The sequence below is a fragment of the Adiantum capillus-veneris genome, chromosome 18, assembly GCF_014529385.1.
Source record: "Adiantum capillus-veneris isolate H3 chromosome 18, ASM1452938v2, whole genome shotgun sequence".
Classification (NCBI taxonomy): Eukaryota; Viridiplantae; Streptophyta; class Polypodiopsida; order Polypodiales; family Pteridaceae; genus Adiantum; species Adiantum capillus-veneris.
In genome coordinates, this window is record NC_140948.1 from 111,864,807 (window position 1) to 112,008,985 (window position 144,179).

Here is a 144,179-nt window from a genome sequence, read left to right on the forward strand (position 1 = left end):
TTTAGAGAGGAACCCATGGTTCATGTCTTTGATTTCCTTATACATAGTAGTTCTCTCTACAGGCTTTGGTGAGCAGGCTTGACATCCCCCATGTATTTGTATTAGTGTTGTTGATGATCTTGCTGCTTACTCTTATCCTTTGGGAGGTATGGATGCTGGCTGTTAAATTGAGGTTGGTGTGTTTTGCAAGCAGGCTTATTATTTTTACAACGTTGAATGTAAAGATAAGCTTAGCAGCAACTACCGCTAGCTTAGCAACGCTTAGCTTTTTGTGTGCACTTGGATTTTAATGAGTTTTTTTTTCTGATTTTTTTTGAAGTAAAACAGCTATAGGGTCTGAGCTCTCTTCAATCCAAGGTTCACTAAAGAGTTCCTTTTAGTCCAAGGTTCTTTAGAGAGTTCCTTTCAATCCAAGGCTCTGAGCTCTCTTCAGCCCAAGGTTTTGAGTTCCCTTGAGTCCAAGTAAGGCTCTAAGTTGTATTCAGTTTAAGAGCAGCTCCCTTCAGTCCAAACATGGCTTAAGAAATACATTACAAATAGGCGGTTTTATTCTATGTAATCGAAGCATATTGAAAAGCTACAATCAACAAACAAAGGCAGAAGAAAGAGGATAAAAAGAGGATCTAGTCTTGGGTTCCTTTTTTGGTTGGGGAAGTCAAGGGCCATAACATAAATGCAAGAGATTGAGATGGTATTCTATCGAAAGCATAGAAAGGAGATTGCACAATGTCATGTTAAATGTTTGTGTTTGTGTGTGCATGCTAATTGTGTCGACTGTTCCAGATTGGACTAGACCCTTTTGCAGACCCTTATGGTCTCTTACTATTCAAAATGCGAGGAATGACTGCACAGTGTTTTCTTGAGTTATGTCATTATCTACCAATTGGATAATTAGTACCTTTTCCCAACATTGTCATCTTTCTTTTCCATTTGAGGTTCTTCTTTGATGTTCAAAATCATATTCCTCACACTACATTGTGGTACGCAACCTTTCCACATCTAAAAAGTGCTTGCCATCCGTGCTTATTTTTGGCCTACCTGAAAGGCAAGGCCATAGCATTGGTTACCCATTTTGCCCTAACTAAACTTCTAAATCTATTCTCGTCCTAGAAAGGATCCAATTGATAGACAAAGAGAAATGTCATTGATATGGCACAACGCAATCTATGAAACATGTCTTTTTTCTAGCTGATTGTGCATTGTTTGATGGGAATGAAATATATTATTAGGGGTTTTCAATACTGGCCATTTATTGTGCCCATAAAGGAGAAAAAGTTAAGTGTCACTCCATTGCTTTTGGCGTTTGAAAGTTTAATATTGAACATTGAGTGTTAAGGTGTAAATTCTCTTGTGGCTTGTCAATTGTGTATCTCTTGGTAGGCTTAGTAATTTGATCACTTCTTCTAAGTATTTTGAGTAAGTAGCAACATTTTAATTGGGTAAGGTTGCTTGCTTAAACTCGACTCATTTTGCAAATATGCTTATCAGCTAAATTCTTAATGTACATAAACTACTAAAATATATTGAGCTTGACTTTTGAATGAGAGAAACATTGTAAAAGAGCGGTCGCTGGTCAATGACTTCCAAAGTAGAACATAATTCGTGACTATATGACATGGAATATGTTTTCAAAACATGGAGATGAAGGAGATAGTTAATATGTGCTGGTTTGTGGGCATTGGATTGACTTGCACGTCTCGATGGACGTCTTAGGTGTGCCATCAAATAGTAACCATGTCTACTTTGAAAACTAGGGCATCTTTACATATGCATGTTTCATGTGGTAGCAGCTTTTTGTTCCAAAAGTGACCGTCAAGGAATGCACAGAAGCGCAAAAGTGTAAGAACCATTTTGAAGGACATATCAATTGACCATTATTGATTACCCAAAATGATAGCATACAAGAATCAAGTCTCTTTGGTATGCATTCTCTAATTTGCTACTAAGCTTTATATTCTTACTCTTTTCTAAAGGGGTAAGTCGTCATTTCTTTAATTGTTCATGAGATATCAAAGGTCAGCTTGTTTTCGATACACCAACATGGAACATTTAATCTCAAAGGTCAGCTTGTTTTCGATACACCAACATGGAACATTTAATCAAATGCTAAATTGTGCTAAGCATGCATGTGTCTGTGTTATTGAAGGGACATGTTTGATTTTTAGGTTTCCCTTGTTGATTTGTTTCATTGGGTCAATCTCTACATCATTGTTTGTTGGTGTCTCGTCATGCATGTGGTTGAAAATATGAATTTTACATAAAAGGTTCATCACAAACACCTTACATACAAAAAGTTGGAAACCTACATGGAAGTTTGCTATAGCTTAAGGTCTTCACAATAAATCCTTCTAAGTTTGAAGGTTTTTTCCCTTTTAATTTTAACATGTAGAAGTAGTTTAAAAATTTACAAGTAAATTATAGTAGATCATGGTTTTTTTAAACACTATAATCGAACATGAAGTAAAATTTTTAACCTTGTCTCAAGAATCCCACAAGTAGTGTTGTTGTACAACCTAGATGATGTGCTTTAGCCTACAAATGAACATTTAATAACTTTGTCAACTAGGATACTTGTGTAGATCGTCGATTGAAGAATCACAGTGATCATATACAGATGACCAATTTAGGCAGTATGCTATAGATCACCAATAGAGGCCACACAATCTAACTATAAAAATTGTTGATGGATTATAATTAAGGATTGAGTAGATTACCATTATGATTAAGGACAATTGCTTTCAAACCTGAAATAAGAATTAAGCAATGATTTGTTATTTCATTGGTGTAAAAATATAATCTTATGTGTAAGTGTTGTTTATTGGCATATGAATAGATGCAGACCGTGAGGACTCATTCACTTTCAATGATGTCCACCTTTACATTTCGTAGGAACATCAACAATTAGCTCATATGAGCTTAGCGTATGCAAACTCCATAATTAAAATAACATCTCCTATTTTTTTCCAAAGAGGGACACACTTCTAGTTTTGAGCACTTTGATTTTAATTAATATAAAGACATGCACAAAGAATGTGCTTACTAGCGCATGGGGTTAAATTGGACTCAATCTTTGAGTATTATGTTCTCTAAGTAATCTTTGTCTCTGCATCCTTCACAATGTTTGTGTATCATCCTCATGTACAATAGTGATATTAGAGTTTGAGCAAAGCAAAAAGAAAGGCTTATCGATGGTAGATCTTTGAACTTGGAAACTTTTTTCTTTGTCATTCAGAAATGTCAACCTTATGATGCCATACGACCAAGTTGGCGACCAAGGCATAACAACTGTCATTGGCTACTAATAGAGGGCATGCCCTTGGAACAATGGATGCAACAATCCATCTCAAAAGAGAAAGGAGGCCATAAACTCACCACACCAAGGTTCTGAGGCAAGTGTCTAAAAAGGAGTGCCATTAGTGCAAGAGCCTTTGATTTGAAGGCATCCTACAAGTTATTTGTGGCATGGACATGTTACAATGTACCAAAGGATCTAGCGGAGGCTATACACTCTTGACAATTAGACCAGTTTCGTTGGAAGCATATGAACTATCCAAGGCAAGCACCAAATCTGTCAACTACGAGGTTGGGATTCCTAGTCAAGCTTTGAACCTATGTGTGAAACCATTCATGAGCTTTTATTCATGAACTATCTATCACTTAGGTAATATACTCATGAGAGATCAAGCTAATAGAGTCTCCATTGAAGAGAGTGTCAATTACTTTAGGATATACCAATTTTCCACTATTCTTGCCTACGTTAAGGATATTGATACTCTGATGAAGGAATTTGTCAAGGATTTCCTTAAAGGGGGCATAAAGCATAACATAGTCTCAACGATTCATGATTTTAAACAAGAATTAGGTGAAACTATGAGGGACGTGGCTATTTGCATGAAACAATATGTAGAAACACATCCTAGAGCAGAGTTACCTATGCATGAGAGACTAATGTTGTGGTTCATAAAGGGCTTAACCAATAAATACCTAAAAAATAATGTTCATCTAAAGAAATCTTGAACCTTTGGGAAATGCACTAGAGATGCTATTGACTTGGATGACGACTATGAAGTAAGTGCAACCACCTATGAACCTTGAGTGCAGGAAGAGGCTTCAACAAAGTTGAACTTTTAGACCACCTCCTTATAGACCTCCATAGGTGCAAAATCTTGGAATGTACAAATGTGACCATCTAACACCTCATTCCATACAAGTGCCGTTCCACCAAGAGGTGTGCCGTAGACCAAAAATTGCAAATCATGAAACTAATAAGTGCTACTAAAACAAGGTCTAAGTGAGAGAACACCATACACACCAAGATTGATAGCTCAACTACCACCCCAAAAATACCCACAACAGGACCCATTGAAGCTATGCTAGAGCAAAAAAAAATCAATTAGTGGTGGGACAATTATCACAACTTGAAGACAATAGAGTGCCACCAATGAGATATTTGCAAGCGATGGATAATCTAGAGGATCCTTCTCTAATGCCAGTGACCCACTATTATCAGAACATAGGCTATGAATATGGAGCACTAAATGACCTAACTTATGAGGAAGGCCCAAATGACAATTGGTACACTCATGCCCATGAGGTAACAAGCAGGAACCATCCTCATGGAGAGCCTTTTGAGCCTACAGACCTTGAGGCTCATTGAGAACAAAGGATTTCAATGAAACAAATATCCATCAAGACCCTCCAAGACCAATTCAAGCTCCACAACAAAAAGGATCAAGCTTTGGATTGGGAGGTGATCATTTCTAGAGAGTGTCCAAAGGAAAAGGCTAAAAAAGATGGATACCAACCTGAATGCAAAAAGGTTAAAAAAGATGGATACTATATTGAATACAAAAAGTCACACTTGATACGTGATCGGTCCAAGCATTGACACAAGAAAGGAAAGGCTTCAGTTTGATTGAAATAATGCCATTCAATGAATCACACACTAAGTAGCTCCTGGCTACATGATGACAAGAGCATAGCCACACATGAATGATGAAGAAAAGAAAATGAAGTTGCTAGCTAGATTAGCATAGCAACACAAACCCTTAAGGCTAGAAAAAAAAGATGAAAGCACAAACAAGCATATGTCATAGCTGAGATTGCATAAGCTTTAGAGAAATTAATTGAGCAAAGGGAAGCTAGTCTCCCTAAGAATCTAGCAAGCAAAATTTTTGGAGGATCAATGGTGATTGATGAAGTCCTTGAGCCATTATATGCTTTCTTGAAAACCTACAAAGCAAGACTTAAAAACAACCAAACTCTACAACAAAGATGGTTGACTTACCCTTAAAATTGGAAACGTGCAAGAAGCTCCTTATGGAACCACCTTCCTCCGCTTCATCTAGAGGGAGTAGTGTCCAAACCATTAGTCAAAGTTGAACAACCTAACAACAAGGACATCGAGAATACAAAAATAGCCAATGAGACAAGATCTCAAGAGTACAAAAGCAACTTATGCAATCAAGGTGAGACTGAGAAACGATTGAAAGATACAAGGGTGGTTGAAAACAATACTAAAAATTATCACTCGTGCAACCACACACCCATGCCAAAAGTAGAAGAAACTTCACCAAATGATGTTGAAAAGGCATACAAAATGCCAGCAATATGTTTGAATTTTTTCCTATCACTATCAACTGAAGTGGATCTAAACTAAAAATATTAGACTTGGAGCTTAGATCATTGTATCATGATCTAGGTGCATGCAACTTTAAGAAGAGCATACCAAAGACAATGAGGATGCTACCATAATATCTAGGAGAGCAGGATGCTAAATGAAATCTTGTCTCACAGAGAAAGGCGGATGTTCTTGTATTGAGCTAGAAAGTCCTTCAAGAGTTGTTATCAGCACCAGTCAAATGGACCATCACTCTTGCTAAGTTGCTAAAATTGAACCACACTTGTGGATTAATGTAGGTTGACTACAAAAGTAGGCATCAAGAGTCCTTTCAAAATTTTAAAGTTGAATTGAAAGACCTAGAAATGGAACGTTGAACCCATGTGATAAACACAGTGCGAGACTATTGCAAACATGACAGCGATGAAAACATGACCCTATCTATTGAATACCAAGGAGTGAAAACCTTAGCTATACTTAATACTGGGGCAAGATTTGCCATTGTAACCAAGGAGAATTGCAAGAAATGGGGAAAGACTGCTTTTCTCAAGATAGAATGAAACTCTAATTGGCATATGGCTATATGGGAAGACCTATAGGAGTCTTGGAACAATAACTAATATTTCTTATGGATAAACATACTTTTGCCATAGTTTGATTTAGAAAAAAGAACAATTATGATGTTATTAAACGATCGTTCATGTGATAGGCAGAGGTGGTCCAAGATCGCAATTAACATTACCTCTACTGAGGTCATATGGAAACCATTACCAGAGTAAGTTTGCATGATCATAGTTATAGAGATGCCACCAAGACAATTGTGGAAGACTTTGATGTAGCAACCACAACTAGTTCAAGAATACTTTCATGGCTACAATTGAAATCACATCTATGGATGTGGGGAGCTTCAAAGTATGAAAGCTTGTTGAGAGAATACTGTGATTGAGAAAGAGATATGATTGATGAAACCTACATACTTTGAAGCTCCCCACATCTATGGATGTGGGGAGCTTCAAAGTATGAAAGCTTGTTGAGAGAATACTGTGATTGAGAAAGAGATATGATTGATGAAACCTACATGCCACACCATTTCTAGAACGTCATCTTCAATCTTAGGAATGGTCACAAATTTGGGCAATGATGGATGTACGTGTCAACGAAGTGACTCCTGCCAAGGTTTGTGACAAAGAAGGGTATGACTTTGTGCCATTTTGCATGGTTAGAGTCAATTTTTTGATGGGATAGACCAACAAGACAACAGATCTAGAGACGAGAAAATATAGTGTTCACAATTAAGGATGAAATCTGTGTTTGAGACGTGTCACCTCAACAAGAGGAGCTCTTATATGACTCCAAGATTACTTAGAAGATGTTGACAATGAGAGGTCAAGTGAATTCAAGGGTGGAAATCAAACTCAGCCCAACGATAAGAAGTTCTTACTGAAGTGGGTGTGCGAGAGCATGTGTGTGTGTGCATCAATGGAGAAGAGAAAAGAAGAGAGGAGGCACATGTTTGGGTGGACTCCATGAGTCCTTATTGTTTTATGTAGAATGAATGGTCAGTGTTAGTTCCCGATTAGTCTCCGGTCGCCCAATACTTAGGCGCAACACATTGGGCTTTACCACCCCAACAACCTCCCACTTAAAGGACAATGTGCCTTAAGTTGGGGTGACAATTTATATATACATACAATACAGGTAGACAATGACCATGATCATCTACCCAATGCCCATGAGTGCCCGACAATGTGCAAACCGCTCTGAAGGTAAGCCCTTTGTTAGAAGATCAGCAGGATTTTGAGTGGTGTGAATCTTGGCAAGCTGCAATTGCTTGTCCTCAAGCACCTCACGACTAAAGTGATACTTCACATCCACATGCTTTGTCTTTGCATGAAACACGAGATTCGTTGCCAATTGTATAGCACTTTGGCTATCACAATGTAACACAGGCATCCCAACATTGATTCCCAAGTCTCCCACTAGCCGACCAAGCCATATAGCTTCCTTTCAAGCTTTTGAAGCTGCAACATATTCAGCCTCTATAGTAGACAAGGTAACACAATCTTGCAAACGAAATCGCCATGAAACCGCACCTCCAATGAATTTAAAAATATAGCATGAAGTGGACCTTATCTTGTCCAAGTCTCCTGCATAATTTGCATCCGTGTAACCCATTACACATGCTTCATTTCTTCCAAAGCAAATGCACATGTCTTTTGTACCATTCAAATATCGCATAACCCCTTTCACTACCTCCCAATGTTTCTTGCCTGGATTTGACATATATCTGCTAACAACTCCCACTGCAAAAGCAATATCAGGACGTGTAGCAATCCTAGCATACATCAAACTCCCAACTCTGCAGATGAATAAGGCACTTGTGCCATTTCAGTCTTTTCCTCTTCAGACTTAGGGAAATCATTTTTAGGAAGTTTCACATATGGAGGCAATGGAGTACTCAATGCCTTCTCCCTCTCCATATTGAAACGCTTGAGTACTTTAGCAATGTACTCAGATTGAAACAGATAGACCAATTTCTTGCATTTGTCGTGCCTAATGCGCATGCCAAGGATATGGCTTGCTTCACTCATGTCTTTCATTTCAAAGTTTGCATGTAACTTTGACTTCAAGGCTGAAATCTCATCCCTGCAATGGTCCATATTGCTACATTTGTAGCCTTGAAAGAGCATGGGCGAGTAGAATTTATGATACCACTCCCTTGATGACTGTGTTAGACCATAAAGAGTCTTTTCTAACTGACACACCAAGTCTTCATTGCCCTTCTTAACAAAACCTTCTGTGGCTGCTGCATATAAACTTCTTCTTAAATATCACCATGTAAGAACGCCGTCTTGACATCCATCTGGTCAAGACTCGACATCCATCTGGTCAAGTTCCATGTCTTTTGTAGCAACCAACGCAAGTACACACTGCAAAGTAGTCATTTTGACAACCGAAGAAAAATCTCATCAAAGTCAATACCCTGCTGCTGCTTAAATCCTTTAGCAACAAGTCATGCCTTATACTTGGGTTTATTATCATGAGGTGTAATTTTCTTCTTAGACACCCATTTGCATGGTAATGCCTTTTTACCTTTAGGTAACCAAACCAACTTCCAAGTTTGATTCTTATGCAACGAGTCCATTTTTGATTGCATATCTTTCTCTCACTTTGCCTTGTCATCCATTGACATGGTTTCCTTATAGCAGGAAGGCTCTCCACAATCTGTCAACATAATGTAGTCCAATGAGGGAGTAAATCTATCAGGAGGCCTTGAAACTCTTGTAGACCTCCTTTGAGCCGATTGTCCCTCAACAACATCTTGTACTACCGGATGATTCTGTACTTGTTGTCTGACATTAGGCACTTCAGTCCTATCGTGGACAACTCCATCTTCTGGGAAAATAACTCTCCTGACCTCCACTGTATGCATAGGCTTCTTATGAATCTTTCCTTCATTGAAGTATACATCATTATTGCTAAACTATCTTTTTAGCTTCAGGATCCCATAACCAAAATCCATCTCGCCAAGATTTCCATAGCCAAGAAATATGTGATTTAGGAGCCAACTTGCTTTGAAACTTCTTTGGAACATGGCAATATGCTTCACAACCAAAGACTTTAAGATGCTTGTGAGAAGGTGGCTTCCTAGACCAAAGCTCTTCAAGTACCTTCTCAACTAAATCCTTGTTAGGAGATCTTAATAAGATGGACAACAGTTGCTAACGCTTCTGTCCAAATCCATTAGGCAAATCTGCATTACACAACATGCTACATAACTTCTCTTGTATGGTACGATTCATCCTCTCAGCAACACCATTTTGTGGAGGGTTATACAGAGCAGTCAACTCTCTTTTGGTGCCTTTGGGCTGATAATTTTTTTGAACGGCTTTAGTGACATACTCACCACCATCGTATGACCTTAAGCACTTGAATTTCTTGCCAGATTGATTCTCCACTAATGCCACAATGTTTTGAAATTTTGAAAAAACTTCATCCTTCTTCCTGAGAGGATATACCCACACTTTCCTTGAGAAGTCATCAATGAATGTAACAAAGTACAATGAACCTCCCATGGATATGTTAGGCATAGGTCCACACACATCACTATGCACTAACTCTAATGGCTCACTTTTTTGAGTGCTTTCCCTTTTGTGTGGTGACTGTATTTGTTTACCATAAAGACAATGCTCACAAACTGAAAAGTCTGAGAAATTGAAGCCAAGGACGTAACCAAAACAAGACAATATTTTCATTCCCTTTTGAGACATATGTCCTAACCGGCGATGCCACAAAGAAATACTTGGTTGCTTGGTTACACAAATTACATGGTTTTTAATATTGGATACATGTAGCATGTACAAAGTTCTAGACTTTGAACCATGTGCTACCACTAAAGAACCTTTGGTGATCTTCCACGAACTATCACCAAATGTGCAGTAATATCTTGCATCATCTAATTGTCCCGTATTAAGCAAGCTTTTGGTAAGCTTTGGCACATGTCTCACATTCTTGAGCATGAATGAAGAACCATTCTGAAATTTCAGCTGCACAACGCCGACACCTACTATGTCGCAAGCAAAATCATTGCCAAGACAAACATCACCTTTACGGGTTGCATCATATGTACTGAACCACTCTCTGTGAGGAGTCACATGAAATGATGCACTTGAGTCAAGAACCCAATCTTGTAAAGCATAGTCATCAGTGGCAACCAAAAATTTTGAATCCATGGCAGATGTGAAATAAATGTCTCCATCAGAATCTTCAACAAAAACATTGTTAATCTCTTCAATCTTTATACTGCTTTCCTTTGTCTTGTCTTCTTTTGCCTTCTTGTCTTTTCCTTTCTCTTGTTTCCACTTCCGACAATCTTTCTTCATATGACTCTTTTTGTGACAATGATAGCACTCAATGTCTTTTCGGCCAAGTAATTTGCTACGACATTTTCCTCTGTGATTCTGCTTGCCCTTTTCTTGCAATTGACCACGAACAACAAGAGCATTGCTAGTACCATGAGAAGCATCAAGATTCTTCATGCTAACCTCTTTAGTAAGCAAACTACCCTCAATATCAACACATGTTAAACCATCAGGAGGTGCTGAGTTACTTATGGCTGTGTGAAAAGTATCCCAACTTTTTGGCAACATAACTAGCAAGAACATTGCTTTGACCGAATTGTCGAAATTGACTCCTTGTGCAGAAAGCTGACTAAAAATTGTGTTGAACTCATTGAGATGGTTGCACATGTGTGTGCTCTCATCCATCTTCAAATCAACTAACGTTTTCAACCAATAAACCTGTGATGCATACATGTCACATAACTTCTTAAACAACTCATAGCTAGTCTTTTCCATGTTCACATTGAAGTACACATTCTTTGACAAAGTCAGCATGATGGTGGACCTGGCAAGCTCATCCAACTCTTGCCAATCATATTCATCCATATCCTTAGGCTTTATCCCCTTCATCTTTGTCGGCCGGATCTGCTTCTTCTATACTAAGATATTGTAAATTTGTTCCTTCCAAAATGGGAAGTTAGTGCCATCTAACTTCTCAATGTTGAACAAAGAGTTCTCCAATGATGAAGCCATCACTCGACAAGGAACAAAAGTGATAGATCCGCTGCACTAAAGAAGATGATAGAAAACTTGGAAAATGTCGACAGAGTCTCCCCTGCAAAACTGACTTCTGAATCCAAAACAAATGTGTACAATGACTGAAACACTGATCAAAGTGGCTAAACTAGCTAGATAGAATCTCAAAGAACTGTCACTGTCAGTGTCTCCAACTCTAGCCGAGTGTCTCTGATCAACTAAACATTGTCAAATGCATACGCATAAAGTTGACAACAATGGCGGGTTAGCAGATGCACACCAATACTGCACTAACCACATAAACATACATCCTATGTCGATGCCAAAACTATGGGGGGCTCGCTCCAAAACTTGTATCACTGAAAGGATCTCCACATTTGAGAGTCTCCCAGCTCAATAAAACCTTACCACGACCCTCAACAATAGGCTTTGCATATTTCCATCACAATACATAAACCGCATAAGGACTTACATTAACCACAGAAACCTTTTCTGTAACCGCTGCGGTGGTTTGTCTGATTTAACAGACCCTCAAGATCTTACATCAAATATGCATGTGACAGAGATTGCAGAAAGAGTCTGCAACGAAAACATGTACGCAGAAGAACCGACGAAGGTAGACCACCCTGCTTTCTGAACCGAATATCTCTCAAATCGTGAAAAATTTGCAGAAACTTCCTTCTGTAAAGTTGTAGACCACGCAAAAACGGTTGGGAATTGCAAGAATAGACATAAAATAAGTTGTTTTTACAAGTCAAAAGAGATATGTAAAAATATGCAGCTTGTACTTCAAGACCTACAGGCAGTCTAAGTGACATATCTCAAAATTGGTGAAGATTTTGAGAAAACTTTCTTCTGCAAAGTTGAAGAGGACAAAAAATCGGTCACGGTCGAAGGGAACAAAGACATTTTGATAGGCCAAAATAGATCTGCAAAAACGTGATGCAGTTTTTGTTGTTTCTCCGCCTGCTTCCCCGCTGAGCTCCAAGGCTTATTTCAATCTCCGTTTCCACTATTGGCAATATTTTTCAAGCAATTTTGTCCTTTTGTGTAGGTATTTTTGTAATATTTGTTTCTAAAAAACATAAAATTCCTAGTCTTCAATGGATTGTGTTGTGTATCATAGGTTAGTTTTGTACAAATTTTCATCTACAAAGGCAACTTTTGCATCAGGTACTATCATTAGACATGACTGACAACAATGGTGTTTGCTGCTACTATTTCTAGAGGCTAAACTACATGGGTAAAACTATCCCATATTAGACAAACATGATGTAACTTCTCCTTGTTGCAAAGATATTTGGAACATTGTGCATGCTTACGATGTTAGACTAGATTTTGTGGATAACAGTTCTGTGGATGATGGTGCAGGTTTTAACAGTTCTACAACTAGAGTTATTTTGGCTACTATTGACCAGGAACATTGGGATGATATGGATGCATAGGCTTATGCCTAGATTGCACTTTCCATGATGCATACCATTACTGCTAGATGTACGAGTAGCTCCCCGCACAAGAGGGCAAGTTAGAAAAGTTACCGAAGTGGCTATTGAAGACCTTCAAGATGCAGATGAAGGATGGTTGTGACCATTTAGACAACTTTTGCCCTTGGTTTCTTTTTTGGGTAGCCAATTTCTCATATGGATGTCGTCTTGGCTTTTTCAACGGCAAGATAGAGGGAGTAGGTGTATGTGGAGCAACCTCTAGGGTGTTTGGATCCAGATTTAAGTGACATGGTTTGCACATTGGTGCAGCCAAAGTGTGTCGACCCTAGCAGAGGGCACATGCAATGATGTGTATGCTTATAGATGCATGACCAAAGGCTAGAGCAGATAGGAAGAGCCTGGCAGGACGTGGCAATGGAGATGTATGCTTTATGTGGTTTTCTAGACCAGATGGGTTCCAGATTGGTCTAGATAGGATGGCAGGTGAAGGATGTTCAAAGTGCTGGTTTTTGGCTTGAGGATGTAGAGATTGAAGTGCTGAAGGAGCAGGTCCAGACAACCCATCAAACAGAGCTCTCAAGAGGAGTTTTTTTTTCCCTTTGAAAGCCGAAGGAGAGGAGTTCTCGAGGGTGAGTTTTGTTTTGGAGAAAGAGAAGCTTCGAGGAGGTATTTTTTGGCAAGAGCTTGCTGGGAGTTCCTTGGCGCCAACACAAAAGCTTTTTCTTACCGCATTCTCAACGAGGAGAGCTGCACAGTGGAGAAGCCATAATTGCCTCGTATTCGTTGCTCAATGGTGTCATGCCGAGTTTGTAGTAGAAAGAAATTTTAAGGTGGTTAAGCAAATCGAGGAGTGGCGGAAATTCCTCAACAATGGGTACGTATTGTTCAAGATTTGAGTGAGCAAATGCAAGAGTTGCGTTTCAAGTGTTATGGACAGAGGGAAGCCAAGGGTAGGAAGAGGCAGGGCTAGGCAATTGCCACCGAGGGAGAGAGGTGGCATATACCCTCTATTTGGTCAAGACCGAGGACATGCACATCTCAATGGTCAAATGGAGCAGCAATCTATTGAGAATCAGGCACCACCGGCCCCACTAGGTAATGCTGAAGTGCAAAGAGTTAACATTATTGGGGTTGACCAATAGAAGGTCGATGTTATGGCCAAAAAAAGAGCAAGAGGCTAGAGGGAGACCGAAATGGAGCGGGAAAACAAAGCTAGGAAAGGGAAAGAGAAAGTAGACGAGAGGAAAGACAAGTAGAGTCAAGCAAAAGGAGACGGCGATGGAAGATCAAGCAGATAGATTTTCAACTAGGGCGAGGTCATCCCGAATATGATGTGGTGAGTAATGTTCAAAACCAAAAAGCTAATATCACCTTTGGACAATTGCTTTCAACCCCAGATTGAGGAGGCAATGGTCAACCAGTGTTAGTATGAGGCTACCCCGTGCAAGAGGTGATACACATGCTATGCTGAACTTAGCCTTAAGGGTGGGGAGTCCCATGGATGTGCTTCCAGTGGTGGAGGTTTTGGTGGAAAGGAAGAAGCAGGTGCAGGCCTATATTGATGGTGGTGCTCAAGTGTGTGAGATAACGAAGTCTGCTATGACAGATATAGGCATCAAGTCTATGGTCAGGTCCAATGTTTGGATGAGGATGGCCAACCATGCCAAAGCTCGATGTTTAGGAGCGGCCCACGATGTGAAGGTAAAAGTTATGGGTATTGAGTTCGTAATTGACATCTTTGTTATGAAAGCATGTGAAAATGCTTATCCAGTCATACTAGGGAGGAGTGGTTGTTGGCAATTGGGGCCAAGCAGGATTGGGAAACTGGGGTTTTTACCTTGCCGGATCGGGAGAATGGTGGGAAAATTGTGCTCGACTTGAAGACTAGAGAAAGACGTTTTCACCTGGGATTGAGGATGATCGAGAAGGCTCCAATACCAGACGAGTATGAGATGAAATTGACTTATGATGAAGGCTCGAGTAGAGTGGAAGAGGAGGAGAGTGATGAAGACTTGCTAAAGCTGGACACAGATCTATTTGGAGTCATGGTGGATTCTACTAAACCCATGGAGGTATGCAAGCTCTGATTTTTGGTCTAGAAGCTGAAGAAGTAGAGAATATGCTGGGGGAGGATCTAACCAAGCAGGAAAAGGAAAGCTACATGGAGCTATGTGCGTTGTATCCTAGTTTGTTTGCTACGGAGTACAAAGATGTGCGAGGAGCTAAAGGAGTGGAGCATCAAATTCTACTCAAGCCCGGATGTAAGCCGAAGGCACAGAAAATGAGAAGGTTGGGAGATATTCAGAAGGAAGCTTTGTGGCAGGAGATCAACAAGCTGTTGGAGGTAGGCATTATCTATCCCATGAAAGAAGCTGAGTGGGTTTCCCCTGTTGTCATTACACCAAAGAAGAACGGGAAGTGGAGGGTCTGTGTAGACTATAAACCGTTAAATGCTGCTACCAAGTGGAATCACTATCCTTTGCCATTTCAAGATGAGATTTTGAACTAGGTCGCAGGTCATGAGTGGTATTCTACTATGGATGGGTTTTCAAGTTACTTTCATATTGACATTGCATTGGAGGATCAATTAAAGACTACTTTCGTCTCACCGTGGGGGTGCTTTGCTTATCGTCGGATGCCTTTTGGGTTGGTAAATGCATATGATACATTTCAGGATTGGATGAATAAGGTATTCGGGCCATAACCGAGTAAGTTTATCAGAGTTTTCATGGATGATATTGGTTGCTATAGTTCCAGAGCGGAGCACTTGTCCAAGTTGAAGTTGTGTTTCCAAAGACTAGATGAGGAAGAAGGAAAGTTGAACCGAAAGAAGTGCAAGTTGGCATAGCTGCAGGCTCATCTTTTGGGTCATGTGGTCTCACAGAATGGTATTGAAGCAGATCCCAAAAAAGTGAAGGCTTTGGTTTTGATGGAGCCCCCCACCAATGCGACATGTTTTCCTTCTGAGCCAATAGGTTCACGGTTTCCAATGGACTCAAGATGCACAAATAGCCTTTGATAGGGTGAAGGAGATATTGTGTCAGTTGCCTACGGTGTGTCCTCCTAACAATGAGGATGCTTTTTATGTGGCCATGACGGTGGGCACGGTTGCTATATGTACGATATTGATGCAAAAGGTGGGTAAGTGCTCCAAACCGATCTATTTTGATAGCAGGGTGATTAGCCCCGCGGAGAGATCATATACGTAGTCTGAACCGTGGGTGATGACCTTGGTGTTTGCCTGCCACAAGTTTAAAGTGCATTTGATTGTTCGGAAGTTTTATGTGCTCACCTCTAACAATTTGTTGCCTGAAGTGGTTCTTCATCTCCAGCCAGGGAGAAGGATAAGGAAATGGGTACTTGAATTGCAGGAGTTTGAGTTCGAATTCAAAATTGATCATATGAGTAGGTCTCATTTGGTGGATGTTTTAGTCAACAAGGATGCAGACCTACCCATCTACCCAAGGGTGGTGAGAGAAGATGTTGCAGAGGAACCAGACTTGAAGGAAGCTTTTACCATGTGGTTTGATGGTGCTTATAGAAGAGTTTTGCAGAAGGCAGGAGCAGATGTGGTCATTTAGGCCTATGATTTGGAGGGTGTTCACACGAATAATGAAGCGGAATACTTGACACTACACTTGGGGCTCAAGCAGTGTATGGAATTCGGCATCTCCAGGTTGGTAGTTAAGAATGATGCTCTCCAATTTATAAAGCAGCTTTTGGGGCAATGGCAAGTAAAAAGAGATTCTCTCAAGAATTGGTTTTTTTCCATAAAGAAGCTGTTAAATTTTTTGAAGAAGTGCAGTTCAAGCATGTTAGAAGAGAACACAATCAAGAAGCGAATCGGTTAGCTAGTAGTCGAGTGCAGACTCAAGTATCTAGCTTATATGTAGCACCGGCTACTTATGCGGGTGGGGAAACTCTCAAGGAGGTTGATGATTTTTTTAGCGCAGGTCAATGTTTGGAGGGGTTGTCAAAGTTACAGAAGAGGAGGATTGTTCAAAAGGTACGGAAGTTCACTCTGGTGGGAGAAGATTTGATGACATACGGAAGGGATGGAGTGTTGACGAGAGTTCTTTACAAAGAAGAGATCGGCATGGTATTGGAGCAATGTCATGAAGAAAGCGGTCATCAATGCAAAGATCAAGTATTGTTTTGCATTTTAAGAGGTGGTTTTTGGTGGCCTTCAATTGTGCAAGATGTGCACTACTGGTGCAAGACATGTCACCAGTGCCAAACAATAGGTGAAAGAAGACTGGTAGCCGAGCCACAAGGGACTATCATAGCTCATGATGCATTTGAAAAGTGGGGATTGGATGCCATTGGTCTGTTGCCCAAGTCAACAAAAGTGGTAAGAAATACATTGTGGTGTCCATTGACTATCTTACCGGGTGTGTTGAAGCAAAAGCAGTAAAAGAGGTAAATGCCCATACGATTGCCCAATTTGTTTTTAATTGCATACGTTGCCGCTTTGGAGTGCCTTGGGTGCTCATTTCTAATCGGGGTCAAGGGTTTAGAAGCAAGCTAGTGCATGCACTAGTGGAGAAGTTGGGTATTCAGCACAGGTTTTCATCTCCATATCATATTCCGCAATGCAACGGTCTTGTTGAAAGTGCAAATGGACAAATAGTCAAAATGCTCACCAAGTATATATACAAACAGGTTGAGGAGTGGGAATCTAATCTTGATAAGTGTTTGTGGGCATACAGGACCTCTTATAAAGTGGCTACCAACTTTACTCCTTATGAGTTGGTTTATGACAAGGAGGCAGTGCTACCTGTGCATGTGCAGCTAGGTGCACTAAAAGGTATGTGGTGGATTGATAAGTCTCACCAAGATGTTTTGCAGGATAAGATAACTAATCTCGAAGCTCTGAAGATTGAAGCTCTGAAGATGGAGCTCTGAAGATGGACCGTGAAGTGGTGGCAGATTTCTATGTGAAGTAGCGGGAGAAAAGAGTGGCGAAGTTCAACCAACACTTGCCAGAGAAGCAGATAGAGAAAGGATATTTAGTGATGAAGTACAAAAGCTATTTGGATTTCACCTTCTCGAAGAATTTTAAGAAGAAGTGGATAGGGCCCTACAAAGTCCATCAGATTTTTCCTAATGGTACTTATTTGCTGATGTGGATGAATAGTCATCTTCTCAAGAACAAAGTGAATGGTGTGCATCTCATGCCCTATTTTGAAAGGGAGTTGGTGCTAGCAATGCATCAAGTTTTGATAGAAGGGGTTGGGAAACCAACCTAAACAGGGTTTACACTAACCACAAATAAGACTTTGTACATACACTAGGATTTTTGGTTTGCTCACAGTGTTTGTCAATTTTGCAGTTTCTCACTTTCTTTAGTCATCTTTTTGGTTGAACATTGAATGTTCAACAAGAGGGTCGGGCGATGATGGTGCAGCCAAAGTGTGTCCACCCTAGTAGAGGACACATGCAGTCATGCGAAGAAGCCAGAATTGCCTCGACTTTGTTGCTCAATGGTGTCATGCCGAGTCTTTAGTAGAAAGAGTTTTCAAGGTTGTTTGTTAGCATGTTTTTTGGCATAATTGAAGCAAATCATATCGGTTCTTTATGACATTTCTTTCCCCTTTTCCCCCTTCTTCTCTTTGCTTTGTTCCAAGCACCTGGTGCCAATGTTTGAGATGTGTGTGCCTCCTGGGCCTCTGTGTGTGTGAGAGAGAAAGAGAGAGTGATGTGTGTTGCGGCACGGTCGTAAACGGGCAAGATTGGTGTGTTCTGATGTCAGTTGTGTGAGTTTTGAAGGTGAACTCTAGTGGATTGGGGTGAAGTGATTACCTTGCACTATAGAGAGGCATGATGTTTGTGTGTCGGGTGTGTTCCCCTTTCCTCCCATCCAACGTTGTGGAAGGTGCACTATGGTGTGAGGCAAGCCTCTCAAGTGTGGTACCAAAAGGTAGACTCTTTCTTCCTAAGGCACTCCTTTTTTCATTGTTCTATAGACCCATATTTGTATATTTACAATGAGGGATGATTGTAGCCATGTTAAGCACATCCACAGTGCTATGGAGACCTTGGCTAAGGAGTTTGAGATGACAGATATTGGCTTGCTTCATTGCTTCCTTGGATTGGAGATATGGCAGATAAAGGGGGGCATCTTTCTCTTTCAGTAGCACTATGCCCAAGTGTTTTTCGAAGCATTTGGTATGATTGAGTACAAACCTATCTAATCTCCTATCGATCTCAATCAGAAGCTATCATAATATGACCCCTCAAATGTAGCAGATGATACAAAGTATTAGAAGCTATGCGATTCTCTTGTTTGGGTACTCAACACCGATTTGATGTCAGTTTATTTTCTCTCTAAATTTTTCGTGCATCAATGTTTCTCTGTGTGTGTGTGTGTGTGTGTGTGTGTGTGTGTGTGTGTGTGTGTCTCCCCCCTTTTTGCCATCAATCTCTCTTCTCCCTCCTAGTGCTCCCTTCTTTCTCTCTCTCTCTCTCTCTCTCTCTCTCTCTCTCTCTCTCTCTCTCTCTCTCTCTCTCTCTCTCTCTCTCTCTCTCTCTCTCTGTCTTGACACTCTACATAGTAGTGTTCTTGTAGTTTGTGCATCTGTGCCCATTTGGTGGGCAGTACACGATAGGAGGCCGCCTATGAGGAGATCTATCATGATAGGTCTGACTTCCCGATACAAGTGCATACAAGATCACCACCCAATTCACCCTTTTTCATTGCGCCTTTGACATGCTCTTGAAAGTTTGAACAAATTTTAAAGCATCCAGTGAGAAAGATACAATCAATACATTGATGGATTAAATCATGAAACATATTTTCCTAAGGTAGTACTACTCATATGTGTTGGTGTGCAGCCGGAAGACTTAAAATGAAGATTGCGGGTCTTATTTTTGGGTTCATGTCAAAGTTACAAAAAATCTCCTAGAAAGATTTGAACCACCACCCTTCAAATGGAAACCTCTATTTGTGAGTCAACATGACAAGCTCAATATTTCTTTATGCTTATAGTCAAGGTTCAAAGCTGGATCATATTATCTAGCATACCTTGAACCACAACATATAGTATGCATGGCATTGTGATGGAATTTTGTTCCTATCTTAAGGTTTAGGGTGGGAGATCTTGAAGATTGAAATACAAAAGACAATGCTTTGGCTCCATCTTCATTGGATTTCCCATCTCAAACTTATGTTTTTTGTAAGTTCCCATTGTGACAAAGCAACATCTCCATCAATCTACTTAAACTGTATTCCCAAATAATGATGCAAAAGCCCCAAATATTCCATTTCAAAAGAGGCATTGAAATCAGCCTCAAAATAAACAATATGTCCCTCATTTGGTCCAATGAGAAACATGTTGTCAATGTAGAGCACAATGATAAAAAAATACATCATCCGCTCGGTGACATACAAATTGTTTTGAGTTGGACTCTTCTAAAAACCTGTGTAGCCAAGTAATACCAAGAACATGGAGCTTGCTTAAAACAATATAAATACTTCTTAAGCGAGCACACCTTGTTTTCCAAATTTTTTTGAGAGGTTGTGCTACATATATTTTCTCATGCAAATCACCAATTAAAAATGGAGTCTTTATGTCTAGTTGATGCACATTCCAACCATTATGAGTTGTGGATGGTGGTCATACAATAAGTGGTAGAAAAGTTCTCATTAAATGCAACACTTTTCTCTTAAGAATACCCTTTTTCCATGTGTCTAGCCTTATGGCAATCAACACTACCATCCTGCTTATGTTTTAACTTGAAAAACCACTTAGTACAAATGGACTTTTTTCTTAGAGGCAAGTCACACAAAGGCCATGTGCCATTCTTCAACAATAATCATACAACTCAAATTGGATTGAAGCCAACCAGTTTTTGAATTTTTGTGCTCCCTCAAATGACAAAGGGTCTTTCTCAACATACATACTAGACACAGTCAAAAGATAAAAACATAATGCATAAAAGGCATGCTAAGAATTAAGCGAGTAGGACTAGATAAAGGTGCACCCAATTTACCATCACACAAGGTTTGCATCAACCATTTTGGCATACCTCTAGCATGATAATTTTTTGTCTCATCCTCATCATTTATATCTTGTAAATTTGGATCTTGTCATTTGAAACCTACATAGGCTGCACATGTGCCTCATTAGGACTTATATTCATACTCCACCATTAAACACAGGCAACAATCCATTATATGCATTCTATGAGCTAATTTCAATATCCTTAATGCATGCTAACAAGGATTGACATGCATCTTTCATCAAAACAACACCTTGACTAATCAACATACACTTTGTTTGTACATAATACAATATGTAACCTTTGCCTTCTAAACTATAACCAACAAAAATACATGTCACACCATTATCATCCATTTTTTTTCACTCCTCTTTTCAATTTGAATGGAGGGTGCCCACACTACAACCAAATGCATTTTTAGTCATAAGGAAAAATTTCTCGAATCTCTTTTCTCTTAAATGGATACAACCATGCATGACTGAAGTAATCATCAATTAAAGTTACAAAGCACAAATAATTTCCAAAAGATGGAGTATGCATCAAACCACATGCCACTATGAACAAGCTTCAATTTGCAAGTAACATGCACAAAACCATGCTTAGGAAACTTAGAATGTTTTGTTTGACCCAAAATACAGCCTTCACATACATGTTTCAATGGTGCCCCAAAGCGACCATATCGATTTATGCAAGCACAAAAAATAACAAAATTTAGATGACCAAACCTTCATGCCAAAGTTTTGCATCTTAAAATAGCCTTTGAATCTATGTATGTTGAATCTTCAACCATATTTTTGGTAAACATTGAACTTATAGAACCACAAAACAAGTGCTAGATGCCACAACAATATATGTCACCAATCATGATTTTTATGATATACTTTTTATGATTTATGAATACTTTTTATGAGAATTATATTTAGAACATACTTTACAAGAAATTTTTCTCGTAAAAGAAAAACTGCTTTATGAAAAGCAAGGGTGCATGTTGGTGTCTTCTTGAAGTGGAGAACTTCATGATCAAGAATCTATCATTATATGTGAAATTTATGAAGTATTTATAAGGTTACATATTTTACATGTCTTTTGGCCAATTATGGCATGTAGGCTATTGCTTGCATCAATTGGAGCTAGCTACACTAAGATAGCTTCATTCCAAAATTCAAGTGATTCGGTTTGTGTGTGTGTGTGTGTGTGTGTGTGTGAGCTTCTCAAAAAGTGTGTGTGAGCTTTGAGCATTTAAGGCTCACCAATATTCTTGGAGCCTCACAACCTTTTTGTGGGATCAGTGTGCTATCAAGGCATGCGTGGGAATCTCCTAATTTTAGAAGGCAAGGAATAGTCAAAGCCCAAACGGGCGCTAGTACACTAAGGTTGCCCAAGGACAATTAAAAAAAGTGTGCTCAAGTCAATTTGATCAACACCTTTTGGTCCATCAGTTAGTCTTCTGCACACCCAACTGATGGCTACAGATCGGCTATTCGATCTCCTTCATGCATGTTATGGTGACCGCCTAGCTACCCTTGCTCGGGTCGAATGGGGATGGATATCACCCAAGCGGTACATTTTTTTGGATATAGTTTTTGGGGTCCACCAAGCCAGGACCACCTTCCCACACGGTGGTTTTGCACCATAAAACCCCTCGAAGCTCATAGCCTCGTTGGTCATAGGCCTTGATTCCCACCACAAGAGAGGAGCAAATTGAACCAAGTACAATGAGTTGAAGGCCTTGTGGAATAGGCCTTGGAGTCTCTTCCCATGAGCAGTAGTAGATTTTTTTTTTTTTAAATGAAAGGGCTACAAGAGATTCAAGGTAAGAAAATTTTTGCATGTGCAATGTATGTGATATTTAATCTCAAGATTAGCAACACCCCTACTATCACAAACACCATGCATTTGTAGAAACTTGCATTCACATTTGCATATACACAAATAAATTTTCGTTCATGACTATTGTACAAGGATCAGAGTTTGCCCTACCATGGGTAAGACCATCCTCACTTGCATTTGCACAAAGTTTGTTTTGGATGCCAGCTGCTATCCACATTCACTTTGATGACTTTGGGCACAACTTTGAGGGGAGGAGAAGCATTGACCACACAACAACTTTGATTAAAAAAACTTTGTAGTCAACATAAACCTTTGAAAATTTATGATAGACATTCATCTTTTGACCTCTGATATTGGAGGAAGCACCATTGGTATTTGACCTACTACCTAGTTTCCTACTATTCTCTAGGGGAGGTGTATTTTGGCCTATACCCTATTTCTAAAGCCTCTTGGGACATGCATTTTGATCCTACTCTTAGTTGAAAATTATTTACGGAGGATGTTTGACTTTTATTACTACACCCTAGTTGAAAATCTCTAGGGGAGGACACTCTTTGTACTATTTGGGTGTTACTTTGACACACAGGGGGAGGCTTATTGAGGTGTGTGACACATCTGTACAACCAACTAGTGGCAACCACTTTGCTTTGGAAGCTTACAATTGGAAATCATCGATTATGTAATTGGATGGTCTCCCTCTACTCTATGAAAGAAGCCCAAGCTACACACTAAGTGTATCCAAGCTTAACCCCATCATTTGAACCCACTTTGTACTCATCATTTGCATCTAGTTTGTTATCAATCTACTTATGGCTTGATATTTTTGTTAGTGTCAATATCTCTTCCTAATCTCTTGTTATTAATTCACTAAGCTCACCATGAATGGATCACTTTCATTTCCACTGTAACCAATCCCTTTCAAGAAGCAAGGTGCCATAACCAATTAGAATAGCCCTTCATGAAAATGGCCATAACTTGAGCTACAATTATTAGAATTGTGCAACCCAGGACTCAAATAAAATATCTTTAAGCTCTACACATCTCCGATATCAATTTCATGTTCTAAACATATCTAGTATATTTTGTAACATCTTTCTTGTTAATTACTCTCACTAGCTGCAGAGAAGACGATGGAGCAGTTCTTTGCCATACGTGACCATGCATGGAACTTTGCACATAAAACCCTTCTAATAAAAAGAAGCCTGCACATGTTTTTAAGAGATTTGTATGTTTTTTGATGCTTCTATAGGAGAAAGAAGAGATGTCAAAGAAGAAGAAGACGATGCTTCTTCAAGGAAAAGACTTTGTGAGTCTGGTTTTTTTTAATAGTGAAGGCCAAAATTGTTCCCTTAATCATAGAAGGCCATTATGTTGGTAGGATGAAAAGACCGCCTCCTTGACAAGGTAATGTATCATGATCTTGTATTTAATTTCATTTTAAGTTTTTGCAATCCAAAGCCTTAGGAGTTGGCCCAACCCTCAATATTGTGTCGTCTCTCTTTCCCTCTCTTTCTCTCTTATTTTCTACTTGTGGACATGTGATTGTCTCCATATTTATATATGATTATACTTTAAACCGGATGTTACGAATATCTTATTTAATCATGTGAGTGATCGTGACAATTTATTTCTCCCAAATTTCATTACTTTGGTATCAAAGACTAATGGACTAGACCCATGTAAGCAACTCCAATGTTGCAAGATAAGATTTAAAAATGTAAAAGCTTTCTCTCTTTTTTAGTCAAGAGATGATTTGAGGTACGAAAGAGATTTAAAAAAAATTAAATATAGATATCTTAATTTCATTGTATTACTAGCAATTCCACTAAGGAAATCAAGGCAAAGAGTACAAACATTCCTTGTTATCTGTTATTGAAAATTTTATCCTCTAGTGATTCCAATTAGAGAGGGAGAGCTCTCACTTTTAGGTTTCTCAAGTAATCTAAATGACATCAATAGATCAAAGACAACTATGGGTTTCTCCTAACGAGAGGAAAGAAGTCTTCTTGAGTTACCCAATATTCATTATTAAGCAAGAAAAAGATTCAAACCATGCATGTTGTCATGAATATTTTCACAAAAAGAGCATTCACTTTCCTCTTTGAATGGTGTGCTTAAGCCATCAAAAGGTGAGAGTAGCAACATAAACACTAAGAGAATGCAATGGAAAGTACATCCATAGTCACAATACGAAATCCAAAGAAGAGAACTATAAGCAGCAATTTGAGCATCTCATCAAGGAATTGCTCACAAAGACTTGGAAAATGAGGATACAATTCAAGCAATCAAACTTGATTTTCTTTTAAAGAAAGTAGAATTGTTGGAAAGATACTTTATTCCATTGAATAAGGTACACTCATTTTATATTACGTATTTAATTTTCCACATTGCTTATAGTTTAGGCAAGCAAAGCTACACAAATTATGCTCTCATAATGCACAAGGATTTGAGTTATTTTAGTAGCATATTTCAATGGCTACCTAACATGATAGAGAAGCTTCTACTACTATAGTTGGTACACAAAATTTTGTGTCAAATGAATGATGCAAGAGAAGATTCTACTAAAAGCCCACATCTCTCTTGCTAAAGGATGATATGGAATTTAAGCTACATTTAATGTTATGATGTCAAGGTTTTAACTTGAAATACTTGAGAACAAGACATATCCTTGAATGTGTTTATTAATATTTGAAGTGCCACAAAGGTTTTCTTTTAGAGTTCATGAATTTCACATTTTTAAGATACATTGTACAAAGTTTTCTACAAACAAGCGTGGATATGATCTTTGACTTGATGTAGTAAAGAGAAAAGAAACCATCTACATATAGCAGCAAAAGAGTAAGTACCAACCATACACATTGTGGACTCTTCAAAGTTTAAGATGATGATTTGCTACTACTTTTAGCAAATAAATTTCTCATGAATATGTATGTATTTAAGATGATTTTTGGAGATAAATGTTAGCATACAAACTTTGTAGTAAAGAGCTAGCTCTTAAATAAAGCATTGTAACTCTCTTGACATTGACTCTTTAAAAAAGAGTATGTGTATGATCTTAAATAAAGCATTGTAACTCTCTTGACATTGACTCTTTAAAAAAGAGTATGCGTATGATCTTTTGATATTATAAGCATGCCATACTACATGACATCAAGGATAAAATCTTTGGTTAGTGTATCGAAGTCCTTTTAAGATGCATTCAATAAATGGTCATTATGCATGCCCAATGAGGCTCGTAAATAATTGAACACGAGCTAGGACTTCAAGGGTGAGAAATGACTACATTACCACCTCATGGAAATTTAGCCACAAGAGAAAGTTTTTCAATATATGAAAAGGGTAAATGATTGGCTTATAGGCTCAAGTTACCACTTAATTGGCTACAAATAGGCCTCTTAAATAAGCCTATGACTTTCTCTTATGGTGATACTTATTATTCATAACATGAATATTATTAGCTTGTTGAGAACATCTACAACTATCAAGGCTCCTTATTAGGTATGTGGATAAACTGCATCCCAAAGGTAAAGAACTCTATACGTATACATGCAAATTTAAAATTTCTCTTTTGATGACTTTTGAACTATGGTTAGATGATCTTATGACCAATGTAAATGAATTGAAATATTCATATGAGTTAGACACCAAACAAGATGTAAAATTGGCCATAATGAAAGCAACAATCTCCTAATTATTTTAGAAGATTTGTTGCAAGAAGACACACTCAGCCGATTATGTCCATCAAGCATCGCATAGATCAAACCATCTACTATAAAAAGGTGTGTATGCTAAATGTATGCAAACATGCTTGTGGTAAACTATGTCCCTCAAGCATTGAGTAGAGTAGCCATCTACTGTAGAATGGCATTGTTGCTCAAATGAGGATCTTGGAGCATCATGTCTCTATTTCCTTAAGATGATTAATAGTCAAGGATGACTATGATATAAGGACATGGTAATGTCACCAAAATTTTATTTTGGTAAGAGTCCCATCAATGTTTAATTATTGGAATTTTTTAAACATCCTACAATGTTTCAAGGAAGTTATGGGAATGTTATGCTAAAATCTAGATGAGCTATATGTTTTTTGGACATTTAAATCCATTAAAAAAATACATTTATGTAGTTTTAAGATAATTTCTTGATTCCCTCTCTTTAATTTAATGGAAAATATATGTGAAAGTTTTATTCCAAAATAAAAGTTAGTAAGAAGGATCATGCAAAAGGGTGGACAAGCCATGAAATACCTCCAAGCGATTTCAAGAGAGAGGTAATGTCACCCTTTATGCCTTTTGCGATATACCTTTTATGATATATACAATTTTCATGAAATCATGTTAAGAACGTCTTTAGAAGTCATTTCGCTCATAAAAGCAAAAGTGATTTTGTAGAACAAGTGTGGTTTTTTATGTTGTCTTTTAGACGAGAACTTCATGATCAAGAATCTATCATTATATATGAAATATGTGAAGGTTGAGTTGTCTTTTTCTAAAGTTACATACTTTACATGCTTTTTAGCCAGTGATATCATGTAAGTTAAATTTGGTTGAAGAAGATGAGAAAGGCTATTAAAGGAAGAAAAAATGTTTAAAAGGAGGAGGCAAGGGGTTTTTACATTGCAGAGGATTCTCTTCTTCGAAGAAGCAGGTTGTCGTGTATGCAAAACAACCCTTCATGAAATTGGCCATAACTTGAGCTTTGGTAATTAGAATCACGCAAACCCACAACTCAAATGAAAGTTCTCTTTGAGCTTTGTGCATCTATGGTATTATTTTTACGTTTTAACCATGTCTAGTACTTTTTGAAACATCACCTTTTCTATTTAAACCATGTCTATGCATCTATGGTATTATTTTCTATGTTTCAACCATGTCTAGTACTTTTTGAAACAACATATTTGCTTGCTAATTAGTCTCAATAGTGCTAGAGAAGACGATTTTGATGTTCTTTGCCATGCATGAACCATGCATGGAACTCTATAAGTAAACCTCTTCAAAAAAGAAACATGCACATGTTTGTAAGAGCTTTGTATGTTTTTGTGATGCTTCTACAAAAGGAAGAAGAGATGTTGACGAAGGAAGAAGATGACGCTTCTTCAAGGAGAAGACCCTATTAGTCTATGTGTTCTGATCAAAGAAATCCAAAATTGTTGGCTTGATCAAAGAAGGCCATTATGTTGGCACGATGAAAAGACCACCTTCTACACCATGGTGAGAACCATTATCTTCCACATTATCAAGATTGGGTGCAATCTCGCATGAGGGATACGAATAGGAGAAGAGGGTTCATTGACCTCAAGGGGAATATCATCCTCAATATCTCCAAGTATCGGCAAATCTAGGATTGTCATAAAAGACTTGGGAGCGGTAGTCCCCTCTAAAGGAATATGCTAGTCAAAGACCACATCACAGCTGAGTACAACATCCTTCTTCACTAGATCATAGAGTTGATATACCTCAAAAAGACTATTATAGCTGACAAAGAACATTCATTTGGACTTGGGGTCAAACTTTCCCCTCAGCTCCTTTGGTACATGAATGTGTGGATCGCTCTTGACTATCCCCGAAAATGAGAGGCATCATGATATCTACCAAAGAAAGCCTTGAACGGGGTCTTTCATGGAAATCAAGAGGTCGGAGTTCGGTTTAAAGTGTGATTTGTTGTTGCAACTACCTCCACCCGCGAAGACTTTGGCAAAGCTAGATGCTCAATCATAGTTCATTCCATCTCAAACAATGTCCTATTCTTTTGTTCCACAACTCCATTTTGTGAGGGCAATCCAGTATTTGCAAGCTCTAACTTGATTCCATGGTGTGCACAAATCTAAATGAATGCTTTGAAGGTAAACTCTTTGCCTTTGTCCGATTGAATTGTCTTCAACACTTCATTTGTCTCCTTCTACACAAGAGCACACCAATTCATGAAAAGATCAAATGTCTCTAACTTGTGATGTAGAAAATATACCTAAGTAAAGCGGTTGAAATCATCCACCAACAATATGAAGTAAAGAGATTTACCTAAAGAATGAGTCTGCATATGTCCACAAAGGTCAATGTGAACCAACTCAAAAACCGTAGTAGCTTGGCATGTAGAGTGATCCTGAATAGCCTCTCTATGTTGCTTCCCATGAATGCAAGTTATGCATTTCCCATGCTTACTCCCAATAGCCCTTCAATCATCTATTCACAAAAAGCATGACGAAGAGCATCAATGTTCAAATGGAAAAATTTGTAATGCCATAAATCACTTGTGGGAGTTCCAATCATTGAATAAAGAGCATGGAGCTTGAAGATACCATTCTCCGCTCTGACCCCTCTAACCACCTTGTTAGAGTCTCAATCCTAAAAATGGACACCGCATCCTTTGTGAAAATCACCTTGATTCCTAGCTTGCACATGAACAAAGGCTGGTGACTATACCACTACTATAGAATTTAAAGCATCAACAACTCACTTTGGACACTTTTGTCAATCATGACCTTTTTCCCCACAATGATTACAATGCTCATCTACCTTCAAGGATCTTTTTTAGCATCACTCTTATAATTTTTATTGCTTTTCTTCTTAACCTTCTCCTTCTTGTTGTTGTTGGAAGAATTAGCCAAGACTTTGGAGCCTAGCTTATTTTGATTTTTATTACTTTTCTTCTTACCCTTCTCCTTCTTCTTGTTGTTATAAGAATCAGCCAAGGCTTTGGAGCCTAGCTTTTTCCCCATATTGAATCATTCTCCTTGACCCAACACCATTGGAAAAATTTCATCCCAAGAAATAGTATTCAGCTTGCCACTCATAATCAACAAAGAATAGAAATTGGAACACCAAGGAGGTAATTGCGCCAAAAGTTGGATGTCCATGCCCTCTAAATTGGTCAACTTTCCCATATGAAGTATCTCCTGATAGAGTTCTTATATCTTTTTGATGTGATCCCTCATGGAGGATAAGTGATTCACATCGAGGGTCCTCAATTACATCTCCAAAGCTATCCACTTTATTAGAGAAACTTGATCATATAAAGGTGCAAGCCCATCCAAAATCTGCTTCACATCCTTCATCAATAGGGTGTGACTCATGAAAGATGGTGTACTATTGAGGATGAGAAATGTTCAGATTCAAGCATGCACATGCTCCCACACATTTTCTTCCAAAGAATCCCTTGGCTTAAGAAAGTTTCTCAAAATAAATCCTCCAAGCTTGTAGGACTCAAAGACCGCCATCATGGTCGCTTTCCAAATGGCATAGTTAGTGCCATTCAATTGTCAATCCATGGAAAAGGTAGAAAGGGTAGGTATCTTGATTGGTTGATCACTTGGATTTCTTCAATTCCTTTTTCTTTGAGTCTTCAAGATTTTTCAGACCGCTCCATTGACATCATGGAAGAGAAAAGTATTGAAAATTTCAATGGCCAAGGTTTTTATACTTGGAAACTAAAGAGGAGATGGTATTCAATGAAGAAAACCTTTGGTCACTTAGAAAAGAGTCCCCTAGAGAAGAAACTTGAGCCTACCCAAACTAGGGCATCCTTATCCTCTATTTCCACTCAATTGTCCATGTTGAATAGTTGGTATGGCCATGAAAAGTACTACCACTACTAGTACCAATCTTCCCGCTCCTCATTGATGGGTGCTCTATTATTAACGTCCTTTCATTGTACTTCATCATCATGATTTGAGTGATGATCAAAATCATCAACCCCCTCTCCATTGAATGAGAGAACTTGTACATATGATGAGGCTAGGTCAAGCTAGACAAAGGGAAACCGCAAAGGACATGCCAGGGCTGTTTGTAATGTTTTGTGATTAATTCAAATCAAGCTCATCAGAGAATTTTTTAAATGAAAAAAAAACTTAAGGCATGTTGGTAGCATTCACCCAACATCCCTCCTTGGGGCCAACTTGTTTAGGATTATTAGAAAAAGGACACAACAAATGAGGCCATTTCACTAGGCAACGAGACTTAGAACTCACAAATTCTAGCCACTTTTCCTTTAAATTGCAAGGCACAATGCCTGGCTATGATTCCATATTGAAAACCATGTAGGAAATCCAAAAGGAAAATCTTTCGAAGAGTTCACCCATCCCATCACCATTCTTGCACATGCCTACTTTATTCAAAGATTTCCCAAACTAGGTTAACCATCTAGACCCCAAAAAATTAAAATGATAGGGACCTTTGGTCTATCATTAATTTGAGGCCTCTTACATGTTGGCAACATTCACCCTTAAGCCTCACTAAAATTACAAACTTTTTTGTCTCTCATATTTCAAGTACATTGGCTTGCCAAAGGCCATAGTCGTTGATAGAGACCTATGTATGAGAAGTCTTATTTGGAAAGGCATTTGAGAGTTAAGATCACCTTGAGTATATGATTGAAGTAAATTTTCCAATTTTGCAACAGTTGATTAAATGTAATCAATATATGAAGAATCTACCTTTGGTAATCCATACAAGCATCCATTGGCAAATCTTCAATCTTTCCAAAGCAACATCTAAAGTTAATCCCATTGAGGATAAATGACAAGATCTTTGCTACTTCCAACCCCTTTGTGTGAAATATTTAAAAACACTCTCCAAAATATCAGACTCGCAAGAAAAGCAAAAGATAGTTGCAGGCAAGCACAAACAAGAGGTCACATAAAAAATGATAATGGATTTTGATCTCCCAAAAGCTGTCACACATGGAATAAGAGTACAAGATGAAAATTACAGGTTTCTTTGGTAGATCTACTATCTCAATGAACTACACCACCACATTAAATGGTTACATAGGTATGCTAAGGATATTTCACTTCTATAAAGATAGAGAGCACCACACAATTAGACTTCTCTGCTAATATTTTGTTACAAAGTGATTAGGGTTATTGGAATAATATGCACTATGTTCAAGAGAGGTGGGTCCACTTGGGCCATACCTAGGGTGGTTTTACAAGACTAGCTCACCGACATCATTAAATGGAACTACTTATACTTGCATAGCATGATTGTGCACTTGATGCATATAATAATACATTTTGAGACGTTAAAGAGTGAGCTTTATCCATTCCTAGAATTTGAAATGTTCCACCATTTCGTTTTAGTCAATTGTTGTCCCTTATCCATTTATTTTTGCAATCAAGCTACCCAAAGGAGATTGAAAAATGTCTCCTAGGTCAAAGTAGTCGGAGGGTGCTACCCCATGTACTTTTGAAGCTCGTTAGAGAACTTTAAAAGAAACAAAAAAGTATTCTAGGTCAATGTTTGATTCTACCATGGGGGTTTATAGAGAATTTTCCTAGGTCAATGTTGGATTCTACTATGGATGTTTATAGAGCGTTTTCCTAGGTCAATGTTGTCCTCCCCTCTCTCCCCCACTCTCTTTGCCTCCATAATTTGAAATATATTTTTTGGTAATAATTTGTAAACAATTGTTCAAAATCAAAATGTAATGACATATTTAAGAATGCCATTTCAAAAGGTGGAGCATGTGAAGGGCTTCCTCTAATCAACCACACATTCCTACTCACTAATCACTCTATTCACAGCTCTTAATCACAACTACACAATCATGCAATTAACATACCTACTCCGCATTAGTGTGTCCATTCCGGCACAACCCCTCAATGCGACTATGTATACACACACACACACACACACACACACACACACACACACACACACACACACACACACACACACACACACACACACACACACACACACACTCACTCACTAACCGCACACCTTGTAGAGAGAGATGAAGAGAAGGAAGGCATAGCCCTCACACACCATGGCCAATTGTGTGGATAGAATAGATTAACTCAAAAAAGGGATTAGGAGATCTCCCATCACACTAATACAATCTCACTCCACATAATCAAACAAGGAAGACTAATAAGAAAGAAAGTGTAATTGATTATTAGAAATCAAGAGCTAAATGGGCATGGAAAGCCCACGAGCCTCATGACCATCCACTCTACAAAGAGGAGAACTCACAAAGAGCCCTTTCCATGGTTGCTCCCACTATTGTAAAAGTCTCAAACTCAAGAAAAAATAGTTGAGGGGCTAGATTCACTATTTTTAGCTCATAAAGGTGGGAGAGGCTTGGGAGAAGTTGCAACTAGATGGAGAGTCATGGAAGGAAATGCTTTATTTGAGGTTCTTGAGGGAGAAAGAACATTGATTGAGAGGGCTTGGGAGAAGTAAAAGCTTGACGGAGAACCTTGGAAGGCAATGGTTTATTTAATGTGCTTGCAAAAGAGAGGACCTTGATTGAGAGGGCTTGGGAGAAGTAAAAGCTTGACAGAGAACCTTAGAAGGCAATGGTTTATTTAATGTGCTTGCAAGAGAGAGGACCTTGATTGAGAGGGCTAAGGGAGGAAAGCTTAAGGCGCTGGTGGTGATGTGTGACACACTTAGGACCATCGGGACACTTTTTTTCTCTTAAGGACTTTTTTTCCTTAGCTTTTGCCATCTGCTCATGATGCATGGACTGGAGAATCTGTGGATCATGTGTGGTACTTTGATATTGGTGCAACTAACAACATTATTTCTTGTCATGATTTGTTTAGTTCTCTTGAAATGTCCCTAGTAGGGATATTGTCAAGTGTGCCCACAATGCCTCTTATTCAATTCAAGAAATTGGAAAATTAATGCTTATTGCTGCTGATGATAGCTTTTTCTCACTTTTGGATGCATTGTATGTACCAGAGATCAAGAAGAATCCTTTGTGTGTGTATGTACTTGCAAAACTTTACAGTTGTGGATGACATATGTACAATGCATTATTTCTATTTTGGTGATGCTATTGTGGCATTCGGTACTTAGTTTGGTGGGTTGTACAAGCTCAACGAGTACAACAAGTGTGTTAAAGATTTTTTCATGCATAGTTTCTAGATATTTTTAGGTGCAAAACTTTGGCATGCTCCCAAAATACAATGTTCACATACAAAGGGAGGTTTTGTGTAAGCTACTCGCAAATTATAGCTCGTACACAGTGATGTTTGTGGTCCAATGAATGCCTCCTCTCTTGGGAATCGTTTGTACTTTGTGACTTTCATTGATGATTACACCAGGCATGCATGGGTGTATGCCCTTAAGGAAAATTTTGACGTATTTATGTGCTTCAAGCAATTTTTTCTTGTGGCTAAAAATGTATTTGGTTGTAGTATGGGCACTCTCTATTCTGATCGAGGTGGGAGTATATGTCTAAATAGTCCAAAGTATTTCATTCTAGTTGTGGAATCAAACACAAATTTATAATACCGTATATCTTTCAACAAAATGGAATTGCAGAGAGGAAAAGCAGGTCACTTATGGAGCTGGCATAATGTATGGTCAAAGCCAAGCTTTGCCATATGATTTTTGGCCTCAAGTTGTCATGTGTGTTGCGTATGTAGTAAACATGTATGTCACTAAAGCATTGTAGTTATCACTCCTTATGAGACTTAGCATGGAAAGAAGCCATCCATTGGTCAGTTACATGTATTTGGTTGCTTGGATCATGCTTTATATCTTGAGAAATAGCATAGAAAATTGGATGCTAGGCTATAAAGTGTATTTTTGTTGGTTACAATTTGTTCTTGCTTTTTCAAACCTTATTGTATATGTAGAAATAATGTGCATAGGTATGAACCAATGATGTACCAAATGCAAATGAGAGAGAAACAACTATTAAAGGTTTTCTTTCCATGAAAACAATGTCTAATATGTGAAACACCCCCATATTTCTAGGCATCCATAATCTAAACATCCATAACGAAGGAGCTGTGGAAGATGAATGGAGAAGGAAAAGATGCACTTACAAGTGAATTATAAATGTGCGCACAATAACTAGCCTAAGCAAGTTCGATGATGGCAACAAGGAATCACAATCAAGATTTGCTATTGTGGAACAAATAGATAACGAGAATAGGACAACGAAGTACATTATGTACGACAACCAACTTGGGCTGGCAAAAGGAGATTGCATTTGAAGAAAGGACTTCACATAGCATCTTCTAAAAACAACCTGAAACTTCCTTGCCATAGCCATGATGGGTGTTGGGGCATATTTGTAATCATCCCACTCCAAGAGATGAAATCCCAGAGAGGATGTCCATTAAGGTTTGTGTGCCTCCATGCTGGCACCACATTTTGTATACATATAAACAAAATCACTCTCAAGCACAACACCTTAGCCTTCAAGGTGCGAGCATAATTGATTGCATCTAGAGAAGAACTTCCCTTTGCATCTAGTTAAAGCAGCCTATAGCTTTGTCTCCATTGACATATTGGGAATATCTTGCAATGAACACGTTTTAAGAGATGACATTTTAAAAAGGCTACAATACTCCCCTTCACATTTGGTTAGTACAGATAGAGCTTCCTTATCAGAGCCATGTTGGGAATATCCTAAGGACACTTATGGGCTCTCCTAGTGAAGGGATCAAATCTTATTTGTTGGCCCTTATGTTCTTGTTAGCCATTTAAAGTGGTTCTAGTCATTCTAAGCGCTTCCACGTGTTTCGAAGTGCTTTTGAGTGCTTTCGGGTGCTTCATAATGATTCTAAGTGCTTCTACGTGATTTTTAGTGCTTCCAAGTGATTCTAAGTGCTTCATATTTCCTCCACGTACTTCATACTGCATCTAAGTGCTTAGTGATTCTAATTGCTTCGTAGAGCTTCTAAGTGCTTCTGAGTGCTTCATAGTGATTCTTAATGCTTCTACGTGCTTCCAAGTGCTCAGTGATTCTAAGTGCTTCTTAGTGCTTCTCAGTGCTTCATAGAGCTTCTAAGTACTTCCAAGTGCTTCATAGTGTTTCTAAGTGCCTCCACGTGCTTCATAGTGCTTTCAAGTGCTTAGTGATTCTAAGTGCTTCTTAGTTCTTTATAGTGCTTCTAAGTGTTTCTCTGAGCTTGTGAGTGCTTCTAATTGCTTCCGAGTGCCGCTAAGCGCGTCTAAGTGCTTCTAAGTATTTTTGAGTGCTTTTAAGTACTTCTAAAAGATTCCATGTTCTTCTAGGTGATTCTAAGTGATTCATAGCGCTTCCTAGTGATTCTTAGTGCTTCCAGGTCATTCCATGTCATTCCAAGTGCATCTAATGCTTCCTAGTGCTTCCAAGTGCATCTAAGCGTTTCCAAGTGCTGTTGAGTTCTCTGGAGTGCGTCCAAGAGCTTAACAAGTAATTCTAGGTTTTCTAAATTGTGCTTGTTAGTGGGACCCACTTCTTCATAGTGCTTTATATTGCTTGAGAGTGCATCACAATGCTTGACAATGCTATAAATTGCCTGAAATTGATTTATAATGCTTGATAGTGTTTCTAAATGCGTTTTCTGTTTCACAGAGATACTTCAATACAACACTTCTTGTTGTGAATACCATGTGTAGCTTGTATACTTCAAGGAATCCCTCAACAATCAGTTGCACCATGGAAGATATGGGCTACATGGCAAGTCATGCAGTTGTGCAGATGCCTTGTTTGCAGTCCCCACGATTAAATGGCACAATGCACAACATCCAATTCCACATTTCCAGGCTTAACAAAACTGTGGGAGTATGTATTGTGCCCAAAACCCATTGACTTTGCTTATCATCGCAGAAAATGTATTTTGAGAACATGAAAACTTTGTGACATTAAGAAGCTCTCATTGTGTCCGCATGAAAAAAGTGATGGCATCTCTACGATTAGTGTCAAACTTTTTGATGATGTTTGTACGCAAGAAGTGGATGAGAAAGGTCAAACAAAAACTCGGAAAGATCTTGTAGTTCACCAAGTCAATGCGAGGAGTTTCATTTCCTTGCTTGCAGGCAAATTGGGAAACTTCATCCTGTTGGGGTATAGGCGCTTGTGCCTTGCTCGGCCGCCCAGAGTCTGGGCGCCCACTGACTTGTATACCTTATACATAGCATAAGTGTATAGGGGGCTGCTCACTCTTTGAGTCTCCCCACCCACATCGTGTCTCTCTCCTTCTCTCTCTCTCTCTCTCACTCTCCGTCTGTGGTGATCCCCGATCCCCTTCAATTGGTATCAGAGCTATGGTGACCGCGGAGAGCACGACGGCTTTGACAGCTTCGAGACGATAGCTCGCTTGCTCTCGACGGTGGAGTTCGATCGTGGAGTTTCACGGAGAGAGATTTTAGCTTGAGAAGCATTGTCTTTGGAGCTTAGGAGCTTGGTGTGGTCAAGCTTGGTCGAGGAGGCGGTTGCGGCTTCCTTGGTGAGAGGAGCTTTTGAGCTCAGTGGAGCTCGTTAGAGAAGTGCTCGGCGGAGGAGATCTTGACATTCGAGTGCTTGGATGCTGTTGTGGCAGAGCTCTTGCGTTGGAGCTTTCATTGAGAGGACATTGCATCACGCAGAGTGGAGCAGGAGCAGGTTTAAGACTGTGTGCAGCTCGTTTTTGCCATTTTCGGGCTCTAAAACGCAGTTTTTTGCGTAGCTCCGTCATACAGAGTCAGATCTACATGATCCAGGAGTCTAGGTCAGGGTTTTGGCACGCTCCGGACGCGATGGTGATGTCTAATTGCTGAAATTCTGCTTTGAATTACAGCAGGTACAGCAGCAGGTTTATTTGTGCACTTTCGGGTCCCAAAAACACTGTTTTTGGTATATCTCACACACACAGAGTATTTTCTGCAGCAACCAGCAAATTCATAGGTGTACACACATTTTTGGATATGCATTTGTCCAGAGATCCACTCATGCAAGAGTGAGCTATGTTGCCATGGTCTTGGCGGTTTATGTATGCCATATATGGATTTGTGTATTTGTTTGTGGCTGAGATTATTTGAGATTTGGCTCAATTTATAGAAGAAACTCTGTTGGATTTTATCCAGGTTCTCACCATAGCTTCTACGTATCCGTAGGTTGCTCTTTGACAGTTTAGTGGTTGAGTTTACTCCCACTTTGATAGGTGATTTTCAGTCATCATTTGGTTGGAGTTTGGAGTCACTTGTGTATGCCCTTGTGTGCCGTCTTTCGTATTGCGCATAGCGACGGATCTTGCAAGGTTTTGCGAAATGTTGCTATAGTTATCTAGCACACATTTGGTCATCGATTGAAAGGTATTTTGGCAGAAATCATCACTCACATGTATGTCATTTGAGGTGCCGTTGAGTGGTACTCCGGCAAGAGCGGGTATGCTCATATGTATGACTTTGTGAGGTGATTCCGGTCGAGTTTATTCCCGGATTGGCCATTGTGGCATATATTATTGTCTCTTTGAGGTTTACTGTTGAGATTTTGCTCCAGTTACAAAGGAGACTCTGCCAAAATTTTGTCAGATATTTATGCGCGATTAAGTCATATTGACTTGTGATTTTGTGCAAGGTTTTGCACGGTTATTGGTGCAACTTTGCATCAGATTTTACAGCCATATTTGCAGACTTTTGTTTGATGCGATTCGAGTCAGTTTAGGGCTGATTTGGTTGACATTGCGGGAGCTCTATTTTGGAGTGTGTCTCACAGGTTTTACATTGTGTTTCTGGCCATATTTGTAGACAGTTTTCAGGTGTTGTTGGTGAGGTGGTTTTGCTTTCTAATTTGCTACATTGTGCTCATGGCAGAGACAGGTGATCGATCAGATTGTGACCTCTCATAGATGCGCGTGTTTGATGGGTCAGACTTTGCGGCATGGAGAGATTGTATGCTTGATGCACTGACACAACGAGGGTTACATCGACCATTGAGTGGTGATGCAAGTAGACCTTCAAACATGTCTGACGATCAGTGGCAGGAGCTAGAGGAGATGGCACTATCTACACTCTCTTTGCACCTTGCGGAATCTGTATATGCTCTTGTCATGTATGAGACTACTTCGAGAGCACTTTGGCGCAGATTACATGATATGTATGATAGATGTGAGTCATCACGGACTCGTGTGAGACATGTACATTCACGAGCACACCGACAGGTGACATGTTGGTATTGTGGTCATTCTGGACACGTTAGACGGCGTTGTTTTCGTCGTATGCGACATCGTAGGAGACATGGAAGTCTCAGAGATGTATGTAGTGATGCCATGGACTCAGTTGCTTTGACGGTTGAGGCACATGTAGTGTCGGAGTATACTAGTGACGGGGATGTCACTTTTACCTCGAGCTATGCACGAGATGCTATACATGTGGATAGTGCACTCCCTTCGCAGTGGTTGCTAGACGCAGATGCTATGTTTCATGTCACGCGGCATCGTGCATGGTTTTATAGCTATTCTAGCGGGATGCTTGGCAGTGTACGTTTGACCGATGGATCGGTGCATGCGATAGCAGGTGCAAGAGATGTGAGACTGTCATTACCGAGTGGTGCATCTTACTTGTTACGACATGTGCGCTATGTACCAGATTTGACAGTGAGTTTGATCTCGATTGGTCAGCTTAGAGATTGTGGATGTTAGATTTCGCTACGAGAGTGAGATTTTGTGATGCATTTGGGTTCGCTAGTGATTGCGAAAGGTGCCAGGACTGGTACAGGTTACCCATTGCATGTGGATCACGGGAGAGACGGTGTTGTCTCTGTGATCATGCAGCCACATAGACAGCGAGAGAGCAGGCGAGTCTCTTTTGCTCATGGGTTGCAGGGTGCTTTGCATGGGGTGCAGAGTAGTGAGCTCGTTGTGCACACAGTTGGGGCACGACTTGAGCAGTCACACAGAGAGGTGATAGAGTCAGACATGCATGCTTTGCTAGTGACTGAGCAAAGCAGAGAGTCAGTTGTGCGAGATACTTCTATGCAGGATAGACAGGTAGAGCGGTCTTGCTCTAGTGAGTCACGACAGGAGGACGTTGTGCAAGAGTCTATGCATACGGAGTTAGAGCATGAGAGCTCTAGTGAGTCACAACAGATTGAGTGGTCATGTTTTCAGTGGATGATTGCAGAGGAGGCTGAGATGTCAGCGATTATGCAGTCATTCCTTTCTATGCTCGACAGTGACCATGGGGATATAGTTGTGCAGGATATGTCTTCCAACAGACACCTAGAGCAGCTGGTTTGCTCTGAGGTTGCACGACAGGTTGATGCGTCTTTTGAGGATAGTCAGGAGATGCATGTGGCTGACACGCCTTGTCAGTCAGAGATGCCTATTGCCAGGGATATATATGTTGATGCATGCTCCGTAGAGCTAGCAGGGCCCGCTAGCATTGCATCGGCATTCGGTGGTCTCATGTATGAGATGTTGATCTTGAGACCGGATATCGTAGCTGCAGTGGGAGCATTTGCAGTTGGGGTTATCGGTCGTTTGTTGACTAGATGATGGCATAGTGCACGAGGGAGATATGCAGGTATTGCATACATACTTGCAGTACGTGTGTGGTACGTCTGGTGGTGTATGGACTTACACGGGAGCAGGACAGCCGAATGCACACGATCACAGCCAGCCAGTGGGCATCGGTTGAGAGCGGTTTTCTCTCGCCTTTTGTAGTCTTTAGACTAGGTTCTCTTGCTTAAAGGCACAGTCGCCTTTAAGTGGGAGGTTGTTGGGGTATAGGCGCCTGTGCCTTGCCTGGCCGCACAGAGTCTGGGCGCCCACTGACTTGTATACCTTATACATAGCATAAGTGTATAGGGGGCTGCTCACTCTTTGAGTCTCCCCACCCACATCGTGTCTCTCTCCTTCTCTCTCTCTCTCACTCTCTGTCTGTGGTGCTCCCCGATCCCCTTCACATCCGACACAAATACAAGTACAGATGACAAGCTCAACAATTCAAAGTGTAACTTTCCTAACGATGTAGTGGTATCGGTGTGGTGGATTTTACAGTATGAAATAAGTGGCAATGAGGGATGATGAAGTTTGTGCAATGAGCCAACTAAAACCTACACACACACACACACACACACACACACACACACATATGTGTATATATATGTATCGATGTACACATATAGACACAAAAAATTGCAAGACCAACTACTTGGAAAAATTGATAGTAATCTTGTTGAGGGTTCAGTCTACTTTGCAAGTTCTCCCAAACTATAATGTGTCACTAGATGAGCCATACTTTGGGGAAGCTTTAACTTGTGCAACACAAATAGTTTGTTGTGACTTGAAGCACCTAACTCGGTTTTTGAGTGTGTAACTCAATTTTGGTTTGATTTGATGATGTTGAGCAAGTAGTTGAAGCTAATTTTGAGTTATGACTATCCCACACCCCCAATTCCACCCCCAATTTCACTAACTGCTCACTAACCATTGCTAATTGTACTAATTTCATGCTAATTTTTACTAATTTTTGACTAACCTTGCTAACCTAACCACTAACATTTGAAGTGTAATGTATGATTAATCCCTTTTTAAGAGGTGGAATCATCACTCTAATCAAGTTAATTGTGCTAATTTATGCTCAATTTGATGATTTGAGTGTTTGATTTTTGAACTACAATGGTCAATTTTGGAGCCAATTTGGTGGTGCACACTTGTGTGTGCAATGATGCGTCTTTGCATGGAACAAAGGAATAGCTTGGAGTGTGATTATGATGTAAGTACAATCACTTGCTTATGAAAATTTTTGATTGATTAATGTGGTTCAACATGTACTAATTATTTGCTAAAATTAAGTCTGTAAATCAATTGACCTACACTTTGCACCTAATTTGATTCACTTGGAATGAAATTGATGGTCAAATTTTGATTAATGAACTTTGTGTGTGTCAAGATAATGTTTAATTCTCATTAAGAATTCATGTGTATGCATAAAAATCATTGTGTGTGTAATGCAACAAAGAGGAAAAAAACTGCCAAAAAATTCAAGTGTGTATGCATGCATAGAGTAGGACGAACGATTAATTCAAGCTTACCAACAATTTACAAAGGAAAAATAACATTAAGTGAAAATAAAGAACATAAACGACAAAACATGGTTATGCGCTCAAATGATCATTCTGAGATGGTAAGATGTGATCAATTTGCTTGGATGAAGTAAAATCACGAAAGAATTGGAGTGTAGATATACAACCTACTCTCAAATCTTGTCAATAGTCTTAAACATAGATAATCTAAACTAATCTAATTATGTAAGGACTTCCAAAACACCACTAGAATCCTCTTCTGTGAAAAAATCTTTTGCTAAGCCTAGAGCCCCTAAGCATCCGTGATTGTCAACATCTAGAAATTTTTGAATCTAATGAAAAGACTTTCTATAGACATTGCTTAAGACTCATGGTAGAAACCTCTGCATCATCTTCTACCTACTCTATTCAGTTTTCTATGATCGAAGGAAAATATTATATTATCTCAAATAATGATAAAATCCTTATGTCAAAATAAATGATCAAACAAAACCTACTCCTGAAGACCTTCAAGGTAATTATCAAACCATGAAACTCAATAAGCTTGCAAAACGAATTGTTGAGTTGCATGACTGAGTAACTAGTTTGCAACTACACATTCAAGTCATGGTTGATAATATACAAGCAATTGATTCTTCCTTATCATCTGCAACTTTCCATTCATCAACTTTTCAGATCACTTTGATAACGACTACTTTTGAATGTCATGAAATTTGAATTTATCCTTCTTTTTGAACGAGCATATAGCTCTTCAGACAAAGAACCGCGGTGGGAAGACTCAAAAATTGCGAAGTGGCTCTCTCTCAAATTGTGAAGCAACCTTCTCTCTCCTAAAGAGAGGAGAGCCATGTACACCATAGTTTGCTGCTACAATGACCACAATCAACTAGTTGACAATACATGCCAAACTCCATTGAAACACCTAAAGGAGTAGTCATAGAATCAATTGACTACGATTGGACAATTTTTTTGACAAAGCCTATCTTGTATACAACCAATGCAGACACAAGGTTAAGAATCAAAAAATTCTTTATAGCTTTTCAAGGACACTGGAACCAATTTGATTACCTTTGTGAAGAAGTAATCTACAATGGTCCCCAAGAAGAACACATATCATGTGATCTACCTTCCCCTCCTTTTGAATATGAAATTGATTATCACTCTATATCAGAAATTGATGACTCTCAAAATAAATACCTTCAAGTTCCATTGATTATGGAATAAGATGAGCCAATAGGAAAAGCAACAACCAGCTCTACCAAAGCACCACAAGTTCCAAGGTCCAAGATATTACTTTCTACAACATAGATAAAATGGAGTAGGATGACATTATTCTAGTTCAAGAATACATGCACAACTCGATTTATTAGCAAATGCTATTCAGGCAAATGATGCAGAAAATTGTAGTAGCACAACTACAATCAATGGATTCACAATAAGACCTACTAATGGCAAAATCTTCACTTCTTGTCTCGATTGACAGTATTTACAAAGAATTCATTGGTCAAAAGGAAGAATAAGCGAATTCAGCAGTGCAAGTTTTTCATGAAGTACATATATGAAATTTTTCCTCTATTTGACACATAACATAGAAATCTGATTTATAAAGCAAGAAAATATCAAGCCACCAAAAGCTTTAACATGCTACTCATAAAAAACTCGAACAACCAAAATCTCAATCTCCAATCAACAACACTTGAGATATTATCCAAGCCCTACATTTTGTGGTACTAGAACTCTGCATTAAAAAACAAGCACAAAAGGAGCTAAAGGATTCAAAACCTTCAAAGAAGTTCTCCAAGCCGAACTACTACACAAAATATTTTGATTGTACAAAATCAAGAAAGAAATATTTTTATGAATCTCAGAAGAATGATAAACAAAAGAAGTTTAGATGAAGAACGAAATATAGATTCTTCAAAAGGGGTAAGTCCACTTCTTCCAAGAATGATAACAAATTTTTAACCTATGAAAAAGCAAAGATCAAAGTAATGGATTCCATTTCTTGTCCTTACTCTCATGTTGTATAAGTTGTTGGTCTACAAAAAACTTGACATTGGGCCTCCAAATACCCTAAAAAGAAGAAATCACTGACACTCAAAAATATCATTTTAAAAGAAGAATCTAGCTACTTAAGAGTTACCATCCTTTGATGTCTCTAACTTTGAGTCCAACGTTGCACAATTTGAAGAAAGATCTTCCTCAGAGGTCAACACTTTTAATTCAAATCTTGACGATTACCCCATATCTCTTAATGTCAAGAGTCTTGAAGACCCCCCTTCAACCCTCAAACGATCAAAAAATCCCTACAATAGGTAAAGTCATGCACATAAATACCACGTTGAAGGATTGAACACAAACGATTCAAATTCTATCTCAAGATAACAAAGCAAAAGAATGAAGCACATGCTTATCAAAAGCAATTAAAAGCTGCTCTAAAAGAAGAAACCAAATATAAATCTCCTGCTTTAGAAAGAGTGGTGATTTCTATTTTGGTTAATTAGTTAAAAATGTAGCAGATCAAAGAGTATAAACCTCCTTTTATACGAGTTATGTCAATGTTGTTAGTGGAAAAGTCAAAGCTAGCATATGAATAACCTTTAGTGAAACTACCTTTTGATTTCTATTGTATGGGCTTGTTGGAGGTTCTTCGTAAAATCTCTTATTTGATTACCTCAATCCTTGCTTTGTAACTTTCTTAACCATTCTCTAAATTTACTATCATAATAATTAATAAATACACGACAATTGTTGATTGTGTAGCCAACTCTCCTTTTAATAGAGGTAGTGTATAGTTTACCGATGCTAATTCAACCAAAGCCTCTCATCTAAGAATGTCAATAGCTAACATAGAGCTTTGTCAAAAAGAAATCAACGAGCTATTGCAAAGAGGAATCAATTAACCATCTAATTCACATTGGACATGTAGAGCATTTTACGTCATCAACCACAATGAGCAAAAACAGAGAGAAGAAGAGGTTAGCAATTCACTATAAGCCTCTCAACAAATTTTTAGTGGCAAAAAAGTTTGCTATTCCTCTTCAAGAAGACCTCATGAGAAGAATCATTGGTGCCAGAGTTTTCTCAAAAGTTGTTCTCAAAAGCAAATTCTAGCAATACCAACATTTGTGGTACCAATATCATTGCTTTCTTAGAATGCCAACTAAGAGTGGCAAGGATATTTGGTCCAATGAAAAAATTTTGTTTGGTATATTTGGATGATATCCTTATTGCTCTAAAAGTATGGAACTTCATATTGAATGAGTTCCATAAGTTGCCTACAAAAACATGATTGCTTTTATCAATTCACAAGTGTAACTTTGTCCAAGAAAAAGCCAACTTTTCAGGAATTACCATATGTAGTGGACTTCTCAAGCTTCAAGAACATGTGCTAGCAAAGATTGCCAACACCCCAAACCAATAGGAAAAATATTACTAAGCTTCAACATTGCCTCAACTGGATCAATTGGAGTAACCCCTCCTTGGCTACTCTTACAAAGAAAACAAGAAAACTATTACAAAAAGGTAGTCCAAAGAAATGGAATTCCTCCCATAGCCAAATTGTAGAGCTAATTAAGATGGTTTGCAACCAACTCCCTCCACTAAAGTTGACAAGCAATAGACAACTCATCCTTATACTCATCCTCTATACGGATGCTTCTCTCGAAGCTTGGGACGAGCAAAACAAGTAAGAAATGATGATGTGCAAGTTTGCTAGCAATTCTTTTGAGCACAATTATCTACTTGGCACGAAATTTTGGTGGCAAAACTAAGCATAAAGAATGTCCAGTTCTTTTACGACGAAGAATTTTTTTTCTTTGAATGGATTTAAATCATCTTCCCAAATTTCTTACCTCAAAAAATGCTAATGAAAAAAAACGCCTCCTACGGTGGGTCTCTTGGTTTGCTCCAAGTATGAACATGTAAAAGACTTCAAAGATATCTTTGCGGAAACAGGCATTCTTCTCTGTGAGGGCAAAGAAGGTAATACAACTTTACGTGTAGAGTATGCAGGGGTCAATCTCTAGCTATACTAGACATGGAGTGGGAATTGCCCTTGCCACCAAAAATTCATGTTTAGAAATTAATCCAACCCTAGACCCTAAAATGAGAATCGACAAACAAAAACAAAATTATATCTGAAAGCATCTGAAATTTGACGGTAGAGTGGCAAAAAGTGGTTGAACCCAAGTTGGCTTTCTGTACACTTTTAAGGGCTTTTATGTAGGAGCATACAGAACTATACTCACGAAAAAGAACATGCTAGATATGGGAAGAGGTCAGTACCAGTAAAAGCTTGTCAATGAAGAGAGTACGTAAGTGTATACTTCCGAAGCCAGTCTTCCCCTTTCTCCTCGTAGTCACCTTTTGTAAATACCGATCGCTGGAAAAGTGGGGAATGAGCATAGTAAGCTGCACCATTCCAAGCATCCAAAAGAGGGTCAGCTGCTCTGACTAATCCAAGTAGTGACCCTTGAGGCCTATTCTTTTTCAACTCGGCAAGAACTCGTTTGTCGATTCCTTGAAAAAGAGTATTGCCGCCGGTCAACAAAACCGTTCCTTCTGAAATTTGCTCAGCCCAGTCACTTGGTAACCTTCTCATAGAAACACCTATTGCCTCATCTAATCCAACCTGATCAATACCAATCAGATGTGGTTGGAAAATTATTTCTGGACACCGAAACCTCTCCAAGCCTAGGGTAATGCGAAAATCTTCAGCCGTCAGTGGACGAATTTGCGGTGCATCTGCAGACATGCCTGTTTTTGCTCCCAATGCTGGATTAAACATTGGATCAAGCTCCTGTCAGACCCACATAAAGTGTCATTTAAATCTCAAGTCATCTTGTGCACGCACAAACATCATAAAACAAGTCAATATGCATGCCGGGTAGCTTTACAGATGATGCGGCAATATGGACAATGCAGCAGTTTAGCATTTCCAAGGCTGGTATATGGTACCCTAAGCCCAGCTCAGAAAAGCAAAGAAATACCCTAGGCAGAGACAAGGACCATTCATAATTACCTGTAGCCGGGCATTAAGACGAGAAAGCACCACCTCATCCTCGTCTGCCTCATCATCATCCTCGTCTTTTCCCATCTTTTTGTACAGCTGCCAGTCCTCATCCTTCAGACCGAACGTATCCTCGTCTTTTCCGCGATCAAATGCTGCTGTTGTCAAAAGCTTCATCCGCTCTTTTTGTTGTGCACTAAGTCGCTCACTACGACCTCCAACTGCTGCTGTGAGACTGGATCTACCCCCAGGTGCACTAGAGCTGCCACTTACTTTCTGCCTTTTCCGCTGTTCTACCTTTGCTGCTAGTTCAGCTTGACGAGTACGCAAATCCTCCAAATACTGTTCTGGATTGGCCCTGCTATGCAAACACTTATTAAAAAAAAGCTGATTTCATCAAACAAAGAAATGGTTCTTTTTGGGTCTACATGCAGCTTGTGTCTGTTTCTGATCTCAAGGAGGTTCAGGGAAACAACGTGTTTTAGGAAAACGTACTGAAATACCATAAATCATCTAACTCACAATCGTTTATCTTCTTCTAGGTTTTGCTCTTGCTCGCGAATAACCTCCTCTTCTTGGCGCTTGAGTTTGGCACGAACTCTTCCTTCCGCAGTTGACTTCAAGAATATCTGCTTCTTTTTCTCCTTAAGCTGAAACCCACAAAAACAGTAAAAGAGAATCCAGATTCCATTAGGACTAGAATAGTACAGGGTTTGCAAGCTTGTCAAAACAACATATCTGTAAAGACTTCTCCATGCCCTACAAATGTTTGATTTGAAACCTCAAGAATAGCTTTGTTGCTGAGCTCAACCTTCATAAAATCCTCAAAGAAGAAATTGACTTTTCACCCAAATCTTCAGAGCGTTAGAAGGCCCTTCAGGAGTCCACAGGAACCCTTTAATCTTCATAAAATCGTCAAAAGAAAAAACTAATTTTTCACCCAAATCTCAGAGTGTTAGAAGGCCCTTCAGAAATCCACAGGATCCCATTTCACTCTCACTGACCCAGAATCCAAGCTACTTTTGGTTGAAAGAGCTCTACTCTACTCTCTACAGCATCTACCAACGAAGTCCCACATCTGATCTCAATTTCTGGTAGGCGAATCCCTAGGGAACATTCCATTGGATGTTTCCATGCTATGCTTATAGCCTGCAGCTCTCGAAACCTAATTATAACTTAAATACACAGTTTGAGCCTTCTAAGGAAAACAGATTTATATTATAATATTATCATATGAAAACCCAAACTAATGTTCAAAGACAGCTCTGGTCTAACAAAGAGTGAAGAAATAAGGAATCTAGATATCACAACAAAAGAGCGAACCGAATCTTTCCTGTAAAAAGAATCTGACTAAACAAGAGCACTTTGGTGGACCAACTTCATGGCATCAAGAGTCTAATGAAATTATTCTTTAAACGAGTATCCTTCAAAGCATTGTCTCAGCTTAAGACTAGAAATCTTACATGAACTCCCAAGGAAAAGTAATAGTAGAGGAGGAACCAAACATGCTTTCAGATTAAGAGAAAATGCAAAACAAGAATTCCCTGTGAACATGTGCATGTATGACATTATGCAGCAGCAAGAGCAATAGAAACTTTCATACTTGTTCAGGGGTAAGCACGTCATTTGGAACATCCAACAAGGGGTACTTCTCTGAGTCCAATTCTTTCTCTGGATCCTTCTCTACTTTGATTGACTCTCCTTTTGCCTTCTTCAAAGATACTGTAGCCTTTGTTAAGGCAGCCTCAACCTCTCGTCTTGATAGGTACCCTGGACCTGCCAAGATGGAATCCATATGCGCCTCTGCCACATTGTCGAGCTCATCTAAAAGTTGCTCTAGTCTTTGGATTTCAGCTTCAAGATCTGCGATCTTGTAGGAGCGTTTTGCAGCGGCCATGTCACGTAACCTTTGGCTTTGCTTCTCTCTAATTGCTGCCTTCCTTGCCAGTTCTTCTTCTGATGGTTTCTCCTCGGATGGCGGTGGAACCCAGGGAAGTTGCCAGATTCTGACTTTCTCCTCAGCCAATTTGTCACCTCTCTGTGAGAATGTGCAAAATGTAATTAGCAAATTGTCAGCCACGTCCCTCATGCATCAACCTGGAACTAAGACTTGTACTACTGAAGTTTCATATTTTCAAGAAAAACAAGAGAGCTTTACCAGCAAACGGGAAGCTCATGAGTGACATAAGAACCACTGCCAAAACATGCGAACTACGACACGCACACTGACATAATGAAGGTCTTGCTTCAAAGATGCATGTCAAGTCTGGATGGATTTTTGTGCACGCTGTGAATCTTTCAAGAATCACCACAAACTGGTGACTTCAGCTGTGTGCTAGCCTTACTCCACATTAATTACAAGAGCTATGGATATGTGCCTATCTATCCACAGCGAGCTTACAATGGGTCCTTCAACTCAAGATAAACTTCATGCACTATCAGAAAAACGTCTTAAATGTGAATATACTACTCACAAAATGTTACACAGTAATTGAGTCCAAAATTTCTTACTTGAAACAAATGAAGCTCAGCGCTATAATCTTCAGCAATATACCCATGCTCGATTTTCAAGGCTTCCACTTTCTCCCAACTTAAACTAGCACTGTAAAATGGAACAAAAACTTGTAGTAAATACCAAGTTCTGATTTAAACATGTTATGCAATCAAATGGTAGAGTCTTATGACCAATGTGCTTACACATGATAGGGATATTCAAGAGAAAGAAGACGCTTCATGTAGTCTGTCACATGGTAACCGCCTACATTGGTTCTGCAGCAAGCTTCCAAAACCGGCTCACCATGGTAAATCTGAAAAAAAATCATAAGAGATTGTAAGACTTTGAATTCACCCGCCATCTCATATCCAACACGACAACACGGCCTGCGGGAGGGAGGGGGGGGGGGGGGGGGGGGGGGGGGGGGGGGGCGCGGGGGGGTTTAATATCAGAAATACTTCATACTGGAATGGAATGTGTAGTGGTGAACCCTGAACAGACAACCAAGCCATCAGCCCCACACATCCCCAGCCTCTTATTTTGAAGGTAACTGAAAACTCCATCTATCCCAAGTCCTGAAATATGCAAGAAATTCAAAACCCACCAATGATAATTTGGAAAACATATACATATCAACTTGCGTAGTTGCAATTAACAGCAAAAACTGAATGGCATGGTAACAATAGATACTTGTGACAAGAACGAACTGAGGACATAAACAATATGAGAACAAATTAACAAATTTAAGATGTCCTCCCTCACCTTGCTGTTCCTCCCATAAAGAGATCTCCCTCCCCTTTCTCATTCTCTCTCCTTGGTCATTTCTTCTCAAAATAGACAATAATGGGGATTACCTTGCTTATGGGGAAGCTTCAATAAGGATTTTAAGTAGACATTGCATAGTTTCATAGCATCACTATCCCACCCACTACTAGTGGCTTTCTCGCACACTCATCTCTCAAAGTCTCCAAATTCTTTGACTTCATAGCTCATCCAATCATCGCATACATTTTTCCATAACAAGCTTTCCCCATACCCTAGACTTACCTCCAAGGGAACAGCTAGGAGGATGCCCCAACATAGTAGATACTATTCAGTGTCAGCATACTTACCATGAAATGAAGAAGTGTCTTGCTTTTACGCAAAAAGATTTTGCCCATGTCTCATTTCCACATGCACCATAATGTGACAGTGTCACAAACCATTGACGTGTCAAGCCACTAAAGACCCGACGGATGTTTTCCAGACCCAACCCTAGCCGACTTGCAGATCCCGGCCGAGGGGCCTAAACCCTAAGCGAAGAAGCACCGGAAGCAATAGAAGAAGTTTCACCAATTGACAAAGTTTTGCCGAGTGGCCTAATTTGTAAAGAAGTTCCCACCAACTTATGGGACCCCTTCTAATGGGGGCCCAAGTTTAAATAAAGCAGCTCGCACACACCCAAAAGTCTTCAGCGTAAAGAAAGATGACGCAAAGTCTATACGGAAAATTTCCGTGAATCGCATTGACAGGCTGTACGGATGCTGCGTTTTGCATTGATAGTCTGCCACGGGGCAGCAATCCAGAATACTGCGTTTTATACGCTGGCAGATTTGGAGTCAGATGCTTTTAGAGTTTGATGCTTTTCATGTAACTGCTTTTAGGCCTAGGGCCTTTAACTATGTAGCAAGGGCTCATTATCTGGCACTCTTCTGGGTGAAGGTGCACATACGTGACGTCGCCGTTGTACTGGGTTCAAGCAATATAAAGAAATACCGAAAGGGGCGCCAAGGTTTGGGGCCAGTGCTCTCTTGGGGTGGAACTCCGCCACTCCCCGTCTTGTGTGTCGTGCGTCTCTCTCTCAGTTTAGTTGTTTTGAAGTGTTTAAAGTTCTTTTTCCGTTGGCATGTGGTGCCCTCCTGTTACAGTGGCATCAAACCTCCAGTCGTGTGCTTTTCTCAAAGCATACCGGTCCTACCCAAAACAGACAGAGAGCACTATGGCGTTCATGGATTCGGTAGAGTACCTGCAATTTCTTGTTGACGAGCTTCGCCACATACTTTCATGGCACCCGCAATAGAATCTCCAGATGCTACAACCTACAAGGTCTCCAACAATTTCTGAACTACATGTTACCCCCTCTGATGCCCCAGGAGGTACTCCCTCTTCCGGCACTAGAAAGTGCGAGAGCCTCTAACCGAAAATCTTCTCAACCGTCTGTTCCAATCGGGGGAGTCTACAGGAGTATGGTACAACCGTCTGACCTTGATCCAATGCAACCGCCTTTGCCACCGGCGTTGCCACCACCTCCCCCACCACCACCGCCACCAAGATACAATGGTTGGAGCCCGTATGGATATCCTTATTATCCGTATCTGGGGTATGTGCCTAACCAGCTGAAGGATTTCAAAGATGGTGGCACGACAATCAAATTTTTCACCTTTTATGGGGTGAAAGCATTGAAGCTCCTACAATAATTCGACAACGTCTATGCTTTGGAGAACCATACAAAAGAATCCAAGATTTCTCGAGCATCGGATTTCTTAAAGATAATGCTATACAGTGGTGTAGTTCAATTGCGACACAACCACATGCTCCAAGGAATGAAAGTTCAATCGCGACACAACCACACGCTCCAAGGACATGGCAAGTTTTCAAGACAATTTTTCCACGCAGTTATATGACTTCTCTCTTTGAAGTCCAAATCTTGTCAGGATGGGGCAACCTGACAATGCCTGCCTCAGAGACCATGGATAACTATAACCAAAGTTTCTCGACGTCTACCTTCTGATGTCCTTCTTTAATTTTATTCCCTTGGAGGACCGGTGTGAGCAATTGAAACCGGCCCGTATGGCGGTAGACTTTAGCTTTTACCCGAAACTTTACTTTAGACTTTAGGACACAGAGAAACTTCACAATTAAACCTGTGACTGGAATTAACACTTCAAATGAACACGGCCTGGAAGCTAGAACGCTCCAAAAAGACGCCCACAACATGGTGGCCCCAAAGATTGGTGCCCCTTTCGGTATTTCTTTATTTTTAACAAAAAGGGAATAAAACCTGTGATTTCCTACGAGCTGTCCCGCATAATCCGGGTTGAAAAGACCTGTTCTGGCCCGATTCCAGTAGCATAATTATACTAGGAAACTTCACAAACAAAATCCCCACACAACGGCCGGCACGCACGAACACTTTACAAAACCTGGCGAGAATCTACAGCACGCTGAATTCTCTATTTTTAGCCCTGAAATTGCGCCAGATCACCTATTTAACGATCCCCTCGTCTCCCCGGACGTCCTAGGGGTATTAGAGACCGATTACGACCGAATCCCTGAACCTGCAAATTTGCACATCAAGCTGTAATTTCCTGTTTTGGGCTCCTTTTTGCGAGCCAAACGCATCTGTAGCGAGCCCTCGTACTCCCGCGCCTGTTGGGCTACTTGCCCTTTGAATCGGACGAGATTTCTCACAAGAATTCTCTCCAAATTCACTTGTACCTACGGGGGATTAGCAATTAGCTAATCCAATACCTAGACAAGAGGCTCTTACCTCGGCATACGCGCATGAACCCACATAACTGTACATACAAATGAGTAGCCCTTGAGTGGGGCATCATGATTCTATATTCAAAAGAGGAGAGAGGTGCGCAAGAGCGGAATCATCGCGCTACATAGTGCAAGGGAGAAGGCAAGCTTTCCATTAAAGCTCTCCTCTTGAAATGGGCGCCCCCTCTTCAGCTGGACTTGGCAAACTCATCTGAAGCCACCAAGTGTCCACTTTGCCTCTTTTGAGTTAATTTCCTAGTACCCACCGGCTTATAAGTGTAGCGAGGGGCCTAAATGACTTTGAACTGAGCCTAGACATACTTTACTGCTTTGATTCCAGTGCCGATCAGCCAGACCAACTTGTCGAGACAAGGCCTTCTCGTTTGCAGGCGAAACTCTCGGCCATCGGCCGTTTCACATTGGCCATACAATGTCCGGCCATTTGCAACTTCAAAAAGAGGGTCCCAAAAATTAAATAAAAATCATCAGAAAGAAACCAACAACTAAGGTTAGCAGTTGCAACGTCCTCGTGACATACCCCCCTCTTGAAATTGCAAATGTCCTCGATTGCATGCCACATATACATGCCATTGATGATCTTGTGTTGTTAGCACGCTTTTATCATCGCATGTACTCGCAAGAAAGGTCACAACACATAGATACAAATGATTTAATGAGACCTTTATACTTTGTCATTTCCATCTTAGAAGTGAACATTATACGTTTAACAATTGGAGAGCGATGCACACTTCTATTACACTAAATCCATATGTACACTTGATGTGCTAGCTCTATCAATACCCAAGCTTACTGGTGGGTATACTGGTGGGTTCTTATTATATTTGTATAGAATCTTCCCAGATCCGTTTCGTTCATCGCCTCTTTCAAAGAGGCGTGCAACAAAAGATCTCCAGCAAGATTCAAACTTGGCCCTGCGCAAATCATATAGACTGAGCTAACCAACACATCAGGTTAATTTTGTTGATTGCATGGGACTTTTATATATTTTAAAAAAATACTCTCACAGCTTGCTGTTGTCGATGCCGCCCTCTTGCTGTCAGTTGCTCCCATCCTCAAGTGCATGATTACCCCTACTTCGCACGATTCCCCCTGCTTTGCACGATTGCTCTGACAAATTTGCACTTTCAATATGGCCCTTACTCATCGCATCTAAAGTGATTCGCCTCCTGCTTTCTTTTTTAAAAACTGTAGGCACATACTCCTCCTTTGCACACGTTGGGTTGGGGCATACATGGGTTGTAACCCAAAGGCCTCAAGGTAAAGCTATAATACATTTGGGATTCTAACAGCTCATGCTCTTCGATCCACTTTGCATCCATAGGTGGATAGTTCTTAAACTTCATCAAAAAACGTCTTGCAACCTGTCCCTTAACTTTTCTTTCCTTATGTGCCAAAATCTGCTCAGGAACCAAAACTCATCAAGTTCATTAACTTCTGGCTGATCCTCCTGTGGCATATCTTCACCCACAAAGGGTCTTAGAAGACTCACGTGAAACGCATTTTGAATCTTCCAAGTGTCAGGCAATTTCAGCCTATCAGCAACATCGCTGATCTTATCAAGCACTTGAAAAGGCCCATAGTAACGCATATTGAGCTTAGGAAACACCCGTTCCTTGCCCTTCATCTTCTTTAACCTAGCCTTTTCAAACCTCAATAGAACCCAATCGTGAAAACAACACTTCACATCGGTGACGATCAACGGCCCTTTTCTGCTTTGCCTAAGTCTTCTCCAAGGCAACTTTGATTTTCTTATACATTTCATCGATGTTCTCAAAATATCGATCCGCCTCAAAGATCTTGTCCTTAGTATACACAATGGGAGGAACCTTTTTGCCACCTCAACAATCTCAAAAGATGCCTTGCTTGTGGACAAATGCACCGTATTGTTGTATGCATACTCAAGCATAGGCAAATACTGTTGCCAAATTGGCTTTAACTGACAAGAAAATAATTCTAAATGAATTATTGGATTTATAAGTGAGAGGATTTTCTCACTTGGAACACCAAGATAAATAAATCTAAATGAATTATTGGAATTTTAAGTGAGAGGGTTTTCTCACTGAAGACATCCGAGTACAGAGTATTCCTAGTGCGTCATTCAAAGTAATGACGGGAGCAATGAAAACGGAAATATCTGTAAGGCCACCAGGAACGGGTACTTCTGATGCGTCACATCGGATGGGTGACAGGGAGCATTGGAAAGAAGTATCCAACCATCCGGGAACGGACATCTCTGATGCGTCATAGGATGGGTGACATAGAGCATCGCGAAGGAGATTGTACCGTAAGTTGGGTAGAAAAGGACTAGATGATGGGTATTCCTGATGCGTCACAAGGTGGGTTACCGGTGCATCGAAAAGGGGATATCCATAGTGGAGAGGAAATTCTAAACCGTGTTAGAACTTTGCACAAGGAAAAGCAAGCACTTGAATGAAGATGGGTTCATAGCAAACTTTGAGGAAAAACGGATGCTTTCTGAGAAAGAGGGATTGCTTTTCAGGAAAGCAGATGCTTTCTCGCAAGGAAGCCTATGTCTGCATTGCAAGTGTGTATGTGATTGCATCCAAGGATGCCTGGAAAGTATTGTGAAAGCATTGTTTTTTAACTTATAAGGTTTTATTGAGTTTTTGGGCAGATCCAGACTATTTTTAAAATACGCCAGCCGCCCACTTAACAAGTGGGCAGCCATCTGATAAATAAGGCAACAGATTAGCCAGCGTTTTTCTCTCTCTCTCTCTCTCTCTCTCTCTCTCTCTCTCTCTCTCTCTCTCTCTCTCTCTCTCTTTTTGGCAGAAAAAAAAAAAAAAACCGGCTGTGATCTCTTCGCGGGCAACAATGCTCTCCTATCTTTGTCGTGGCCACGGAGCTATAAAAGCATCACACGTCCTCTCCCATAGGAAAGACCAGTTTCTGCAAGGAGGAGATGCTACTGCAGATTTCAGCCGCAAAGAAGACGTTGCAAGTGATGCCCATGGTTGCTCTGAGTGTATCAGATTACACCAAGACCAAGTGCGCGAGTTCCCTCGCGAAGAAGTGCCTACGGAGCGTGTTTCGATCGTGACACGATGCTGTTTTTCTCTGTTTTCAGCCCATAAACGTCGTAGACGGGGCTGATTTACGAGAAAGAACCCGAGAACACACCTCTTTTGTGTGTAGGATTGGAAGAGAGGATTTTCTATGTAGAGATCTCTTCCGGGGAATTGCTTTTCGAGAACCGAGTTGCGTTTCGAGCGTCGAGACTTTGAAGGTAACCATTTTCATGTTATGATCTCTAAGTATTTGTTTGCAGGTGTTCTTCCTCTTAGTGAGAGAGTAGGAGCAGAGGAAGGCATGAGCCTCTGTAGGAGAAAAGCGCTCTGAGGAATTAGAGCCAGATCAGCACGGATACGAGTGGGAGACTCTCGAGATGTGTTCCGGAAGTTGAAATTCCCAAGGGAAGGACTCCGTGTCTAGGAAAGCAGAGTTGTTCTGCGAGGAGAGGACTCCGGAAATAGAGTCGGAAAAGAGTTGCAGGGATGTCATGCCCTGAGTCAGGAAGGTGAGATCCAGAGGCGAGAACCTTGATTCTCAAGGATTTGGAATAAGGAACGAAAGTTCCTTATTATAGGGTTTTGTCCTGGGAATAGGAAGCCGAGGCTTCCGGTTCTAGAACGAGCGTGGTAATACGTTCGGTTCAAGTGCTTGTATAGACTTCTCAGTAATAAAGATACTATTATGGGGGGGACCAACCCATTTTCTGGTCCCAGTACTATGTCGATCTTCTCTCTCTCTCTCTCTCTCTCTCTCTCTCTCTCTCTCTCTCTCTCTCTCTCTCTCTCTCTCTCTCTCTCTCTCTCTCTATATCTATATATATATATATATATATATATATATCATCTGGCTTCAGTATTAAGTGATAAATTCTATTTATCGGAATATATTTTATATTGTTATGCGCTCTCGTCTGTGATAGTGGTATCAGAGCATGGTCTCCTCTCTTTCTCTGTAAAGGAGGCCGACTATGGGAAGATACGAGAAGAAGCCATGACAAGCCAGGAGAGAAGTAAGCAGGCGGAATCCTAAGCCTTGCAAGAAACGCTCGCAGAGTTGGGAAAATTTTTCTCTCTGCAAGAAGTCGACACAAGACTTCGGATTCTGTGAGAAGGCGACATGAGCATGATGCTCAAGAACTTAGAGAGTCCAAGGAGCGGAATGCTCAAGATCCTTCAGAATCCAGAAAATATCCATTAATATCAATCCAAAACCATAGCCATGAAATCCCGTCATTCCGGGAAGGATATGAAGGTCTCTAGACCTAGGAACGCTTCAGTCAAGTTTGATACTTTTGACGGAAGGGAAGATGCCCCGAAAGCTACCGCTTTCATTCGACAATTTAAAGTTGCCTTTGCAAACGGCAATTTCTGAAAAGCGTCGAAGGTGAGGCATGTGACCAAACACCTCAAGGGGAATTGCAAGTACTTGGTGGTATACCAAAGCTCTGCAAGGAACTTACAACAAGACTTGGATTCAATTCAAGGCTGAATTTTTGGACAAATTTTTTTCCTCTACGCTTTGAGGAAGGCATCAAAGAAGATTGGGATCGGTTTGCCCGATAGGAGCACGAGCACGTCATGGATTATGTGAATCAGTATTCGTTCACTCCTTCCAAGGTGGCTCCATTCTTGAACCTCTTTGAGAAGGAAACGATAAAGAAGTTAAATGAAGGACTTTTGCCCGAATTTTGTAGGCGCACCTGCAAGATACTTTGGAGCAGATGGTGGAGTCATCAATAAAAGCTGAAAGTGTACACCTTAGTGTAATAGAATTTAATCCTCGCAGTGGGACGAGAACCATTGAACACCGAAACAACGAACTTTTGTTACCTCTCCTTGAAGGATACGTTGCTATCCGGAGAAAGTTTGGAGTAAGGAAATTCAGCCTAAGTCCTGAGTTTTTGAATAGAAGACCCTCAAACTTTAAGTGAGAGGGCAGGTCTTTGATCAAAGTTACATCTTTAAGGAACTCATAAACTGCGTATTGCTATTATGCATGAGATATGCATGTGTCTAACCCAGACAATCACTCTCGAGTATTTATGAGAGTAGGATCAAGTTGGAACATTGTTCTATGAGATGAACTGGTTTGCTAACCATTCGGAAGTCAACTATTGATATGGTATCCGGTAGTTCTCTAACACATTGCCTGCTATTGCCGATAGGAAATTATAAAGGAACCATTCCGAGTTTTCAAGAAAAGAAAAGCTTTTATCAAGCTGGAGTACCCTATGAGCCTACACCCTTTACTTGGTAAGGGAAGATATGGTAGTGCTTTTCGCACAAGTGAATGAACACTCTCTTTACGAGGGAAGGAATAAGCGACGACTACGGCCTGTGCTCAAGGACTCCAAGGATTGAAATTCTAGTTTATTTGATGAGTGGGTTTTGCTCTAAGATAGAGCCAAGGGAATGTCAGGTTGAGCGTCTTCGCTCTAAGGATCTTACAAAAGAAAGGTAATTTCCCACATTCACCAAAACTCTAACACAGCTTAAAGATTATGTACACCTTTGGGTACATGGATAATACACGAAGATGTAAACCTATGCCAAGGTGGGTCATCTACCAATCGAATTTTTTTTCTGCTGAATGGAATGAGATGAACCAACTTCCTTTTCAAGAACTAGACGAGAGTTTGTTATACTCTCTTGAGCGCCTTTTTGCGCGCAAGGATATTCCGACACGAGAATCTCTATTTGAGATGTGTTCAGTAGAAGAAATTTGAGTTTCTCTACGGAGAAGAGGTTTTCTGATGGTCGTTGATCATTGAGTTCTTTATGTGCTTTTACCATTACAACAACAACTTTTGGTTGTGGTATATGTTTCTCTAAGAGCAGGTCAAGTAACATTTACACGCTGGTGGAATAAATTCGAACAATTATGTTCATAAGAATATAATTCGCCAACCGTTTCAAAATGGTAAGAATTACATATGGAAGAACATCCCTGAAAATCAAAGAGGGTTTGCTCTATTGTGAACCGGGTTTGAACGTACATTCAGAAAATGCTATGGCTAGAATCCTATCTCCATGAGATTTTGCAAGTCGTCATTGATGCTTGCAAGGTGAATCATTTGTGATGATTTTGCAAGGAAGAGACGCTAATGCGCATCGGGAAAACACTGTTGGTGGTAATAACTCGCAGGAGGAAAAGATTGGAAGGAAGTGCCGCCGTGCAAAAGGAATCTTCGGATTGGAACCGTCCGCCTACGTTGAGCGACGGCCAAGAACAAGAACCTTCGTTAAGGTTATCGCAGACTCTGTTTGTGAAAGAAAGACATCGAGATTAATACTCTATGATTTGGGCATTCCCTATGTGGGAGGACACAAGAGGTTTAATACCCTCTTGACTATCAATGCAAGATTATGCGCAAGGACAAATACCTAGATTGATTTCTAGGAGGATTATTCTTCTCGGGATTGAGAAGGTGAAATTGAGTTAACAGATTCTTGGATGAGGAAACTTCCGATTTGTTGGAAAGACGCAAATGACGAGTTCTTACATGGCTCGTAAGTTTGATGATTGGTGAAGGATATCCTTGAGGTACTAGAGGAACGACATGAACTGGTGAAGTAAGTATTGAAATTATCAAATTTTTGTTTAATTAAATTTTTAAGTTCTCTTTTGAAAAAGGACTAGTTCAACTCACTATTGAGCAAGATTTTGAATCTTTCTGGTTTCTCCACAGCAGTTCAGTTTGACCTCTACAGTTGAGGACAACAGTTTATAAGTGAGAGAAATGTTGGTAAATTGGCTTTATCTGACAAAAAAATAATTCTAAATAAATTATTGGATTTATAAGTGAGAGGGTTTTCTCGCTTGGAACACCAAGATAAATAATTCTAAATGAATTATTGGAATTTTAAGTGAGAGGGTTTTCTCACTGAAGACATCCGAGTACAGAGTATTTCTAGTGTGTCATTCAAAGTAATGACGGGAGCAATGAAAACGGGAAAATCTGTAAGGCCACCAAGAACGGGTACTTCTGATGTGTCGCATCGGATGGGTGACAAGGAGCATCGGAAAGAAGTATCCGACCATCCGGGAACAGACATCTCTGATGCGTCATAGGATGGGTGACATAGAGCATCGCGAAGGAGATTGTACCGTAGGTTCGGTAGAAGAGGACTAGGTGATGGATATTCGTGATGCGTCACAAGGTGGGTGACAGGTGCATCAAAAAGGGGATATCCATAGTCGAGAAGAAATTCCGAACTGTGTTAGAATTGTGCACAAGGAAAAGCAAGCACTTGAATGAAGATAGGTTCAGAGGAAACTTTGAGTAAAAATGGATGCTTTCTGAGAAAGCGGGATTGCTTTTCGGGAAAGCAGACGCTTTCCTGCGAGGAAGTCTATGTTTGCATTGCAAGTATGTATGTGATTGAATCCAAGGACGCCTCGAAAGTGTTGTGAAAGCATTGTTTTTAACTAATAAGGTTTTATTGAGATTTTGGGCAGATCGGGACTATTTTTAAAATACGCTGGACGCCCGGGCAGCATTCTGATAAATAAGGCAACTGATCAACCAACGTTTCTTTCTCTCTCTCTTTTTGGTAGAACGCAAAAGAAAAATAAAATTAAAAAAAAAACAGCCATAATCTCTTCGCGGGCAACAATGCCAGCTATGGCCAAGGAGCTATAAAAGCATCACACGCCCTCTCCCAAAGGAAAGACCAGTTTCGGCAAGGAGGAGAAGCTGCAGCAGATTTTATCCGCAAAGAAGACGTTGCCGGTGATGCCCATGGCTGCCCCAAGTGTATCAGATTACGCCAAGACCAAGTGCGCGAGCTTCCTCGCGAAGAAGTGCCTACGGAGCGTGTTTCGATCGCGACACACTGCTGTTTTCCTCTGTTTTCAGCCCATAAACATCGTAGACGGGGCTGATTTATGAGAAGGAACCCAAGAACTCACCTCTTTTGTGTGTAGGATTGGAAGAGAGGATTTTCTATGTAGAGATCTCTTCCGGGGAATTGCTTTTCGAGAACCGAGTTGCGTTTCGAGCGTCGAGACTTTGAAGGTAACGATTTTCATGTTATGATCTCTAAGTATTTGTTTGCAGGTGTTCTTCCTCTTAGTGAGGGAGTAGGAGCAGAGGAAGGTATGAGCCTCTGCAGGAGAAAAGCGCTCTGAAGAATTAGAGCCAGATCAGCCCAAGGGTTTCGTAACCGAGTTTGGGAAGTAGATCCACGGATACGAGAGTGATAGACTCTCGAGATGTGTTCCGGAAGTTGAAATTCCCAAGGGGAGGACTCCGTGTCCGAGAAAGCAGAGTTATTCTGCGGGAAGAGGACTCTGGAAATAGAGTCGGAAAAGAGTTGCAGGGATGCCATGCCCTGAGTCAGGAAGGTGAGATCCAAAGGCGAGAACCTTGATTCTCGAGGATTTGGATAGGATTCCTTATTATAGGGTTTTGTCCTAGGAATAGGAAGCCGAGGCTTCTGGGAACCATCAAGTCTTATTCTAGAACGAACGTGGTAATATGTTCGGTTCAAGTGCTTGTATAGACTTCTCCTCCGTAATAAAGATACTATTACGGGGGGGGACCACAGGGGGGGACCAGCCCATCTTCTGGTCCCCAGTACTGTGTCGATCTTCTCATTCTCTATCTCTCTCTCTCTATCTATTTCTCTCTATATCATCTGGCTTCAGTATTAAGTGAAATTCTATTTATCCGAATATATTTTATATTGTTATGCGCTCCCGTTTGTGACAAATATTGTTCCCACTTGCTCTTATTATCTGACACATAACATTTCAGTAGATCCAAGACCGTAGAATTAGCCTCTTTTGACTGTCCATCAGTTTGTGGATGAAACCAAGACGAGAACTTGAGCGTAGTGCCCATGTTCTCAAACAATCCTCTCCAAAACAAACTCGTCGTGCGAGGATCAAGATCACTCACAATCGATTGTGGCATACCATGGTACTTAAAAACATCCTGCCATCTAATCAAATTTTATCTTCTTCCTGACAGGAATGAAATGGGCCTTTTGTTCAACTTGCAGATAATGGTCCATATACAATCATTCCATGTCGACGTTCTTGGAAGATCAAAGATAAAATCCATAGCAATGCTTTCCCATGGCTTATCCGGAATTGGCAGTGGCTACAAAAACCCCGGTGCCTTTTGCCTGTCAAATTTGACCTTTTGGAAAATCACGCATGCTCGCACAAAGGCATCCACATCTCTCCTCAAAGTAGGCCAATAAGAGAATCTCTCTACCGCTTTCACTGTTGCATCAATTCCACAATCCCCTGCATACGGTGGGACATGACTTTCTACCATAACCTTATGTCGCAATGGCCTAGTGACACATAGTCTGCCATGCATCATCATAAAACCCTCTCTGAGGAGGTAGTGCTCATGGCGTTGTCATTCTTGCAACAGTTCAAAAATCCTTGCAAAATCTTCATCTGTAGCATATTGTTCCTTCATGTCATCAAGCTCATGATGATAAGGAATTGACACAGCTGAAATTTGTGGCTTTCTTGATAACGCATCAGCCACAACATTCTTCTTCTGTTCCACATGCATAATCTGGAACTGGAACATAGAAAGAATCTTTGCCCATCGCATATGCTTTTCGAATAACTTTGACTGTGTTAGAAAGTATCGCAGGGTCTGATGGTCTGTCTGGACAACAAAATCAGCACCTAAGAGGTAGTGCTTCCAACTAGAAATCGTATGAATCATGGCCAAAAGCTTCTCTCGCCCTTGCAAAATTCTGCTTTCATAAGCTACTACCCGTCCATCTTGGATTAGCACTACTCCGATGCTATTGCCACGCGCGTCACACTGGACCACAAATGACTTCCTAAGATCTGGTAAAACAATCACGGGATCTGAAGTCAACTTTTCCTTTCAGAGACTGAAAGCTGAAATCTCTTTTTGGGTCCATCTGAAAGTGACCTCTTTCTTTCGCAAAGCGTGAAGAGGTGAAGCTATCTCTGCAAAGTTCCTGATAAACCTTCTATAGTAAGAGAACAATTCCAAGAAGCTTCGGACATCGTGCACAATCTTTAAGTCTAGCCATGTCTTGATCGCTTCAACCTTAGCGGGATCCATTCGAACACCATCCTTTGACACACTGTGGCCAAGAAAGTGGATCTCTTCCAAGAAGAATTCACTTTTCTTAGGATTGACAAGTAACCTATGACTGTGCAGCTCTTCGAACACAATGGTCAAATGACGCCTATGCTCCTCTTCATTCTTCGAATAGACTATCATGTCATCAAAGAATGTGCCAACAAAATTTTGATACGGGCGGAAAATCTGGTCCATCATCCTATTGAACGTAGCAGGAGCATTTGTAAGACCAAGTTGCATCACTAAAAACTCATAGAGACCAAATGGCCTTATACGAATCTGATGGTAGCCGCTCTTAAGGTATATCCTGCTGAAAATTGCAACACCCTCTAAACGGTCAAGAATATCATCAATCCTTGGAATAGGAAACTTGTTCTTGATGGTATTCCTATTCAACGCACGATAGTCAATACACATGCGCCAAGAGCCATCCTTCTTGAGCAAAAAGGTGAAGACCTAGGTTGAATCACTGCCCCTTCTCTAAAAGCTCCACAAGCTGGCCCATAATCTCTTTCTGTTGAGCCGCACTAACGCTGTAGGCCTCAAGCTGGCCCATAATCTCTTTTTGTTGAGCCGCACTAACGCTGTAGAGAGGTCTGTTTGGTGGGCTACACCCTGGCACCAAATCTATCGCATGGTCCTTAGGCCTCTCCGGTGGCAATTGTGCCAGTAATGAATTAGAAAAACAGTTGTTAAACTCTCGCAAAAATGCTGACCTTTCTTTATCTAACACAGATAAATTTGACTACCAATTATCTGAAACATAACGTGAAAAAATCAAGTACAGAAGTGATAGCCAAAGAGGATACAATAGGGACAGACTCCCCTTTAAGCTTTATATCCAAAATATGAGTTTTGACCCTATGTTGAAGGGTGATCGTTTTGTCGCAGACATCCAGCACGCCATGCGTTCGGAACATCCACAGAATTCCCAACAACGCATCGCACCCTTCCAATGGCATGATATAAAACTCTTTTGTGTCCACATATGACTGAATATGCAGACGCAGCTTTCCAATAATGGGAGTAACACACTCTGAGTGGCCAGGACATGCCAACCTTGCCTCTGCCGTGTTCCCCATTTCTTCAGCTCTGATGCGTAGCTTCATAGCTAACTCTCGTGAGATAAAGTTCGCTTTGGCACCCGGATCAAAAAAGATAAGTGCCGTCTGGTCTCTGACTTTACCCCACCCTTTGCATAACTCACTAGCATCTGTACTAGGCCTGTCACCCACCATGTCTGGCACTAAACCTGCTGTGGGCTTGGGCTTCTTTGCTTTCTTGTCCTCTTTATCATCCGAATCAGCTGGTCTTTTTCTTTGTGGACAATCTGTAGCAAAGTGAACACGCTGCTCGCATATAAAGCATTTATTCTCAACCATCAAGACCTTCTTTTCCTCGAGCAACTTATGCACAAAAGGATTCCTTTTCTGTTTCTTTGCCTGCACTCCAAAAGTCTCGGCTGAGTCCTTGTCCTTGTTGACCTTTTCTGACCCCTCTAACGCTTCAGGAGCCGTTTTCACAAAGGGCTTCTTTGCTGAATTTTTCTTAGGCTGGCCCCCTTTGACGTTGCCCTAGAATCCACTATCTTCCCCCTTCAACAAGTCATTTCCAGTGTTGGCAACCTCCATGAGCTGGGTAAGGGTGGCACTCTATTCTTTGTACAGTAGTTTCTGAGCCATTTAGGCAGCCCGCAACAATATTTCTCTATCTGCTCTGTCAATGGCACTAACCTGTAGGAAGTTATTGAGAGCAACGCTTTAAAGAACGTCCGATTGCACTCCTCTAAGCTCTTGCAAGTAGCGGCAGTAAGTTGGTGCCAATCCGTCATGACATCAGCTTCAAATTCGTTCGACAGCCACGTAGATGCTAACATTTGCTTAAAGTATACCCATCTAGCGAGTGCCTCTCCTTGCATCAACAATGTCGTCTACCAGGAACGCGCAATTCCTTTCAGAAAGGTGGCAGCTTTCCTAACCTTGGAGGCCTCTGTAAAATTCCCCCCTACATAGGCTGTGTCAAACTGCTGGAGGAAGGTAAGAGCCTACGTGTTCTCCTCGAAACCACTGAAGGTATCAAACTTTACCGCTGCACCACCTTCTTTGTATGGCTTTGGCTTTTCCAATACTCCCAAATTGTCGTAGGGAAGTGTCTGCAACATGGGCACTATGATAGGGATCATCGACGCCCCTTGGCCATTGACATTTTGAGTCGATAGCTGCTGTCCAGAAAAACCAACTATGCCAAAATTGCCATGTGGCACCCCAAACTGGCCCAGATTGCACTGAAACCCTTGTTGCATGCCAACACTACCACACATGGGGTTCGACATCATGCCTTGCATGGCCCCAAAGACTGTTCTTGGCATATATTGCTGGTTTCCAGGCGCATAACCAGCTACACTTTGAAACATAGATCCACCCCTGAAATACCATGGACCACAGAACAAACTCCGGCAACAAACCAGAATCCTCAATTACAACAAACCACTCCTCGAGATTCTCGTGAAGTCAACCTCAAAGACCTCGTTTGACGCCTCAAAAACGAGCTACCTTATTACAAGAAGGCCGATCCTTTGGATGCTTTCAAACAGAGCATTACTATTTTGATTGTCCCCTTCAAACTGACAAAACAGTTGAGACGACGCCCGGGCCAACAATCGACAGAACCCGAGGGCCACCTCCAACCAAACGAGCTAACCTTGCCATTGGCCTTGGACCTAACATTTATGGCATAAACCTTGAAAGCACAAATGAATACCCGCGCAGTTAACAGTTTCAGCCTGGAAAACGCACATTTCAGCATCTGCGTTTTCAACGCGTCGTCGTCGCATCGTCGCCATCGACATCGTCTCCGACATAGAGTCAGAATTCAGCAGATAAAGATTTGCAGATTTCAGCCCTTAGAGTTTTCAGATTTCAGCCCGTCTCGTCGTCGACATCGTTGGCAAGTCCAAGCATTGTAGAGATTTGTGCAAAGATAAGGAGACCGCTCTCGCCATAGAGAGTGGGGCCTTCGGAGGAGGGTTTTACGTCTCTGGTGTCGTATTCTCTTCTCTCTCTATCTCTCAATCTCATACGCTTTCACGCACAGTGTCCATTCACTTGTTTGTGATAATTGCACTCTCATTAAGAACGGAAGGCTCTCCCTTCCATAAGAACAAAAAGGAACCTTGAGCACAGTTCGGAGCACTCATCTTGAGCAAAGTTCAAACATTCATTCCGCTGCACCTTACACAAGGTGAAGGAAAGGGACAAAAACGTTTTTGTTTCCTTTTGGGGAGTCCTGCTAAAGCCTTAGATGGTCTTGGGAGGAAGATGATGGAAAGGAAGAGAATACTTTTCTTTCGCTGATGCATAGTTTGAGCTATGAAAAAGAAGTAAAGCTTGAGGAGGGGTTTTCTTTTGGGGGGGTTCTTACGTGTTGTGTGGGATAGAAGAAGAGAAATGACATGCAAAAGGGTAGAAGGTGAACGAGGAGGAGTTCTCTTCTCTTGCTCTCAAGATCTCGAGGCCGCGGGAAGGCAAGGCAAAAGGAGGTTCTCTCTCTCTCTCGATCGCCCTTGACCTCGACAGAAGAAGAGGGAGAACAATTTGGAGTGGAGGGCTCTCTTGGTTCCGGCTTGTGTGTTCTCAGCGAAGGGAGAGAGAGAGAGAGAGAGGACGACAAGCAAAGGGAGAAGGAGATTCGATTGAGGAGGTGATGGTTCAGGAAGGGGTAGATCTTTCTGCTCTAGCTCACTCTCTCAGGAGCTTTTCAAGGAAAAGTTGACAACGAGACCAGTGTTGGCTTTGCCAGACTTGCAAAAGCCCTTTCAAGTTTACTTTGATGCTTGTAGTCGCAGTTTGAGAGCAATCTTGATGCAGGAGCACCATGTCATAGCAAGACGTTTTCTTGTCCTGAACGGGTTGCACAGATTTATGAGAAAGAGCTTTTGGCAGTTATCCATGCTCTTACACAACGGCAACATTTTCTACTCGGAGCCGATTTTACTGTGTTTACCGATCATCAGAATTTACGCTACTTCTTTTCTCACAAGCAGCTTTCAGAACAGCAGATGAGGTGGGCTAACCGCTTACAAAGTGGGGAGACAGTTGCAGGCTATTCCATACGGGACGGATATTTGATGCAGAAAACGATGTTGTGTGTTACACAGCCTTTGAGGGAAAAGGCTTTGATAGACTACCATTGTCCACCTTTTTTGGGCCACCACGGCATAGATACCACCTTGAAAGGTGTTGAGCGTTGCTTCTATTGGCCAAGGCTCAAAAAGGATGTGGACGAGTTTGTTCGCAGTTGCTTAGTATGCCAAAGGGTCAAGTTTGACAGGCATAAGGCACCACGTCTCCTACAGCCTCTACCTATACCATCCAGTCCCTGGGAAGGCATCGCTATGAATTTATTTTTTAATCTTCCCAAAACTAGGAGTGGGCATGATGGTATTTGGACTGTCATGGGGGGTGTGCGAACAGAGCTGCCAAGGGCCAAGAGTCCAAGTGTGGTGATCACACAAGATGTCTCTGAAATGAGCCTCAAGTCCTATTTATAAGACTTCATAACCAAAGGGCCATGTTCACACTAGCTGGACATAACTGCAGGCGCCCATCCTAATGTCTGGGGATGTAACACTTTCCCCCCTATTTTTTAAATTTCTATCCTCAGTAATATCCTCCGTTATAAAGCCGGGGAAATGATTCCTTAACGATCTAATTGACTCCCAAGTGGCTTAGGACTCACGAGATGCTTCCACTTGATCAAATAATCGAGGTACGAAGTTTGGCGAGACTTGCAGACCCTTTGATCGAAAACCAATTCGGGTTCGAGTGGAATGTAACAAGTGGTGTCCTCTAAGTTCAGCGCTTGCTCAGGAGGAATTATCAAGTCATCTTGCCGTAGCCGTTCTTTCAAACGGCTCACATGGAACACGGGATGAACAGCAATGCTTGGAGGCAGGTCCAACTTATAGGAAACCCCACTTATCTTCTTTGTGATTTGAAATGGACCACAATAACGAGAAGACAATTTCAAGCATTGGCTAGCTCGGATCATTTCGGAATCCTTCAGTACCCTAAGGTACACCCACATGCCCCCCTGGAGTTCGTGGGGTTGCCAATGTTGATTGGCATAAAAATAGGCACGATCTTGTGCCGTCTTAATGCTCTCTTTCGCGATCTGAAGCATTCCTTACATATTGTGTAAGAAATCGGTTACTCAAAGTATCTTGATCCCCTTGAATCCAATGACAATTGGTGGTTTCGGCTCATAGCCGTACATAAGCATAAATGGGCTATAGCCAGTAGCCGAGTGCTTTGTACTGTTATAAGAAAACTCAATCTGTGGGAGATAGGGTTCCCAATCAGATTGACATCGGGAGACATACGCTCGTAGCATGTCCTCCATATTTTGATTTGTGTGTTTGGTTTGTCCATTAGTTTCAGGATGATCTAAGGACGACATGTACACACGGGTCTCCAATTTCTGGAAGACCGTTTGCCAAAATTGCCTGTGAACTTCTAACAATTTCGTTGGGAAACCATATAGTTTACACAAGTGTTCCACAAAAAGATGAGCTAACTCGTGGCTCTTTACGGTGGAACCTATGGGGATAAATCGCGCCATTTTCGTGAGTCGATCGACGACAACCCAAATGGCATCATGCCCACGGTTAGTTCGAGGTAATCCAACTACAAAATCCATGGAAATGCTTGACCATTTAGTATCGGGAATTTGCAAAGGATGTAATAACCCAGTGCGTTTTTGACATTCAGCTTTGTTGAGCTGACATTGCACCCATTCCCGCACCATTGTTAGCCCCTAGCCGCATCCAATCCTGCACACATGACATGACACAAGCCAAACTCACACCAAGACACAAGTAGTGAGCGGACATCAGGCTCTCCTCCGAGCCATAGAGCCAATACAGGATCACCCCCGAGCCTGGGAGCCTGCAGCTAAGCGGGCTACCCTCTACCACAAGGGCTGGTGTCCCATACCACCGAGCCCACACCAATACGGGTGTGCGGACAGAGCTGCCAAGGGCCAAGATTCCAAGTGTGGTGATCACACAAGATGTCTTTCAAATGAGACTCGAGTCCTATTTATAGGACTTCATAACCAAAGGGCCACGTTCACACTGGCCCGACATAACTGCAAGCGCCCATCCTGTTCTCACACCCACCAAGCTGTCCAAACCTGTCAAGGCTGAAATTGCAGGTTTTCGACCCAGTTTCGATAACATAACAGGGCCAAAATCTTTGCAAGTCAAACGTACAGGACTAAGATGGATTCCCTTGCATTTTAGAAGCTTTCCGGACTCCGGAAAGCTGTAGGTAAATTTCAGTGCGCTGTAATTTCTTTTTTTGGTCACTGGTAGGTGCCCAAACTCCTGTATAACCACCCTAAGGCTTCCTCGAAGCTTCCGAGGTATTATCTTGCACTCTAGGTGCGAAACCCTAAACCTAACTCTCATGTTTCGCATTGTCGCAATGGAACTGTGCATAACTGTGTGGGATTAGCAATTAGCTAATCCGGTTCCTCTTCAAAAGGCTCTTGCCTTGGCAAACACGCATGAAACCCACAAGACTGTACATAGTCATCTAAGGAGCCCAATTAGTGGGGCATTACCATACGTGTCAAGGGGAGAGAGATACACGAGAGCGGAATCATCGCACTACATGAGACAAGGGAGAAGGCAAGCTTTTCATTAAAGCTATGATTATGAAAATCCACTCACAAACTGACAAAATCAGCCCTCTCTCTCTCTCTCTCTCTCTCTCTCTCTGGCGTTGCAGAAGGTGACTAGACTTCCAGAAGTCTCCCCCTTCTGACAAGTGTCCATTATGCCCCTTATGGTTCAGTTTCCTAACCCCTCCCAACTTATAAAGTTGTTAGTGACTTGCCACGTGGCCAAGCTCAACCAGTCACCAACTAACCGACCTATATTCCTGATGTGAGAAACCCGTTTGGCTGCAACCGTTTCACACTAGTCATGCAGTGTCCACTTGCACCTTTTCAAGGGTTTTGGGGGAAACAAGCAAAAATAAAATAAATAAATAATATGTAATACATATTTAAAGAAGGCACCTCCTGGTGACCATCCACCCAACCAAAGTCCGGCCCAGATAACATCGAGTAACCGTCTCAATACTGGCTAGGTCATCTCAAAGACGGATCACAGACTTCTTTAGAGCACACACTAGAGACAACCGGAAGAGCAACTACCACAGCAGAGCCCACATTCTCCTCGCACTAGTGGCATGCTGATCGACCAAGCGACCGAGCTAGAAAGATCCATACGCCCACGACTGTGGAGGACTACAGAGCGCTACACCAAAGGATTCATATCACTTTGGCCTGCCATGCACGACGCCCCATTAGACTACTGACCATGGAGGAGATTGATGAGATTTGCGACTGTGGAGGACTACAGAGCGCTACACCAAAGGATTCGGATCACTTTGGCCTGCCATGCACGACGCCCCATTAGACTACTGACCATGGAGGAGATTGATGAGATTTGCCAGCAACCGACGCTCGATCTCCTGTGATTCAGCTCTTTCTGAGGATACACCCACGTTGTGTTGTATTAGCCCCCCCATTCGCTTCACCCCCCACTCATATCCTACACAAGACCAGCTAGTTGCTTAGTTCACATCTAGCAGCTTAGGATTCCATAGTATTTTTATTTTGTTACTCAGACTTTGTATCAGATCCACCACATTGTAACTTTCTAGTCTCATAGGTCACTTTGGCCTTTTAAAGACATTAATATAACATTTCATTTCATTTCTCTCTCTCTCTCTCTCTCTCTCTCTCTCTCTCTCTCTCTCTCTCTCTCTCTCTCTCTCTCTCTCTCTCTCTCTCTCTCTCTCTCTCTCTCTCTCTCTCTCTCTCTCTCTCTACGCCTTCACACGGGAGACGGATTCTGTATACATGGACGGGATCTACAGACTCCTATGCATTGAGGACCCGGGGCGACCTCTGGAGGAGCTAACTACTATACTGACACTGACATTACATGATGCAGCAGCAGAGGCATACCCACACACCCAGCCTTAGCAGAGCCGCCGATCAGGGAGCATGCCTCAGAACAACTGGTACGATGAGGAGTGCCACCAGACTAGAGCCAGACTTCAGAGGGAGGTGCTTTTGGGGGACGTCACTCACAGACAGTCACAGATTGACTTCCGACGCCTGGTGCGGCGGAAGAAGAGGGCTTTTTTGGCTCGACTCGAGCAGGATCTATACCAGCTATTCTTAAGTCAGGACTCACGTGAGGCGTGGCGGCTCTTTCATGAGCAGCCCCCCCCCCCCCCCCCCCCCCCCCCCTTGCTATTTCCTCCACAGAGACCTGGGGTCAGTACGCATCATCTTTGTACACAGTACCTGGACAGCCGCCCCTCCCCAACCCCCCCGATCCATATGCCCACACACATGTGCTTTTTTCACAGCTGAGATGGTGAAGAAAGCTATTGATAGGATGAGGACTAGGAGAGCATACGATCATGATGGCTTAGTCGCTGAGCATTTCATGCATGCCAAAGATCTACTAGCAAAGCTTCTAGTAGTTATGTTTAACCGTGCCATGTGTGAGGGCCTACCGAACTCTTGGAGCCTATCTACGATCGTACCTATCTTCAAGTCAGGAGACCCCATGGAGCCTGGGAATTATCGCACTATCATGATTGGACACACACTGGCACGGTTGTATGCATCCATTCTTGAGCAACAGCTGAGTAGATGGGCAGAGAGGAAAGGAATGCGTGCAGCTGGGCAGGCAAGGTTCAGGAGAGGCTTCTCTACTCTTGACCATATCTTGACACTCAGGGCCATCATCGAGGAAGGCAAATCTCATGGGAGACGGATCTATTGTAGCTTTGTGGACTTCCGCAAAGCTTTTGACACAGTACCCAGAGCTAGATTGATGCGCAGATTACAGGAAATGGGAGTACCCACAGAGCTCATTTGGGGGATCATGGCATTGTACAGATCAATAGTAGGGCATGTACGCACCCCTGAGGGACTTTCTACACCGGTTCACTCCACTATTGGGGTGAAGCAGGGTTGCCCGCTCTCTCCTACTCTTTTTGGTATGTATGTGGATGAGGTTTCTGACTACATTGAGAGCGATGGGGATAGAGGTGCACACTTGGTAGGGACAAGGATTCCACTTTTGTTATATGCTGATGATGTAGTGTTGATCTCCGAATCTCCAGAGGGAATGCAACGTCAACTGAATGCTTTGCATAGGTTTGCCCACTAAAGTGGTTTGTCTGTCAACCTTGGTAAAACCAAGGTTATGGTGTTTAATACCACCCCACAGTGGATCAGGAGGTCAGCACCTACATTCACATACGGCCAGGAGACTGTGGAGTACACAGATGCTTACACTTACCTTGGAGTGGTTTTTAGCGGACCTGCATTCTCACTCAGAAGAGCAACAGAGACCAGACTGACTAGAGCCCACCCAGCACTGGGTAGATTAGAGAAGATGTGTTCGCAGGTTCAGTTTCAAGAGCCCCGGACGAAGCTCTGGCTCTTTGACACTTTGGTGGCTTCAGCATTGCTCTATGGAGCTGAGATATGGGGAGCTTCATTGGATCACCGCGGGAGGCCGGGTCGCACAAATGGATGGGGGAACATGGAGAAACCTCTCGTCTCTATGATCTCGCGGCTCATTAGAGCCAAGGCATCAGTACCACGAGCCATTATCCGAGCAGAGCTAGCACCCCCCCCCCCCCCCGCCCCACTAGTGGTGGAGGCGCTCACCAGATCAGTCTCCTTCATAAACCGCACATGGGAACTTCCTAGGGTCAGATATGCTCGCATAGCACTTGAGTCCTCAGTTAGCCATACAAGGAGATACAACATGCTGGTATGGGGAGATGGCATCATGGTTTCAGGCGCATGGGTTCAGCATAGACAGGCTACCACCATTCCAGTACTCATTGGATGCACCATCTCTCACTCTTACACAATCAGAGATCACCAAGCTCATCCGCCAAGACCTGACCCAGCTAGACACCAGGAGGACATGGATACAACCAGCACAGGAATTGGGCACGAAGATGGCTTTCTACAGAGACCACCTTCTCCAGCTTACGGAAGATGGTTTTGTGACGAGACCCAAATACATGGATACCCACTTGTCTCATGGGATACGATGTGCTATTGGCCAGTGTAACAGACTTGGACACTCCAAGTCAAGAATCAACTGCGACAGCACCAAATAACCACTTCAAAACAAGTCACAGATCACAATAGATGTACACTGGCCCAGCGGAGTTCCGTGCCTAGAGATATTGGCCCAAAAGACTGGCGCCCCTTTCGGTATTTCTTTTTATATTAATCAAATCAAAGTACAAGAGAGTGGCTAGGGTTTCACTCTCAAACTCTGCGTCCAGATGCCCTGAGAAGTGAAGCCCTCACCACTAATTTAAAGGTTACAAGGGATGCCCAAAAGCAGAGCCCCAAAAGCTTCAAATCAAAAGCAATTGCTCTCTCTCTCTCACAGAGAGTCAAAACTTGAAAGCAAAAGCATTCTCTCTCTCTTTCTCATATTGTAGAGAAAAAGTAAAATTTGCGTCGTTCATCGTTTTCAAAAAATTAAAAATTAAAAATTTAATAGCCTCCGCGACTTCCAGAAATTAGGGTTTTTGGCAAAAATTAGGGTTTGCAGGAATTTTAGGGTTTCTGGCAGAAATTAGGGTTTCTGCTGTCCGTAGCCACGTCATCACTTTGTGACATACCCCCCTCTTGAAAGCATTGTAATCGACCGCGATTACGCCTGCAAAACCGACAAAAGCCATAAACCGTCTTAGCAAACACTGATTGTTAGTACCTACGTACTAGGAACACACATCTAGCACATGTACAAAATCGACAGTCACATCACACGACATCACAGGACATCACCAAACATCAAAGGACATCACATGACATTCACAATTCATTCGGATCTTAGACCATGATTTATCGGCAATGTAGCTAGCAATCACATCTAGGTCCAATCGGGACCTCATCGATGTCCGATTGACTAACCCCTATTGCAACCATGTCTATTCGAGATCAATCAGACCAAAATGTTGCAGTCATTTCGTCTATCAGTTCCTGCACTCACAAGAAGTCAAGAACAAATCAGTATCATAATCAGGAATTCCATTTCAATACTTTCCCAGGGGCGGGTGGGTATGGGTAAAGGGTGTAACAATCCCTGTGCCCTGTCAAACTTGACCTTCTGGCATACTGCGCACAACTCTTCCACATCCTTTTTGAGTCACGGCCAAAAGAAGTATCTCTCTACCCATTTCACGGTGGTAGCAATGCCGCGGTGACCCGTAAAAGGTGGACAGTGGCATTCAATCATAACCTTTTCCCTCAACGGCTGTGTAACGCACAACATAGTCTTTTTCATCAAGTAGCCTTCTCGAAGGGAGTATCCAGCTATTGTCTCCCCATCCCGTATCCGTGTGAAAATATCTGCAAAATCTGTATCTATGGCATACTAATCGACCATACCCAAAAGTCGTCCAAAAAGCTGTCTTGTAGACATCTCCTGGCGCTATCCTGATCTGATGATATCCACTCTTCAAGTCAATCCCGCTAAAGCACGAGGATCCCTGTAACCTGTCGAGTATATCATCGATCCTAGGAATCGGAAATCTGTTCTTGATGGTGGTTTCGTTGAGAGTGCTATAATCGATGCACATTCTCCAAGATCCGTCTTTCTTCAAAACTAACAACACTGGAGAGCAATACGGTGAAGTACTAGGCTGGACAAGACCCTTTTCCAAGAGGTCTTTCACTGGGTTCATAATCTTTTCATTCTGTACTCGGCTCACACGGTAAGGTGGCCGGTTCGGTGACGTGCTTCCAGGTATCAGATCAATGGTTTGATCTTCAAGCCCTCTGAAAAGCAATCGGCATGAGTGTGGAGAAAAATCTTGGCGTTCTTTTGATCAGGTCAAAACATATTCAACCTTTATCCATCGTTCAGTTCTCTCCCAAAAGAATGAGTAAGAAACTGAAGTTCATCAAGTACAATCTCTAAGCCCTTCATTTATCAAAGTCGCTTTCTCGACCCGGTAGTCAACCACGGCGTAGTTCTTGTGGTACTAAGGGATCCTGAGTAGAACGTCACTCGCGTGCCCTGAACACCCCTGTCATTGCAAACGAAGTTTTCCAATGCTCGGTGTAATGGCAACATCCCATCCAGGTGCCAGTCGAACTACCTCCGCCTGTGGCGTCAGTCTGTCGGGCGTAATTCCAAATCGAGCTGCCAATTCCAAGTGAAAAGAAGTTGGCCTTGGCTCCTTCAAAAGAGCTTCCTGATCCTTCACTTTGCCCCAAAAGCGGCAAAGTTTGTACTTTCATTCATTAGATTCGGTGCAGGTCCCACACCATGTGGTACCAGTTCTGCTTTTCTATCTGCCTTTTCTGCCACATTCGTCAGCTGCTCTCGAACTCTCAGGCCTGTCATCGTTCTTATCATTCGGTTCTTTCTGTGCCTTTTTTGGGCACTTCGCGGAGATATGTCCATGTTCCCCGCATCCAAAGCACTTCCCCTCTCTGATGAAGCGAGCTCTCTCCTCAGGAGTAAACTTGGGTCGTGCATCCTTCTTCTCTAGGTTGCTCTTTTTTCCTTCTACTTTCATTCCCAGAAATCTGTTCGGCTCTTCTGTCATGGCCTTATCTGTGGGGTAGGTCAGACTGCCAGAGTGAATGGCAAAGCCCCGCTTCGCATGACTCATCAACTCCTAAATAGAAGCTGACTTCTACTCCAAGCAGTGATCTCGGATCTCTGTAGGTAGACCCAAGGTAAACCGCTCAATCTATTCTCTAAACGAGATCTTCTTGAATGAAGAGGCGGGTAGAAAAGAGCTCCAGAATCTCACAGTAAGCATTGATTGTATCTTTTTTGGTCATCCGAAGATGGTTCCAAGCAACTCGTATATCTCATTCATATTCTTGCATCAACCAAGAAGAAATAAAAAGCTTAAATTTCAGCCATTTAACCGGCGCAGTCTTGTTTAAAAGAAGCGTGGACCACCAAGTACGAGCATTCCTCTTAGTGTAAGAGGCAGCTCTCCGAATCTTGGAGTGCTCTGAATAGCGTCCTCCCACGAAAGCGATGTCAAACCGCTGTATAAAAGACAAAGCCTTCGAAGCATCTGAGTATCCTGAAAAAGTATCAAACTTGATCGAGTGGCCACCTTCCTTAAACTCTCAGACTCTTGCTTTTATCTTCGAGAAAGTCATACTGGTTGGCTTTGTAAAAATTCTTCTTGTTCGCATAAAAGTTTCCGTTGTCAGAGTCAGAACTGTCCGTAGACGAGTACTCTGTAGAAGTGTCACTCACTGGGCGAGAATTAGACTTCCTTTCCTTTTTCTTGCCCTTTCCGAAGCGTTGTTTCTTGCTTCGCTTTTTGCTTTTCCTGTCTTCTTCGCTCAAGTCTGAAGAGCTAGAAGAGCTGTCAGAAGAAGAAGAAGAAGAACTGGGTAGGCCTTCAAATCGAACACGCTTCTTCTGTTTCTTTGCCTTGTCAAAAGTCGATTGACGACCCAAATAACCTGGAAAGTCAGTGCTTTTCTTCTGCTTTTTGCCGTGCTTTTTGGCTTTCTTTTGCGCGTCAAAAAGCTGAGCAATCCGTGCATCAACCACTTTCTCCAGTTCCTTCTCCATATATTTTCTTGGAGGCAAAAGGTTTCTTGAGAGCGGGTTTCGGGAGTGGTGTTGTGGTTCTCTGCCACTCCGTCTGTACCTCTTCCAAAGAGGTCTGGTTCATATATTTTGCCATCTTTGGGTCCTTGGCAAAATTGAGCATCATCTTTGTTGCATCGCCAATCAATTAACGACGCTCCATCTCTTGCTGCTCCGCCTGAGTAGGCCTAGGCAGGCCATACTCCGTGCCAGAATCTTCGTTGTGATCCCTGCTGTCACCAGCGTGTGACTACTATCTATCCTTTTTGTTGATTTCTTTCTTATTATCTATTTACTTTCACTTTTTGGAAACACCCCTCGGGAAATCTAACTGCCCTGCATTGCATAGCTAGTGTGGAACTGTCCAGAGGGAGTCCAGGCCTGAGGGCAAGAGAGCACTAAGGTTGGACAAGGACTATGGTTAGCCAAGTGGGGTCATTGACTAGCCAAAGTGGAATCCTTTGCTACAGAGGCTACATTTCAGTTCTGGATGTGGCCGCAGTGTACAAAGAGGGTCGGATGACCTAGAAAGATACAATGGCAGCATCTCCTAAAATTTAGGGAACTGCTATTTTGGGACCTGAAAATGTGTTGGCGTCATTACCTCCGGAATGACAAAGGGAACATTTTCTTACTCTGCCGTGAAGTCAACTGGGCAACCGATTGGGATATTTTTAGGCGGCAACCCCGAAACGGGAAAATGCTTGTAAAAGTGCCAAGTGGCACCTTCTGGTGCACTTGCCTTATGCAACAAGAAGTGGCGCTGAATTTGAAGAGGAGAGAGCCTCATTTTCAGATTTTGTCACAGGTTAAGAGCTATGGAGTGCTTGCTTTCCCTCTTATGCACAGTGCGGTGCCAGGAGTGATGCCCTGCACGCTACGCACTGCCCTCTCTCTCCCCTTTGGCAGTATGTTATGCCCCTCTAGTGGGCTCTTCATTTGACCAATGTACAGTTGTGTGGGTTCATGCGCGATTGCCGAGGCAAGAGCCTCTTGCACAGGTACTGGATTAGCTAGCGGCTAATCCCCCCGCAGGTACAGGTGAATTCGGAGAGGTTTCACGCCAGAAATCTCGTCCGATTCAAAGGGCAAGTAGCCCTACAGGTGCGGGAGCTCGAGGACTTGCTAGGGATGCGACCGGCACGCGAAAAGGAGCCCGAAACAGTGAATTACAGCCTGCTGTGTATTTTTGCAGGTTTAGGGTTTTGGCCCTAAACGGACCCTAATACCCCCAGGAGGTTCGGGGACGCAAGGGGACCGCTGTACAGGCGATCTGGAGCATTTTCAGGGCTGAAAACAGAGAATTCAGCGTGCTGCAGATTCTCGCCAGGTTTTGCAAAGTGCCCGTATGCGTCGGGAAAGTTAGTCAATGCGTGGGAATACTGACCGTGAAGGGTTCTAGTACAATTATGTTGCCGAAATCGGGCTGGAACAGTGGAAATTCAGCCGAGTTTGTGCGGGGCAGCTTGTAGGAACCACAGCGTTTATTCCCTCTTTTGAATAATAAAGAAATACCGAAAGGGGCGCCTAAGTTAGGGGCCAATCTGGTGTCCGTCTACTCATACAGGTGCAATCTAGCAGCCTGTATCCCTCTCCCCTTTGCAGTGTCTTGAAAGTACAGGTAAAATAGACGACTAATAATGGGTGAAAGCTAAATCAAGGTTTAAAGTAAAGTCTACCGCCCTTTTTGGATCAAACAGGCCGGTTACATGGTTCCATCGACGGGATTAAATCACTTTTTCCCATAGAAGTGAGCCTTGGTCAGTTTTGGGCTTGAAGACACAGGGGATCATAGACCAGACACAGGGAATTGCAATTATGGCTGATAGACCAGATGATGTGACTGAAGAGGTTTCCTCTTCACAGGGTCAACAGACACATGAAGTGGGTGAGTCCTCAAGACCACCACAGACAGATGACGATATATTCAGGACCCAGTTGGCTACTGCTGTGGCTATGTTCACACAAGTAATGCAGAATCCGAGGTTTTTAGCCTTTCTGCAACCTCCTGTTCCGTCTCAGCAAGTTGGGTCACTGGATCATATTCAAAAGCCTGTTAAGGCTCGAGCACAGGTGATTCATACCGCACAGTCAATGGAAACACCTGTACACTTGACGGAGAACATGCAGTCTCCACAACGTATGCCTAAGGTGCAAGAACAGGTGGTTGAGATGCCAGTCTTTCAAGCTGTACCAGTTCAGCCCGCCACCTTTCAGCAGCCTATAGCTGGTTCTAATGGGCAGGGAAGCAACTTACAGGCTATGCAACAGGTCTTCCCACCACCTTCAGTACACCCTGGCTATTTTGGAGGTGGATCCGTATTCCAAAGCATGGCTGGTCATGCACCTGGAAACCAGTTTTATACGCCAGGAACAGTGTTTGCGGGTGCTCAAACGATGATGCCTAACCCCATGTACAGTGTCATGGGTATGCAACCAGGGTTTCAAAGCACTCAGGGACAATTTGGGATGCCACAAGCAAATTTTGGTATGGTTGGAATTACAAATCAGCAGCCAAATATGGCATTTCCAGGTCAAGTTAATAGCGGCCAAGGAACACAGATGAACCCTAATAGTGTTCCCATGTTTCAGTCACTTCCATATGACAATCTAACGCCGCTGGAGAGGCCAACTCCGTACAAAGAAGGTGGCAAAGGTGTGACATTCACGACCTTTACAGGGTTTGATGACAGGAAGAAGGCTCTTTCATTCCTCCAGCAATTTGACAAGGCCTATGCAGGGGGAAACTTTACAGAGGCTTCAAAGGTCCGCAAGGCAGCCACTTTCTTGACAGGGAATGCGGGACAATGGTGGACAACTTTATTGCTTCAAGGGCAAGCTCCGTCCACATGGATTTACTTCAAGCAGATTTTTGCAGCAGCATGGTTATCTGATGATTTCGAAGCAGATGTCATGACAGAATGGCACCAGCTTAATGCTGCCACTTGCAGAAATCTGGATGATTACAATCGGAAGTTTTGGAAAGCTCTACTTCCAGTAACTTCCTATAGGTTTGTGCCATTGACAGAACAGATTGAAAAATACTGTTGTGGCCTACCCAAAGGATTGAGAAAATACTGCACGAAGACAAAAGTCACTACTTTGACGCAGCTCATCGAGGTAGCAAACACTGGCAATGGTTTGCTCAAGGGAGAAGATTGTGAATTTAACACTGGCGTCAAGGCAGGATCAGGCAAGAAAAATTCAGCCAAGAAGCACGTTCCCAATGAGGCTCCTAAAGGGACTCAGGAGTCAGCCAACGCAGGGAAAGACAAAGCTACGGCTGAATCAGAAAAAGGACCAGCAAAGAAATGGAAAAGACGTTTTCCTCGCAAGTCAGAAGAGCAAAAGAAGGTCCTGAGGACAGAGAACAAATGCTTTATATGTGAGCAGTCTGGCCACATCGCTTACAACTGTCCTACAAAGAAAAGGCCAGCTGATTCTGAAGACAAGGAAGACAAGAAAGGAAAGAAGCCCATGGCTGGTCTAGTGCCAGATATGGTGGGCGACAAGCCAAATTCAGATGCAAGTGAGCTTTGCAGAGCATGGGGAAAGGTTAGGGATCAAACAGTGCTTATCTTCTTTGATCCAGGTGCCAAAGCCAACTTCATTTCCCCAGAATTGGCTTCAAAGTTGGGAATCAGACCTGAAGAGATGGGGTATACAGCACAGGCAGGTTTGGCATGTCCTGGCCATACAGAGGCTGTGACACCCATCATTGGAAAGTTGCGTCTACATATCCAGTCCTATGTAGATGCTGAAGAATTTTACATCATGCCACTGGACGGATGTGATGTGTTGTTAGGTATTCCTTGGTTATTTCGTGTACAGGGAATCATGGATGCCTACAACAAAAAGATCACTGTACAGAGCAGGGGAAAGACTCACATTCTGGATGTAAAGCTTAAAGGGGAGTCTATTCCTACTGTATCAGCTTCTGCTATTACTTCTGTAATGAAAAAGCATCTTTCTGCGTACTTGGTTTTTGCACGTGAAGTGTCAGATTTTGATGAATCAAATTTATCTGTGCTAGATAAAGAAAGGTCAATGTTTTTACAACAGTATAGTGACTGTTTTTCCGATTCATTACCGTCTCAATTACCGCCAGAGAGACCCGAGGACCATGCGATAGATTTGGTGCCAGGCTGTAGCCCACCAAATAAGCCTCCGTACAGGGTTAGTGCGGCTCAGCAGAAAGAGATAATGGGCCAAGTACAGGAGTTGTTAGAAAAGGGGCTGATTCAGCCCAGTTCATCTCCATTCTGTTCTCCAGTGTTGTTGGTGCAGAAAAAGGATGGCTCATGGCGTATGTGCATTGACTACCGTGCACTGAACAAGAATACCATCAAGAATAGGTTCCCTATACCTAGAATTGATGATATTATGGACAAATTAGAAGGAGCAGCTATGTTTAGCAGGATAGATCTAAAGAGTGGGTACCATCAGATCCGCATTAGATCAGAGGATGTGCACAAGACTGCTTTTAGAACAACGTTTGGCCTTTACGAATTTTTAGTGATGCCCTTTGGTCTCACAAATGCTCCTGCTACGTTCAATAGGATGATGGACAGAATTTTCCGTCCACACCAGCAGTTTGTTGGTACATTCTTTGATGACATGATAGTCTACTCAAAGAATGAAGAGGAGCATAGGCATCACTTGGCCATTGTGTTCAAAGAGCTACGCAGTCATAGGTTGCTCATCAATGCAAAGAAAAGTGAGTTTTTTCTGGAAGAGATTCACTTTCTGGGACACATTGTCTCAAAGGACGGTGTCAGAATGGATCCTGCAAAAGTCGAAGCGATCAAGTCATGGCCAAATTTGAAGACGGTGCATGATGTCCGAAGCTTTTTGGGACTATGCTCCTATTACAGAAGGTTTATCCGAAATTTCGCTGAGATTGCTTCACCTTTACATGCTCTTCAAAAGAAGGCAGTCACCTTTAGATGGACACAAAAAGAGATTTCAGCTTTTAATCTCTTAAAGGAAAAGATGACTTCGGATCCAGTCATTGTGTTGCCAGATCTTAGGAAGTCATTTGTGGTCCAATGTGATGCCTGCGGTAGTAGCATTGGTGCTGTGCTAATGCAAGATGGCAGGGTAGTAGCCTATGAGAGCAGAATTTTGCAAGGGCCAGAGATGACCATGCAGGTCTATGAGAAAGAGTTACTGGCTGTGATTCATGCGCTCTTAAGTTGGAAACACTACCTGCTAGGTGCAGATTTCGTTGTCCAAACGGACCATCAGACCTTGCGATACTTCTTGACACAGACAAAGTTATCTGAAAAGCATATGCGATGGGCAAATATCTTGTCCATGTTCCATTTTCAGATTGTGCATGTGGAAGGCAAGAAGAACGTTGTGGCTGATGCCTTGTCAAGAAAGCCACAAATTTCAGCTGTGTCGATTCCTTATCATCATGAACTTGAAGATATGAGAGAACAGTATGCAAATGATGAAGATTTTGCAAGGGTCTTCGAGCAACTAATGGATGGACAACGTCATGAACACTATCTTCTTAAAGACGGGTTCATGATGATGCATGGCAGATTGTGTGTCACAAAGCCATTGCGACGCAAAGTTATGGAAGAGAGTCATGTCCCACCGTATGCAGGGCATCGTGGTATCGATGCTACAGTTAAAGCGGTTGAGACATTCTTCTATTGGCCTACATTGAGAAGGGATGTGGATGCCTTTGTGCGAGAATGCCTAATATGCCAAAAAGTCAAGTTTGACAGGCAAAAGGCACCAGGGTTATTGCAACCACTACCTATTCCAGATAAACCATGGGAAAGTATTGCTATGGATTTTATCTTTGATCTTCCAAGAACGCAGACAGGAAATGATGGTATTTGGACCATTATTTGCAGATTCAGCAAACAGGCTCATTTTATTCCTGTCAGGAAGAAGATAAAGCCAGATCAGATGGCACGCTTGTTTATGAGCAATATTTTCAAGTATCATGGCATGCCACAGTCGATTATTAGCGACCGTGATCCACGCATGACTAGTTTGTTCTGGAGAGGCTTGTTTGAGAATATGGGTACCACGCTCAAATTCTCTTCGTCATTTCATCCTCAAACAGATGGGCAGTCAGAAGAGGCAAATTCTACTGTCCTAGATCTGCTGAAGTGCTATGTGTCAGAGCATAAAGGAAAGTGGGAGCAGTATTTGCCATTGGTGGAGTATGCATACAATAATACAGTGCATTCATCAACTGGCAAGGCACCTTTTGAGATAGTTGAAGGTGGCAAGAAAGTTTCTCCCATACTGCATACAAAGGACAAGATATTTGAAGCAGATAAGTATGTTCAAGACATGGATGAAATGTACAAGAAGGTCAAAGTGGCCTTAGAAAGGACTCAGGCAAAGCAAAAGAAAGCAGCTGATCGTCACCGTCGTGAAGTGGTATATTCACTTGGTGATTGGGTGCTTTTACGCTTTGAAAAGGCAAGGTTAAAGAAGATGAAGGGCAAGCAAAGACTGTTTCCAAAGCTCAGCATGCGTTACTATGGGCCTTTTCAAGTATGCGACATAATCAGTGATGTTGCATATAGGCTGAAATTGCCTGACAGTTGGAAGATTCACAATGCGTTTCATGTGAGTCTTCTCAGACCCTATGTGGGTGATGTGCCAGAAGATATGCCAGCTGAAGATCAGCCGGAAGTCGAGGAACTTGACGAGATCTTGGTCCCTGAACAGATTTTGGCACACAAAGAAAGGAAAGTGAAAGGCAAGGTTGCCAGGCGTTACTTGGTAAAGTTCAGAAACTATCCACCAATGGATGCTAAGTGGATGGAAGAAGGTGAACTTGCAGAGTCACCAACTGTGTTATCACTTTACCTGGAAGCCTTCGATTTGCAACCTACCTTGACCCCTTGAGTTTCAAAGCTACATGGATTGTCAGTGTGACAATGGCTTCTGAAACAAATGATGTACATGGTATTTAAAGTGAGCTCAAATCAAATACCTGTTACATGAATGTTAGAGCTGTACAGATTGTCAGTTTGGCAATTGCTCTTATGGAATGTCCAAAAGTTTGATTAGTGCTATAGAAGTGAGTATTTCTTGTCAGTTTGTCAAGGATACAGTGATTGCTTCTATTGAAGAGTACATGTGTAACTGCATTCTTAAACTGTCGGTTTGGATATGCTCGAAAGTGTTACGGGATCCAACGTGTACTATAAGACAGTGGCAAAATGTGCAGCTACCATTTTGTCATTGGAAAGTTAGTGACTCAAAGCAATGGCAGAGTGCGAAGCTACCACTATGTCATTGGGACAGGGTTCACACGCAGGCAATACATGAGTCGACGAGGTGTTGAATACACCAGGGTTGACAATGAGCATGTATGTGTCGTATATGTGTCGACAGGTATTGAATACATCAGTGTTGACAGTAAGCATGTACGACATAGATGCAAACGAGGACGTTTGAGATTTCAAGAGGGGGGTATGTCACCAGCGTGTGACTACTATCTATCCTTTTTGTTGATTTCTTTCTTATTATCTATTTACTTTCACTTTTTGGAAACACCCCTCGGGAAATCTAACTGCCCTGCATTGCATAGCTAGTGTGGAACTGTCCAGAGGGAGTCCAGGCCTGAGGGCAAGAGAGCACTAAGGTTGGACAAGGACTATGGTTAGCCAAGTGGGGTCATTGACTAGCCAAAGTGGAATCCTTTGCTACAGAGGCTACATTTCAGTTCTGGATGTGGCCGCAGTGTACAAAGAGGGTCGGATGACCTAGAAAGATACAATGGCAGCATCTCCTAAAATTTAGGGAACTGCTATTTTGGGACCTGAAAATGTGTTGGCGTCATTACCTCCGGAATGACAAAGGGAACATTTTCTTACTCTGCCGTGAAGTCAACTGGGCAACCGATTGGGATATTTTTAGGCGGCAACCCCGAAACGGGAAAATGCTTGTAAAAGTGCCAAGTGGCACCTTCTGGTGCACTTGCCTTATGCAACAAGAAGTGGCGCTGAATTTGAAGAGGAGAGAGCCTCATTTTCAGATTTTGTCACAGGTTAAGAGCTATGGAGTGCTTGCTTTCCCTCTTATGCACAGTGCGGTGCCAGGAGTGATGCCCTGCACGCTACGCACTGCCCTCTCTCTCCCCTTTGGCAGTATGTTATGCCCCTCTAGTGGGCTCTTCATTTGACCAATGTACAGTTGTGTGGGTTCATGCGCGATTGCCGAGGCAAGAGCCTCTTGCACAGGTACTGGATTAGCTAGCGGCTAATCCCCCCGCAGGTACAGGTGAATTCGGAGAGGTTTCACGCCAGAAATCTCGTCCGATTCAAAGGGCAAGTAGCCCTACAGGTGCGGGAGCTCGAGGACTTGCTAGGGATGCGACCGGCACGCGAAACGGAGCCCGAAACAGTGAATTACAGCCTGCTGTGTATTTTTGCAGGTTTAGGGTTTTGGCCCTAAACGGACCCTAATACCCCCAGGAGGTTCGGGGACGCAAGGGGACCGCTGTACAGGCGATCTGGAGCATTTTCAGGGCTGAAAACAGAGAATTCAGCGTGCTGCAGATTCTCGCCAGGTTTTGCAAAGTGCCCGTATGCGTCGGGAAAGTTAGTCAATGCGTGGGAATACTGACCGTGAAGGGTTCTAGTACAATTATGTTGCCGAAATCGGGCTGGAACAGTGGAAATTCAGCCGAGTTTGTGCGGGGCAGCTTGTAGGAACCACAGCGTTTATTCCCTCTTTTGAATAATAAAGAAATACCGAAAGGGGCGCCTAAGTTAGGGGCCAATCTGGTGTCCGTCTACTCATACAGGTGCAATCTAGCAGCCTGTATCCCTCTCCCCTTTGCAGTGTCTTGAAAGTACAGGTAAAATAGACGACTAATAATGGGTGAAAGCTAAATCAAGGTTTAAAGTAAAGTCTACCGCCCTTTTTGGATCAAACAGGCCGGTTACACCTGCCCGCATCTCCAGATGCAGAGGGAGTCGACTGATCATTGCCTGAAGCCATAGGTGCCGCGGAAAAAAAAATATGGGATCGGATTTCCCGTAGAAGAGAAATCGGCCGTGCTCTGATACCATTGTAACAGACTTGGACACTCCAAGTCAAGAATCAACCGCGACAGCACCAAATAACCACTTCAAAACAAGTCACAGATCACAATAGATGTACACTGGCCCGGCGGAGTTCCGTGCCTAGAGATATTGGCCCCAAAGACTGGCGCCCCTTTCGGTATTTCTTTTTATATTAATCAAATCAAAGTACAAGAGAGTGGCTAGGGTTTCACTCTCAAACTCTGCGTCCAGATGCCCTGAGAAGTGAGGCCCTCACCACTAATTTAAAGGTTACAAGGGATACCCAAAAGCAGAGCCCCAAAAGCTTCAAATCAAAAGCAATTGCTCTCTCTCTCTCTCTCTCTCTCTCACATAGAGTCAAAACTTGAAAGCAAAAGCATTCTCTCTCTCTTTCTCATATTGTAGAGAAAAAAGCAAAATTTGCGTCGCTCATCATTTTCAAAAAAAAATAAAAATTAATAGCCTCCGCGATTTCCGGAAATTAGGGTTTTTGGCAAAATTTAGGATTTGCAAGAATTTTAGGGTTTCTGGCAGAAATTAGGGTTTCTGATGTCCGTGGCCACGTCATCACTTTGTGACAGCCAGTTACGCACATCTTCTCACCAGCTGCGGATTGAGACTAGGAGATACAGCGGAGTACCAACAGAGGCCAAGACATGCCCCTTGTGTGACATGGAGCCTGAGACAGAGCTGCATTATACATGCCGCTGCCCCGTCTACTACGAGATACGATGCCGCTTCCATTGCCTGTTCAGAGAGGGTTTTGGACCACTCTCAAGAGTCATGGGATACGAAGATCAGAGATGCCTGGGTTTGTTCTTGCTCGAGCTGCGCAGACACAGAGATAGCCTGATGAATGGCGAGGCTAGCCAGTCTCAAAGACGGATCACAGACTTCTTCAGAGCAGACATGGGACAGCCGCAAGCGCCACTCCCACAGCAGAGCTCCCCCTCGTCTCACACCAGAGGCACACTGATCGACCGAGCGATTGAACTAGGGAAATCTAGGTGAGGACTACACAGCATCGACGGAGGCTACGTCAAACGATTCGGAGCACGCTGGCCAGGCATGCACGACGCCCGGTCAGACTACTAACCATGGAGGAGATTGATGAGATCCGCCAACGACCGATGCTAGATCTCTTGTGATTCAGCTATCCCAGCAAGCCGCCCATTTTTGCTTAGTTCACATCGACCAATCTAGGATCCCATAGTATATATCTTTGTTTTGTACTGTTGTGATTTTGTTACTCTGACTTTGTATCAGATCCACCACCTTGTAACTTTCTGGTCTCATAGGTCACTATGGCCTTTTGAAGACGTTAATATAACATTTCATTTCATTTCTCTCTCTCTCTCTCTCTCTCTCTCTCTCTCTCTCTCTCTCTCTCTCTCTCTCTCTCTCTCTCTCTCTCTCTCTCTCTCTGTGTGTGTGTGTGTGTGTGTGTGTGTGTGTGTGTGTGTGTGTGGGGGCAAGAAAGGGGTTGCATTCTATGTACAAAAGAGAACTCTAGAGATGCTCAATGGCCTATCACCCAAAGAAGCAAGAGAACAATGAGAAGGCTATGTAAACATCAAGGTGGCCTGTATAATTAGTGGAAAATGAGCCATTGGGGAGGTGCATAATGCCATGTCATGTGGGCATGGTCACGACTGAGAAGAACTGATCATTGTGCCCATGTGTGAAGGAAGGCGCATCTACTCTGCTTCGCTGAACTGGAGGAACCTATTGAAGTATCCCACTGACTACAAAGAGTATGCTGCAGCTGAGTCCAAATGGCCGAAAGAATGATGTTGCATATCGTAGTGAAAATCGTGTCCCGTTGGTAGAAATCTAGCTGGTGAGTTGCATCCCAGATCATCTATAGAGTGCCCGCTCTAAAGTCAGCATGAAGACTCGACCTGTCGGCAAGCCCTGACAAAAGGTGTGCGACTCTGGAAATTGCAAACGTCATGCAATTGCTCCTCACGTTAAGAACCCCATCATGTATGCCCACACTAATCAACAAACAGAAAACTGCCATCCACAATAGCTGCACATATTGACAATCCCGAAAAATAGTGCGTGCCTCAAGGACTCAGGCTCTAAAGTGCATCTCTAACAAGTCGGATAATGACCAATGACTGCAACCCAAGTGCCGACAGGCAATCCTGTGTGCGCTATCATTGTACCCAACTACTTCAGTCATGCTCAAGAGCACAAGAAAAGAGCTTGGCTAGGATATGGCCAACCATATTGGTACCATAATTAGTTGGTGAGGTTGGATCACCCAAATTTATTACAGAAAAATCACACTAGTGGTCCAACTCTTTGGAAGGCCATCACAAGGAGCTTTGTTACACCTATGTGCTATAATTTCTGCTAACATTTCACTAGCACATTTCAAGGATTCGATCACTAAAGCCTATGCCTTCCCTATGCAAAGCTTGTCGATGGCTTCCCGCACCACAGCCTCTCTCTAACTCCACATCCTATTCCTATTGTATCTCCTCCAATGTTGTTGTCCTGGCATTAGAATATTTGAGTGAAATGACATCTCCCTCTCTCGAGACTTTGACATGTCCTCACTTGGAACTGTGCTTGGTAATTGCCTTCTTTATTCTTTTTTTTTTTGGCTCGGGTTTTGGGTGGGAGGGGGATGGTTCAGACAATTGTGGATGAAAAGGACACACAACACTAACCAAGCACCAAGATAGGTTTTAATTATAGCAAGACCAAATATGAATCCAAATTTATTCCCAAGGGTCTTTAAAGTGGTGCCTATAATTTTCGTAAGGCTCCCCAAATTGCACTGTTTCCAAGCTTCACTGAAGCCGATTCTATTTGTCAAAAGGACCAAAAAGCAGCACAATTCGTACACTGAAATCCCCTGGTGCAAATATAGCCAATTCTAACTAAACCTGATTCTCTTCATCAAAGGACCAAAAGCAGCACATCTTTTACATTGTCTGAAGAGGGTGCACAATTCTAATTAAGCACCTAGATAGGTTTTAATCATAGCAAGACCAAATACGAATCCAGATTTGTCCCCCTGAGGATCCACAAAGTGGTGCCTATAATTTTCATAAAGCTCCCAAAATTGCACTGTTCCCAAGCTTCACTGAAAAGCTTGCACTCACATCTCCCAGTGCAGATGTAGCCAATTCTAACTAAACCTGATTCTCTTCATCAAAGGACCATTCTTACATTCATGTCTCCCGATATGGATGTAGCCGAGTCTACCTATTAACATAACTTCATAAAGCAAAAGGCCTTCCAAGTAATCCAAAACACTATTGCATTTTCTTATTCTAAATCATAAAATAATTCCACTGTATGCTATATGTAAAGGCAGGTTTTATTCACTTCAGCGCACATAAACCTCGCTAACAAAACTCGCCAAATATCTTTGCACTTAACATGAAAAAGTACAAAGATTTACCAAGTGAAGGAATGCCATATGTTTCGAACAGAAGCTCAGCCATCTTGCTTCGAGAATAGAGCGGGTTGCATGGACATTCTGTTAAAAGGACTGGATGCTCTATCTGTTCTGCCCTTCAAGCCAGTGAAAATATGAATAAAACTGTCAAGAACAATAAAGTTAATAATTTGCATCCTAAAGCCGATCACCTCATCACCATCAACACCCATTCGGTTGAAGACATAATCAAAGACCTATGCACATAAAAAAGATATCATTCAATGCACCAGAAAATCCAGCATAAATGGCCAAAATGAGTACCCATCCACAGTTGTAAGTGATACTGATGCTAGTGTAACCTAGAATGTGCGTCGTAAGCTAAGTATAACAATGGCCCACATTGATAACCCCAAACAAAAAGGTAATACATGGACCACAGAATCCCCAAAAACAAGAGAGTTGATTACGTCATTCTCAGGTTGTAGGCTTGGAAAGAGTTTTGTATAAACAACTAAACTTAAACGAAAAGAAATACTTCTGGAAATGAACCTTGGTGCCTTCATGTTCTTTCTGGTTTGAGGGAGGCTTGGGAGGCCGGCCAAACTAAATATCTTAATTATAAATGCTCTTACAGCTATACAAACGCAGAGATGCAGACAACATTTCCCACCTCAACACAACCACCTAAGCGTTTTTCCCCTATCCCTGGAAAGGGAAACTACCCCTCTTAGTGTAAGAGCCTGATCCAAATACCAAACTGATGACGATGTACCTGGTAGAAGAACTTTTCCCATGAAGGATTTGCTGCTTAGAAATTTTTAGCAGTTCGACCCTATTAACTTAGCTACAAAGCTCTGGGCATAGAAATCCAAAGGCTGCAACCTAGAATGATTCACAATGATGAGATAGACAACATCAGCAACTATGCATGAGGTCTTTGACATCCTTGCACTAAGGTTGCAAGAATCTTTTCACGAGCTGTTTTCTACATCATACATTCATCCCTAAGCCTAGCTTTGTTTTGCCAATTTCAACGTTGCTGAATGTTGAAACAGCTTTTTTTCAATGCCCCAACAACTTAGTCACTTCATTTGAAAACATCAAAAAGATGACTACAAAGAAAAGGGAATAAGAACATACACATTCCATTGTTTCGAATTGATACACTACATTTGCATCAAAAGCAGATCGATATGAGGAACGTGTGAAATCTAGATAACGACTTAAGGTTGGATCATAATCTCCAACAATATTGATCACATTTCCTGTTTGTCATTAACAGGCCTAATGATTAAACTTGTCATTTAAATTAATCCCATTACATAGTGTGTATTTGAATCATTGAAATGAGACAACAATCAAACCTGAAGGTCTCAATCGAGGTCTATGAAGTACATTTCGAAATGTCATTCGTGGTTCAGACTCTCCTGCCCACCTGAAATAGTGAAGGAACAATTCTTCATGACACCACTCTTTACAATATAATTGTCATCATGAGTTTATGCTATAGGAGTGTTTTATCTTGGATAATGATTAAAATTTCACAACACCCTTCTCTATCCTAAACACACCTCTTTTCATTACACCACATTCCATTACTCCCTTATAAAGCTTTTTGTAACAGATTTCTTCACCAATATGAGCTTCGTATATGAGGCCCATCATTTTCCCTTATTCAATAGCAAAGCACTAAATAAGAAGAAAAACTGCAAGTGACACATGAGAGGCAGAGTTCCTCTCAGAGATAATTAGTCCCTAAGTTAGGCATCCCTTGCATATTTCTTTAATTATTAAATCAAGCAAGGTACAAAGTCTCTCTACTTGGAGATACCACTCTCACAATCTAATTACATTTTGCACTATGGCCCCGAATTTATTAGAAGCAACTTGTTCAGTCTTGACTTAGTATCCAAAAATGGGGGAACACATAAAAGCATTTTGAGTCATGTGCACAATGGCACTATGTGCCACGTGGACATGCTAAACCTACTTCCACAACCAAATAGTGCCTGTGAATCTTGGGGGGTTTAGTTCGATGATTTTGTAAGCATGTTCGTAGAACCTACATGCCTCGACAAGTCCATCAAATTAGGTTTTCGTCAATCGGACCCTCTTGCATAAATGATTTGTACACTTTGGTGGACACAATGCCCCCTCACCTTGCCAAGAAATTGTTAAGAGCTATGTTCCCCTTCCAAATGCTTTTCTTCTTGCTTATAGGCTTCTCATCACATGTGCATTGCGCCCATTCCCACCCTGTTCCTAATTGGCTGCCCTTCCGAACCGCCAACCTTGTGACTAGCCGGCGAATAGCCATCCCCATCCGTTCCCTGCCATTCCATGTTGTCCCCATCCCCGTCCGTCCATTTCCCGGTCCCCTTGTTTTTGTGCTTTGGTGCCATTGTCTCTTTCCTATCTCCTTCTGCTACACACTCCAACATGGTGTAAGAGCATCCGATTTCGGGAGATCTGCCATCACCTACTCCTTGAGGACTTGAGCGAGCAATTCCATCACCAGAAGTTGGCATCTCCATCGGCGTTTTTGGTCCTAGATGTCCGTTCCCTGGTCCCCCTATTTCTATGCTCTCGTGCCATTGTCTCTTTCCTCTCTCCTTCTGCTACACACTGAGACATGGTGTCAGAACATCCGATCTTGGGATATCTACCATCGCCTACTCTTAGAGGACTTCTGCGAGCAATTCCATCACAGGAAGTTGGCATCTCCGTCTACGTTTTTGGTCCTTGTGACCTCCTTTACTACTGCTCATGCCCATGCTCCGCTCCTCTCCATTGCGTTTTTGGTCCTCGTGGCCTCCTTTGTTGCTGCTCTCGTCCATGCTCCCCTCCTCTGAAAGCAACCTCTCTCCCCCTATGATCGTTGTATTTGGATTAGCGTATTTTATTATCACAAACCTCGCCAGTATTTTGAATTCAACATCTTATTACAAGACCTTGGCATTAATATTTCAAGCGACTTGGTTTCAACGTTCGTTTTTACGTTGATCACTCACTACAAGAGCAGCATTTCCTCTCCTTGTGGGCAACGTTTTGCATCTGCCTTGCCGAATCTACCCTTCTCCACGTCATTGAGTGGCAGCCTACTTGCAAAGATAAGTGCTTTTAAGCGCTAGCATTTTCCATTTGATGCTTTTAGGGCTTGGGGCCTTTAAATGTGAGCCTTGGGGGACCTCTCTGGCATTCTAGCACATGCAGATTGCAGAGCAGGCTCTCCCCAATAGTTGTACCTTTGTCAGAGCAATATTAAAAAAATATCGTGGTTTTGGGGCTTGTGCATCTCTAAGAGTAGAACTCCAACACTCTGAGTCTGCAATGTGGAATTTCTCTCTCTATTTCAAGTTGCGGTGAAGTGCTAAAAGTCTGTTTCACTTTTGTTCAAATTGTCGGTGGTGGCTCCAGTATCTTCAAGGAGAAAATCAAGGAGTGAGGGTTGTTTTGTGGTTGTGCCCGGCCATACTTGAGGTAGACTGTGAGGATTAATGGCGCTAATCCTAGAATTAAGACTAAATGTTACGTGACACATCCAACCCTATGTGTCCGTGGACAAGCTATAGCATGACCAGGGTTCAGTCAGTCAAGTCACTCTAGAATAGGAAGTGATCTGGCACTTTTGTGAGTCTGTTCGCAAACCGTGAATGTCCAGACACTTAGATTAGATGCATATCCTCCGATTGCACACAGCATGATCATAAGCATTCCCATCAGAAACCATTAGGGGAAATTTCCAGTGCATTAAACCTATTTTCCCTATTTTTGACATTTTTCACTTATTTATTAAGTGACTTTTGTTGGGTGGGAAGGAGACGCAAGTGATCGTAGGATTACGAAGCACGGAGGTCGCTTTTCCGTGCAAGGAGCGACAGGTATCAATTGTGGATTAGCCATACGAATTGTTGTCCCGTGTCTGTGTGTGTTTGCAAGTACTTCATCGCGAAGGAGAAGCGGGAAGGCCTCGGCCTACGCTTGGGAATTCTGAGAACTGAATTCGGAAATTGTCTACGGAGCTCACGACTCCGAGTGCAGACGGAAAAAGGATTGAGAGCTCGTCTCTCATATTTTCCTCACGAGAAGGAACGACCATCGAGTCTGAGAATAGAACGGAGGGCTTTTCTCCGTTTCTTGTGCTTGTAAAAGATTCTTCCTAATAAAGATTCTCTTTAAGGGGGGGACTAGCCCATCATCTGGTCCCAAATACTGTGTCGATCTTGTCCCGCATCTCTTTTGAGTTGAAAGAATATTTATTTTCAGCTTCTTGAATATTCGTGTGCGCTTCTCCGCTTGTGACACATACCCTTGGGTTGCACGAGCACATCCAATGTCTGCTAGGTGTAGGCACTGGGGAGTGTTCCCACTTAGTTATAGAATATATGGCCTCTGTACTTACCGCACATGAAGCACCGCTTATAATGGGTTTTGTAAACTTATTAATAAGTGCATATCAATGCAGTCGTGGGGCTTTCTCACAGCATGCTCGACCAAGACTTCTTGGCACATATAAGTGACCCTAGTGGTCACTTCTCAAGCATAGGTCAAGCGCCCAGCCCATCAGTACCCTCAGCCCTCTAGCGTTTTTGCTAGAAGCACCTCATCCAATCCCTGGCATTTGTAAGCAAGTACATCAACGTTTTCAGCCATGTTCCCAAACACCCTAGCGTTAGAAGAATTCAGCCAAGTGCCTGATCAGCTAGCGACATCAGATTTCAGCCCCATCCATCAGGTCAGCCAGCGCTTTCAGATTTCAGCCCATCTTCATCGTCATCATCAGTACCCTCGACATCGGAGTAGCAAACCAGCCCATAACCTCATCAGTTTGCAAATCCCATACCAGATACACTAGCGTTTTGCATTCTCAGCCCTTAGCCTCGCAGACCCAAGCATCGACCGCCGCATGATCCCATCAGCATCTCGGCATCTAGATCCCATTGTAGCAGCATATGTGCAACCTAAAGCAAATACCTCTCTAGCGATAGAGAGGGGCCCATGGGGGGGGTTTGGAACCCCATCCGGTGTTAAGCCTTTTCTCTCTCTCTCTCTCTCTCTCTCTCTCTCTCTCTCTCTCTCTCTCTCTCTCTCTCTCTACCCGTCCAGAATGATACAAATGCTCACATATGCATGTTACAAGACACACAAACATAGTCGCCGATAAATTGTAATGTGCAACAGCAGTCAATGATGGTGTATGGCTCAGGATAAGTGATCAATGAGGGCTCAAGGGTCCTTTTATTGATGAGAAGGGAGAGCCTACCTTGACTTAATGAGAGAATGTGCAATGACTAAAACAAAGAGTGGAAAATTGTGAGTGCAAAATGCATGAGAGTGCTAGAGAGAGAGAGAGAGAGAGAGATTTCATTTATTGTCCACGGAGGTCACATATGACCCATGGGACCGAAAAACACAACAATACAACTTTCTTCCAATAGAAGGCGTCAGATCCAGGGTCCATCAGAAAAAAGGGAGGAGGAGCAAAAGCAAACAGATCCTAAGGAGGGCTGGGAGTAGGGAGAGCCGGTCGCGGAGTTCGAAACTGTTGAATGACCGCTTTCCCCCCTCGATATTGCCCAGGCTTCGTGCATCTTCTTGAGCTCGGTTGCTTTGCATTTGAGTTGGCCAGTGGTTAATTCCTCGGAAATCCAGAGCTGTGTCCCCTTGAGGAGGCGAGATTGGCGCAATAGTTTTAACCGTTCCTCCTTGTCCTTGAGGGTGACGATGCAATGCTCGGCTGGCACGCGTTTTCGCATGTCATTGATCCATGAGATTGTGCTCGACTTGATGGTGATTGGATGGAGGATTTCATTGAGCTTGGCGATCGCGTCTTCGAGGGTGTCTTCTTCAGTGCACCATGGCGATGGAAGCCCCCCAACTCTGACTTTGAGGCCGAGGGACTCTCGTAATTGGCGTTCCTGGAGGGCCGCTTGAACTCCCATGTTAATCTTCTCTGTGATGCCATGTGCAACTTCGTGTACCTTCTCTTGAACAACTTCGACGGACTTGGTGAGGGAAGCTTCAACTTCTTGTATTTTTGCAAGCAGGGGGTAGAGGTCTCTACCCCCTGCGCGTTCTCGAGCTTGTGTACTCGCAGCTTGAGCGCTGCATTTTTCTCTACGAGTCCGTTGATTTAGGCCTCAAGGCTGGCGATTCTCGCTTCTTGTCGGGCAGGAAGGTCTTTTCTCAAGGGCGGCTACCATAGCAAGGAAAATCTTGCGTGGGCGCGTTGGTGGTGTCTCGAGGGTGGACATCTTCACTTAAATGTTGGGGTTGCCAACAAGTGAATGTAAAGGTGGGCTTCTTGAGAAAAACGCCTTTCTTGAGCTTGGATCACAGACGCCCTCGTTGTGCAGGGTCGCAACGTTGCATCAATTCGATTGCTGTCACAAGCCGCTCTAGGTGGTGTCTCACGGCAGCAGGTCGCAACAGCAGCAAGTCGTTGCACCAAGCCACAGGGTTGTCGCCAGTGTTACACCACCGTTGCTTCGCCATTTTGTACGATTGGTGATTCTCCAGGGTTGGCCACCCATTGCACATCATGTAGATTGCATGGGTGGACACTTTTAGTACGTGTCCGACCGGTCATTTTCTGAGCCTGGCTGGGTGCAGACATTTTTAGTCATTTTTGGGCTTTTATGTTTTTTGCACCAGTTACACATTTTGCCCTACCTCAACCTAAGATTCTATAAATAGAATGCTTAAGGTCTTGTAGTCATTCAGATTGTGTATTGAGAGCATCATTTGCAGAGCACTTGTGTTTTCTCTCTCTCTCTCTCTCTCTCTCTCTCTCTCTCTCTCTCCCCCCCCCCAGCGTTTTCTCGCTCACATGGTATCGGTCGCCAAGACGCGGAGAATCTTCATCGATCCCTCCTCCTGAGGCTCGCGCTTGCATTTCTGGACCCTTCAGTCGCGAAAAACTGCAACTTCAGCCTAGCGTTTTTTTGCATGTGCTAGCGTTTTTGGTTCAGCTTGGCGTTTTTGCACTTGCAGTCCAAATCTGCTATTGATTTCCCTAGTGCTTCCCTCCTGCAGCAGAATTGCACCAAACCGGCACCGAACATCTGGTAGCGTTTTTGCAACACCTAGCGTTTTTTGGACAGATCTGCGTTTTGTAGATCTTGCTGCGTTTTTCCGTGCTTTGCTGGCATTTTTGGTGACTTGCGGCGTTTTCCACAAAACGCTGATCTTGTGCACCTAAGGGAGCCGCCAAGGAACACCCAGGAGTCTTCTACATCACCTGGAACTTGAAAATCTACACTTCGGACAAGTATCTACACCCAATCGGCACCATTTGCCTTTTTTTCTCTGTTTTCAGCCCCTCAACGGCTGAAAAGTGCGAGAACCCTCTACTCTGACACTCTACGACGCTCCCGCACCGACCCGTGGCGTACACGCACGCTGAAATCTCTATTACAGCAACATTTTCAGCACCCTTTGCAGCATTTTTTTGGGCGGACAGCACGCTGAATTTTTACCTCTTGTGCGGTTGAACCATCCCTTGCTTGTCAGGACACCATCTGGTGGTTGTCTGTGCGGTTATCTTGGACTGCTACAGCCTTGGGAACACTACCTTCATCGGATTTACACAACTATTCAGTGTGGAGGACATGAGTCCACACAATCATTGCCTACCATCAACTCTGGGAATGGTTGAATGATTTGACCCATTTGGCTACTCAGCCTTCCCTTCCCACCGCCACTCAGGCCCAGATCAACAAGTGGGTGGATCAAGACATACGAGTCTTCACCTTTCTTATGATGAACCTCTCGGACCGCATCACGAAGAAAGTTTCCAAAGAGGAGCATGCACATCCATTGTGGAGACGGATTCTTCACCAGTTTGAGGAGACCTCGTTTGCTAGACAGATCACACTTGAACGGGAGTTGTACAACCTCCAGTTCAAGGATTTCAAATCACTCGATGGGTTGACCCACTGCATGCGGTGTCATGAAGCCGCGTTCATTGAGAGAAAATATAAACAATAACAAGATGTTAGGGGTTTTTTGACAACAGATTGGCGAATTTTGATGCGGTGTCTTGTAGTGCTTTGGTTGCAGAAAAATATGCCAAATACGGTGAACTTTAGTGTTTGAGGAATTTATTGCCTAGGATGGTGTCACTTTGAGTACATTGATAGCACAAGAAGTCTCATGATGATGGTACCAAGGATGCTTCGATCAATATATGCTTGGGGATGCCTTGGTAGGAAAGACCGGATGTGAAGTGTTGATCTTAACAGTGCCATTCGACTACGTAGTTGGTTGAAGGCATGACCTATGCTCAAATTGAAGGCCAGTTTAGCTGAGCAAGGCATCCTTACAAAGCATGGCTTCACTCCTGCGCTAAACTATTATCGAGCTTTGGATCTGGAGAAAAAAAGAGGCTGCATCGAGACAAGCAATTGAAGGAGCTTCCTATTCACGATGTTTCTTGGAGCACATCGATTGCAGTACATTGGCCAATATGAGAGAGGAGGCTTTGATCAATTGCTCCTTTTTATTGCTATGGGTGCTCGGGACTACTGCCTTGGTTAAGTTGTATGCCAAGTTGATGAGGAGTAGGGTCCAGGGGACAAGGTGTGTGTGTGAATGGCCGCTTACAGTTTGAAGCTAACAATAAAGCAAGACAAGCTACGAGTGGCCGAAAATAGCACGCAACGACGGGAATTAAAGCCACAGGTCGTGAGTAGAAAAGCGTGGTAAAGGAGCCGCCATCGAGCAGCAGGGGGGAGTTTTTGAGGAGAAGATACGAGTTGCCATGAGCGGCATCTGCAGAGGAGCCGCCCACGAGCCAGAAGGAGGAGAGTTGCCGAGTTGCAGGGCAGTTTACAAGCAATAAAGCAGCAAGCAGCATACTGTTTTTGGGGGCGGAGCCACGATCAAAGAGAGTGCAATTGGTTTGAGCGTAAGGTGATGGGCATCTTCAGAGAGTTGCAAAGAGCAATGAGCTGCGAGGAGGACAGCTGCTGAGGCCGAGACCAAGAACGAGTTGGAAGGAGACGGCGCAATCAAAGGGCAAGTAAAAGCTAACGAAGGCATCTATAGACGAGGTCGATGAGCAGCAGAGGCCACGTGGTGTTTTATTGGAGCTGAGAGCAGCGTGCAAGTACCAAGTACCAAGTGCCAAAAGAGATCCGTTCTCACGCGACTCTCCGCACGAAAATCAATTAAAACAAATTGAAGAAGTACACTCTATCAAATTTTAAGAATGGAAAGCAAAAGAGGTTTTTGGAATGGGAAGGCCTCTTTAGAAGAGTCCGGAGGGAGCAAGGCGAGTGTTTTGCTACTAGTCGTTCACCCTTACAATAACCAAGTTGCTATTCAGGACGTGTCACGCTAGATATGCATGTTATAACCGGCCTAAGTAAAGACGGCACGTGTTCGGATTTTGAGAAGGAGACTACAAGCACGAGAAAGTTTTCACAGATTCTTTTCAGTTCAAAGAAGGCCAAAGCTGGTAATAGCGAAGTTTGTGCTCGTCGTGAAGGTGGTCGGGAAGAGCAGGGGAAGGGAACTAAAGCGATTAAGGCTTTGGTGTTCATGCTTCCACTCAAGATCTCGGTAGATTTAGATGTTGACCACTGATGCAAAATTATCATCCAGAGCAGTTTACAAGGTCCATCAAACATTTTTGGCTCGTTACTGCTGCCGCGCCCCCCCCCCCCCCCCCCTCTCTCGCCATTGCTGCCTTCCCCCCCTGCCCTCGCGCGCCCTGTACCTCTCAGCCCCCCCGCCTCACCCGCTGCCCCTCAGCGCCCCCCCCCCCCCCCCCCCCCCCCCTCTCCCACCTTTCCCGCTGCCCGCTGCGCCACCCAGTCCACCTGCTGCCCTTGCTGCTCAGCCCACTACCCCGCCCGCCACTCACCCATCACGCCCGCTGCCTCTGCCGCTCAGCCCACTACCCCGCCCGCCACTCGCCCATCGCGCCCGCTGCCTCTCCCGCTCAGCCCGCTACCCCCTTGCCGCTGCCTTATCCGCATTACGCCCCCCCCCCCCCCCCCGGCGTCCGCCTTTGTTTTGTTTTTTTCGCCTTCCTCCCCGAAGATTTCCTTCAGCTGGCATTGGCAGTACCCCCCTCCTGGGACAGTGCTCGTCAAGGTCGTTGACAGCGTTATCTCTCTTTCCTCCTTTCCGACACAGCAGTAGACACAGATGGAGGCTCCAGCTCCGCCACAGAGGGACTCGCCCGAAGCCCCCTCGCCCGACCCCGCTGAGCCCACCATTCGACTTGCTCTTTCACCGGCAGAGCAAGCGAGCCTAGCCGCTGAGGTAGAGCGCTTGCAGGTGACTCAGTCATCTGCAAGATTCTTGGCACCCGACCTAGCAGAGGAGAGCTGCGCGACCTTCTCCAGGCCCGCCTTCTCGCAGAGGTGGGCAAGATCTTGGATGTCCAGATTCTCGGACGGGGGTACTACCAGATCGAGTTCGAGACCTCCGAGATGGCTTCCAAGGTCATAGCTATGAGTCCACTGGCCATCCAAGCATCACGCGCCCACTTTCGACAGTGGCGACATGGTTTTGACCCGACTTCGGATGTGCTAGTAGAGGAGGAAGACATCCCCATCTCAGTCTGCTTTTTGGGTTTACGGAGGGAGTACCTACCACTTCTTTCCAGGATTGGCTCCGCCATCGGGACTGTCCTGGAGACACCTCGTACGGCAGCATCAGTAGCTGCCAAGGCAGCTGGCATCCCCTCATTTCGAGTTTTGGTCAGAGATACCCACACACTCTCGAAGGTCATCCTTCTGCCTCGGGTGAGTGGGGGTTGGTTTCGACAGAGTGTGGAGTACTCGAGCCTCCCGAACCAGTGCTTCATTTACAGACAGATGGGCCACCTAGCGAAGGCCTGTCCACGGAGGAGGCCACGACCTACACCTCAGCCTCAGTCCCAGCCTACCAAGGCTGGGCCGCAGCCACAGCCAGTGGCACAGCGCACAGATTCAAAGCCACCCTCCGAGCCTGGGGCTCCAGCAGAGGAGGGGTGGCAGCAGGCCCGTGGCCGTCGATGCCAGGGGCCACAGCGACAGCCTGGCACTCAGAGTGGGCCTCAGGTGCCTACTCAGCAGCAGTGGGTTCCCACGGGGAACCGCTTTGGTCCTCTTGAGCAAAAGGAGCCCCCTACGCCAGCCTCCACCTCTGCTTCACCCTCGCCAGCCGCCCCTCCTTCAGAGTTCCCCTCCTCCTCCTCATCCTCCCCCCCGCCCTCGACTCCCGTCCACTCCCCACCTCGCCCCACCCCACCCCTCTTCCCCCCCCCGCCCCCCCCCCCCCCCCCCCCCCCCCCCCCCCCAGCTCCTCCCCCCCCTCCTGCTCCAGTTCCACAGTCAACTCAGGAAACTCGTCCCTCGTCGGCAGCTAGGAGATCTCTTGGCAACGCCTTTGCCACGAGTCGCCTAGCGAGAGAGGGTCAGCCCTTCTTGCAGCCCCCTCTGCAGATTCAGACATCTTCCCTTGTAGCTATCCCTCGCGGTCTGACGAGCGTTGACCTCCGACGCCGCTGGGATTTCTTCGACTACGGGTTCACTCGCTTTCTCGGCGATTCCGCAGCAAACCACGAGGCAGCCTGCTTCAGGGTCCATGCTTTGTTCCTCGCCGCTAGGGGGACAGAGGCCTTGGACTCAGCAATTGGTTTCCTTCCCCCTCTATGGTAGGGCCGAGACAGAGTGGTCCCTCGACTTAGTGTTGGGATGGTTGCACACACAGGTTCTCGAGTTCTCTCACCACATGGGAGAACTTGGAGTTACAGATTTGCTGCAGACTTTGTGGCCACTGGCCAAGTTTGCGGTGACACCCCCAGACTCAGCAGGATGTAGGCACATTGCGGTGTACTTTTTTGCTGATACGCAGTGTTTGCCTTGCTATGTATACATTCATGAGGACTCCTGGATAGAGGAGGTCGCTTTACGCACAGCTCGTTCAGCTTGGGCTTGGGCTAGGCACTCACTGCAATCTCGCCTATCTAGAGGACGCTCGGATGCGGATTACTCCCCATCCAAGCCAGCCTCGAAGATAGCACGTCTTGCTGCTGCGGCAACATCTGTTCTCTCTCGCTCACCATGAGGATCATCTCATGGAACGTGCAGGGACTAGGTGGGCCCCGGTTTCAGCGACAACGGGGCCGATTGCGTTAGGAGCTTCAGCGTTGCCTTGTGGGAGGAGAGATTGATCTCCTTATGCTTCAATAGCACCATCTGTGTGAGAGCCGCATTCGGCGATGTGGTCAGATTTTGCGTGGACGATATGATACCTTTTGGTCAGTTGCTTTTGGACCTGGAGGCATCCAGGGTGGGGTATGTATGACTATTGCGGATTCATTGTAGCAGGCCATTGTGGGCAGAGGGATTATTGTGCCAGGCAGGGCTCAGTGGCTTACTATGCAGGTTCAGGGTGGTCTTGTGGGCTTCCTGAACATCTATGCGCCCAATGTGGCGAGTGCTCGTGCAGAGTTTTGGTCACAGATTGTTGAGTCCTTGCCGCAGGCCGACCTTTGGTGTGTAGGAGGGGACTTCAACATGTTGGAGGACCCTTCTGACAGGATTGGAGGTAGGCATGCTACTGTGCATGGCGTCGAGTTAGCAACTTGGGAGAGGTTGTGTATGACTTTGATGAGGGTCTCAGATACATGGCAGAACTCTGGCTTTGTGAGGCCTCCAGACAGTCTTGCCTTCTCTAGATCGGACCGCAGAGTGGGAAGAGTGAATCTATCGCGGATAGATCGCTTCTACACTAGTGACCACTTCAGTGACTTGGGGGGATCAGTGGGCATCCTGGCAGGGACATCCTTCTCGGACCATGCACCAGTGATCCTCACAGTGGCAGACAGGCAGAGGAGTGGGAGCACGATGCTTCGCATCCCAGAGTGGGTCTTGTTGGACTCAGCACTCATGGACAGAGGGCATGGACAGCCAGGTTCTACCTACAGACAGAGTGGCCTTAGGCCTAGCTCAGCTGAGCCACTTTTTTCTTCAGGAGTCTCTGGCTCGCCGGGCTGCAACGAGAGAGGAGCACCAGCGTCTCAGATGAGGCATTGCTTCACTACAGAGGATGCAGGAGCAGCATCCAGACAGTCCATGGTTGGAGGAGCAGTTACAGCAGGCTCGACAGGAGCTTGCTAGCACAGAGGAGAGGCGTCATCAGTTTGCCTTCCACCGATAGGCATCTCAGTGGACTCAGGTGGGTGACAGAGTGATTGGGGCTTTTTTTGGACAGTGGGACCTCGGCACTCGCATGCCAAGGTCAATCAGTTGAGGAGACCCGATGGGTCAGTTGCTTGTGAGCCTGAGGATATGCGTGCAGTTGCTACTGACTTTTACCGTGAGTTACTGTCAGCTGAGCCCCAGACAGAGCGGCAAGATGCATGCAGGGAGCAGGTTTGGGCACAGATGCCTTGTCTTGTGACAGAGGAGATGCGCGAGAGGCTAGAGATGCCACTTCAGCTAGAGGAGTTGCACACAGCTCTTAGGGCCCTCCCTCGTGGTAGCTGTCCAGGTGAGGATGGGTTGACTCCCAGCTTTTTCTTGGAGTACTAGGACCTGCTTGGCCCAGATCTTTGTAGTGCCTTTCAGTACATTTTGCACACAGGAGTGATACCTGATAGCATGAGTGAGGGCCTGATCTACCTCATCCCAAAGGAGGGTGGCTCCTTGGATGAGATTCGACGGTGGCGCCCCATCACCATCCTCAACTCAGCCTACAAAATTCTTGCCAAGGCTCTAAGTTTGAGGATTCAGCCACTTTTGGAGAGCCTTATACATGGGACCCAGACAGGTTTTGTCAAGGAATGCAGTATCCTTGACAACATCTTCACTTTCTGGGAGGCTTCTGCCCTGGCACGGCTCCGTGGGGAGGACCTTGTGATTCTTCTTCTCGATTTTGAGAAGGCATACGACAAAGTTGACTGGGACTGTCTAGAGGGCACTCTACGCAGGATGGGCTTCTCAGATGCTTGGATCAAAGGGGTGTCAGCCTTGTACAGACAGGCTCACAGTCAGGTGCTTTTGGCAGGAGGTAGAGGTGAGCGCTTCATGCTCACACGCTCGGTCAGACAGGGTTGTCCTCTTGCCCCCTTTCTCTTTCTGTTCTATGCGGAGGCGATGAGCAGATTTTTGGTGTCACAGCAGGTTGGTCTGCAGGGCTTAGCACTCCCTATTCGGGGAGATGAGCTACTGGACGCTGAGTTTGCCGATGACTCAGCCTTGTACTTACACGGCCAGGAGGCCAATCTGCACAGTTGTGCGCAGGCTTTGGAGACCTTCTATTGTGAATCGGGCGCACTGATCAACTAGAGAAAGACAGTGGCTTTCTCGGTTGGTAGTGCTCCTGTGCCAGATTGGATGCCAGGCGAGGGTTTCAGGTGGATTCCCCCGGGGACTGCAATTCGGTACTTAGGTTGTCAGGTTGGTTTGGACTTGTCCCCCGAGCAGCAGATTGCTCCTCTTCTCCTGTCCATCAGGAGAAAGCTGTTACATTGGAGCTCAGCACGACTTTCGCTGGCGGGTAGAGTAGTAGTTGCCAACCAGGTGTTGTTGGCGACTATGCAGTACATCACTTCTTGCTGGATCTTCTCGAGTTCTTGTATCAGCCAGGTAGAGAGGCTGATCAGGAACTTCCTTTGGTCGGGTCGTGACACTCAGATTGCCCAAGCCAAGGTGGCTTGGTCGGTCATCACACTTCCTTCTTCTCAGGGAGGGCTTGGGATCATTGATCCAACACAGCAGAGTAGAGCCCTTCTTGGGAAGTTCGTAGTCACAGGACTTCTTCCAGGAGAGGAGCCCTGGAAGGAGTTCTTGCTGCAGAGGCTTCGTGCCAGGGTGCCTCAGTCAGGAGGCCCTTGGCAACCTTCGACCAGATGGATCTTTACAGAGTTGCGCCGAGTTGGTTTGAGCAAGAGACTGGAGGACCGCTTCGTTGTGAGTTTGCTTCATTCTTGGGAGCTCTTACGCCGTGGCCTGGAGCAAAGACAGCCGACGTGCACGGAGGAGCGCCTACGGCAACCCCTCGTCTGGAACCCCATGGTTAGCACTCAGAGAGGCCACTTGGTTGGTAGTCTGCCTCATGTTTCTTGGGGTCCCATGGCAGCAAGTCCAGCGCGCTCTCTAGGTGACTGGCTAGAGTTCACAGGTTTGTCAGAGGAGGTGCAAGGTTTCCAACTACAGGGCATGAAAGGGGTGCAGAGCATGTGTTAGGACATCACAAAGTCAGTTCCAGCTGAGTGGCTCACGCCTCTCGAGCCAGTAGCACCCCGGTGGATGGGAGCCTTCACACGACTGGAGGTTCTCATTTCAGTTAGGGCCTGCTCAGAGTCTGTCTCAGCCCTGTTCTTCGAGCTTTAGGGTGGGGGACGACTACAGCGAGTTGCAGTAGAGGCCCCGCGGGTAGCAGAGTGTTGTTTTCAGAGGATCCGAGTAGTGGGCATCTGTGGGAGGACCTGCGTCATAGACCCTGACCCAGCAGTTCTTGAGACAGGACACTGGAGGCTATGGGCTTGGGAGTGTTGTCCGCTGGCACGAGTACAGTGGGATCCTGGTGAGTGGCTATGGAGGGACCCCTTCTCTTCTACAGACCACCCAGGAGTCCCTTTCTTTCAGTACACTGTTCGACTGGGACGTCATATACTAGTAGCACAGAGAGAGGCCCTCCCCGCTGCAGCACGTCATTGGCAGGAGGAGGGTCTCACAGTCGAGTTCTTGGCAGACTTTTGGGAGAGGTTGTGGGACTCCAGACAGCCGAGGCGAGTCACCTTGTTTCGGTGGCTGGTTGCACATACAGCCACAACAGTAGGGAGTTGGCTGGTGCATAGTGGTCTCTCTGCCACATGTGCAGCTTGTGACCATTTGGTGGAGAGTCAACGTCACTGTCTTTGGGACTGTCCCTCGGCCCAACAAGTGTAGCTACGAGTTCTTCGGCTGATGCCTGCTCTCTCCACGGCTCGACAGTACACTTGGGGAGCAGCGGCTTGGTCCACCCTCACGGGCCCGGCACTTCAGTTTGAGCTATCTTCCACCAGCAGGATGATAGTGATACAGGGGGGGCGTCCTACACTCCAGCCTGCTACAGAGCTTACTCCACACGAGTGGTGTAGTGAGAGAGAGGAGTGTTGGGAGCTCATCAGTGGCCTAACACTTTGGTTCATCTGGCGGGCCCGCTGTTTCTGCATCTTTGAGGCTCGCCCTGTGCCACCAGCAGAGCTGTTCGTGACTTTTGGCTAGAGCTGATCCATACTCTCAGAGGACAGCTTGAGGGACTACAAGGCAGCTCCGACCGCATGCGGGAGCGCCGCGAGGCTTTCCTCCGACTCTGGCACCCTGGGCCTTTCTACACCATTGTCCAGGGGGTGCTCACATGGCACTATTGTCCACCTGTGTGGCTCTTCCCTCCTCCCATCTCTTGATTTAGCCTCATTGTATATATGCTGTTTTTTCATTGGGAGAGTCTCCCCATCATGCTTGTTGTAGCCCTCTCTTGCAGAGGTGGTTGTAGCCCTATGGGCAGTTTTCATTAACTAATAGAAGGATCTTTTTCTCGAAAAAAAAAAAAGATCTCGGTAGATTTAAGAGCACAGTGTGCCATTGCAATGGTCAAGTCTTTGTATTCAGATTTTGAGTTCAATAAGTATATCAGTTTAAGGTTTCCATAGTGTTTTTTGAACCATATTCTCTTGCGTTGTGCATCTCTCTCTAACCGTTTTCCACAGCGAGCAGTGAACATAAAATCCCCCGACAGCGGGAACTCTGGGACGACCTTGTCTCTGCCGAAGGCGACATCACCTCGGCACGCATGGATGGCCTCTTACTATTCAAGCTTCCCCCATGCTTTGATCCCTACTTTTAGAGTTTGCTCACATCTGGACGTACCTCTTTTCCCACTTGGGACGAGATTCTCCCTTCCCATAGACAAATTGAGGGGCACTCCACATTCGGAGCCGGAGGTGCTGTTGATGCAGAAGGAGCTTTGATAGCTCAAGGAGGTAACAAGAAAGGTAAAGGTAAGAAGAAGAAGAAGAACAAGACATCGAATGTTACCATTGCCACAAGAAAGGGCACAAAGAATTAGAATGCAGAAAGAAGAAGCGAGACGAGGCCAACAAGGAGAAACAAACAGCCTCGACTGCAATTGTAGCCTCTCACAAGACGGCGGGGACCGCTCTTGTCGCGACGACGGTCCACACTCTTGCTACATCACAGTCAGGTACTTGGGTTGTTGACAGTGAGCCACCACTCACATGACTCCCCAATAGTCATGGTTTAGCTCTCTCAGGGAGACCGTCACTATGGGTGACAACCATGAGATTCCATTGTCTGGCACATGCCAGATTACCCTCTTTCGTTCTATCTCAGACCCGAAGTTCAGTTCAGTGGAGGCGCTTTACGTTCCGGACATGGCCTTCAACCTCCTCTCTGTGTCGAGTTTGGACTCTCAGGGAGCTGACATACACTTTGGGAGTGGCACAGTCACCATTTCTAGTTCTACGACAGGTACTATCCTTGCACGCAATGAGCACGATGGTTCCCTATACCGCCTCACAGCTCTTCTGTCTAGGACCACGGAATCTTCTTCTCTATGGCATGCACCATTTGCACATCTATGTTATCAGCAGCTTCACCAGGCTGCTAGGACCTCTATGGTGGAGGGTTTACCAGCGATACGCTCCTGGCGTATGCGAGGCTTGCCAGATGGGCAAGCAACACAGGGTTGCCTTTCCGAAGAAGGCATCTAATAGAGCTTCGGCACCACTTGCACTGGTTCACATTGATCTATGTGGCCCGATAAGCACTCCTTCATTTTCTCGCTCACAGTTTTTGCTTGTGCTTGTGGATGATTTCAGCAGGTACACTTGGGCTTTGCTCCTAAAGCTCAAGTCGGAGGCTTTTAGTTTCGATCGAAATTGGAAGACGATGGTTGAAAAGGAGAAGGACTTGCACATCAAATGTATTCGCTTAGACAGAGGGGGTGAGTTTACCTCAAAGGACTTTGCACAGTGGTGCAAGTCAGAGGGCATCCAGCGCCAGCTGACTACTCCTTACACACCTTCCCAGAGCAGAGTTGTAGAGCGGAAGAATCGGATTATCATGGAGATGGCTCATGCGATGCTTACGCATGCTTCTTTGCCTCGGGTTTACTGGGCAAAGGCGTGCAACATAGCGTTTTACATCCAGAAATGTTCTCCTACCCATGCTTTGCAGGACACGACTCCTTATTAGACTTACTACGGGCGCAACCCCTCGGTCTCACACTTTTGAGTTTTAAAGTGTTCGGCCTTTGTCCATATGCCAAAGGAGAAGCGACAGAAGCTAAGACTTCAAGGCGAAGAAGCTCATCTTCTTGGGCTATTCACGAGTCTGACGGATATTGGCTTTATGATCCTGACGCCAAGACCACCACAATTAGACGTGATGTGACTTTCATGGAGCTCTTCAGCACACCTGTAGAGGGGGCAGCATCCAAGCCTATACCTTCCCTACCTCCTCCTCGTCCACCTCCTACACCTGATCCTACCCCTGATCCAGTTCATGTTCCTGTTCCCTCTACACTACAGCCAGCTACTTCACCCGATTATGTCATGTCAGATTCCGATTCTAATATGGATGATGGTTCTCCTTTGGTGGAGGCGGTCCCACCTCGCAAGGAGAAATTAGTTCCTGGTTGGCTCTACTCTACGGTCTCTTCCTCTGGAGTCACAAAGTTACTAGACTCGCCACACCCTGGACAGCCTCAATGTTTTGCACGCCTCAAGGACAGGCAAGCTTATGATGGCGCAGAGTTCGTGAACTTTGCCCTCATGTCTCAGATTCACGCTTCACCAGTTGAGGCTTCCTCGGTGGAGGAAGCACTCGAGCATGATTGTTGGAAGCATGCCATGCAAACAGACGTGGATGCTATCGAGCGGAATAAAACCTAGACCTTGGTTCCCAGGCCCAACAAGCGGAAGGTGGTTTCTATGAAATGGATTTTCAGACAAAGTACAAGGCCAATGGTTCCCTCTACAAACACAAGGCGAGACTTGTTGCTCCGGGTTTCACACAACGACCAGGCGTGGACTTTGACGAGACCTTTGCTCCCACCGCTCGTATGAATACCATACGCACAATGTTTGCTCTCCCAGCCGACTTTGGTTGGTCTATCTTCCAAATGGATGTCAAAAGTGCGTTTCTGAATGGAGATTTGGATAAAAATGTTTATGTGGAGCAACCTCCTGGGTTTCGTATACCAGGCAAGGAGGATTGGGTCTATCAGTTGTGGAAAGCATTGTATGGACTGAAGCAGGCTAGACGACAGTGGTACCTCACACTTGACCAGTTTCTCGAGAAGCCGGGGTTATGGCGTACCTCATAAGATTCCAACTATTATTGCTCTTGCAGCCAACTTTGGTTGGCCTATCTTCCAAATGGATGTCAAAAGTGCGTTTCTGAATGGAGGTTTGGATAAAAAAGTTTATGTGGAGCAACCTCCTGGGTTTCGTATACCAGGCAAGGAGGATTGGGTCTATCAGTTGTGGAATGCATTGTATGGACTGAAGCAGGCTGGATGACAGTGGTACCTCACACTTGACCAGTTTCTCGAGAAGCTAGGGTTACTGCATACCTCATCAAATTCCAACTGTTATTGCTCTCGCAGCCAACTTTGGTTGGCCTATCTTCCAAATGGATGTCAAAAGTGCGTTTCTGAATGGAGATTTGGATAGAAAAGTTTATATGGAGCAACCTCCTGGGTTTCGTATACCAGGCAAGGAGGATTGGGTCTATCAGTTGTGGAAAGCATTGTATGGATTGAAGCAGGCTGGACAACAGTGGTCCTCACACTTGACTAGTTTCTCGTGAAGCTGGGGTTACGGCGTACTTCATCAGATTCCAACTGTTATGTTGTCTCTGATGGCTCTTTGGTTGCAATAGTGATTGTCTATGTGGACGATCTCATTTTCGCAGGCTCATGGACCATCAGGATCAAGTCGATCATGAAAGCTATGGAGACGCGTTTCGAATGACTGATCGTGGGCTTCTTCACTATTTTCTTGGATTTGAGATTTTTGCAGGCACTAGACAACATCTTCTTTTCTCAGCGGAAGTATGCGAAGGCTATCCTGGAGAGATTCCAGATGACAGGCTGCAGACCGATTGGCACTCCTCTTGAGCTCAGAGAGAACATATCGCTTCACAATCCATCCCCGCGGATTGACTTGGAGCAATACCAGAATGTTGTTGGCTGTCTCGTATGGCTGACTTATTCCTAACCAGACATCTGTTACACAGTTTCTGTCCTCGGTTCCTTCAACACCCAACCTCGTCAACGACATTGGCAGTGGGCGGTACATTAGCGGCACCTTGGACCATGATGTGTTCTATGGTCACTCCAAGGGTTGCACCTTACTTGGTTGGTGCGATTCAGAATGGGCAGAAAATCCAGATACTTGCCACTCTACTATAGGAGTAGTTTTCACACTCGGCTCGGGACCCATTTCATGGAGCCGTAAGCGGCATCCCACAGTCGCGCTATCTTCTACAGAGGCAGAGTACAAAGCAGCTTGACATGCTGTTTGTGAGGCCATATGGCTACGGAGATTACTGGGAGAGCTGTGTTTTCCCCAGACTTCTACAACTCGTTCTTTGTGCGACAATCAGAGTTGCATTGCTATTGCAAAGAACCCTATCTTTCACGCTCGGACAAAGCACATTGAGGTGCACTACCACTATGTTCAGGAGCAGGTTTTTTGGTTGGAGATCTTCATTTGGAGTATGTTCCTACAGTGGACAATGCAGCAGACATCTTCACGAAGGCTGTACCTCAGCAGACTTTGGCTTCTCACCTTCGACTCCTCTGTGTTGTCTCAACAGGGAGTGTTGAGTTACACAACCGTTGCTTCGCCATTTTGTACGACTAGTGATTATCCCGGGTTGGCCACCCATCGCACATCATGTAGATCGCATGGGTGGACCCGGCCCGTCATTTTCTAAGCCTAGCTGGGTGCACACATTTTTAGCCATTTTTGGCTTTCATGTTTTTTGCACTAGTTACACATTTTGCCCTACCTCAACCTAAGATTTTATAAATAGAATGCTTAGGGTCTTGTAGTCATTCAGATTGTGTATTGAGAGCATCATTTGCAAAGCACTTGTGTTCTCTCTCTCTCTCTCTCTCTCTCTCTCTCTCTCTCTCTCTCTCTCTCTCTCTCTCTCTCTCTCTCTCTCTCTCTCTCTCTCTCTCTCTCTCTCTCTCTCTCTCTCTCTCTCTCTCTCTCTCTCGCGTTTTCGGCGCGCGTGGCTCACTCTTTCTACTGCTCACTCTCACAGCCAGGCCACAGACTCGTTGCACCAGGCCGCAGGGTTGTCGCCATTGTTTGCAATAGGCCTTAGCTCTGTAGTTTGGGGGGCGGGGCTATGGCTTAACGCCTTCCCATAGGACAGCCCCTCGCCCAAGGGAGACTAAGGGGAAGAGGGCGACGGCAGCGGCTGTGCTAGGGTTACAAGTTGAGAGAGAGAGAGAGAGAGAGAGAGAGAGAGAGAGAGAGAGAGAGAGAGAACACCAAATGGGTTCACAAACCCCCCTCCAAGGGCCCCCTGTGAGTGCAAAGTGCATGAGAGAGAGAGAGAGAGAGAGAGAGAGAGACGACACCAGATGGGGTCCCAAACCCCCTCCAAGAGCCCCCCCTGCTATCAATGATGGTGTATGGCTCAGGATGAGTGATCAGTAAGTGCTTAAGGGTCCTTTTACTCACGAGAAGGGAGAGCATTCCTTTACTTAATGAGAGAATGTGCAATGACCAAAACAAAGATTGGAAAATTGTGAGTGCAAAGTGCGAGAGTGCAAGAGAGAGAGAGAGAGAGAGAGAGAGAGAGAGAAACGACACCAGATGGGGTCCCAAACCCCCCTCCAAAGGCCCCCCTCTCTATTGCTACAGAGGTATTTTCTTTAGATTGCACAAAGGTCTAGTGCAATGCTTCTAGATATTGTGGTACCTAACGACGACGGTGTCAACGATGATGATGTCGACAACAATGACGACGACGATGATGACGAGGACTGTGACGATGCCGACGATGGTGTCAACGTCGAGGTCAAGATCTGCGAGGCTAATGGCTGAAATCTGAAAACGCTAGCTGAACTGCTGTAAATCTGATGCGTCTACGACGCTGCGGACCAAACGTGTTGTGGCCGATGACGCCAATGGCTGAAAACTGAAAACGCTGGCCGAAATGTGGGCTGAAAACAGATCGCTGGCTGCTCTGCTGTGGTAGGGAGAACCTGCAAGGGTCTGCTACCGGAAAATGGCGGTACGGCGAGGCTAAGGGCTGATCAGAAAAAGTTGGTCTTCAAGCTGAAAACGCTGGTCTCTAGGTGCAAGAATGCTGATACAATTGGTGCAAAAAACGTTGGACTTGCTGCTTCTTGGAGAAACGTTGGAGAGCCTCAGGGTACTGCTCGGTGTTGTGCCCTCCTTGTGTCTTCTGCTTCTTCTGTTGTCTACTGGCGCCATAGAAACAGGGGACCCGGGGACGTGGCCCTTTTTGGTAGGGACGGAACGGGGGACGCGGGACGAGACGGGGGGACGCGACACAGTGGGGTCCCTCACATGGGACGCAAAGAGGACACATCCCAGGACGCAGGTCCCCGGTGACACGTAGGGGGGACGCGAACAGGGGACCCCACACCTTTTTTCTAGGGCTTTCAGAGTCTTGAGCTATATGTCAATGTTGCCCACTAGACTCTACTAATCCACTCTTCACTTGTACATCATTAATTTTTTCCCTATGAGTATGATGATTGATCATCACGTCAACATGTGCGGTGCATGCTCGCCGCATTCTTACAGCATGTAATATTTTGGTATTTATGAGTGCAAAACCCACTTTTTCTTTGCAATCTTGTGCTCTTAGTGTTGTCTAGTATAGAACAAGTGTTTTTTAACACGCGTCCCCTGGCCCGCCCCCGTCCCCTGTTTTGCCACGTCCCCGTTCTCGGGACCCATCACGTCCTCGAGATCCGTCCCTGTCACCATGTGACTATGACTGGCGCCCCCTGTCTCCCTTTATAGGTGACAAATGCTGGGTCGAGCAGTGCAAGATTAAGCCTCCACAATCTGGAATTAATAAGGTCGCTTATTATTAAATAAATGCCAAGTAAGAGGTGGTTCCCACGTCCGGTCAGAATTGGTTTACATGCAGTGGAACTGTTCATGTTGGGTATTGGATCATGATGTTAATGCTATGGGTTGTGCAATCAGAGGGTATGCAGCTACTCTTAAGTGCCTAGACATGCACGGCCTGCGTACAGGCTCACAAGGGTGCCAGAACATTTCCTAGGCTACCTAACCCTAGAGGTAAGTAAGTAAGTAAAACTTGTCCACATGCACATAGGGTTATGTGCACGTGACATCCCCCCCTTTTCAAGGTGAGGTATTGATATCGAGTTGTATGGCCTCTGTAGAGTCCGCCAACAACTCCTGGGATCCTGCGAACTACTCTTCGCCGGCCCACTCTACTGTGTGGGTCCCACAATACTTGAACTTCAGGAAAGTCTACAATGCTTGCTTCTTTGGGCCCTGTTGAAAGCGACATAGGATAATCTGTTGTGGCTCCAATGCTCTAACTTCATCTATGATCTCCGGTCCACCTTCTTCAAGAATCTCTGCTGAGGAATATCCGCACGATGCACATGATTCACTCATGGATGATCACAGATGTATGCGGATCACTCTCGAAAAGATAGAGTTTGCATTCAAGGAATTCACAATGTCGCACGATTGTCCGTTTTGACAGTCAATTTTGCATGCTCATTCCTTGATATGACACGGTCACAAAAAAAGCACGAGCACGATTGTCCATCAAGCATTGACGTTTCCGTTGTGGTTTGCCACAGTTAATAGCTTTAGGGCGACAAGTCAAGATTAGATCACACTTTTTTGCATGTGTATGGTGAACGGTTTGACACTCCGTCACATTGTTCGTCTGCACAGTCATTTAGGAAGAATAGTCCTTTTTCAGTCATTCGACAAGGAACGGATATGTTTATGGTTTTGTTTTTGAAGTGGTTTCAGAATACAGCATGCCTATGGAAAGGGAACACATTTTCACAGTTGCAACATATAGCTAGTTATTTCCAGTTTTACAATTTCTAGATAATTGCCTTCAGGCTTCGGGCTTGCTTTGTAATCAGTGATGTACTAATTCTCAAAATCGGTACCATTTGGGCGTTCTGAGACTTTTCAATTAGTAAAAATCAACCTCCTATATTGTTTTTTTTATTCTTTTAAAGAGTCCAAAGATGTATCTAATCTATCCTATAGGTCAAGCTTGTCTCCAAAGAATGTTGACTCTCTCTCTCTCTCTCTCTCTCTCTCTCTCTCTCTCTCTCTCTCTCTCTCTCTCTCTCTCTCTCTCTCCATCCATCCAACAACAATCAAGATGTTTTCTATTACTTGAAAATTCCGTGTGAATGTTCAATTAGTGTCAATGAAAGTAGGACAAATACAACTGTAATGCATAGTAGGCCCCTACGCAAAGAGCTGTTGAAACTAATACAACTAGCCACAATGGCAACTCAAGAACTGAAATAAGGCCAGGGAAAAGCCTCTCCTGGAGAGAGTAAAAAGTGCCCTAGCCACCTACAACTAAAAGAGGACTCCCATCAATCTCTGAGAGATAGGCAAGCTCCGAAATACTCTCTCTCTCTCTCTCTCTCTCTCTCTCTCTCTCTCTCTCTCTCTCTCTTACCCAACACGGCAAGTGTGGGCGCCGTTGTCTATGACGATGGCGCGTGAGGCATCGAAAGTGTAGTAGTCGTCCTGCCGAGAAACGGAGGGCATCGTCGCAGCGTTACTTAACTGCACTCCCAGTCTTGAGTAAATAAGATCACAAGACGTTTTACGATGTCTTGAACTCAAGACGTGTTCTTATTTACTTGGTTGGTTGGCCTAAGTCGTTTTATCGAAATCCGTAGCATAATACAAGCCGTTGATTTAAAAGAATCATCCGACACTGCTCGTAAATCTGCTGACAGCCGCTACAACCCCATGTTTTTTTTAAAATAGCCATGCTTTTATTTAAAGAGCCGCCGACACACGCGATGCCAACGCTGCGTAGTCGCTTGCTTGAGATGTTTAATTAATTTAGATTAATGATATTTATCACCTTTCAGCTTTAGCAGCCAATATAAATTGCGTATATCTACAACCATCGATAAGATCGTGAGCAACAAGATAGTGTCAAACAGTATCGAATGACGCTTTCAGAAAGGTTTGTCATCTACTTCTCAATCTCCATGTCTATATGTTTGCTTGGACAGCACATACAATCTAAGGGGCAGGGTGGCTTCCGTTTCTTATTATTTTCGGGGAGACACAGTGCCGACTCCACCATATTGTTGTATGGCACGTTTGCATGACGCACACTTTTTGCTCTTGCTTTCCCTCCTTTGCTTAAAACATGATGAGAATTTTAAATTGCCAAATGCTTTTTTGGTGCTTTGCAGAGCAAGTCTGCTTTCCGTTGCACACTTTGAAGAAACTATACCGAAATAGCAGGTTGGTATTTAATTGCTCGTTCTGAATATGGCATTTTGAAGTCTCTTCTAATAGCTTCCTTTAGCCACTGCACAATCTTGTACAAATTCGATATTAACAGTAAATTTTTTCATCGTTTGACAATGCATGCTCTGTCGAATATTGCACAACACGTACCTTTAGTGAACAATACTTTATCTTCTGTTAATGTGAAAATGAGGAGCGCTCGAGATGTAGTACTTCATAACAACCGCCAGAGGGCTAGACAACGAGTTGCAACCAACATGAAGCTAGCCTTACGTCCATACGCTAGATAATGGTTTGAAGTAGCTATGTCATAAAAACTAATATTTAATACTCCCAAATGATTTTCTCATGTTAAATTGATCATTCAATATGGGGGAAGTACCAGGGGAGTAATATTGGTAAGGCTGCCAGACCGGCCTCTGTCAGGGATCCAAAGGGGAACAGTCTGCAAAAGAGCAATGTGCTTCAATGGGGCTTAAAAGACCTAAGGTTCAACCCCATTAAGACTTCCATAGGCTAAAGTTCCTAAATTTAATTGTATTGTTCAAAGGCCAAAGTAGAGGAAATATTGGATGGTCATGGGAAGACTGAAAAGTCTTCCCACATCCCTAGGAAGGAGGGGGCGAGCCCTTATTGTAGGGGATGAGAGAGAAACACACACACACTCCAAGGCTCCCCCTTTACACAAAGGGAATACTGGACACATGTCAGGCTCCTAGGCAAGTTGCTCCCAATCTCCCCTCAAATCCTATATGGATGGCCATAGATGTGGACCAATGAGAATTAGGCTAGAGTAAATTTAGTCTAATCAATTTAAAAATGCTTGATAAAAGAAGCAATAGAATTTAAGCTCCCTAGAAGACTATTGGACAATCTACCAAGGGGTCCAATGAGCATTCAGCAACCTAATGGCTTGCCTGATTCCTATTGGCCAGAAGACTAAGAGGTCCAATGAGAATTTAGTTGATTTATTTAATTACCTAAATCTCTCACAAAAGGGGAAAGGGACACACCTGTCAAAAGGCTATCAACTATGCTTCTAATTTGTGATTGGCTCAGCTTTACAGGAGCCAATGGGAGGCCAACATGAGCATTTAGCAAGAGGGGTTGACCAAGATGAGAGAGGGAGCTGCATTTTTTTGTAACTCACTGCCACACACACACACACACACACACACACACACACACACACACACACACCTCATGTGTGCGAGAAGAACTCCGTCTCCTTGTCCAAGCATTGAGAAGTAGAGGCCTACACCAACAACTCTTGGCTATGGAATGCAAATCCAACCAAGAGCCAAGCTTCAATGGCATGCTCATCTCCTCTACCATGCTAATTACTAAGCGAGGCTATGCTATTAGAGTGATTATGTGAGGAGAATACTTCTTTCTCGTAAGATACATCTTCTTCCTCTCAATCTATCCTCATTCCCTGCTAGCTCTCACCATTTTTGAAGGTGTGTGAGGTCTTGGGACTGAGGCTAGGGACACTAGGTGTGTCTTTTCAAGCATAATTTGGTGCATGAAGCTTCCATCTTCATTGCACCAACGAGTTTTATCAAGGAACACAAGAATTGTATTGTACAAAAGTCTCCTTTGATGGGAGAAGCTATAATGCAAAGCCTTTATAGAGGGGGGACAGGCTCCATGTAAATCCGGTCGTCAATTGTTGTCAATTGGTCTATTTATCTCTCTTTTCAAGTATTGTCAATGCCAAATTAGCTAGGTGTAAATTACTATGTTGCTTTCTCAAATTAAGTACTCTCTCTATGCTCATTAGGGACTTGTTCCTGATCACTATGTTATCAATTTCCGCTACAAACAAGTTACTAGTGCATTAAATGTTACAAGCTACATTACATAGAGATTGGACAACACAATGCGACATTCTTGCCCATAATCTAGAAATATGTCAATATTGTGGACTGGTAAATTTTACATAGCATGATCGACGACATTACCCAACATCTGGACCAAATACTTTCGTCGCCTTGGCTTCAGTGTTATTGCTTAATGCCTTGGACCATGCGAAAGTGAAATGTACATGGACATCTTGCACTGCTTGCAAAAAAGATAGCTCCCATATGAGCTATGTTACTCTCTATGTACCCCTGATTATATTCAACGACTTCTATTTGCATGACAGTTGCATGTGCAACTACTCAGTGTTGTGGACATCTCCATCAGTGTGATGAAAACTACTCATGCTATAGCATGTGGATTACTGGAGAAGAGGTCGCTCCTAGATAATCCTTTTCCCTAGCCGCGATGATATATCGCTCAACCTCTTGTACTTCGGCAAGGCTTCTACCATCAGGTAATATAACCTCGGAGGGAAATAGCTCTGAAGATTCAGGGGGTGCAATGAATGGAGTATTAACGTGCACACTCTCTAAGAGCATAGGGTCTACGTTGGTCATGAATGGAGAATTTACTTCTCCACCCCCCTCATTTACATCATTAACTCCATGTTCGGAGCGAGTGGCTCTACTAAAGGTTTCCTTCAAGCAGCTAAGCATACTCGGCCCGCACCATGGACCCATGGCATGCATGTCTTGGCTTGAGCTATCGGGATTAGGCATTGGAAAACCCTCCATGACGTCATAGTGGGGTCGTAGTCAGAGGAAGAGCCACTAGCCGCTATGTTTGGGTCTTGGTTTGTACTACCTTGGGTCCCCGTGGAGGGCCTGGAACCTAAGGTAGGTGGATAATGAAAACTCGCGTAAGTCAACATTCTCTCTAGTTGCTCTGTCTCTAGCACACAACCAGAGCGCAGATGCATGTGCCTTTGGCACCCTACAAGCGTCGGCGAATAACCTCAAAGGTTAACCGCTTACTTTTTTAGGCGTCCGTTTTCACTCGGTTTTGATGTTTTTTAATGATCGATTTTTTATTAAAGTGTGTGATAGCTCGAAATGAGCATATCATCAGAGGGTCGTGGTGTGCTTTATAGCACAACAATCGATCACCTGAAGCTTCGTTGGTCCTCAAAAAGGTCGATTTTTAGCTACGTGCGAGGCTAAAATACATAATTTTAAAGGGCGACTGAGGCCTGACACTAAGCGTGGGCTTGGGCTTGGGTCTGGGGAGATATTCCCGATCCCGATCTTACCTTTAATTATTATTATTATTATTATTATTATTTAATAATGTCACCGCGGCCGCGCTGTGCGTGCAAGCACACACACACACCTAACCTACCTACTTACCACTAATACAGCTACTGTTACACAGTAACACACTACTACAGCAACTCACTAGCTAACAGAACTACTTACAGTACTTTATACAGAACTAACATTATGGATCTACAACCTTAATACTAACACCTTATCACAGAGAAAACACAGTACCTTATTAACAAAGAAAACACAGTACCTTTCAATTCCTTATTAACAAATAATACACAGCAGCAAAACAAACTCCTTCTCAACACACACACCTTCCTTCTCTACCTTTCCTACAATTGAAATTGTACCACAAAGAAGCACAGAGTGCCATTCAAGCTTAGTGTATGGCATTTCCCCAGCAACGGTGCCAAAAATGTGCGTGTCTGTCGCACGTGTCAATGCAAGGGACTTGCCGATACACTGTGTGTGAGCCACAAATGGCTCCAAGCACGCAACTAGCCTAAACTAGTAAACCCAAAGATGGCAATGGTGTGTCACTCACCGCTCTATGCTTGTTGTCGTGGACGATTCCTCGCCGCGAAGAAGAAAGAGCCGTCGTTGCACCGCGCTCAACCTCTTCACCGCCGCCGTGCCGTCATCGCAATGCTCGATCACTCTCTCTCTCTCTCTCTCTCACGCATACACACACACACACACAAGGAGATGAAGAAGAAGAAGATGGAGGTGGAGCAAGAGCACTCTTCAATTGCACAAATGAAAGAATGAGTGAATTTTAGGTTTAGTTGACTTTTATATGAGCTCTCCCCATTCACACTTGGGCACCCATGCTTAGCCAACTAATCCCTTGAATGTTCCAGTTAGAGTGCGCCTCTCATCGGCGATCACTCTTACCCTCTTCCTATTGGACCAACAAGCCCGGTACCTGACTCTACCAAATAAATAATACGACGTCCGTCTTAGGTGATAGGAATGTGCGTGAGGGTTAACAACGGGGCTTGCCTATGGCTTAACCATTATTGAGCTATTAGAAGCTTGACAGGAACCGGTGTTATCTTGGCTCTGTTGAACCCTCTCTTCTATTCCTTGCAATTAATAATATGTGAGCCACGGGTATAGATGCTTGAGTGCTTATCTTTGAAGGTAAAGAGGAGTAGCAACTAGGGCTTGAAGTGCCAAAGTACAAGTAAAAATTTACACCTAAAATTTGCTAGTATGGCTGACAAGGAAAAAGAGATTGAAATGAATGTTGATAGATTTGATTTTGCTAATGAAAGAGCAACTAATGATGCCCCTATGCTTGTAAACTATCTTGTTTCTAGGCTTCAACAAGCCCTAGGCAACCCATCCCTCCAAGGTGAAGTGCTACAACAATTGCGCACCCATGGTATTCTCCAAACTCCCCAACAAGAAGACAGAGTACCTAGGAAGCCTCCTAGTGAGGCTTCCAAAAGAGGACTCTCTCCGATACGGGAAGAAGAGGAGAACCGTACGGAGGGCTAAAAAATTTACTACTTGATGATGCATCTCCCTTCCAAAGGAGAACCCAAATGTCAACGGTAGAGCCCCCACCGAAAGAATGAGAAAGAAGTGAGTCTCCTGCCACCTCGGCGGAGATGGCTCCATGAAGACGGCGGAAAAAACACTCTCCAACACCCCCTAAACAGAAAAGGCCATCACATACTTCTCTACACCATAATTCAAAGAGGGAAGAAAGAAAACAAGAGAAGAAAAAGGCAAGAAAGAGGTCACCCTCTTCTCCATCTTCTTCATTCTCTTCCTCTTCTGAAGAAAGTGATGGTGCAGATAAGGAGGAACAAGGGAAGAAAAAGGCAAGAAAGAGGTCACCCACTTCTCCATCCTCATCCTACTCTTCCTCTTCTGAGGAAAGTGATGGTGCAACTCTCAAACCACCTAAAAGAAGAGGCAATAGGAAATCCTATGCCACCTGGAAGAGGTCGTCCAAGCTCAAAAAGTTCAAAGAGGGAGGAAAGAACATCTCTTTCCTTACCTGCGATGGCACCTTTGGTGCTACGGACAAAGTCTTGGCTTTTATTCAGCAATTCAATGCGGCGTTTGGAGATGAGGGCTTCACGGACTCCTCTAAGCTACGTCATGTAGCTATGCATTTTCAAAAGTCCACCAGACAATGGTGGTCTAGCCTATGAGCAAACGGTGAAGCTCCACGAACATGGAAAGATTAAGAGCTTCCATCATGAAGCAGTTTTTGGCTACCGATGCCAAAGACAAAGTACTCACCGAATGGCGAAGCTGGAAGTTCTCTCCCTACGAATCCATTCACAAAATGTAGACAAATTTTATTTACATCTCAAAGCCACTGTCTTCAAAAAGATGGATTTTCTAGAGCAAAAAATAAATAAATTGTGCGGGTTTAACCAAGGATATGGCGGAGTATGTTAACTCTCAAAGTCCACGTACCATATTTGTGGTCATTCACCATACCATGGTGGCTTCAAGAATCAATTTCCAGCAAGGGGCTAAAATCTTAAGCCCACAAAAAACAAGGACCGTAACGAGCCTCAGGGGAAGGAGAACATCCAAAAGTCTCCCAAAGGCAACGCCAACCACAAAACTAAGGAGAAGGGAGTTTATAAAGGCAAAAATAAACTCTCTCTTGAAGAGCTATAGTGGTATCAAAAAGATAACAATTGTTTCAAGTGCGGGGAGCAAGGGCATGCCTATCGTGCTTGTCCCCACAAGAAAACACGTAATGAGCCTCCTAGAGCTACCTTGATCGAAATTCAAGAAGAGGATGCTCATCACAAAGGATCTCCTCTATGCCATGCTTGGGGAAAGGTAAGAGAACACGATGCTTTCATTCTCTTTCACCTTGGTTCTACTCACAATTTCATATCCACAAAGTTGGCCACCAAGCTAGGCATCCAAGCCTATGAGATGGGAGATGTCCTACCTGCCAATGGTGCTTTCAAGGGGCAAGAAGCCTCAGTCACTCCCTTAATTGGGAAATTGAGGCTCCATGTCCAAAGCTATGTGGACAAGGAGGATTTCTTCATTTGTCCTCTCAAGCATGAGGATGTGTAATAGAAATGGCCTATGAACTTTGAGAGTAGTGGAATTAGGAAATTAGGTGAAGAAATTTTGTGAGATTACTTTGTGAGCATAGCGGGTGAACTTAATTGATGGTAGCAACATAAACATGGTACTTAGTCAACTTGGCATGAACGATACTTTTGCAAGAGAGAGAGTTTAGAGAACACGACAACGATTGAGGACTGGATTCATACGAAGCCGGCGGTCCCCCCTCCAATAAGCATTCGTATTATAGTTTCTCCCATCAAGAGAGACTTGGTACAATACAATCATTGTGTTCCTTGTGACCTTGGTGATGCAATGAAGATGGAAAGCTTCATGCATCACAATCATAACATAAACTTTGTAGAAAGCATTAACTATCCCAAGCCTCAGTCCCAAGGCCTCAAACACCTTCGAAGGTGGAGAGAGCTAGCAGGGAATGAGGGTAGGGAAGAGGAAGAAGAAACATTCCATAGGACAAAGAAATAGTTCCTCACTTATCATCACTCTTCTTGCTAGCATAGTAATGAAGATGGAGAAGATGGAAAGCTTAAGCATTGAAGCATGTCTCTTGGTTGGATTTACATTCCATAGCCAAGAGTGTTGGTGTAGGCTCTCACTTCTCACAAGCTTGGAGAAGGAGGTGGAGTTCCTCCACTTTCACCAAGTGAGCATCATCCACAAAATGATTGTGTGTGTGGTGTATACCCCCCCCCCCCCCCCCCCCCCCCCCCCCCCCGCTTGCTTGGGGCACATGCTTCAAGCTCATTGGACCCCTCTCCTCCTAGCCAATCACATGCATCATGCATTCAAGTACATGGGTAGTCTTTGGACAAGTGTCCTCCTTACCCCTTAGAGAGAGAGAGAGAGAGAGAGAGAGAGAGAGAGAGAGAGAGAGAGCTTGAAAATATCTAGATATTTGTTGGATGGAACTAGAAGCTATTGGACCCCTCTTTAGTCCAGCCAATAGCATTCAAGCACACCATGTGGCTAAGCATAGGGAGAGTATGACATGTGTCCCATGTGCCCCTTGAGAAAAGGGTGCCCTTTGGGTGAGTGGGAGGTTAAGTCAAAGCCCCTAATTTTGGGGCTTTCCCCCTCCTTTGTAGGGTCTCTTTTTTGACTCAAGCACCTTACCCCCCATGCATAGGAAGCTTCTCAAGAACCTTCCTCATCAAGCATGACAAGCACCTCAAGCACCTTAGTCATCAAGCACGACAAGGACCTCAAGCACCTTAGTCATCAAGCATGACAAGCACCTCAAGCTTAGGTCAGGTTCCCACCTAAAGCTCAGCCCTAGCTTGCCTAAGGTCAAAGGACTTTTAACACTAACTATTGGAGGTCTTTAAGAAGCTAACCCTAAGGTCTTTTAAGCTCCATTAGATGCAAGATGCTCTTTGATAGACTACCTCCTTTTGGACCCGTATTGAGATATAACCATCTCTCCTCTTTATCCCCTACTGAGATAAGTCTAGAAGCACTTATTGCACATTGCTCTTAGGTAGACCATCTCCTTTTGGACCCGTATTGAGATGCAACCATCTCTCCTTTTGGTCCCCTGCTGAGATAGGTCTAGAAGCACATGTCTCAATTCTACCTCTTGTTCCCGTTTATTCTCCCACATTAAATGATAAGTTTAATATGAGAAAATCATTTGGGTAAGCTAGATATTAGATTTTATGACAGGATGTAATCCTAGGGGCACCATGGTTTGATTGCATGGCTGCCAATGTCAAATTCCCTGAAAGGAAAATCTACTTTAGGTTCAAGGAAAAATATATGTACATAGATGCTCAAGAGTTGGGTGGTACCATACCCCTTGTACATAAGCAAGCCTTCAATAAGTCAATAAAGAGCTCGATTTCCGTGTACATGATTTTTGTTAAAAGATTCTCAAAATGAATCTAATGCTTTAGCAAAAGAAAATAAAAACAATCCAAAGGAACTAGAGTTATCCAATTTCCTCAAGGGGTTCCAAGATGTTTTTATTGACGACATCCCTTGTGAACTACCTCCCAAATGAGGCAATGACGACCATGCAATTGAACTTCTTCCAGGAAGTTCACCGCCTAATAAACCTCCTTATCGAGTTTCTCAAGCTCAACAAGAGGAGATTATACAGCAAGTGCATGAGTTAGTTGAGAAAGACAAGGTTAGGCCTAGCTCATCTCCATTTTGTTCACCAGTGTTATTAGTGCAAAAGAAAGACGACACATATTGTATGTGTGCGACTATAGAGCACTAAAAAGGATCACTAAAATAGGTTTCCCGTTCCATGGGTAGAAGACCTATTTGATAAGCTACAAGGGTCGACCTACTTCAATAGGATTGACCTAAAAAGTGGCTACCATCAAATAAGGATAGTTGATCAAGACATTGTAAAGACTGCATTTCGCACTACGTTTGGTCTTTACGAGTACATTGTCATGCCTTTGGCTTGACCAATGCACCAGCCACATTTAACCGCTTGATGGAGAAGCTATTCCGGCCTCAAAGAACCTTTACTAGAGTGTTCTGATGATATAATCATCTACTCTAATTCATTAGATGAACACAAGCAACACCTCCAGGTAATATGTGAAGTCTTATGAGAGAATAAGCTTTATATAAATCGAAAGAAAAGTGAATTTTTCTTACAAGAGATTCAATATTTATGTCACATTATCTCTCAAGATGGCATCCAAATGGATCCATCAAAGTTAGAGGTAATAAAAGGATGCCCTAAACCAAGGAATCTTCATGAAATAAGAAGCTTTATAGGTATGTGTGCATACTCTAAACGCTTCATAGAAAAGTTCTCACAAATCCCGGGACCATTACATGACCTAACAAAGAAAAACGTTAGGTCAAAAAGCTTTCAATGCTTTCAAAAAGCTTATCTCTCAACCTGTGCTTACACTGCCGGATCTCTCAAAGCCATTTGAGGCCCAATGCGTCGCTTGTTGGTATTGCCATGGAGCTGTTTTGCTCCAAGAAGGGCACGCCATAGCCTATCAAAGTCGAAGGCTCGACCCCATTGAGCAAGCTCTAGGCATATATGAGAAGGAACTCTTAGCATTTCTACATGCTCTTAGACTCATGGAAGCACTATTTATTGGGGACTCCTTTCATTCCGCGAATGGAACACCAAAGCCTTAAGTACTTCATGATGCAGACCAAGCTCTCCAACAAACAAATGAGGTGGGAAAATTTTCTTTCGCAATTTCATTTTCATATTGCTCACATTGTTGGCAAGCATAATTGTCATAATAATCAATATCTAATTCTCCTAAATGATTTTATCATGTTAAACTGATCATTTAATATGGGGAAGTGCCAGGGGAGAAAAAGCTAGAATATTGGTTAAGCTAGCAGACCGGCCATAGTAGGGATCCAAAGGAGGGAAAATAGAGATCCAAAGGGGGGGGGGCATTTGCAAAAGAGCAATGTGCAACAATGGACTTAAAAGACCCTAAGGTTCAGCCCATTAGGACTTCCAAAATGCTAAGGTTCCAAAATTTAAAGGTTGTGTCCAAAGGTCAAAAGCATAGGGAAATTGGATGCTTTGTGTGTGTCCCAAAAGTCTTTCTCAAGCCCTACAAAGGAGGGGGCGAGCCCAAGAAGTAGGGGATGAGAGATAAACTCACACACACACACACACAAACACACACACACACACACACACAAGCTTCCTTTGTACACAAGGGGAAAGAGGGACACATGTCAGCTCCCTAGCCCAGATGCCCACAAGGTGTACTCAGATCCTATTGGATGGCCTTGGAGGTGGACCAATGAGAATTAGGCTAGAGTAAATCTAGTTTAATTAATTTAAAAACACTTAATAAAAGAACCAATAAGAATTAAGCTCTCTAGAAGACTATTGGACAGTCTCCCTAGGGGTCCAATGGGCATTCAACAGCCCAATGGCTTGCCTAATTCCTATTGGCCAGGAGACAAAGGGGTCCAATGAGAGTTTAGTTGCATTAATTAAGTAGCAAAAGCTCTCACAAAAGGGGAAATGGGGACACATGTCAGAAGGCTATCACTTATGCTGCTTAATTTCCGTTGGTTGAGCATGGGGAGGTCCAATAGGGAGTGAGCATGAGCAAATAGCAAGAGGGGTCGACCAAGAGAGAGAGGGGGGGCTGATTTTTCAAAGGAATTATTCACTTACACACTCACACAATATATGTGTGGAGCAAGAAGACTCTCTCTCTCTCTCTCTCTCTCTCTCCTTCTCAAGCTTTAATGGAAAGCTTACCACCTACTCCAAGCTTGTGAGAAGGGAGGCCTACACCAACAACTCTTGGCTTTGTGATGCAAATCCAACCAAGATCCAAGCTTCAATGCATGCTCATCTCCTCTACCATACTAATTACTAAGCTAAGCTATGCTAATATGAGTGATTATGTGAGGAGATGTACATCTTTCTCGTAAGAATACTTCTTCTTCCTCTCAATCTACTCTCATACCCCGCTAGCTCTCACCATCTCCGAAGGTGTGTGAGGTCTTGGGTCTGAGACTGTGAGGGAATTGATGCTGTGTTTGATAAGTGTTTTGCTTAGTGCATGAAGTTTCCATCTTCATTGCACTAGCTAGTATTGAAGGAACACAAAGAAGTGTATTGTAAAATGTCTCTCTTGATGCGAGAAACCATAATACAAAGCCTTTTGGAGGGGGGACCGGCTCCATGTAAATCTGGTCCTCAACTATTGTCAATAGCTTAATTTCTCTCTCTCTTGAAGTATTGTTCATGCTATCTAACTAGGTGTTATGCTTTTTGTTGCTCTCTCCACCCAAACAATCTTGTTATTCTCATTAGGAATCTATTCTAATGAAATGCTCACGATGTTCATGCTATTTTCCGCTACACACAAGTTACTAGGCCATTAAATATTACAATAATCAAGTAGCGGATGCACTCTCAAGACGACCAAGAGTGTATGCGATATCCATAGCAACTCACAGTGATCTATCTTCTATGATAGATGAGTACGCTATCGATCCCGATTTTAGAGATGTGATTTCAGCCCTTGCACCAGGGAAGAAGGAAGAACCATTTACCCTACAAGATGGTTATCTTCTCTATGGCAATAGACTATGCATTACTAACTCACTACATGAGAAAGTAATGTACAAAACTCATGCTCCTCCTTATGCGGGGCATAAAGGGATTCAATCTGCCCTAAAAGGGATAGAAACATATTTCTATTTGCCTCCCTTGAAAGCAAACATACAAGAGTATACTTCAAAATGTGTGGTATGCCAAAAGACGAAGTTTGATAGAGGAAAGCAACCTGGATTGCTTCAATCGTTGACAATCCCTAATTCACCATGGGAGAGCATAGCCGTGGATTTTATCTTTGGATTGCCCAAGTCTATCCATGGGAATATGGGAATATGGACAATAGTAGTCAGGTTTAGCAAACAAGCACATTTGAACACTATCAAGGTCCATCAAATGGCAATCCTCTTTATATCACAAATCTTCAAACACCATGGCTTGCCAATGTCTATAGTGTCGGATAGAGATCCTAGAATGACCAGTAACTTTTGGAAGGATCTCTTTGAGAATTTAGGTACAAGGCTAAACTTCTCTTCGGCCTATCATCCCCAAACGGATGGCCAAAGTGAAATAGCTAACCTAACAATTCTTGATCTACTAAAAGCGCATGTCATAGAAGTAGATGAAAAGTCCCAATGGGAGAAGTACTTGCCCTTAGTGGAGTATGCTTACAATAACATTGTACATACTTCCACGGGAAATGCACCTTTTGAGGTGATAGAGGGAAGATTCAAAAGTCCCCTGCTACTCAAGTTACATGGGAAGATCTTTGCTGTAGATAAATATAGCCAAGACCTACAAGAATCTTTCCAAAACCTCCACACCATAATTCAAAGAGGAATGACAAAAAGCAAGAGAAACAAAAGGCGAGAAAGAGGACACCCTCTTCTCCATCTTCTTCATCCTCTTCCTCTTATGAAAGAGATGGTGAAGATAAAGAAGATCAAGGCAAGAAAGAGGTCACCCTCTTTTCCATCTTTCTCAAATTCTTCACCTTCTGAAGAAAGTGATGGTGCAACCTTTGAACCATAAAAAAGAAGAGGCCGTAGGAAATGCTATGCCGCATGGAATAGGTCATCCAAGCTCAAGAAGTTCAAAGAGGGAGGGAAGAGCATCTCTTTCCTTACCTATGATGACACCTTTGGTGCTATGGACAAAGTCTTTGCCTTTATCCAATAGTTCGATGCGGCGTTTGGAGATGAGGGCTTCACGGAGTCCTCTAAGCTATGCCATGTAGCTATGCAAATTCAAAAGTCCACCAGACAATGGTGGTCTAGCCTATGGGCCAATGGTGAAGCTCCACGAACATGGAAACCTTTAAGAGCTTTCATTATGAAGCAACTTTTGGCCTCCGATGCCAAAGACAAAGTACTCACCGAATGGCGAAGCTTGAAGCTCTCTCCCTACGAATCCATTCACAAATATATAGACAAGTTTTGGGACTTACAAATCAAAGCCACTATCTTCAAAAAATTGGATTTTGGAGAGCAAAAGCAACTGCGGGCTTAACTGAAGAAATGGCGGAGTATGTCAACTCCCAAAGGCCACACACCATATCGGCGGTTATACACCATACTATGGTGGCTTCTCAAATCAATTTCCAAACGGGGCTAAAAGAAATTCTAAGCCCATAGAAAACAAGGGTTCCAATGATCCTAAGGGGAAGGACAATGTCCAAAAGTCTCCTAAGGGCAACTCCAACAAAGCTAAAGAAAAGGGAGTTTACAAAGGCAAAAATAAACTCTCTCCTGAAGAGCTTGAGCGTTATCAAAAGGATAACCGCTGTTTCAAGTGCGACGAGCAAGGGCATGCGTACCGCACTTGTCCCCGAAAGAACACCCACCATGAGCCTCCTAGAGCTACCTTGGTCGAAATCCAAGAGGAGGAAACTCACCACAAAGGATCTCCTCTATGCCATGCTTGGGGAAAGGTAAGAGAACGTGATGCTTTTATTCTCTTTGAACCTGGTTCTACTCACAATTTCATATCCATAGAGTTGGCCACCAAGCTAGGCATACAACCTTACGAGATGTCCTACCCACAGACGGTGCTTTTAAGGGGCAAGAAGCTTTGGTCACTCCCTTAATCGGGAAATTGAGGCTCCATGTCCAAAGCTATGTGGACAAAGAGGACTTCTTTATCTCTCCTCTCAAGCATGAGGATGTAATCCTAGGAGCACCATGGTTTGATCGCATGGCTGCCAATGTTAAATCCCCTGAAAGGCGAATCTCCTTTAGGTTCAGGGAAAAAGATATGTACATAGATGCTAAGGAAATGGGTAACACCATACCCATTGTACATACACAAGCTTTCAACAAGTCAATAAAGAGCTCTATTTCAGTGTACGTGATTTTTGTTAAAGACTCTCAAAATGAACCTAACGTTTTAGCAAAAGAAAATATATAGAATCAAAAGGAATTAGAGTTATCTAATTTTCTCAAGGGGTTTCAACATGTCTTTATTGACGACATCCCTTGTGAACTACCTCCTAAACGAGGTAATGATGACATGCAATTGAACTTCTTCCAGGAAGTTCACCGCCTAACAAACCTCCTTATAGAGTTTCTCAAGCTCAACAAGAGGAGATTATGCGGCAAGTGCATGAGTTAGTTGAGAAGGGCATGGTTAGGCCTAGCTTATCTTCATTTTGTTCTCCTGTGCTACTAGTGCAAAAGAAAGACGACACATATCGTATGTGTGTCGACTTAGAGCACTAAATTTGATCACTATCAAGAATAGATTTCCCGTTCCACGGGTAGAAGACCTGTTTGATAAGCTACAAGAGTCCACCTACTTCAGTAGGATTGACCTAAAAAGTGGCTATCATCAAATAAGGATAGTTGATCAAAACATTGTAAAGACCTAATCTCGCAGTACGTTTGGTCTTTACGAATACATTGTCATGCCTTTTGGCTTGACCAATGCACCAACCACATTCAACCGCTTGATGGAGAAGCTATTCAGGCCTCACTGAACCTTTGCTGGAGTGTTCTTTGATGATATCATCATCTACTCTAATTCATTAGACGAACACAAGCAACACCTCCAGGTAATATTTCAAGTTTCAAGAGAGAATAAACTTTATGTTAATCGAAAGAAAAGTGATTTTTTCTTACAAGAGATTCAATATTTAGGTCACATTATCTCTCAAGATGGCATCCAAATGGATCCATCAAAGTTAGAGGTAATAAAAGGATGGCCTAAACCAAGGAATATTCATGAATTAAGAAGCTTTATAGGTATGTTTGCATACTACATACGCTTCATAGAAAAGTTCTCACTAATAGCAGGACCTTTACACGACCTAACAAAGAAAAATGTTAGGTACACATGGTCTGCCAAGGAGAAAAATGCTTTCAAAAAGCTTATTTCTGTTAGGAAATAAGTCGCAGCTAAATAGATATTTGGGTAGATTACTTAATGGAGAGAGATAGATTTCACACACAAGAGATTATAGAGTAGAGAGAGAGAGAGAGAGTACACACGATATACGTGGTTCACCCAATGTGGGCTACGTCCATGGGAAAGCAGTCACTCAATGGCTTTAGCACTTCAAAAGAAGAAGTAGTTTACAAAGGGATTAAACCCTTAATAGAGCTCCCGCCTTGCTTCACTCTCACCACCTCACACTCACCTTGTTGCATCAACTTCACACTATGAAATGTGTGTAGAAATGGCCTCCTTTTATAGGCCAAAGGGTTGCCCTCTCTTATGAGACAACCATGTGTAGCCGGCCTTGTGCGAATAAGTCCAAATCGGACCCTCCAATCCGCCCATGTGTGGCCGCCCTTGAGAAGACAAGTCCGCTTTTGAATTCGGCCACCGGCCACCGGCCATTGACTTCCGACCACCGGCCGCCGGCCATTGACTTCAGACCACCGACCACCTGCCAATCGACCGGTTGTTTTCCGACCACTTTCCGGCCGCCGGCCGGCCATAATATTCCGGCGAAAAAGAATATTCCGATGAAAAAAAAAGTCTCGGGGGCCTCCGCCCCCGAGGCCTTTAAAGTTGCCCCTGATTCTTGTCCGTGAAAATTTTGGTTTTCGGTGAGTGATTTTCTTTCACGCACGATGGCTTCTCCTCATAATGGGGGCCTTACAAATGTGCGCTTTTACCACAGAAAATTACAAGGGTAAATCGGACTCCATCATTAACAATCTCCCACTTGGAGACTGATCTCCAAACCAAACCTGTGACTGCTTTCCATTCAGGCTTCTTATCCTTGAATGCCGATTAAAGATGAGAAAAAGCTCAACTTCTCCTTGTTGACCACCTTTGTAAACATGTCTGCAGGATTTTCACTTGTATGCACCTTTCCTAGCTTTAGTTGTCCCTCTTCCAAAAGAGTGCGTATGAGGTGATATCTCACCTCAATGTGCTTTGTCCTTGAATGAAAGGCTGAGTTCTTCGCAAGATGGATAGCGCTTTGGCTATCACTGTACAAGACACAATTGTCTTGTTTGAATCCAAGCTCTTCTAAGAATCTGTGAAGCCACATAATTTCTTTGCTTGCCTCCGTCATTGCTACATACTCTACTTCCGTGGTAGAAAGTGAAACCACTTTCTGCAGCTTTGAAGCCCAGCTTACTGTTGTGCCTCCAACCGTGAACACATAGCCAGTAGCGCTCCTTCGAGTATCTTTGTCACATGCCATATCTGCATCAACATACCCTTCTAGAAAAATATCAGTTCCTCCAAAATACAAAGCATTTGTTGTTGTCCCTTTTAGATACCTAAGTATCCACTTCACAGCTTGCCAATGCTCTTTACCTGGGTTGTCCATGAACCTACTCACAACTCCCACTGCATGTGCAATGTCTGGCCTTGTCCAGACCATAGCATACATTAGAGAACCTACTGCTGCAGCATATGGAACTTTAGACATATAGGCTATCTCCTCTTGTGTCTTTGGACACATATCCTTCGTTAGTTTAAAATGACCAGCCAAAGGTGTAGAAACTGGTTTTGCATTTTGCATTGCAAACCTTTCTAGTACCTTCTTGATGTAATTTGCTTGAGATAGCTTTATTGTCTTCTTCGTCCTGTCCCTTGATATTTTCATACAAAGTATCCTCTTTGCAGCACCTAAATCTTTCATTGAAAAAGATTTAGACAGCTCCTCTTTTAGCTCTTTGATGTCCTGCATGTTAGCACTTGCAATCAACATGTCATCAACATACAACATTAGGATGATGAATTTCCCATCTCCCAAATTCTTCGTGTAGACGCAGTGATCCGAGTTGCATCTTGTGAATCCATGATCCAACATCCATCGATCAAACTTCAAGAACCATTGTCTCGATGCTTGCTTTAAACCATACAAGCTCTTCTTTAATCTGCAAACCATTTTCTCCTTACCTTTTACTTCATACCCCTTTGGTTGAAGCATGTAGATTTCCTCCTCTAAGTCACCGTGAGGGAATGCCGTATTTACATCCATTTGCTCGAGATTTAGATCATGAGCAGCCACAAGGCTTAAGACAAGCTTAATTGAGTTCATTTTTACAACAGGAGAAAATATTTCATTGAAGTCAATACCTTTCTTTTGAGAAAAACCTTTTACCACAAGCCTAGACTTGTACCTTTTCTTCCCACCTTCTTCTTCCTTTAGCTTGTACACCCATTTGTTTTGAAGTGTCCGCTTACCTTTAGGCAACTCAACCAACTCCCATGTTTGGTTGCGTAGTGAGTCCATCCCCACTTGCATGCTCTTTGTCCATTCTTCTTTGGATTCATGTTGCATAGCTTCTTCGTATAATTCCGGCTCTCCAGAATCTGAGATCAAGAGATGGTTGAAGGAAGGAACAAACCTTTCCGGAGGTCTACTTGCTCTTATAGATCTTCGGGGAATAGATTGAGGCTCCTCATTTGGTTGACGTTGTCGCACATTGTCACCGTTTGCAGTCCTTGAGTCTTCACCGTCCTCAAGCTCCATGTACTCATAACCTGTTTATTTTGTTTGTTTTCTTTCCAAGTAATCTTTGTACATATTTTGCTCGTTAAAAATTACATCCCTACTCCTTAAGATTTTACCATCTTCAGGATTCAATAGGCGATACCCAAAGTCTCCTTCTCCATAGCAAATGAAGAAACACTTTGGACTTTGCATCTAACTTTGATCTTAGGCTTCTATCTATGTGCATGAAAGCCTCACACCCAAACACTTTGAGAAATGCATAATTCACCGGTTTACCTGTCCATGCCTCTTCTGGAACTCCCCCATCCAATGCCGTTGAGGGTGACCGATTGATTAAGTACACAGACGTACTTATAGCTTCCGCCCAAAGCTCAAGCGGTAGGCCTGCATGTAGCTGCATGCTTCGTGCTCGTTCCATGATTGTCCTGTTCATCCTTTCCGAAATCCCATTTTGTTGAGGTGTCCTTGGGGTTGTCCTTTGCCTCCGAATGCCATTGCTAGCACAAAAGCTTTCAAAAGCTTGGCTGCACTATTCGTCTCCATTGTCGGATCTGAGGCATTTAACCTTGGTACCTGTTTCATTCTCCACAAAGGCTTTCCACCTTTGAAATATGGAAAATACATCGGATTTTTTCTTCATGACATAAACCCATGTTTTTCTAGTCTCATCGTCTATCAATGTTACATAGTACAATGAGCCACCAAGTGATGGTGTACTTGCAGGACCCCAAACATCAGAATGAACCAACTCAAGTTTTTTATTTTTTCTTTCATTTCCTGATTTTTGAAATTTTACCCTCTTTTGTTTACCATAAACACAATCTTCACAGAACTCTAAGTCCACTTCTTTCAAACCTGGTAGAAGCTTCTTTGTTTGAAGGATTTGCATTCCTTTGGCACTCATATGCCCAAGTCGATAGTGCCACACTGCACTGTCAACTTCTATAGTTGCTGCACAAGCTGAAGGTTGCATGCTAACAGTACACAAGTAAAGTGTACCGACTTTTTCTCCCTTGGCAACCACCAAAGATCCCTTTGAGATCTTCCACCGTTTATTTCCGAATACAATGTTGTGACCTTCATCGTCGAATTGTCCTGTAGAGATTAAATTTTTGCGAAGAGAAGGAACATGCCTAACATCTTTAAGCTTCCATTCATTTCCGTTAGCAGTTTTGATAGAAACTGTACCTTTGTCGACAATCTCACAAGCTTCATCATCTCCCAAGTATACATACCCAAAATTACCTTTGGTGTAGTCTTGGAAATGTTGCTTGTGTGGTGTCGCATGGAATGAAGCCCCGGCATCTACTATCCAGGAATTAGACACATTGTCTAATGAGAGAATTAGAGCATCTTGCTCTACTTTACCTGCCACATTGGCCTCCGATGTTGGCTTGTTGTCTTGAGACTCTGTCTCCTTCTTCTTCTTGGACCAGCAATCCTTCTTGACGTGGCCCTTCTTGCCGCAGTTCCAACATTCAAGAACTGACTTTGTGCGTGACTTGCTCCGCCTTGAGCGATCACAACCCTTTTGGTTTTTGAACCTTTCTTTAGGCGTTCCTCTTGTTTCCACTGATAGTGCAGCAATTGATGATTCTCCTGTGCTTCTCCTTCGTATTTCTTCGCTTAGGAGAACACCCACAACATCATCAAACTTAAGAGTATTTGTACCAGAGATAGAATTACTTACAGCCATCACAAGGCTGTCCCAACTATCCGGTAGAGATGATAGCATAAGGAGAGCTCGCACTTCGTCATCGAAATTGATTTTCACCGATCGAAGTTGACTTATGTTTGTGTTAAATTCATTTAGGTGTTCTGCAACTGAACCATTTTCTGCCATCTTTAGATTGAACAAGCGCTTCATAAGAAATACCTTATTGGATGCCGATGGTTTCTCGTAGAAGTCGTCAAGTGACTTCATCAAGTCCTCCGTGGTCTTCATCTCCGAAACATTGAAGGCCACCGTTGACGCCAAGCGTAACCGGATTGTTCCCAGTGCCTTTCGATCAAGGACAATCCATGCTTCATCTGCCATCGTTGCGGGCTTCTTTGCAAGACTGCCTAGTGGCAAATAGAGGTCTTTCTGGTAGAGATAGTCTTCAATTTGCATCTTCCAATGTTGGTAGTTTTTGCCGTTGAACTTCTCAATCTTGAGCTTCCCTTCCTCCGCTATAACTCCCACTCAATTCAAGGAATCCTTTCCTTGAGATAATTTAGCTATGAGCAAACCTTGCTCTGATACCAGTTGTTAGGAAATAAGATGTAGCTAAATAGATATTTGAGTAGATTACTTAATGGAGAGAGATAGATTTCACACACAAGAGATTATAGAGTAGAGAGAGAGAGAGAGTACACACGATATACGTGGTTCACCCAATGTGGGCTACGTCCACGGGAAAGCAGCCACTCAATGGCTTTAGCACTTCAAAAGAAGAAGTAGTTTACAAAGGGATTAAACCCTTAATAGAGCTCCCGCTTTGCTTCACTCTCACCACCTCACACTCACCTTGTTGCATCAACTTCACACTATGAAATGTTTGTAGAAACGGCCTCCTTTTATAGGCCAAAAGGGCTGCCCTCTCTTATGAGAGACAGCCATGTGTAGCCGCCCTTGTGCGAATAAGTCCAAATCGGACCCTCCAATCCGCCCATGTGTGGCCGCCCTTGAGAAGACAAGTCCGCTTTTGAATTCGGCCACCGGCCACCGGCCATTTACTTCCGACCACCGGCCACCGGCCAATCGACCGGTTGTTTTTCGACCACTTTTCGGCCGCCGTCCGGCCATAATATTCCGGTGAAAAAAAAGTCTCGGGGGCCTCCGTCCCCGAGGCCTTTAAAGTTGCCCCACATTCTTGTACGTGAAAATTTTGGTTTCCGGCGAGTGATTTTCCTTCACGCACGATTGCTTCTCCTCATAATGGGGGCCTTACAAATGTGCGCTTTTACCACAGAAAATTACAAGGGTAAATCAGGCTCCATACTTAACAATTTCTCAACCTGTGCTTACACTACCAGATCTCTCAAAGCCATTTGAGGTCCAATGTCATGCTTGTGGTGATTTCCTTGGAGTTGTTTTGCTCCAAGAAGGGCATGCCATAGCCTATGAAAGTCGAAGGCTCGACCCTGTTGAGCAAGTTCTAGGCATATATGAAAAGGAACTCCTCGCAGTTCTACATGCCTTAGACTCATGGAAGCACTATTTATTGGGGACTCCTTTCATTCTGCGAACGGATCACCAAAGTCTTAAGTACTTCATGACACAGACCAAGCTCTTCGACAAACAAATGAGGTGGGCAAACTTTCTTTCGCAATTTCATTTTTATATTGCTCACATTGAGGGCAAGCATAATCAAGTAGCCGATGCACTCTCAAGACGGCCGAGAGTGAATGCGGTTTCCATAGCAACTCACAATGATGTATCTTCTATGATAGACGAGTATGCTATTGATCCCAATTTTAGAGATGTGATTTCAGCCCTTGCACTAGGGAAGAAAGAGGAACCATTTCTTTACAAGATGGTTATCTTCTCTATGGCAATAGACTATGCGTTACTATCTCACTACGTGAGAAAGTAATGTATGAATCTCATGCTCCTCCTTATGTAGGGCATAGAGGGATTCAGTCTACCCTAAAGGGGATTGAAACATATTTCTATTGGCCTACCATACAAGAGTATGTTTCTAAATGTGTGGTATGCCAAAAGACAAAGTTTGATAGAGGGAAGCAACCTGGATTGCTTCAATCTTTGCCATTCCCTAATTCACCATGGGAGAGCATATCCATGGATTTTATCTTTGAATTGCCTAAATCTATCCATGGGAATATGGGAATATGAGAATATGGACGATAGTAGACAGGTTCAGTAAACAAGCTCATTTTATACCTGTCAAAAAGACTATCAAAGTGTTAGGAAATAAGACGTAGCTAAATAGATAATTGAGTAGATTACTTAATGGAGAGAGACGGATTTACATACACGAGATTATAGAGTAGAGAGAGAGAGAGAGAGAGAGAGTACACACGATATACGTGGTTCACCCAATGTGGGCTATGTCCATGGGAAAGCAGCCACTCAATGGCTTTAGTACTTCAAAACAAGAAGTAGTTTACAAAGGGATTATACCCTTAATGGAGCTCCCGCCTTGCTTCACTCTCACCACCTCACACTCACCTTGTCGCATCAACTTCACACTATGAAATGTGTGTAGAAACGGCCTCCTTTTATAGGCCAAAAGGGTTGCCCTCTCTCATGAGAGGTAGCCATGTGTAGCCGCCCTTGTGTAGATAAGTCCAAATCGGACCCTCCAATCCACCCATGTGTGGCCGCCCTTGAGAAGAGAAGTTCGCTTTTGAATTCGGCCACTGGCCATTGAATTCGGCCACCGACCACCGGCCATGCCATTGACTTCCGACCATCGGCCGCCGGCCATTGACTACCAGCCACCGGCCAACCGACAGTTGTTTTCCGACGACTTTCCGGCTGCCGTCCGGCCATAATATTCCGGAGCAAAGGAATATTCCGGCAAGGAAAAAAAAGTCTCAGGGGCTTTCGCCCCCGAGGACCCTAAAGTTGCCTCTGGTTTTTGACTGTAAATATTTTGGTTTCCGGTGAGTGATTTACCTTCACGCACGATGGCTTCTCCTCATAATGGGGGCCTTACAAATGTGCGCTTTAACCACAGAAAATTACAAGGGTAAATCAGGCTCCATAATTAACAATCTCCCACTTGGAGACTGATCTCCAAACAAAACCTGTGACTGCTTTCCATTCTGGCTTCTTATTCTTGAATGCCGATTGAAGATGAGCAAAAGCTCAACTTCTCCTTGTTGACCACCTTTGTAAACATGTCTGCAGGATTTTCACTTGTATGCACCTTTCCTAGCTTTAGCTGTCCCTCTTCCAAAAGAGTGCGTATGAAGTGATATCTCACCTCAATGTGCTTTGTCCTTGAATGAAAGGCTGAGTTCTTCGCAAGACGGGTAGCGCTTTGGCTATCACTATACAAGACACAATTGTCTTGTTTGAATCCAAGCTCTTCTAAGAATCTGTGAAGCCACATAATTTCTTTGCTTGCCTTCGTCATTGCTACATACTCTGCTTCCGTGGTAGAAAGTGAAACCACTTTCTGCAGTTTTGAAGCCCAGCTTACTACCGTGCCTCCAACCGTGAACACATAGCCAGTAGTGCTCCTTCGAGTATCTTTGTCACCTGTCATATCTGCATCAGCATACCCTTCTAGAAAAATATCAGTTCCTCCAAAACAGAAAGCATTTGTTGTTGTCCCTTTTAGATACCTAAGTATCCACTTCACAGCTTGCCAATGCTCTTTACCTGGGTTGTCCATAAACCTACTCACAACTCCCACTGCATGTGCAATGTCTGGCCTTGTCCAGACCATAGCATACATTAGAGAACCTACCGCTGCAGCATATGAAACTTTAGACATATAGGCTATCTTCTCTTGTGTCTTTGGACACATATCCTTCGTTAGTTTAAAATGACCAGCCAAAGGTGTAGAAACTGGTTTTGCATTTTGCATTGCAAACCTTTCTAGTACCTTCTTGATGTAATTTGCTTGAGATAGCTTTATTGTCTTCTTCGTCCTGCCCCTTGATATTTTCATACAAAGTATCCTCTTTGCAGCACCTAAATCTTTCATTGAAAAAGATTTAGACAGCTCCTCTTTTAGCTCTTTGATGTCCTGCATGTTAGCACTTGCAATCAACATGTCATCAACATACAACATTAGGATGATGAATTTCCCATCTCCCAAATTCTTCGTGTAGACGTAGTGATCCGAGTTGCATCTTGTGAATCCATGATCCAACATCCATCGATCAAACTTCAAGAACCATTGTCTCAATGCTTGCATTAAACCATACAAGCTCTTCTTTAATCTGCAAATCATTTTCTCCTTACCTTTTACTTCATACCCCTTTGGTTGAAGCATGTAGATTTCCTCCTCTAAGTCACCGTGAGGGAATGCCGTATTTACATTCATTTTCTCGAGATTTAGATCATGAGCAGCCACAAAGGCTTAAGACAAGCCTAATTGAGTTCATTTTTACAACAGGAGAAAATATTTCATTGAAGTCAATACCTTTCTTTTGAGAAAAACCTTTTACCACAAGCCTAGACTTGTACCTTTTCTTCCCACCTTCTTCTTCCTTTAGCTTGTACACCCATTTGTTTTGAAGTGTCCGCTTACCTTTAGGCAACTCAACCAACTCCCATGTTTGGTTGCGTAGTGAGTCCATCCCCACTTGCATGCTCTTTGTCCATTCTTCTTTGGATTCATGTTGCATAGCTTCTTCGTATAATTCCGGCTCTCCAGAATCTGAGATCAAGAGATGGTTGAAGGAAGGAACAAACCTTTCTGGAGGTCTACTTGCTCTTATAGATCTTCGGGGAATAGATTGAGGCTCCTCATTTGGTTGACGTTGTTGCACATTGTCACTGTTTGCAGTCCTTGAGTCTTCACCGTCCTCAAGCTCCATGTACTCATGACCTGTTTCGTTTGTTTGTTTTCTTTCCAAGTAATCTTTGTACATATTTTGCTCGTTAAAAATTACATCCCTACTCCTTAAGATTTTACCATCTTCAGGATTCCATAGGCGATACCCAAAGTCACCTTCTCCATAGCCAATGAAGAAACACTTTTTGGACTTTGCATCTAGCTTTGATCTTAAGCTTCTATCTATGTGCATGAAAGCCTCACACCCAAACACTTTGAGAAATGCATCATTCACCGGTTTACCTGTCCATGCCTCTTCTGGAACTCCCCCATCCAATGCCGTTGAGGGTGACCGATTGATTAAGTACACAGACGTACTTATAGCTTTCGCCCAAAGCTCAAGCGGTAGGCCTGCATGTAGCCGCATGCTTCGTGCTCGTTCCATAATTGTCCTGTTCATCCTTTCCAAAATCCCATTTTGTTGAGGTGTCCTTGGGGTTGTCCTTTGCCTCCGAATGCCATTGCTAGCACAAAAGCTTTCAAAAGCTTGGCTGCAATATTCGCCTCCATTGTCGGATCTGAGGCATTTAACCATGGTACCTGTTTCATTCTCCACAAAGGCTTTCCACCTTTGAAATATGGAAAATACATCGGATTTATTCTTCATGACATAAACCCATGTTTTTTTAGTCGCATCTTCTATGAATGTTACATAGTATAATGAGCCACCAAGTGATGGTGTACTTGCAGGACCCCAAACATCAGAATGAACCAACTCAAGTTTTTTATTTTTTCTTTCATTTCCTGATTTTTGAAATTTTACCCTCTTTTGTTTACCATAAACACAATCTTCACAGAACTCTAAGTCCACTTCTCTCAAACCTGGTAGAAGCTTCTTTGTTTGAAGGATTTGCATTCCTTTGGCACTCATATGCCCAAGTCGATAGTGCTACACTGCACTGTCAACTTCTATAGTTGCTGCACAAGCTGAAGGTTGCATGCTAACAGTACACAAGTAAAGTGTACCGACTTTTTCTCCCTTGGCAACCACCAAAGATCCCTTTGAGATCTTCCACCGTTTATTTCCGAATACAATGTTGTGACCTTCATCGTCCAATTGTCCTGTAGAGATTAAATTTTTGCGAAGAGAAGGAACATGCCTAACATCTTTAAGCTTCCATTCATTTCCGTTAGCAGTTTTGATAGAAACTGTACCTTTGTCGACAATCTCACAAGTTTCATCATCTCCCAAGTATACATACCCAAAATTACCTTTGGTGTAGTCTTGGAAATGTTGCTTGTGTGGTGTCGCATGGAATGAAGCCCCGGCATCTACTATCCAGGAATTAGACACATTGTCTAATGAGAGAATTAGAGCATCTTGCTCTACTTTACCTGCCACATTGGCCTCCGATGTTGGTTTGTTGTCTTGAGACTCTGTCTCCTTCTTCTTCTTGGACCAGCAATCCTTCTTGACGTGGCCCTTCTTGCCGCAGTTCCAACATTCAAGAACTGACTTTGTGCGTGACTTGCTCCGCCTTGAGTGATCACAACCCTTTTGGTTTTTGAACCTCTCCTTAGGCCTTCCTTTTGTTTCCACTGATAGTGCAGCACTTGATGATTCTCCTGTGCTTCTCCTTCGCATTTCCTCGCTTAGGAGAACACCCACAACATCATCAAACTTAAGAGTATTTGTACCAGAGATAGAATTACTTACAGCCATCACAAGGCTGTCCCAACTATCTAGTAGAGATGATAGTATAAGGAGAGCTCGCACTTCGTCATCGAAATTGATTTTCACTGATCGAAGTTGACTTATGTTTGTGTTAAAGTCATTTAGGTGTTCTGCAACTGAACCATTCTCTGCCATCTTTAGATTGAACAAGCGCTTCATAAGAAATACCTTATTGGATGCTGATGGTTTCTCGTAGAAGTCGTCAAGTGACTTCATCAAGTCCTCCGTGGTCTTCATCTCCGAAACATTGAAGGCCACCGTTGACGCCAAGCTTAACCGGATTGTTCCCAGTGCCTTTCGATCAAGGACAATCCATGCTTCATCTGCCATTGTTGCGGGCTTCTTCGCAGGACCGCCTAGTGGCAAATAGAGGTCCTTCTGGTACAGATAATCTTCAATCTACATCTTCCAATGTTGGTAGTTTTTGCCGTTGAACTTCTCAATCTTGTGCTTCCCTTCCTCCGCCATAACTCCCACTCAATTCAAGGAATCCTTTCCTTGAGATAATTTAGCTACGAGCAAACCTTGCTCTGATACCAGTTGTTAAGAAATAAGACGTAGCTAAATAGATATTTGAGTAGATTACTTAATGGAGAGAGACAGATTTACATACACGAGATTATAGATTAGAGAGAGAGAGAGAGAGTACACACTATATACGTGGTTCACCCAATGTGGGCTACGTCCACGGGAAAGCAGCCACTCAATGGCTTTAGTACTTGAAAACAAGAAGTAGTTTACAAAGGGATTATACCCTTAATGGAGCTCCCGCCTTGCTTCACTCTCACCACCTCACACTCACCTTGTTGCATCAACTTCACACTATGAAATGTGTGTAGAAACGGCCTTCTTTTATAGGCCAAAAGGGTTGCCCTGTCTTATGAGAGGCAGCCATGTGTAGCCGCCCTTGTGTAGATAAGTCCAAATCGGACCCTCCAATCCGCCCATGTGTGGCCGCCCTTGAGAAGACAAGTCCGCTTTTGAATTCGACTACCAGCCATTGAATTCGGACACCCACCACGGGCCATGCCATTGACATCCGACCACCGGCCGCCGGCCATTGACTACCGGCCATCGGCCAACCGACGGTTGTTTTTCGACCACTTTTCGGCCGCCGTCCGGCCATAATATTCCGACGAAAAGGAATATTCCGGCAAGGAAAAAAAGTGAGGCCCCTAAAGTTGCCCTTGGTTTTTGACTATGAAAATTTTTGTTTCCGGTGAGTGATTTACCTTCACACACGATGGCTTCTCCTCATAATGGGGGCCTTACAAATGTGCGCTTTAACCACAGAAAATTACAAGGGTAAATCAGGCTCCATAATTAACACAAAGCCCATCAAATGGCAACCCTCTTCATTTCACAAATCTTCAAGTACCATGGCTTGCCAATGTTTATAGTGTCGGATAGAGATTCTAGAATGACCAGTAATTTTTGGAAGGGTCTCTTTGAGAATTTAAGGACAAGGCTAAACTTCTCTTCGACCTATCATCCCCAAACGGATGGCCAAAGTGAAATAGCTAACCTAACAATTCTTGATCTACTAAAAGAGCATGTCATAGAAGTAGATCAAAAGTTCCAATGGGAGAAGTACTTGCCCTTAGTGTAGTATGCTTACAATAACATTGTACATACTTCCACGGGAAATGCACCTTTTGAGGTGATAGAGGGAAGATTCAAAAGTCCCCTGCTACTCAAGGTACATGGGAAGATCTTTGCTGTAGATGAATATAGCCAAGACCTACAAGATTCTTTCCAAAAGATTAAGGATGCTATCTCTATCTTACAGCAAAGGCAAAAGGCTGTTGTTGACAAGCACAAAAGAGCCCAAGCCTTTAAAGAAAATGATTGGGTCTTATTAAAATTTCCCAAGGCTGGATTAAGGCACACGATGGGCAAGAATCTTATGTGACACCAAAAGAACTATGCTAAGTTAGCAAAAAGGTACTATGGTCCCTTCCAAATTCCTAGGCCAATCAATGACATGGCCTATCAACTCAAGTTGCCCAGCCATTGGCTCACACATAATGCTTTCCATGTGAGCCTACTAAAGCCTTACAAAGGAGAGCCACCTCAAGAACCAACTATTGAAGACCCACCGGAGATCGAGAACCAAGAAGAGGTGCTGCAGCTCGAGTCCATTCTCCGACATGAAGACAAGGTACAAAGAGGCGATAAGACTATCCGATGATATCTTATTAAGTTTAAGAATTATCCTTTGCAGATGCTAGATGGATGCAGGGCATACAATTAAAGGATAACCTAAACCTTGTCAATGCTTACAATGCTTCCCTAGAGTAAGCAAATGTACAAATGTTAAAAATGAACAATTTTTTTTGTCTTATAAGACTCCTTTTCTTTATTGTGCACAAAAATGAAGTAGTATGCATGCTTAGATCAAGTTTGCGGAGATGACGTCTCCCGAATACCAAGTAGAGCTTGTCACTCTACTATGGAAGATTGATAGGACTAATGTGCAGACATGCTTGCGGCAGCTTAGGCTCTCGAGCACCAAATGGACTAGTCATCCATTCTAGAACGATGTCATAGGGTAACATAGGGATCCTCTACCCGCTAGGAAAAAGGACTAATGAATATGCTTTATCTTCTCTACCCCATAGTTGAGGACGACTATGCTTTCAAGAGAGAGGTAATGTCATAATAATCAATATCTAATTCTCCTAAATGATTTTCTCATGTTAAACTGATCATTTAATATGGGGAAGTGCCAGGGGAGAAAAAGCTAGAATATTGGTTAAGCTAGCAGACCGGCCACAATAGAGATCCAAAGGAGGGAAAATCGGGATCCAAAGGGGGGGGCATCTGCAAAGAGCAATGTGCAAAAATGGGCTTAAAAGACTCTAAGGTTCAGCCCATTAAGACTTCCAAAATGCTAAGGTTCCAAAATTCAAAGGTTGTGTCCAAAGGTCAAAAGCCTAGAGAAATAGGATGCTTTGTGTGTGTCCCAAAAGTCTTTCTCAAGCCCTACAAAGGAGGGGGCGACCCCAAGAAGTAGGGGATGATAAAGAAACTCTCTCACACACACACACACACAAGCTTCCTTTGTACACAAGGGGAAAGAGGGACACATGTCAGCTCCCTAGCCCAGATGCCCACAAGGTGTATTCAAATCCTATTGGATGGCCTTGGAGGTGGACCAATGAGAATTAGGCTAGAGTAAATCTAGTTTAATTAATTTAAAAACACTTAATAAAAGAACCAATAATAATTAAGCTCTCTAGAAGACTATTGGATAGTCTCCCTAGGGGTCCAATGAACATTCAACAGCCCAATGGCTTGCCTGATTCCTATTGGCGAGGAGACAAAGGGGTCCAATGAGAGTTTAGTTGCATTATTAATTAGTAAACGCTCTCACAAAAGGGGAAAGGGGGACACATGTCAGAAGGCTATCACTTATGCTACTTAATTTTCGTTGGTTGAGCATGGGGAGGTCCAATAGGGAGTGAGCATGAGCAAATAGCAAGAGGGGTCAACCAAGAGAGAGAGGGGGCTGATCTATGTGTGGAGCAAGAAGACTCTCTCTCTCCTTCTCAAGCTTTAATGGAAAGCTTACCACCTACTCCAAGCTTGTGAGAAGGGAGGCCCACACCAACAATTCTTGGCTTTGTGATGCAAATCCAACCAAGAGACAAGCTTCAATGCATGCTCATCTCCTCTACCATGCTAATTACTAAGCTAAGCTCTGCCAATTTGAGTGATTATGTGATGAGGTGTGCATCTTTCTCGTAAGAATACTCCTTCTTCCTCTCAATCTACTCTCATACCCCACTAGCTCTCACCATCTCCGAAGGTGTGTGAGGTCTTGGGTCTGAGACCGTGAGGGAATTGATGTTGTGTTTGATAAGTGTTTTGCTTAGTGCATGAAGTTTCCATCTTCATTGCACTAGCTAGTATTGAAGGAACACAAAGAAGTGTATTGTAAAATGTCTCTCTTGATGGGAGAAACCATAATACAAAGCCTTTTGGAGGGGAGACCGGCTCCATGTAAATCTGGTCCTCAACTGTTGTCAATAGCTTAATTTCTCTCTCTTTTGAAGTATTGTTCATGCTATCTAGCTAGGTGTTACACTTTTTGCTGCTCTCTCCACCCAAGCACTCTTGTTATTCTCATTAGGTATCTATTCTAATGAAATGCTCACTGTGTTCATGCTATTTTCCGCTACACACAAGTTAATAGGCCATTAAATGTTACAATAATCAAGTAGCCTATGCACTCTCAAGACGACCAAGAGTGAATGCGGTATCCATAGCAACTCACAATGATCTATCTTCTATGATAGATGAGTACGCTATCGATCCCGATTTTAGAGATGTGATTTCAGCCCTTGCAATAGGGAAGAAGGAAGAACCATTTACCCTACAAGATGGTTATCTTGTCTATGGCAATAGACTATGAGTTACTAACTCACTACGTGAGAAAGTAATGTATGAATCTCATGCTCCTCCTTATGCGGGGCATAAAGGGATTCAGTCTACCCTAAAAGGGATAGAAACATATTTCAATTTGCCTCCCTTGAAAGCAAACATACAAGAGTATACTTCAAAATGTGTGGTATGCCAAAAGATGAAGTTTGATAGAGGGAAGCAACCTGGATTGCTTCAACCGTTGCCAATCCCTAATTCACCATGGGAGAGCATAGCCATGGATTTAATCTTTGGATTGCCCAAGTCTATCCATGGGAATATGGACAATAATAGACAGGTTTAGCAAACAAGCACATTTGAACACTATCAAGGTCCATCAAATGGCAA

General features: G+C 43.4%; 2 protein-coding genes across 7 annotated transcripts in view; one reads left to right on the forward strand and one right to left on the reverse strand.

Annotated features, from left to right (window-relative positions):
• The window catches only part of LOC147436213 (replication protein A 70 kDa DNA-binding subunit A-like), a 3,801-nt gene extending 3,668 nt beyond the window's left edge, over nt 1-133 (forward strand). The window contains exon 2 of the mRNA XM_086489109.1: nt 1-133. This exon is cut by the window's left edge and continues 2,963 nt beyond it. The gene's annotated coding sequence lies outside the window, so the exon portion shown is untranslated.
• Nucleotides 134-43,205: 43,072 nt separating this feature from the next.
• Nucleotides 43,206-113,401, reverse strand: ARP5 (actin-related protein 5). 6 transcript variants are annotated; one of them, XR_015185164.1, is made up of 14 exons: nt 113,250-113,401; nt 89,907-89,977; nt 89,683-89,807; nt 88,752-88,796; nt 88,564-88,666; nt 49,193-49,302; nt 48,931-49,040; nt 48,745-48,835; nt 47,837-48,271; nt 46,756-46,883; nt 46,246-46,591; nt 45,510-46,023; nt 44,577-44,708; nt 44,232-44,500 (listed from the first exon to the last, which is right to left on the reverse strand). XR_015185164.1 is itself a non-coding variant. In XM_086489112.1 (13 exons), the coding sequence occupies exons 1-12, from the start codon at nt 113,339-113,341 to the stop codon at nt 45,523-45,525; spliced, it is 2,157 nt and encodes a 718-aa protein (XP_086345238.1). In that variant the 5' UTR covers nt 113,342-113,401; the 3' UTR covers nt 43,206-43,528; nt 45,510-45,522. The 6 variants fall into 6 exon arrangements, 5 of the variants coding, with proteins under 5 accessions (XP_086345238.1, XP_086345239.1, XP_086345237.1 ...); XM_086489112.1 differs by lacking the exons at nt 44,232-44,500; nt 44,577-44,708 and adding an exon at nt 43,206-43,528; XM_086489113.1 differs by lacking the exon at nt 44,577-44,708.
• Nucleotides 113,402-144,179: the final 30,778 nt, after the last annotated feature.

Coding starts and splice junctions, on each gene's coding strand:
- ARP5 (XM_086489112.1), bottom strand. CDS start 113,341: ATGCCCTCCGTTTCTCGGCAGGACGACTACTACACTTTCGATGCCTCA. Junction 88,797..89,682: donor AATTCGAAACAATGGAATGT/GTATGTTCTTAT, acceptor TTATGTGCATAG/GTCTTTGATTATGTCTTCAA. Junction 48,836..48,930: donor CTTGAATATCCCTATCATGT/GTAAGCACATTG, acceptor TCCATTTTACAG/TGCTAGTTTAAGTTGGGAGA.